The 112,744-nt window shown below is 37.4% G+C and overlaps 7 protein-coding genes and 2 pseudogenes across 8 annotated transcripts; 5 read left to right on the forward strand and 4 right to left on the reverse strand.

Annotated features, from left to right (window-relative positions):
- Nucleotides 1-166: 166 nt before the first annotated feature.
- On the forward strand, nt 167-4,566 carry LOC121962275 (very long-chain specific acyl-CoA dehydrogenase, mitochondrial-like). The gene is made up of 5 exons (XM_042512508.1): nt 167-265; nt 773-845; nt 1,101-1,173; nt 1,347-1,422; nt 2,381-4,566. Exons 3-5 carry the CDS (start codon nt 1,154-1,156, stop codon nt 2,516-2,518), a joined length of 234 nt encoding a protein of 77 aa, XP_042368442.1. The 5' UTR covers nt 167-265; nt 773-845; nt 1,101-1,153; the 3' UTR covers nt 2,519-4,566.
- A 2,807-nt stretch (nt 4,567-7,373) lies between these two features.
- Nucleotides 7,374-10,902, reverse strand: LOC121962246 (olfactory receptor 1B1-like). Its single transcript, XM_042512474.1, is given in 4 exon segments — nt 7,374-7,730; nt 9,745-9,989; nt 9,991-10,491; nt 10,493-10,902. Coding segments are annotated over 4 exon segments (1,089 nt in total). The 5' UTR covers nt 10,697-10,902; the 3' UTR covers nt 7,374-7,591.
- A 2,695-nt stretch (nt 10,903-13,597) lies between these two features.
- LOC121962227 lies at nt 13,598-20,847 on the forward strand (annotated as a pseudogene).
- Nucleotides 20,848-29,703: 8,856 nt separating this feature from the next.
- Nucleotides 29,704-43,688, forward strand: si:dkey-33c9.6 (active breakpoint cluster region-related protein). Of its 2 annotated transcripts, XM_042512416.1 has the most exons (22): nt 29,704-29,815; nt 30,022-30,134; nt 30,542-30,646; nt 33,120-33,353; nt 34,222-34,329; nt 34,413-34,461; nt 34,539-34,591; nt 35,288-35,425; nt 35,518-35,639; nt 35,733-35,889; nt 36,686-36,796; nt 36,897-36,972; nt 37,907-38,002; nt 38,219-38,293; nt 38,823-38,920; nt 39,237-39,338; nt 40,289-40,455; nt 40,682-40,821; nt 40,936-41,070; nt 42,154-42,259; nt 42,366-42,507; nt 43,475-43,688. In XM_042512416.1, exons 1-22 carry the CDS (start codon nt 29,764-29,766, stop codon nt 43,574-43,576), a joined length of 2,481 nt encoding a protein of 826 aa, XP_042368350.1. In that variant the 5' UTR covers nt 29,704-29,763; the 3' UTR covers nt 43,577-43,688. The 2 variants fall into 2 exon arrangements, with proteins under 2 accessions (XP_042368350.1, XP_042368351.1); XM_042512417.1 differs by lacking the exons at nt 29,704-29,815; nt 30,022-30,134; nt 30,542-30,646 and adding an exon at nt 32,530-32,861.
- Nucleotides 43,689-50,769: 7,081 nt separating this feature from the next.
- ntn5 (netrin 5) lies at nt 50,770-73,160 on the reverse strand. The gene is given in 9 exon segments (XM_042512456.1): nt 50,770-51,804; nt 52,657-52,737; nt 53,999-54,049; nt 56,866-57,015; nt 60,589-60,777; nt 60,999-61,902; nt 61,905-62,424; nt 71,302-71,447; nt 73,098-73,160. Coding segments are annotated over 7 exon segments (2,421 nt in total). The 5' UTR covers nt 62,415-62,424; nt 71,302-71,447; nt 73,098-73,160; the 3' UTR covers nt 50,770-51,268.
- LOC121962467 lies at nt 67,913-82,352 on the reverse strand (annotated as a pseudogene).
- Nucleotides 82,353-83,170: 818 nt separating this feature from the next.
- cnpy4 (canopy FGF signaling regulator 4) lies at nt 83,171-85,839 on the reverse strand. The gene is made up of 6 exons (XM_042512639.1): nt 85,679-85,839; nt 85,373-85,496; nt 84,764-84,863; nt 83,983-84,105; nt 83,729-83,846; nt 83,171-83,445 (listed from the first exon to the last, which is right to left on the reverse strand). Exons 1-6 carry the CDS (start codon nt 85,761-85,763, stop codon nt 83,339-83,341), a joined length of 657 nt encoding a protein of 218 aa, XP_042368573.1. The 5' UTR covers nt 85,764-85,839; the 3' UTR covers nt 83,171-83,338.
- Nucleotides 85,840-87,557: 1,718 nt separating this feature from the next.
- Nucleotides 87,558-100,600, forward strand: LOC121962324 (calpain-5-like). The gene is made up of 13 exons (XM_042512564.1): nt 87,558-87,647; nt 89,869-90,055; nt 93,434-93,565; nt 93,636-93,847; nt 94,777-94,969; nt 95,054-95,247; nt 95,968-96,045; nt 97,153-97,576; nt 97,650-97,772; nt 97,972-98,168; nt 98,931-99,049; nt 99,162-99,298; nt 100,409-100,600. The coding sequence occupies exons 1-13, from the start codon at nt 87,562-87,564 to the stop codon at nt 100,583-100,585; spliced, it is 2,259 nt and encodes a 752-aa protein (XP_042368498.1). The 5' UTR covers nt 87,558-87,561; the 3' UTR covers nt 100,586-100,600.
- A 1,451-nt stretch (nt 100,601-102,051) lies between these two features.
- On the forward strand, nt 102,052-107,900 carry LOC121962536 (transmembrane protein 272-like). The gene is made up of 5 exons (XM_042512799.1): nt 102,052-102,159; nt 105,065-105,150; nt 105,238-105,288; nt 105,430-105,636; nt 107,381-107,900. The coding sequence occupies exons 2-5, from the start codon at nt 105,087-105,089 to the stop codon at nt 107,587-107,589; spliced, it is 531 nt and encodes a 176-aa protein (XP_042368733.1). The 5' UTR covers nt 102,052-102,159; nt 105,065-105,086; the 3' UTR covers nt 107,590-107,900.
- Nucleotides 107,901-112,744: the final 4,844 nt, after the last annotated feature.

The following is a 112,744-nucleotide window of genomic DNA, read 5'->3' on the forward strand; positions in this document are numbered from 1 at the left end:
TTTTTTTGTTCATTTTTTTAATTTTTTTCCTATTTTTTCTTATTTTACTTTATTAAGGTTTAAAGCTTGAACATGTTCAAAAGTACACTGCACAGCACACTGACTGGCTAAAAAAACAAACCACATGTATCTTTGCTTCCTCCACCACAATTAATATCACAACAACAACTTTTTTTTCTGTCGTGTTTGCAGGAAGGCGGGTTTGAGCACTGGTCTTACTCTGCAGGGAAGTGTACATCCTGAGCTGGCACACAGCGGAGAACTGGTGCGTTCAACCGTTGTTGTGTTTGATGTGATGCGTTTTCTATTATTGGCATTTATTTAACCCTTTGTAACGTGAACAAATTGGCTTGAGTTCATTTGAAAACACGGAAAGCAGATAATAGGCAATTTAACAAGAAATGACCCCCAAAATTTGCAAGACATTAGCAAAAACGTACAAGAAAATTACCTGAAAAAAAGGAAAATAAATTTTAAAAAACAAGGAATTGAACTGAAAAAAAAACTCAAATTAAAAAGATATAAAGAATATAAATATAAAATTTTAATAATTACAGGTTTGTAAGGAAATTTTCAGGTTATTTTCTTGTGATCTTTTGCTAATTTCTTTCAGTTTGTGAGAAATTAAAGTTGCTCGTGCCTTTTTTTCATGTTTTTAAAGGAAATCACAAACGTCGAATTGAAATCAGGGATGACCTGATTAAAATCTGCTGGTTGAAAGTTAAAAATCACAACAAATCTAGTTTATTCCATGATTTTAAAAATTTTTTAGACCACTAAAGCCATCGAACAGTTCGGAGGTGTCATCGAGGAGCTGCTGATCAAACACGGCAAGAAGATCATTGGTGAGTCCGTGTGTGTGTGTGTGTGTGTGTGTGTGTGTGTGTGTGTGTGTGTGTGTGTGTGTGTGTGTGTGTGTGTGTGTGTGTGTGTGTGTGTGTGTGTGTGTGTGTGTGTGTGTGTGTGTGTGTGCGCACGCGTTTGTGTGAAGTAGAAATAAATTCCCCAGCTGGTCCAGGTTTGGTATTTTGACTGGTGGTACGCATCTCAGATTTTGAGATTGCTTTGAATAAAAATAATTTCAATTAAATTTGTTACAGATGAACAATTCGTCCTGAAGAGAGTCGCAGACGTTGCGATCGACCTCTTCGCCATGGTGGTGGTCCTGTCCAGGTACGCAAACATTCAGACGAGAGAGTAAACTTTGTCAGGATCTGTCTTTGTTTTTGATTTTTCTTTTTTTATCTTTTAATCCGATCTCTCTGTCCTCCCACTCACCTGCTCTCTGATTTACTTTTATTCCACAAACTCCGCAGCTTAAAGTTATTTTTGTTTTTTTTCTGCAGAGCCTCTCGCTCTCTGAGTCAGGGCAGCGCCTCGGCTCAGCATGAGAAGATGCTGTGTGAGACCTGGTGTGCGGAGGTAAGATCCAAGTCAAGACCAGAAACACCTTCAATCATGTCTCATGACGACACTCTTATCTTATTATTAAGATAACTTGAGTTTTGTATCGTAGATTTTAAACCAAAAAGTGAAAAGCTACAGAATCAGCTCTAGAAAAGTGTTGCTGCTGCTCAACATTATCATCAATGTTGTGTAATATAGTGTTAAAATTGATACCATTTTTAAGTAATATGATAGATAAATAACTTTCTAATGTATCGGGATGGATAAAGCTAAAAAAAAAAATCAGAAATTTTGGCTAAAAAGCTTTATTTATTTATAGCAATATAATGTAATAATGCTCTACAGCAGGGATACTCAACTTGCTTTGTGTGGGGGCCACTATTGGAAAATGACAGCGGGCCAGGGGCCAGTCGCAGCAGCTCCATACATGTTTCAAGGATTTTAGGACATTCCTAGGATTTTGGGACATTTTTTCAGATTTTTGGACGTTTCTCAGATTTAAGGATTTTCCCAAATTTTTTGCACATTTCAGGTTCTTCCTGGGATTTTAGGACATTTCTCTGATTTTAGGATATTCCATACATTTCTAGGATTTGAGGACATTTTTAGGATTTTAGGACATTTCTAGGATTTTAGGACATTTTTAGGATTTTAGGACATTTCTAGGATTTGAGGACATTGTGGGTCTAGCTAGGACCTCTGTCAGGGGGAGCAAGGGATCCTCCACTGGCACTTTTTTGATGAATGAGCTCTATTTAGGCACGTCTGTATACCAAAAGTACAAAAGCAATTCCCGGTGTGAATAGTTTTATTTGTAGAAAATGGTCGGGGGGCCACCCGGCACCCTGTTGGGGGCCAGATTTGGCCCAGGGGCTGTAAATTGAGTATCACTGATCTAGAGCTTCAATGCCCAATTTATCTGCTGGAAAAAGTTGTTGATCATCCCTGATATAAATCTCCCGTCACCCCTCAGGCCCACGAGAGGATCATGAGTGACATCAAGACTCTGCGCTCCAGCGAGTCCAGAAAACTCTTCAAGAACCTGCGAGCCATCTCCATGGCCGTGGTGGACAACGGAGGAGTGGTGGCTCCTCACCCTCTGGGTTTCTAACACACTCACATCCTCATATCTGTTTTTTTTTATTTTACTCTTCTGCATCTCTAACCGTGTTCAGGGTCACGTACGCCAAACACCATCAGACTCGACAGTTAGCGCCATAAGTGCTCCATCACACATCGGTATCTGCTTTTTGTAATTACGCTTTCGTGTAGTGCGGCTAAATGATTCATAGACTTTAATCTGAAATTACAATGCCAAACTCTACGTTCTGTCATACTTTGGTTTTTTTTGATTTTGGCGGCTTTGTGAGCCCGTTTTTATGTTATTTATTTAACTCTGACTCTAGAATTCGACCTGGAGTTTTAATTATGTAAAGTTCGAATAATTTATATTGGCCAGAAAAATCACTATTTCCACGAATCATTCAGCCCCACTACCTCCTGCATCTCAGGCTCTCTCCGCACAGATACAGATGGTTTTGCAAACAGATACTTTTCTCTGCGTTTTGGTCTCTTTTACATGCAAACCGAGTTTTAGGTCAGTAAAAGGCCTTCTGAGGTGCAGCCATTTCAAAACTCTGGTTACTGTTTAGCAGTGTGGAGGCGTGAAATAGAGCATTTGGGGAAACAATGACATCATCTCAATTTGCACGTGCCTGTTGTTGCTTTGTTTAATGAGCATCAAAATAGACAACGGGGGACTTCTGGTTTTGTTAGCGCTGCTTGATTCAATGATTCGTTTCCTCTTAAAGTTGCTGCACCACTTCACAGACAAACGGAGGCGTCTGCTGCTGCACTTTCTGGTCAGCGTCAGTGATTTCAAGCAACATTATGTAGTAATTTGGCTTTTTTAGCTTTCTGTGTTGTACAAAGATCATTTAAAAACATACATACAGATACGTAGGAGTGCTGAAAACACACAGTGCTGAAAGCAGGCGGCCGTGGCGCCGTGGAAGGGTTACAGACGCCCTTCTGAAAGCTGGTGTAGTAATAATAATAATATAAAAATGAAATTTATTTGTATACTTTCATACAAGAAATGCAGCCCAGTGTGCTTTTACAACAAGCTCATTTTTAGGTGAAAAAGCTGCATTGTGTTGCTTTAAAGTGTTGCTTTAAAGTTTTGCATCAGGCCAGGTCGAAGTCTGTTGTGGAAGAGAGGAAGGAAAACTTTCGCATGTCCGGAGCATCATTTGTGTCTTCATGTGAGCGTTTCCGTCCTGACGTTGAAGGGAATTCCATGTTGTGAGATCTGTAGTTGTCGTTTTGAAAAAGGTAACGTTAGTCTGAAAACTAAAGAGACTGGCAAAGACGGCGAACGCCAGCGGGTCGTTTTTGCGTTCTTGTATGGAGTTATTTTGTAAAACGAAGGTCGTGTGGACAGAATATGTTTTTAAACAGATGTTTTCAAAAATATCTGTATCGGTGTCGACGTAGCCTAAAAGAGCTGATGACTGCATGTCCCCAATGTGTGCGTGGAGCCTTAAAACGAGCGTTTACTTTGGATCTCAGCCTTCAGGACTGTAGCTGATTGAATGATCTCATTTAAAAGTTACTTTTGTTGGTGGAAAAATGAATGCATCTTTAGGATAAAGAGGCCAGTTAATAGAGGAAGCTGTAATCTGTTTTTAGTGATTCTGATTTATACACAAATGACAGTTTTTCCTCTTTGATTTATTATCTATATCGTGTTCAAATGTATATAATGGTGCAGAGTTTCTGTACAATACGAATGCCTTTCTGCATGTTCAGCTCACTCGGTGCTCATCACGGAAACATTAATGTCTGTTGCCTTAGAAACCGGTCCGCAGATGCTGTTAGAAGTTCCTGTTTTGACTCGAGTCAAACGCAGAGAGCTTTTTTTTTTTTTTAAAGAAAATGGTGCAAAAATACTCTATATACTAAATAATGGCCGTCATGTTAAATTCCAAAGTGTTTATTATCTCAGTTAAAGGTAGCAGGCGTCATTAACTGTAATTATAGATAATGAGACAGCATACCTGACGCTTTTAAGAAATAGTTTCTTGTACAATAAAAGCACTTGGTTGTGTTTAATCTGCCGTGTCAAAGCATTAAAGGTCCCACAGTGTAAAAAACAAATAGTAGTTAGTTAGTTTTTGTCTTGAGAATTTAAGCTCCAAAAATGATTTTATTAAATGTGATGTTCCCCAGGGGTCAGTTTTGGGTCCATTATTATTTTTATCTATCTTTTAGTTTTTATTTATATAAAACAGTCCCTGTTAGACTTAAATATTAAGTTCTCATCCTTTTTTTTAAATTCGTTAATTTTTTCTAAATAATATGCATTTAAAAAAGCGATTATATAGTCATGTAAAAGAACTGATTAGGATTCATTTGCGGTTGTTTTCTTTTGTTTCAAAATCATGGAAATTCATTTGAATGTGGTCTTTAAGCGGCCAAACGTCACGACGCTTTCCTGAATTCTTCCTCTACAAGTTTATGTAACTTAAAAAAATAAAAACAAATATTGAAGCTCAGCAAAAACTTAAAAAATCTCATCAAAGCATTTTTAGTCCCCTTCCCGCCAAACTGACTTCCTGTTTCGGCTGTATACATAAGAACCTGCAGTTTGGTTTTCACTTCTGCAGCTCAGGCTCTTCCAGAGTATCACAGGGATGCCAGTAAGTGCTCGCTGCCGAAACAGCCGCTGCAGTTTATGCACGCTTTGAAATAAAAACAGGAACCCCTTCTTACCCAAATAAGACTTAACAAGTGTTGCTGCTGAGGGTGCGAGATGTAGAGATGATGAGGGCTGTGCCAGCACTTCACGAACCCTGCGGTTAAAACGCTGTGAATTTCCCCGGCATGTGTTGCGCCTTCTGACTAAAAACGAACTCGGGCAACTGTGCAACGGGTCGACCAAACTGTCAGCCTGACTTTACCTGTAAACCCTCCTCACTCAATGTATCGTTCTCTTTCTGATGTGGTTAATATTTAGAGAAGCAGCATTCAGAGGAAAATTAAAACGAAAGTCGTGCTTTGTTGTGAGAAAAGATTTTTCAGGTCCATTCAAATTTAGGGGATTTTAAGCTCAAAAATGAGTAAAACTTAAGCTTAAAGTGCCATAAAAGGAAACATTTTTTTGGAGATAGCTAGATGTAAATAATAAGAAATAATTAATAAAATAATTTGCCCAAACATTAGTTTATTACTAAATCTTAAGTACGTTAAAATAAAAAATAAATTAAAACAAATAGTAATAACAAAATAAAATAAAAAATCTTGACTAATAAATGAGTTTGTAGCAAAAAATGAGATGGAAAAAATAGTTGGAAAAAAAGTGAGAACGTTGAAAAAATATAAGATGGTGAGAGAAAAAATGTAGATGCTAAAAAAAATGATGGAAAAAAATAGACGGTGACAATAATAACATAGTGGAGAAAAAGTTAGATGTTGGAAAAAAATATAATGATGAAAAAAAATTAGATGATAAGAAAAATAGTTTTGGGGAGAACATGAATGTGTCACGGGAGAATTTTTTTCCCACCATCGAAAAAAAGTAAAGAACCAGAAAGTTTTACCATATCTGTTGCAAATGAATTGCACAACTGTTACATACCTGTGGTTTGCAGAAATGTACAGTATCAACACTTATTCTGTTGAAATGACCGAATGTGATCTGACATGAGACTGATCAGCTGTATCGACCGTTTGATCGCTTATATTGATGCTCAAAATAGAACTGGGCGTCCATCCGTCCCCACAGACAGATATAAGACTGAGTCACGTCCCTTCTCCTAATTTCAAGATTGCTTGAATTAATCAAGTGGCCATTAAACTCACATTTTTTAATACTCATAATTATAAGAACATATAGACACAACATTCACCAGACAATATGTTTATAGTATATCCATCGGTCATTTTAAACCCAAATTTCAGGGCTGCTCGCAGCTTAGAGGTCCGAGAGGTTAACGTGTGACCTGAAGATTTGTGTCTTAGATCCCTGGACCAGCCAGGAAATTGTACAATAAGAGAACTACACACGTCTTGTGAAACCATACTGTCGTCCACTTTTGGCCAGTGAAGCCAAACAATGAAAAACAGGTCTGAACTTTCTCTGGTGAGGAAGAAAACGTTTTATGTCCAAGGCGATTCCTTTAGTTCAGTGATACTGAACTTAAGGCCAGCAACCCCCGACCATTTTCTAATTCACAATAAAAACAAAGTGATTCACACTGGTTCACAATGTTTTGTACATTTAGTATACATAAGGTGCCAGAGTGCATAAAACAGCATCAAAGTAGATCTTTTTTATCAAAAAAGTGCCAGTAGAGGATCCCCTGCCCCACCAACAGAGGTCCTAACTAAGCCCCTAATGTCCTAAAATACTAGAATTATTCAGCAATCATAAAAAATGTCATAAAATCCTAGAAATGTCCTGAACTCCTATTAAATCCTAAAATCAAAGAAACGTCCTAAAATCCTAGAAATGTCACAAGTCCTAGAAACATGCTAAAATTTTAGAAATGTCCTAAAATCTAAGGAACGTCCCAAAACCCCAGAAATGTTCTAAAATCCTAAAATCTAAGGAATGTCCTAAGGTCGTAGAAGTGTTTTGAAATCCTAGAAATGTCCTAATATCCTAGAAAAGTCCAAATAATCCGAGAAATGTCCCAAAAATTCTAGAAATGTCCTAAAATTCTAGAAAGTTCTAAAATCTGAGAAATGTCCCAAGATTGTACAAATGTCCTAAAATCTGAGGAATGTTCTAAGATTGTAGAAGCGTCTTGAAATCCTAGAAATGTCCTAAAATCCTAGAAATGTACAAATAATCCAAGAAATGTCCTAAAAATTTTAGAAATGTCCTAAACCCTAAAACATCCTGAAATCCAAATGTCCTAAAATCCTAGAAACTTGTATGGGGCTGCTGCGACTGGCCCCTGGCGTCCTGTCTTTTTGCAAAAATGGCCCCCAAAGCAAAGTAAGTTGAGTGTCTCTGACATTTTCCATTTTTGGACACTTCCAGTGTGAATCCACAGCCAGGTCTTAGCGTTCTCTGGTGAGGAAGAAACCTTTTTAATATCCATGACGGCTCCTTTCAGTCCTGAGCTGAGCCGCTCATCCAAATGTTCCTGTGGCGCCATTGACCTGGTTTTTCCCATCAGGCATTGTCCATATCGCGGGGACATGAGTCTGAGTCATGTGAGGAACTCCTGACTGGCATCGGCCTCGTTTCCTCGTCCTCTGGGACCTGCGGGGTCTGTAGGGAGATGATGGTCTGTGCCGTCAGCGTTCGCTCCCTGCAGGGAAAAAGAGTAAAAAGACCTTAAAATAACAGTTCAGTCAGCTGGTGTGCCCTTTTGTGTTTGCGCTCAAATTTCCAAAACTCTCAAGGGACGTATTTGACTTCAGTTTCATCCTCGAATCGTGTGACAAATGTCCATTATCATGAGTCACAGCGGTGCCAGGAGTCATAGTGATATCGAACCATTCAAATCGAGTTTCAGTTTTTTTCTAATCAGGTCCTCTCGCTGTGAATTACCCGTCTTCAAAGACTTTACCTTTTTTTGCTGTTGCATGCAGCACTTCTTTGCAATGTTTTACATAATGATGTTACATCTTTCAGGTTATCAAATGACAAAGACACTGAAGTTATGGGATAAAACCCCTAAGGGAGACCTACTGAACGGTCTGGACTAAAATTTCATCATGTTTTTGAGCATTGCAGTGTTGAAAAGTACAAAACAGGCTTCGTACCTTTATGAAAGCCCCGGAAAAGTCATAAAAAGTTTTCTAAAAAACTAAATATACCCTGAAAGGATTGGAAAAGTGTTTAAATTTTCTCTTACAAACCTGTATAAAAAACATCTGGCTGTGGTAGATGGTCTGATTTTTGGTGATTTTTAAAGAAAACATGCATGTTTTCTCTAAAAAATAGCAAAAAATTTCAAAGAAAAAAATAGCCCAATTTTTGGGAGGCTTGCCCTCCAAACCTGCAGGCCTGTGGTTTTGATAGAAAGTGACAACTGGTGACTCACCAGAAAGAACAATTTTTCACAGTAAAAGTTGCTCACAGAATAACTCATTACTTACAAGCAAGGGCGTAAGTTTTGTATCAGCATTCGAGGGGGACACGAGAAGAGCTGAAGTCAGAGGTGCTTTGCCAAAAATTATTATATATTATTACATCAAACATTTACGTTGTTGCATTCTGGTGAATTTTATGCACCAATTTGGAAATAAAGTGACACAAAACAACCAAAAAATACACAAACCTCCGTCAAGACATCAAAATAACTTCAAAAGACACAAAAACAACACAAAAAAAGCCATAAAACCACCAAAAAAACACCAGAGGACACCCGAGCAACTACAAAAAGTCACAAAACAACCTCTAGGAGACATAAATTAACCACAAAGAGACACAAAATGACCTTAAAATACCCAAAGGACAACAAAAACACAGGTCGCCCCAAAGTGACATGAAACTACTGAAAGGTGCAAGAATACCTGAGAGAGACAAAACTACCTCAGGGACCCAAACTTATCTCAGAGACACCCAAACAACACTCGAAAAGACACTAAACAAACACAAGAAGACACAAAGTGACCACAAAGAGACACAAAATTACCTAAAGACACCAAATGACAACAAAAACACAACAAAGAGTCACAAAATGATTACAATGGGACACAAATCATCCCGAAGACAAAAGATTACCTGGAAGAGATACAAAATTATCAAAGACCCCAAAATGACTACAAAAAGACCCAAAACAACCACAGAGAGACAAAAATAACAATGTGACAAAAAACAAACCAAAAAAGAGACAAATTACAAGCAAAGAGACACAAATGTCAACAAAAAGACACAAATACACAATTATCTCAATAAGACACAAAAGAAGACACAAAACAACTACAAGAAGAAACAGAATGACACAAATTGACCCCAAAAAAAGACACAATTAATTTAAAAAGACATGGAAACCTACAAAAAGACACAAAACAACCACAAAAGGAGACACAATATGACCTCAGAGACACAAAGCGACCAAAAAAGACAAAATTACTTTTGAGAGAGAGATACATAATTACCTAAGAATGACCCCAAAGTCTATAAAAAGATACAAAACCACCACAAAGTCTGTGTCTTGCCGGCAGGTGGTGGGGGCCCTTTGCATATTTGTGCCCATTGTCCCATTTTTCTCATAATCCGCCCCTGTTTATAACGGGAGCTTTGTGATAAAACGCGACCCTGGTTGATGATTTTAATTAAAACAAAAGCTAAAGCGTGTATTTATGGGGACGTACCGTGTAATTATGTGTTGGGTGTGTGTCCAGTTGTTGTGCACTGTCCAGCCGAGGACACTCTTCAAGTATCGGGAGCAGCAGGGGAACCTGTGACTCAACTGCTCCAGAAGTTCCTCTTTGCGCAAACCGTAAACAACCGGCGCAACGCACTGCGCCAGGCTGAAGAAAGCAAACACGACCACGGCTGACAGCTCCTTGATCTCGCGCGTGATGAGCCTCCGGTTCACGAGCACCGTTAGCACGAAAGTTCACAAAATTGGGGAGCAGGTAGACGGCCAGTTGGGTGCCGTGCAGCGCGATGGTCCTGCAGCCGGCTCGGTTGCGCCGATTGAGCACCCCTAACCGCCGCCCCTCCACCAAAATCCGCACGTAGCTGTACAGGATGAGCAGCGTGCACAAACCCAAAAACAGCACTTTGTGTAGCTGGCCTTTCATCAGCTGCTCCCGGTCACACACCCCGTTATAAGCGGCTCCAGCAGAGTCCGGCTGCAGCAGCAGGGTGATGGGTATCACCAAAGACACGATCCAAGTGAGCGCGCCCAGCAGCCAGGGCCAGCGCCCCGCCGTGCACGTGGAGCTGTAGCTCATCGGGTGGCACACGGCGCAGTACCGGTCCAGCGCCATCACCGTGAGCGTCAGCAGGATGTTGGACGCGCTGCTGATCAGCACCGTGATCATGGCGAGGCACGCGGAGCGGGCCGGCCGCGCGTCCAGGTGGATCTGGTAGTAGAAGACGCTGCTCATGCCCCAGGTACACCAGCGCGGACACCAGCAGGTGGAAGACCAGCACGAAGCGCGCGTGGCTCCGGAGACGCTCAACGCGCACTATAGTCCAATTGATGATGAGGTTGAAGAAGAGGAGCACCGAGAAGGACACGGTGGAGACGTAAAAGCGCACGCAGGTGTAGTCCCCCCACACCTGCGCGGACTCCGAGCTGTTGTTTACGGACATTATTCCTCAGCTGGGCTTAGATGATGAAGATGAAGATGATGGAGCTGCTGCGCGCCGCATGATCCTCTCTGCCTGCCGTCTGACTGAAGACTGACTCACATCCACCGCTCACAACTCTGTGTCTCTGTTACACACACACACACACACACACACACACACGAACACACCCACACACATCATAAAGTCCTAATCGAGTTTTTTTTATACCAGCCTTTTCGAGAATTTAACATTAATTTTGCTAAAAATAATTATTTTATTTTATTTTATTTTTATTTTTTATATATTATATTATATTATATTATATATATTATATTATTATATTATATATGACATTCAAACGACTTCAAAAGACCGAAACGACCACAAGGACACAAAAATGACTACAAAGTGAAACAAAATGACAAAAAAGATACAAAATTACTTCAGAGACCCCCCAAAAAAGAACAAAATCACTCAAAATTTTCTCAACCATACATAGAATTACATTAAAGACACCCAAACACTTATAAAAAGACACAAAACGTCCACAAAATAACCAGAAAAACACACAAAACTACCCAAAAAGATACACCAAAAACAGAAGCAATAAAAGCACAAAGAGGATATTAAATAAACAAAACGCAAATTAAAAAAGGTGAAATGAATAAATATAAATGAAAATAAACAAAAATTGCAGTAAATTAATGAATAAATAAAAACTTTGTTGGTCATGTGCTGCCACCTTCTGCTGAGAGCAGGAACAGCAGCTCTGTTTGGGTTTTTTTTAAATAATTCAGTAGAAATGATCGAGAATCAAGAGACTTTAAAGTTGGTTTAATTTCCTTGTTATTGATATTATTTGGCACTTTAACATGCTGCAACTTTGCACTTATTTTAGTCGCAGTGTTTTCTATCAACTAAGTTTCAAGTAATTGCACTTAATTTTTGCAAAATGTTTATTTTAATATTTTAGTTTAGTTTTTAGTTTTAAGCCCAATCGCAATTTACATTTTGTTAGATAAAATTAAATTTGTGGTAATTTATCTTTGGTTCTGGACCTCATGGCTGGACCATTTTGGAATCACTGATTTATTAGATTTTTTTTCCCCAAAAAAAGTTTTTTTGGTGATTTTTTATTTTTCTTTCTCCATTTTTTGCACCAATGATTTTTAACAACTTTTTGCGATTTTTTTCCTTCAACATATTTTGTTTTTTTTTCTCTAAAGATTTTTGGTGATTTAAAAAAAATCATGTCTTTAAAAATTTCTCTGGATTTTTTTTAACGTTCAGAAATTGTTTTCCTTTAAAAATGCTTTTCTTAACATCTTCTGGTGTTTTTCTCCTCTTTTTTGTTGCAGATTGTTTTTCCTTTTTGATCCCTCTGATGATTTTTGACAACTTTGGGTGTTTTTTTTTTTTTTTTTTTTTTTTCAAAAGTTTTGTTGTTCTTTTCTTACATGCTGTTCTTTGAAATTGATTTGCAATATTGCATTTTCACCTTATCTGTCTTTAATTTCTCTTTTTCTCCTCTCCACAAATACTTCTCTTGCAAATACTTAATTTTTCCCCAATCCTAATTCCACTTGCACTACAATTGTTTTGGATTGTAATCTATCTGTGTTGTCCATAAAGTTTTGAGGTAAAAAAAATAAACGTACTGCTACAATCAAACCAGGTAATTAAAATCACCTGTGCGGGTTTTGGGTTTGCAGGGAAGTTAACAGAAGTCAGGCACTGATGCAGGGACCTCTCCGTTTGGTATACCCATTTAATGGTCTAAACTGTATTTTTGTTCCATTTGAGCAACAGTAAGTCTCTTATTTTTGTCATCTGTCCAAAATCTATGTAATTATTAACGCAGCCTCACAGGGTCGCTGTAGTTTCAGGCCTGTTGCCTCTCCAGAGTCCACAGACCTGCAGGCGTTTTTATGCTGCTATCATGTTTGATACGTTCATCATTTTATTTTGAAAGGGTATGCAAAATGCCTGTTTGTGCAGGAACAAAAATGGTACATGCATGTTGCAGAATTAAATCTATATTCAGTATTTATTTCTGTAAAAAGGTATAATTCAACCAATCTGTCATACCACATCACCTGTAGTTTATATAATGATGATCTCATTTAGCCTCATTGCCTGAGTTGGATTATTTATGGCTGTTTGGTAAAAAAGTAAAAAAAACAGTGCACCAATAATGATTTTAGGCTTAAATTATATTCAGAAAATATTATTCACATCAGTGGTTCTGGACTGGTCCAGTCACAGGGTCCACATTCCTGCTTACTCATTATTATTTCAGTGTCCACACACTGTAAATGACCACAAATTCAATTTTATTTGATAAAATGTAAACAACACATTTACAACTCTGAACACAAAGAAATAAAACATATTGCAATAATTAAAAACAGGACAAAATAAAATGCACTTATATTTCTATATATTGCACTAAATGGGCTGATGTGTTATAGTGTGCCATTGTGTTGATTTCGCGTTAGCTCTTGTTCTTGTTAGTAATGAATAATATAAATATACAAAATAATAATAATAATAATTACGGTAATAAATACACAAACAACGTTTTGCAATTGTTTTTTTTTTTCAAAAATGTTTGCTGTTTTTGTCTTTTTTTTTGTCATTTCTTTTTTTTTAAATTGTGTATTGTGTATGATTGTAATTTAGGGGTGGAGTGGGGGCACTAGGGAAGCTTGACCTAAGTTGTTTGTTTTTTATTTTTCATGCAAATGAATAGTTTGCATCTTCATGCACGGTACAGCAGGCGTTAATTTGTCAGATGCAAACTTCTGCTTGCTCGTGCAAGAGTTTTTGATTATTTTTGTAAATCAATTGTCTGCAGACTGTGAGTGTTTTCAGGGAAGTCTGAGTGGGGGCAGGGTTTCCTGCAGCGGTGCAGCTCAGCCCTCAGACAGATAAATAGTGGTTTCCTTCATGCACTCACTTTGCAGCGTTGAGTGTTGGACGAACCAAACTTTCATTTGACCTTTTCACAGCTCGCAAAACAAGAGAAAGGTAAGAAAACGGTTTTACATTTGTCTAAAAACGATAGTAATGAGATTATAATAATGAAATATCATGTGACACTTTATTTCAGTAGAGACATTTATTTTATTTATTTTTTTGTAGCGGATTTATTTGAAAATTGTACTGATAAAAAAAGTTAGAACACCTGTTGATAGAAGCAGGACTTTTTAAAAATTTTAAAATTATAACTCCCACTAAAACCATCATTTTTCAGCTTGTATGACCACATTAACCATTAGTTTTCTCTAGAAAAAAAGGAGGGAAAAGAGTGACTTTACTGTTAATACAGTGAGATTATTATAATGATGGAAAATGTGCGATTTTAGCCTTTTATTCAAGAAAATGTGATTTTATTCGACTTCTACATCTTCATTTTACATTTTAATTTGATAAATTTTCCTTGTACATTTACAGTACAATTTCAATATAGCAAAGGCTACACTTGTTCACATATTCATTATTTATTATTATTCATAATCATACATTTATTAATGAGAGTTTTTCATCGTAAATTTGGATAAATCCCTCTGACTCAGGGCTTTAAGGAATACAATATTTAACGTGAATTTACTGAAGTTAGATGAAGTTAATGTGTCCCAAAAGGTTATGAAAATGTACAATAGCAGTATTTTTTTCAAATTTAGATTAAAAATTGATGATTGAGCGACGTTTTTTAGGGGAAAGTACTATATTAAAATGCATTAACGTGACTCAAACACGTTTAAAAATAAATTTTAAAAATAGATTTATAAAAAATAAAGTGTCAATCTTAAATTTCTTTAGCCAGCAGCTAAGGTTAGCTAACAGCGTCAGCTAGATTAGATATATATTCGGCGGCTAACTAGCTTTAAAGCTCGACGATTTTTTGATTTGCATGTAATGAAATAAAATTATTAGAAAATTACAGTATACAGTATTTTAAAAATGATACAGCTACTTAGTGAGCTAGCGAAAGATGACGGCTAGTTATCTAACGTTAGCTGGTTAGGTGATGATGGTTAGTTTGCTCTGGTTAGGGCCTGTTAGCTAACTTGCTAATTAGCCTAATGAGGTCAGTTAGCAAATTTTAGCTCAGTGATTTGATGATGATGGCTAGTTAGCTAACTAGGTAATTGGGGGATAATGGTTAGTTATCTAGTAGCTGGCTAATTATGTCAAAATTGGTAGTTATCGTTATATATTGCTAATTGTGTGATGATAGTTAGTTAGCCTTACTAGCCAATTAGTTCATAATGTTTAGCTCGCTAGCTAGCTCGCTAGCTAATTAGGGATGACACTTAATGAGCTGAAGTTAGCTAATTAGACAGCTAGTTAGCTAACTAACTAACTGGCTCATCAGGTTGTCATGTTATCTTGCTAGCTCATTGGGTGATGATAGTTAGTTAACCTATCTAGCTAATTAGGAGTTAATGGCTTGTAATCTAGCTATCTTGCTAATTAGGTGATTACAGTTAGTTAGCCTAAGTAGCTCATTAGGTTATAATGGTTAGTTATCTAGCTAGCTAGCTCGGCAGTTAATTAGATGGTAGTGAGCTAGCTCATAGCTAATTAGATGATGACTGCTAGTAAGCTAGCTAATTAGTTGATAATGGCTAGCTAGCTAGCTAGTTAGGTTATAGTGGTTAGTTATTTAGCTAGGTCTAGTTAGTTATCTAGGTGATGAAGGTTAGTGAGCCGAGTTTAGCTATTTAGATGGTGACAGCTAGTTAGCTAACTAGCTAATTATTGCTATTTAGCTTAACTAGCTATTTAGGTGATTACAGTTAGTGGGATGAGGTTAGATAATTTAATGATGCTAATTAGCAAGCTAGCTTACAAGGTGATGATAGCTAGTTAGCTAACTAAGTCTTTAAAATATGATGGCTAGTTAGCTAACTAGCTTGCTAATTAGGTGATGATTTGTTACTTGAGTAGTTGGCTAATGAGGTGATAAGTGTAATTTAGCTATGTGATTGTCTAATTAGGTGATGATAGTTAGTTATTTAGCTAGCTGGCTAAATAGATGATATTTTCAGGTAGCTATCCATTAATATCCATAATAAACATTTAATTTATCTGTGGAATAACTGACACCCTGATCGAGGTTTATGCACTTTCATATGAAGATATATCAGCAAGTATTGTGAAATAAATCAACTGAGAAATTGCTTATGGATTAGATAACTTCACTAAAAAACACACATTGCACAAGTTCCCCTTCTCATCATGAGGATGTCATGAACACACAGGTTTTTGCTGTATGTGTGTAAACAACACGCGCTCTTTATTTCGGCCAGAGAGCAGCCTGAGATACAAGTTAAAATAGCAAATAGTTTCTCAGTTTCTGTCCTGTATCCTCCAGACATGGCCGTCCAGGAGCAGCCGACCCAGATGGGGAGAGCGGTGATTTCCCAAGGCCCCGGGACATGGAGCACCGGCCTCTGCGACTGCTTCAGCGATATGGGCACCTGTAAGTTTACCCAACAGTCCCAAAATGCTGCTCACCAAGTTCAGGGTTCCCACAGTCACGAAAAACCTGGAAAAGTAATAGAATTTATAAATAACTATCTCCAGGACTGTAAAAGTTGTTGAAAACTAAATATATACCTGGAAAGTTTTGGAATATTCATTGAATTTTGTTTCACAGTTCTGTATAATATGACATAATATGCTCAAGGACTGTTGGAAATTTTAAAATCTGTTGATAATTTGTTTTCGTTTTTTTTTAAATTTTTTTTACAGTCTCTGGCTGATAAATGGTGCAATTTTTGTGATTTTTATTGGTTTGAAAAGTTTTTGAAAATTTTCTTTAGAAATCACCTCAAATTTAAAAGAAAAAGAAAGATTTCTTTCGCATCGTCACCCATTAATACATGCATTATTTCCAAAGTATTCTGTGCACTTAATGCCCCCTCTGTGGATAGAGAACATTAGCATGAGAAATGGAAGAAGAAATAACCCCAACATTTTTAATTAGTAAAAAAAAAAAAAAAAAAAAAAACACAATAAAATTACCTGAAAATTTGTTTAAAAAAATAAAGTAAATAAATAAGGATCTAATGATAATTAAAATATATTCTTCCTTTAGTTTTTTTTATGTTTTTCCCTAGACATTTTCCCTAGAATTGAGAAAAAAGAAAAAAAAATCTAAATGAAGTAATTATTTGCAATTTGTAGAACAAATTGTTGCTCACTGTCTTTTTCCCCTTGTTTTTGAAAGAAATTTCGCCAATATGTTCAGGGTTTAAAGATTTAAAAGGCGACTTAAAGCAAAAAAAAAGTCACGTAGCTCCAGGTTTAAAGGGTTAATAATGGTACCATACAAATACGATATTAAGACCACAGCCTGTCGTACTGAAAGCTCTTTCCCTCTGCTCTCCAGTCTGCTGTGGTTTTTGGTGCTTCCCCTGCATGCAGTGCCAGACCGCTTCTGACAACGGCTGGTGCTTCTGCATGCCGCTACTGGACGTCTGCTGCGTGGTGTCCTGCCTCCTCCGCGCCGACATCAGAGAGCGCCACGGCATCCCCGTAAGGCTGGCTTGGGGAGGGAGGGGGATGTTTATTTTTACAGTTTCTGGCAGTGATAAATGGTGTCATTTTTGGCGATTTTTAAGGAAAACATGCCTTTCCACAGGTTTGGAAAGCATGTTTTTTTTTTTTTTTTTAATCATCCAAAATTTTTAAAAGTATATTTATAAATAATTAGAATATATAAATATTTTATCTTTTAAAATCGCCAATTTTTTTTGAAAAAAAAATCAAGTTGTCAAAATGTTGTTTTTTTTTTAAATGGCAAAAACTTTTAGAGGAAAAAAAATTGCCAAAAATTTTTAAGAAAAAAAATATAAATATTTGCCAAAAAAATGTAAAACAAAATGCCCAGCATTTTTAAAGACAAAAGATATCACCATTTTTTTCCTTTATATGTCACTAAAACATTTTTAAAGGAAAAATATTCTTTTCTGTAAAGATCTTCAATGAAAAAAAAACAAAAACGATAATGAGTATCAATAGTCGTTTCAGTGCATGCATAGTCTTGTAAATTTGCCTTAAAATGGAAAAGTCATGAAAAATTAATCAATAAAAATGTGCATGAAATTACAGCAAGTAGGGCTAAAAAAAAATATTATGGGTCCTTGAAAAGTCTTGGAAAAGGGTTTTAAAAATGTATTCTTGAAAATGTGTGGGTAACTTATCTGAAGTGAGTTTGATTTTTAATTATCTTGTCTCGTTATGAAAGTACTTGTAGAGATTGAGGTACTTCGGTACATTTTGGTAGATTAATGTCTGTAATTGACTCCCAACTCAGTTTAAGTAACCTCAAGTGAAAATGTCCTGAAAAGGACGTCCGCGAACAAAAGCAGTAGCTGCGGTTCCCTTTCGGTCAGTTTGCGTAGAGTACAGTGAAGTGCAGCGGTGAGATAAAGTCCTTCCTCAATTTTCTGTTATGTTTATGTTACGAAATACAGCGACAGCTGGTTTCGTTCTGAGCAGGTCGTAGGATAGATCAGGGTAGAAGCAAACATAAGGACAAGAAAACAAACGTAGTAATACAAGATGTACAAGCTGAGATGTCTTTAAAGAAGTGATTATCTCATAGTGAGAGATAATCTGCTACAACATCATAACCAAACTTTTGGGACAAATTAAGACTCCTCCTTTTTTTTGTCCATTTTAAGCCGAGCTCTGGGAATAACTGTTTTAGTCACTTTATTGTCTCAGTATTTAAGAAAACACTCAGGGTGTAAAGGGTGAACGATAATAACTAATATGACACCTTCTCACATCTAAAGACAATATGAGTTTAGTCACACACGAAAAGATTTGGGAACTTGAACTATAGCAGATAAGGCAACTAATTTATTATTATTAATTTATTAATAATTTTTTCTTTTTTTTTATTTTAAAAAAATCTCTCAAATAAAAAGTATTAACGTGCCAAGAAATGGGAAGAAGGATTTTATTAATATTTTTCAATTACATTGTAAAAGCTCAAAATTATTGGTATTATTATGTTGTTGTTGTTTTATTTGGTTTTTTTTTATATTATAATTAAAGCCTATTAATTAATCCTTCTATAGAGGAACGATTTATCACATCCAATCAAATAAAAAAATTAGCAAGCTATTTAAAGGCAAACCAAATGAATACTTGTATGATAATAATAATAATAATAAATAGTAATGACATCAATACTTTTATGTTTTTCAGATTTTTTTTTTCAGCATTTGAAATGTGAATGTTTCTATCAACATTAAAACTGTCTTTAACAATAAGTAAATGATGCCAAAGCTGCATGTAAAATATCTGAAAAAAGTCTGAGGTCTAATTGTCTTTAAGCTGGAGTAAACCTGCAACCTGCTGCAAAAATATTACGCCAAAACTCCCTTCAAGAAATATAACATTTTAACAATTCCTGACCTGTCTGCAAAAACACAAAACTGTAGAAACAGCAAATAAAAGGCGTCATCGGTCGACAGTATTCCTGTCAGTTCAGCAACACTTTCATCGATAAAAATAAACTGTATTTGTGTACAAAGTTTGTACAAACTCGCCACCAGCTTCTGTTGGTCAGCTCTGTTGTTTTAACTGTTTAAAAACTAACGTAAGTACTGGTTGGTGGATCAGATACTCGTCGCCCTTCTTTTCCAGTCTCCTGCTTCTGTTTTTTGATTAAAATCTAATGAGATTATCAGAGATGCTTTACATAGACACACATCACAGACGCAGGGATGGTTTTATGAGGGCCGCTCCTTTGTTTTTGATGAGCGCTGTGTGTCACACGTAATGTGCAAAACGACGGGTGTGTTCAGGTTGTTTCGTTCGAGCATTCAAACTCTGGTTAGAGTTATGCAAACACGCTGTCGAGGCTTCATAAAAGCAAACAAATATCATTTTACCCAAAAGTTTATAGCAGGTGTCGTCCATAAGGCTTGTCTAAGGGTCAGTATTTTTCAAAGCAGACTTGTATAATATATATTTATTTTATATATAATTAAGAAAAGAAAGATTATTAATATATATCTGATTGGCCATTGTTAAACATTACCACTAATAATTGTTTTTGTGTAAAATAAAATATGTTTAAGAATGTTTTTAATTTTTTTGGAATAATTTATAATTATTATATTAATAATCGTTTGATAATATCATTAATAATAACAAAAATATGATAATAATAGTAATAATAAAATAAATAAATTGTTAAATAAGATAGTACATCAAATAAAATGTTTCAAAATATTTGCCTTTTTTAAACAATGTCATTAATAATTGTTTATCAGTAATAATAACAAATATTTAATATAATAATAATAATAATAATAGAAACAAAATAAATAGTTAAATAAGAGTTTGAAGGTATGACTCAAGCAGCATCACATTTATAAAAGACTGAACCTCTAAAAGAGTTTCATTCAGTCGCTGCTGTCTTTTGCTGCTGCAACAAGCAACAAAAAATTCCCTCACAGGATTAATAATCTATTCTATTCTATTCTATTCTTTAAATTGATTTTAGCTTATTTTTATGTTTCAAATTGTTCTTAGAGGGAATTATTTTACGGGACATTATGGTTTCAGTATGTTTGGATTCAGACAGTAAAAACTGTCAGTATGTCCTCTCTCACGCTCTCGTCTCTCGTCTTCCTCGTCTTCCTCGCGCAGGGCTCCTGCTGTGACGACTGCTGCAAGTTAATGTGGTGTTACCCGTGCGTGGTGCCAGATGAACCGCGAGCTGAAGATCCGGGGCGGCCGCTAACAGAGGACGCTTTGGACGTGAGCTGAAGGCATGTGGCGTGTTATTGATATATCTCTCGTTATTTTCCTTAATGTTGTGACGCCATAACTCCAAATATTTTTGCACAACAATATCAACTTTTAGCATGAAGCACTGAGCATCTTTACGTTATATAAAAGCGATGTGCCGTTTGTAATACCGAGCTTTAGCTGTTTGTGTTTTTAGGAATTGACGTTGCTGTTCAGAGCCTCAGCTTTACTCAGCTTTACTCAGTTTTACTCAGTTTTACTCAGTTTTACTCAATTTTAACGCCAGATGTTTAGAGTTAAATGTCGTAAACCCGTTGGTTGTTATAATAATGTGTTTGATTCATTCTGGCCAATAAAATATTTCGGTTAACGAGCTCCTCTCCCAATCTGAGTCTTCACGTGAAAATATTTATACACACACTTCTGTAAAGAAAATAAATCATATCATGAAATATTACCTTTTATAGACCAACAATCAACAATATGTGTTCAGATTTAAAGGTTTTTAACTCATTACGTCTTTTCCCAACAAAATCACACTGTAGATCACAAGCATGTCCGAAGAAAAAGATACTCATTGTTTTAATGTAGTGTTTTTGCATTAGGTTAAGGAAAAAAAAAGGTGGTGTCTATTATCAAAAATGAACGTGCAGCTCCTACCACGACACGTGCCAAAGAAATAAAACCCCAAAACATTTATTTAAATTTCGCTTTTGTGATCAAAATTTTAAGTTTTTCACAGCTTCATAACTCTGTCTGGGTGTCCTGAATCGGAAAAAATGGACACTTTCTGTCTTTCACTCTGGGATAATGATAAAAACACGGGAAGAGGGCAGTGAGCAAAAAATGGCTCAAAATTTAGCACGAAATTAGTAAAAAGCTGCAAAGAAAATTACCTGAAAATAAGCAAACAAAAAAAAGATGAAAAATAAAAATAAATAAAATAATAACCTCAAGAAAGTATTAAAAACAAAAACTTTTTTTTTCTTCTGTATCAGAATTAAAAAAAAAAAGTTGCTGGTTGCAAACTTGTCAAACATATTTGTGTATTTTTGAACACGTTTAATAAAACAGAACGTGCAGATCTCCTAACTTCAGCATTTGCAAAAACCTCTTTGTGATGATCAAGTGAAGTCAGACTAACTGCTTTACTGAAGTTACTAAAACTTAGAAAGATGATTTGATTAAATTTGACATTTTTAATTTGCAACAACTTCACAGACTTAAGTCAATATAACTATAATCCAAGTAAACTTAATACTTAGATATAAAGTAAAGAAATGAGGATTTTCTGTTATATTTACTGTCATTTTTCGGGGCGGTCAGTTTCCTCGATTATTTAACGTAACGTCAGCTTGTCAGATTTAAAATATATGAACGTTTATGGTGTTGAGGAGCTTCAGTGTTTATTCATTGGCTGCTTCTCTGCTGTAAAATTCACCAAAAAACAGAACCAGTGTGTGCAGTGTGTGTGCAGTGTGTGTGTGCAGTGTGTGTGTGTGTGTGTGTGTGTGCAGTGTATGTGTGTGTGCAGTGTGTGTGTGCAGTGTGTGTGTGCAGGGGTGTCAGTGGTGTTAGTGTTGCGTGAACGCTGCCGTGACTTTGCAGTCTAGACGTCAGGCTGTCCAACAGTTTAAAACTCGCCGGCTGAGTTCCTTTTTGTGGACTCTTGATCACAAACATTTTCCACTTCTCTCTTTTCTAATGACGTGAAATTTAGTAAAACATGTTTCGGATGGAAAGTGAAAGGTTTGATGGTTAATGTTCGGGGGTTGTGACACAAACATCTAATTTGAATTTACCCATTTTCTTTTTAAATGTATTTGTGTCAGAATAATTTAAGCTCTCCTGTATGAAAGTCCACATTTCTGATGTTCTGATGCCGGTTTTTTTTACTTACCTGCAGGCAAAATGTTCACTGACCAAACTCACACACTGAAAACATATTCCCACATGTAACTTTAATACTTATCTGTTATGCTTGAATCCGAAAATATGATCATTAAATAAAAAAAGTTAAAATGATCTTAAAAGGGTCTTAACCCTTTGAAAGCTGAGCAAACTGGCTTAATTTCTTTCAAAAACATGGAAAGCAAGCAAAGAGCAACCTAATAATAACCCAAAAATTAGCAAGAAATTAGTAAAAAAAAAAAAAAACAAAACAAAACACAAAAATGACTTGAAATTAGCCTTAAATAAATAAAAAGAGAATAAAAGAAAAGTAAAAGAACAAAAAAGGAAATTACCAGGAAAAAACTAATACATTTAAAGTAATTTCTGATAATTATGATAATTTTATATGCAGTTTTTTTCTTAGTTAATTAATTTTTTAGGTTTTAAAAACATGGACAGAAGGCAATGGGCAACGGAGCATGAAATTAGCTCCAAATTAGCAAGAAATCAGTAAAAAATTGTAAGAATATTGCAAAAAAAAACCTGTGACGGTTCTCTGATAGCTGATAAATTGCGAGATTATTGATGAATATCTAAAAATGGTGAATAATATTTTAGAGGGAAACAGTCTCTAAAATCATTATCACGTCAAACAAAAAGAGAATCGACAAAGAGGAACACGAGTTTAAACAATCAGACGGGGATGTTGTGGACGTACTGTGAAGTTTACACAAAAAGCTTGTGATAAAGTCACGACTGAGTCGTGAACCTGCTCATTTGTGCGTCATCAGCGAGACAAAAGATCAGAATCATTCAAGTGCCATAAAAATCTCTCCGCTGTCTTTATCTAAAAAATGATTAATCTGGAGGTGTGAGTCGTGCAGCCAAGGCCGAGCGAAACAGTCGCTCCCTCTGTGCTGTGCGCTCGGTCCAAAGTTCAGCTCATACGCCGTCTAATAACTTTCTAACCGTCTGTGTGCGCTCTGCAATCTTTTTATTGCTGTGGTCAGTGTTACAGGATGTCAGGAGGCGTCTGTGCAATTCGTTTTATTTAATGCCAGTAATGTGATTCTTGTACTTTTTCTTATTTTGTTTATTGGCTTTTAATTATTTTTTTTTTTTTTTTTAATTTCAACACATGGCTCAAAAAATAGGAAGAAATGAGAAAAAATATTACATGAATATAAGCTAAATAAAATTAAATACATTAAAAAAAAAGTTAAAAACACTAACATTTTTTATCGTATTTCTTTAACATAAATTTAAATAATTATGATAAATACATAGTTTTCTGAACATTTTTTTTAACAAGCATAATAATAATTATGTGGAAAATTAAGCACCAAAAAAAAAAAAAAAAAATGACCTGGAAAAAATTTAACTAATTTTAAGTCATAATATTAAATTAACAATTATGATAATTGTATATATATAGTTTTCTGGTCATTTTTTTAACATATTTTTTTAAATTGACTAATTTAATTTTTTTGGCAAGTTTCTTGAATCAGATTTCTTTCGGTTCTTTCAAAAATGACGTCAGATATTTTGAATAATAATCTGAGCCTGTCAAAAAACAAACAATGTTAGCGGACGTAAATTGATGCTGCATAATTGGTGACATTGCAGCCTTTTCACCGCCGACAGATGCTCCACTTTTATATGTTACCATGTTCATTAGTCACGAAAACGTGGGAAAACATCGTCCAGATTGACTGACTTTTATGTTTTAATATTCATCCCTGATTTAGTTTTAATGTTTGAACCGCAGAGGAGACTTCCAGCTGTAACTGAAGGGAGGAAATGAGGGGAAAGGGGAACATTTTTCTCTGACTGTTATTCCAAACAAAACCTCTGAGACTTGAGATTTTGGCTAAAAACTCACTTTCAGTCCAACGACCCTCCCAAGTCAAACAAAACAATTCACGCGGGGAGTCGAGCGTCGCGGGTAAACCACATGATGGAAAGGAGAAACACTCATGAAACATTTCCAGTTTTCTTGTTTCCCATTTATCAACGTCATTTGTTGTTTAGTTTCATAACCTTAAAAACAGAGTTCAAACGTTTAATCTTTATTTATTTAAATTCAAAGTGTGACTGCTCCTTGGTGTAATGAAAAATGTCCAAATTAAAGAAAAACTGATAGTATCTTGTAGTGTTTTCACAGCCCTTTTCATGCAGCTGCAGAGGAGCTCTAATCAGAGAGAAAAAAAACACAAAATGATCCGATATACAAAGATCCGCAGAGATCTGCAGAGAGCGACGCTTCCTCTGCAAACCGTAAAATAAAAAAAACTAATGTGGGTCAACTTTGGGTGCTGTGGGTGACGCTTTTTAAAATGCTTGTGTCTATAATGCATTATAACACATGAAAAGCATTTTATAATTAGGGCAAGTATTGGTCTGCAATTTCTCCAGAAAGGCAAATAGCAACTTTGTGATACATCTCTCAAAAAATAGCAAGAAATTTAGAAGATTTAGAACATTATTTTTTAAAAAACTTTTGAAAAATGTCTTGGTAAAAAAGAAATATAACTAGGGAAGAGAGGAATTTATAATGATTTAAATTACATATTTAAGATTATGTTACAAAATTGTTGTAATTTTTAAATAACTTTCTTGGGGTAATTTCCTTCTTTTTTTTTTATTTTATTTTATGTTTTGTTTTATTGTGTTGTTCTTCTTCTAAAGAAAAGCTATATTTATAATGATCAAAATTACATATTTAAAATTATTTTACAAAATGTTTGTAATTTTTAAGCCACTCTCCCTGGGTCATTTCCTCGTGTTTTATTATTTTTTTAAAATTATTTACATTATTTTTTTTTCAATTTATTTTGTTGTTCTTTTAGGGATAACTGTATAGTGATCAAACTGACATATTTAAAATTATGTTAAATTATTGTAATTTTATATCACTTACTCCAGGTTATTTCCTTTTTTTTATTTTTTTATTATTCTCTTTATTTTATTTTATTTTAATGTATTTTATTTTGGTTTTTGCAATTTTTTTGGTCATTTCTTATTTTGTTGTTTTTTTTTTTGCCTTTTTAACATATTTTTGGGAGAAAAAAATCAACACAATTTGCATAGGCCTCAAAGGGATAAACCCATATTGATTTTTTTTTAATAGGTCTCTAAAATATGTTGCTCTTCTGTGTCTGTTCTTCTGCCTGCTTCTCCAAACTGCAGATGTGAACCGCCATCTATTGAATATAATAATTAATAACTGTGGATAAATCCCTCATGTCTGACCCGAACTATCCCTTTAAGACCAGATTCTTCTTGAGTTTATACCCCAAAAATGCCTTGCCCTTTTCTTATCTGCAGAATTAAATTGCAAGTCTGGCAACAAATTCAAAACTTGTAACCAGAAATTAGGGCGTGATACTTTATTCTGACCTTTCGGTTCCTCAGTCTTTTATCATTCAACTGAGAAACATTTCCAACAGACTGTAACATCCTTTTTTTTTTTACTGAACAATGACTTCCATAAAGTCATTCAAATATTTACATCCTTCCTCGTGTCGGCTGCAGCTGGAGCTGAAACATCAGCTGCTCTTCATCAGTTCTTGAGTAATTTTTTTAGTTCTCCTTTTCCCGTCAGAGAAATAAGTTTCCATATTTCATCACATATTTGTTGGCACGCTGCCTCTGTTTTTATTCTCTCTATCTGTGCAGCTCTTGATGTTTTATTGACCGTCTTGTGTCACTGCTAATCCCACTTTATTGTTTTCCAGTTAGTCCCGGAGTTTCCGGTCAGCTCTTGTCATTTTGAAGAGGCGTTTATCGCTGACTCAGAGTGACACTGACAGTGAGGACGTGGCGGGGCAAAGTGGTGTGGAGCTCACAAAAACCCTTATTTGTCCTCCTCGTCCTCCTTCTTTAGTATCCAGTTAAGTTTCAGTTTCCTTTATCTGGAAAAGTGACCGTTAGAAGAGACAGACGGCAGAGGGAGGAGTGTAGGTGGTAGTAGTTAGTCACGAGTAATACAATTTTAAACAGATTCTCAATATGGATTTTTTATTTTATTTTTTTTTATTTTATTTTATTTTATTTTATTTTATTTTAGGATTAATCATATGTATGGGGCTTATTCCAGTGTTATTTTGTTGTTCTCTCTGTTATTATTATTTATGAAATTTTATTTTATTTTATTTTATTTTATTTTATTTTATTTTATTTTATTTTATTTCATGATTAATCATATGTATGGGGCTTATTTCAGAATTATTTTTTGTTGTGCTTGTTTTTGTTAGTTATAAAATTTTGAAACGATTCTTTGTGTTGATTAGATTTTTTTTGTGATATTTATTGTATTTTTTATGATTTATCATATGTCTGGGACTTATTCCAGTACTATTTTGTAGTGCTCTTTTGTGTTTTTATTTATTATACAATTTTTAAAGGATTCTTAATGTGGATTACATTTTTTTGAAAATTTTATTTATTTATTTAACTAACTTTACCAACTTTCAGCAACTAAATCCTCTTTTCCATAATTTAAATGTATTTCTATGTACATCCACCCTTAAATTACCTTTAGTTATGCTCTTTCTGTGATTATTTAATTAAACTTTATGTTATTTAACATTTGTAGTGTACATTTTCTGCTCTTACATTACTGTGATTGGGTTAGACTGGATTTGGAATCGTAGGTATATTATGGGTTGACAACTCTTTTAAAGAAATTACATTTCAGACTGTTTTTTTTAATTTATTTATTATTTTTTTTAAACTTACGCAGTGTCTTGTTTCAGTAAAGCCTTTTGGGGGAAAAGGCAGAGACATTTAATGTTGTTTTTGTTTTTGCTGCCCCCAAGTGGCCACAAAATTCCTCTTTGAAGGTCTAAAGCAGCGTCAATCATCCAAATGTAAAGTAGATGTTCGATCCACGTTCACAAATACAAACAAAGTCTTAAAATAAGGACAAAACTAAAAATGTATTCAAAGTTGCCAATGCTTTATGGTGCTTTTACACTGAAAATACATAAAAAAGTTAGTTTAACTCCAAAACTGATGGAGAAACACATACATGCATGCAGATTATTTAATGTTTCATCAAATATGTGAACAGATCTCAAATCTCAAATGTTTGAGATATATTGAAATAGATTATTCTCAGTGCAAAACCATCACATTATTTAATTTATTTAAGATTGCTTTTGTTGGTTTTTATCATTTGTTTTGTGTTCTTTTGTTTGATTGTTATTATTATTTTTATTATTATTTTTGTTTTCTTTTGTATTATGTGCTTATTTATTTATTTAGTCATTTATTTATATTTTTTTGTGATGTTTGCTTTTTTATTTATTTTTTCTTTGGTTTTGTGGGGTTTTTTTTGTATTTTTTGCTTTTTGAAACACTTGTTTGTAATTTTTTTTTCATCTGACATTTGCTTTTTATTTATTTAGAAATTCATTTATATATTTTATTCATATTTTTTGTTTGCTGGCATGTTTTATTCTGTTTGGTGTTGTTCATTTTTTAAGTTTGCGCTTATATATTTCCAAATATATATACTATAACTTTATACTATAACTATGAGAAAGATCTATGGTATATGAACACGAGAAATATTGCCCTGAGAAACAATGTGAGCACAAACTGTAGGTTTGTCTCAATGGCACCACAAAACCACAACTTGACATAGTTTTTTAAACGCCTCAACAGGAAATATCTTCGCACATCAGTGGTGTGATGGTGCTGCATTTGTCACATCAGTCCACTCTGTCAAAAATAATAAATAAATAAATGAAACCGCAAAGAGAAACAGTCAACTGTAACAACAGTTAACACCCAAACACATGAACTAAAGAAGCACAAATGAAGCTGTTTACACTTTTTATACACCAGAGGGCGTTGCAACACTATAAAAAAATATATTTAAAATGTTAATAAAATGTATTTCTCATAAGTAAACCATTCTGTTAAAATCATAAATGATCTAATTAAAAGTCACAACAGTCACAGGTTCAAGTAGTACTATTAATTAGATTTCCACAGTTTAATATTACACATTATGCTTTGATATGACTGATATTGGATTTTAATTTGAAGATTTAGCCACAATATAATCACAGTGATTTTGGACCTAAATTAGTTTTTGGTGCTAAATGTTAATTCTATCAGGTTAACAAAAAAAGAGCACAAAATAAGTTGTGTTGCTGTCTTTTATACACCAGAGGACGTTGTTGCACAATATAAAAGAGGCTCCCGGTGACATGAAATTTGTTTTGTGCAATTAAACTAATCTGTTTAAATCATGAATCATAGTTCTGAAATGATTTTGGGCCCTCTAGTAAAACTATTTTGATAGAGCTGGTAAATACTAACACTTACAGGTTCAGAAAGCACCACTGATTAGATTAACACAAGTTAATACTCCTTATATTTGCTTTTACTTTGAAAATTTAGCTACAATATAATTTAAATGATTTTAGGCGAAATGTTAACACAAACAGGTTCAGCAAGTATTATTATTACTATTATTATTATTATTGTTTTAATAGGTTAATGTTATATACTATGATTTAATACTACATATAGATGCTTTTAATTTGAAAATTTAGCTTTAACTTTGATACAATTTATGTTTTACCATTGTATAACCAGAAATATGTTGGTTTTTAATTTGAAAAGTTTGTACATTGTTTTGGATTTGTAAACTGATATTGGCTGTTAGTTTGAAAATTCTGCTATTTTGATACGATTTATATTTTATGTTTGTAAAACAAAAAATGTGTACATTCGTTAAACTTGTAAACTGATTTTGGCTCTTTATTTGGAAATAAGCTATAATTTTAATATATGTTTTACATTTGTATAAGCAGGAGTATATACATTTGTTAACTTGTAAACCAATATTGGCTTTTAATTTGAAAATTCAGGCATACTTTTGATATGACTTTACATTTGTTTTACATTTGTACAACTATATAAAGATGTATTTTTTAAAAAACTTTTATACAGTTTTTGGCTTTTAATTTAAAAATTGTGCTATAATTTTGATAAGCTTTCTGTTTTATATTTGTCAAACTACATGTATTTACATTTTTTAAACTTGTAAGTTAATATTATCCAGTAAAAACATCATCCTGAACTTAAAGTGGACTGTGTTTAAAATCAAAATGTTGTATAGTAAGTACTTTAAGTTGGAAAACACAATAAATAAGCAGTAGTAAAGCTCTGATAGTAAACACACCGCAGCCATTACCATGTTGTAATCGGCACATTTACAGGAAGTGAAGTGCAGTTGTGGGAATGCATTAATAAACGTCAGGTGCTCTCATTGGCTTTTTTAGCGGACAGACAGGAAGCTGCACTTTTTTCCCTTATTGTGCATCCTTAATAGAAAGAGGAAGTGTGTTTGTAGTCCGAGTGTGTTCACATGCAGAGTTCAGCCTGCACCGATGGACGTCTACCAGGAGGCTGTGCGTTATCTGGAGTCGCAGCATGTACCGGGTGAGTTTTGCTTTGTTATATAAAGTATAAGTTAACTTATGAAGCATTAGATGATGCTAAAAAACCTAAAAAAGTCAATGCATTTTTTTGAAAATGCACCATCAAAAATTGTGATGTTAGTTGTGAGTCTTTTTGTTAATTAAGAAATATATTTGATGTTTTTACATAGTTTTAAATGCTGCAGTGTGTGTGTGTTTGTGTGTTAGTGGTAGCTGTGGCGGAGGCTGACGTCCTGGAGGAGGATGTGTTTCAGGAGGAGACAGTGTCCTGTCTGCTGTCCCCTCTCCACCCTGAGACCTTCGACTTCCCTGACACCCCCGTGAGTTTGCATTTCTGTGAAATTCTCATTTCAAAATGTTTTTATTTTAATGAAACACTGTAAAATAGAGAGGCATCCTCGGGGTTTCAGTGGTGTGCAGACGACACGTTTGCACTCCACATTCAGTAAGTTTCAAAAGTTTGTAAAAGGTCTGAGCGAGCATTTATCTTTTTTATAGCTCTTAAACTATTTTGTAAGATCTGTGGATACTTGACATAACTGGGATATGTATTGCAGTTTACAACATTACAATATTTCAGGTGAGGCTCAAATTTATTTGTTTGTGGAATGAGGACTCTCAAAAGTAACTATAATTGCACTGTTTGCAGAGTCACGGACTGAATTAATTGTCGCCACGCTGATTTTGATACTGATTTTGGTGCACTTGTTAATAAATGTGATTTCAGACGTTATGCAGCCCGGAGGAAATGTTGGAGAGGAGGCTTGTGGTCCTGAAAGGCGTCCTGGAGAGTGAGGAGGTTTATCTCAGGGAGCTGGAGGCGCTGCTGATGGTAACATACACTCAGAAAAAATAGAAATCTCTTATTTTAGCATCCAAACTGATGTTATTCTCTGGGCTTTTCCATTTTGCAAAAAAGGGGAAAGACATTGTTGACATAATTATTATTACGGTTTAACTTCCTCTTCCCCTTTCTGCGGTCACCGCATAAAAATGTGAGGTGGTTTATTCATCACGTGGCCCAGTGATGGTCAACTTACGGCCCCTGATAGGGTGCAAGGTGGCCTCCCAGCCATTTTCTAATTCATCGTAAAATCTTAAAAGTACTAAAATTTGAGAAATGTCCTAAGATCCTAGAAATGTCCTAAAATGAAAGAAATGTCATAAAATCCCAAAAACTTACATAAATCTGGTAAATGTCCTTAGATCCTAGAAATGTCCTAAAATCTGAAAAATGTTAAAATTCCACAAACATCCTAAAATCCTATCAATGTATAAAAATCCTAGCATGTCCAAGAGTCCTAGAAAGGTCCTAAAATTTTAGAAATATCCTAAAATTCTTGAAAAAAAATCTGAAATCCTAGTAATGTCCTAAAATCCTTCAAACATCTTAAAATCTGAGAAATGTCCGAAATCCCTAGTAATGTCCTAAAGTCCTAAAATCTGAGAAATGTCTTAAAAGCCTAGAAATGTCCTAAAATCTCAAAAATGTCCTAAAATCCTAGAATTTTCCTTAGATCCTAGAGATGTCCTAAAATGAAACAAACGTCCTAAAATGAAAGAAACGTCCTTAGATCCTAGAAATGTCCTAAAATCAAAAAAATGTCATAAATCCCACAAACATCCTAAAATCCTATCAATGTCTTAAAATCCTAAAAATGGCCAAGAGTCCTAGAAAGGTCCTACAAGTTTAGAAACGCCTCAAAATCCAAGAAATGTTCTAAAATCCAAGAAATGTCCCTAAATCCTACAAAAATGCTAAAATCTTCTAAACGTGATGGGCCGCTGTCACTGGCCCCTGGCCTCCTGTCATTTTGCAAAAGTGGCCCCAAAGCAAAGCGATTTAAGCATCCCTGCTTGTCCCCTAAAGAAGAAATAGAAAGTGACCTTGTTTTGAGCCTGACTTGTTCTCCAAAAGTTTGTTTGTTTTTCGTGAGCGGCTTTAAATGAGCTCACGGAGGTCATTCCTCTGTTTTGAAGCCTGTTTGTTGACCGTATGTCCGAATGAGCAGCAGTCACGTGTGGTTGCCGTTGTGTCGTATAATGTGCAGAACTCACATCAAATTTCTTCATTTTCAACTTCCGTGTTAAACCACAAGTGGATTGTTCTGCATCAGAGACGAGGTTCCCCTTTTTTCTGCTTCAGAGATGGATACCACGCTCACACCAACAGTTAATGCGAAGCTTCAGCTAACGGCCAGTTTAGCAGAGACACTGTAGACAGACGGAGACAGCCCTGCTGGGTCTCAAAGACAACAGATTAAGTTCTGTCTCATATGTTTCATCAACAAACAAACCTAAATTTAAAAAACTAAATTTAACTAACTAAAATGTATTGTTTTATTGGATAAAATGTGCCTATTTTATTATTATTATCCAGCTATTTCTTGGATGGTACCAGCAACGTCATGGAGTCCCGGCTAGGTGGACATTTCTTGAATTTTTCAGCGTTTCCAGGATCTTTGGATGTTTCTAGGATTTTAGGACATAGGATTTTAGGACATAGGATTTTAGGACACTACCAGGATTTTAGGACATGTCTGGGATATAAGGACATTTCTAGGATTTAAAAACATTTCCAGGATTTTAGGACACTACCGGGATTTTAGGATGTTTTTAGGATTTAAGGATGTTTTTAGGATTTTAGGACATCTCCAGGACCTTAGGACACTTCATTAGGGGCTTAGTTCGGACCTCTGTTGGGGGTTGTGGGGGATCATCCGTTGGCACTATTTTTAACAAGCTCTGTTTCGTAGCTGTTTAGTTTACAGTTAGTGATAGCAGAAAATGCTGACATTTCTTTCATTAATTACAGTTGACGCCTGATAAGAGTGAAAATAGACTCAAAGCAGGAAGTGATAATGCAATAACGAGTGACTGGACGCTTTTTATGTCAATTCTTTCTTTCTTTTTTTCCGGCTATTAAAAGCAGCAGCAACCCCATGTTTCCATATTCTTACATTGACTCATTTAAGCCCAGAAAACAAACATGAGTTTGAGAAATGACTCATAAAGTTGGTGTTTTATCTTGTCTCTCAGCGGTGTGGGTATGTATATTTGTTTTCTGTAGTTCAGCAGTGGTTTGAGTGTGTGTGCCAAAGTTGCTGAAACGTATATGAGTGGTGCTTTGACGGGTGTGAACTGTGCTCTCAGTTCAGTTTGTTCACACATTCTTCCTTTTCTCACCACCGCTCACTTCTCTTTTTGTATTTTCTTTAAATTGTTCTGCACACAGACCTGATCCTCTCGCCTACATCAGTCAGCTTTTACAGCTCAATTTAATTAAAACTATTATTTTGTTGCAGCCCATGAAGGCTCTGCGGGCCTCAGCCGGGACCTCCCAGCCCGTTCTGTCCAGTCAGCAGGTCCAGACCGTTTTCTACCAGGTGCCTGAGCTCAGAGACCTGCACCAGAGCTTCTGCTCCGGCCTGAAGGCCCGGCTGAGCTCGCACTGCCAGCCTGAACCCGGAGCTGCTGACGACAAAAACATGAGCTGCACGGGCTTTGAGCTGATGGTGGGGGACCTGTTTCTAAAAATGGTAAGCTCTCTTGTATGTTCACTTTTTGGGGCCTGTTCACACAAACACAGTTTGAAACGTGTTGTTATAAAATACACACTTCTTTTGCAACAAACTGGATTTTCCAACACTTTGCTCTGGTGTTGATGCAACAAAAACAGCTCTAAATGTCCCAACATTTAATTCAAATTCCCAGTTTTGACACAACAACTATGATTAAAAAAATACCCACATCTATCACAACGAACATGGCTGTAAATGTCCCAAAGTTTAATTAAAAAATATCTGGTTTTGATGCAACAAACATGGTTGGTAATGTCCCAACATGGCATTAAAAAATACTAATTTCTGTTGCAAGAAACACGGCTGATGTGTACCAACATGTCTTTAGCGAACACCCGGTTTTGTCACAATAAAAGTGGCTGGAAATGTCTCATTAAACATGTTTTTGAAGTTTGAAATTTCACAATGTTTAATTAAAATATTCTCAGTTTTATGGCAACAAAAGTGGCTGAAAACATCCCAATTAATATTAATAAAATACCCTGATCTTTTGCAACAAAAACGCCTGGAAATGTCCCAATGTTCAGTTTAAAAAAAATCTGGTTTGGATGCAACAAACACGGCTAGAAATGTCCGTATATACACAGCTCCCGAAATCTCCCAGAGGCAGCATGCCCCACAATCCCCCTTGGGTTGGGCTGAGCCCCCATTGTTTACAATATCTGGCTACGCCCCTGAATAAAAAACTATTTTAGAGAATTCAAAAGCATGGTTGAATTTTGTGAGTCTATATGCAAGGGCAAAAAAACCCACATTCCTCAAATTCACCACTGGGGAGAGACGTAATTAAGTGCTTTTGTATTAATCTGTTATTCTGCGTTCGCAGGTGAACCACATTGGTCTGTACGGAGGTTTCATTGGAAACTATGAGGACGCTGTTGAAATAGTCCACAAGTGCACAAACTCGGACCCTCGCTTCCGGACTCTGGCCCAGGTACCACAAACTCTGCCCTACCAGAGAATCACCTTCTGAAACTGTCCAGAGTTACCCTCACCGGTCTCACTTTGTCTCTGCAGAGCATGATGTCTCATAACGGCTCGGACAAAACCAAGTACACATTTGAAGGTACAAACTCTGAATTTTTCTGTTTTTTAAATGACTAGTTGGCCGACAGCGTCTGATTTCCGTCTTTGTTTTTACAGCTCTACTGTACAAGCCTTTGGACAGAGTAACCAAGACCACACTAGTGCTGCGTGTAAGAAACTTCCACTCATATGCTCACATCAAAAACTGAATTTTCTAAATTCCTAAAAAGAGGAGCAGATGGGTAACATATTTTAGCTAAGGGGAATCACTCTTTGAAATTCCCTTTTGAATTAGAAAAAAATGAGATAAGTGGGACATTTGGCATCTCAAGCAGTATTACAACACATAATATGAGGATAAATTAAGCTGTACTAAAAAGTTAAAATACATAATGATACAACTTGGTATTTCCATGTGAGGTTTTGTCTACTATGACTCCTAGAAATTTAACAAAAGGACTTATATCTTTTTATTTTTGTTACAAAATATCATGGAATTTCATTTTTTTATTGTGTTGAGTTTGTTCATACCAAACCATTTGAAACCATTGTGAAACTTAACATTAGCAAATAGAAAAGGCAGTAAATCTTTGCAGACCCGAGGTAGGTCATTTATGTAAATAGTAAACAAAAGAGGACCAAGGATGGAGCCCTGAGGTACTCCACAAAGTAGATAAGCTCCATCCGAATCAAACCGAATAAATTAATAGAGACATACTGTTCTCTGTCCTTTAAGTAATCAAGCAGCTATTCTAAAGCAACATCATGAAAGCCATATTTTTGTAATTTTGCAAAAAGGATGCTGTGATCAAATGCCTTTGACAAATCTAAAACTACGCCTCAACAACCTGTCGGTGATTTTTTAGGACCTCCTAAAGACGACGCCAGTGGAACATGGAGACTACACATCCTTACAGGAAGCTCTGAGATTGTCCCGCAGCTTCCTGTCTGGTGTCAACGAGAGTTCACAGTGCAAACGAGAGGTCACGCTCAGTCACGGCATGGTGAGGCTGCACGAAATCTGGCCAAATGTGCACCTACTTGCTGACACCTGCACTCGTGACAACATCAGAATATGTTTGTGTGTTGACTCTAGAGGCGTCAGCTGATGCGTGACGGATTTGTGGTGGATGCGAGCGAGGGGGAACGCAACCTGCGTCACCTCTTCCTTTACACCGACCTCTTGCTGTGCACCAGATTCAAACATGCAAACAGAGGGTAAGTGCAGCCAGAGAGAGATGGGGCTTGTGGGATATGTGGTCTACATTTTAAGAGACCAGCATTTTAAAAACTCTGAATGTATTGTTCCAGGAAGCCAGACCAGTACAGATTCTGCTGGTATCTTCCTCTTGCTGGCCTCAAGCTTCGCTGGGTTGCAGATCAGGAACGTTCGCCAGACGCACACCTTCGCTTACACACCATAAGAACCAAGATGTACCTCCTCCGACAACAACTACGGCAACACGCAGTATGTTTGTGTAAAAGCACATTTCGGCCAGTTTGATGGAGAAAAGGATCTTTAAGCTACTGGTGCTCAACTTATGGCCAGCCAGCCAAATCTGGGCCAAATTCACAATAAACACAAAGTGATTAACACTGGGATTTTTAGTACACAAAAGGTGCCAGAGTGCATAAAAACAGCATCAAAATAGAGCTTGTTTACAAAAAAGTACCAGAGGAGGATCCCCCGCAACCCTGACAGAGGTCCGAGCTAAGCCCTTAACTAACTAAAATCTTAGATATATATGGGGCCACCCCTGACTTCCTGTCATTTTGCAAAAGTGGCCCCTAAACAAAGCAAGTTGAGCATCCCTGCTTCAAGACATTATAATGAAAAACTTGGAATAATGACTATATATATCTCAAATAATGACAAACTCACAAAATGCTGACTCATCTCAAAACAATGACTAGCTGCCACGCCACACTGCACGCACGACAGCTACCTGGCTGAACTGCTGCGGCTACCATGCACGCCGCTGCATCATCAGCATAACATGTAAATATTTCACAATAAAAGCCTTTTGTTAACAGCTGAAGGGATTCTGTTGACAGACTCATTGTTGGAGGAAAAAACAATACAAAGTTATTTGTGAATATGTCAGTCAATGCTTTTAGAAAAATATCTTTGTCACACTAAGTCTTTTTTTAAAATTTCTCATTATAATGACTTAAAGGATTTTTCTTTTTTCATTAAAGTGACTGAAATTGGCTTCGTTTGTTTGTGAGTCATAGAGTAAAATATAAAATGTGTTTTTGTAAAGAAAGGGTTTTGGGGTTTGGCAGCTCGGAGCAGGAAACTGGAGCAACTGGAGCTGATGCTGCTCACACACTCGCCAGTTTACACACTGGAGCTGCACAGCCCCAGCGACAAGGTACACACACGAATACACACTTCGTCATACTGTCAGTAAAGTTGCATTTTTTATAATTAAAAAAAAAAAATTAAAAACAACCTGCTTTGTCTCCCTGTAGAGTCACACTCTCGTCTTCTCGTCCTTGTATGAACTTGAAGAATGGAGAGAAGCCGTTCACAAACTCACCACAGACAGTAAGTTTACCGTTTTTAGCTAATCTGCAGGCCACTTATATCAATACAAAATGTAAATGAATTGCCTGATTATGGTGGAAATATCTGCTCTTCTCTTTTTGAATAATTCCTACAAACAGATGGATTTCAGTCAAGCGAAGCAGCATATGTAGAGATGTCATCATCATGCTGTTTTTTTGAGAGGTAGAAAGTGACAGTGTGTGTTGGCAGGACGGAAGTGTGACAACAGTGTGCAAACTTGAAATGTTGTTGAAATGACCCAAACACTTTCCTCTAAGGTCACATGCAGCATTTCAGTGTGCAGAGTCGCTCTTTACTTCACTAACTAAAGGGAAACATTTGATTTGGTCAATTTTCTTAAGAAGTAGATGTTTTTATAAAATAATAAAAAGGCAACAAATGAAAGAACTAAAGAAAACACTGAAATAAATAAAACATAAAGAATGGAATAAATGAAAATAAAGAATGAAAAATGAAATGAATAAATAATAGTTAAATTAAAATAACAAATGAAATAAAATAATAATATAAAATAATAAATAAATAATATAAAATAAAGAATAAAATAAATAAAAATGAAATGAAAAATAAATAAAAATAAAAAAGAATGAAAAATAAAAAGAATGAAATAAATGGAAATAAGGAATGAAAAATAAAAATAAATAAAGTGAAAAATTATAAATTAAAAATAAAACATACAGTAAACAAATAAAAACAACTTTTAAAAAAATAAATGAGAGAAAAAATTAATCAAGTAAATAAATGAAACCTAAAGTTAAACATATAAACAAAGAACCAAATGAATAATAAAAAAGAATTGGATTAATTAATAAAACACCAAAAGACTAAAATGAAGCACCACATAAAACTTAAGGTTTATAAAGTGGATCTGTGAGCTGATTGGTTGCCTTTCTTTGCTGTGTGTCGTTGTCAGACATAGAAACGGTCCCTCCAGACCTGCTCACCCTCACCAGTGCGTGCGTGAAACTGAGAATGACCCAGCAGCCACCACTGCACAGCACAAACGCCGGTACAACCACCGTCTCTCTGCCGACCTCTGTCCTCCTTCCCTCGCCGCAGAATCACATCCTGTATCTGAAATGAGATACTCTGTGGGCTTTTGATCTTTTAATACTGGCTTTAAACCTTTTCAGCACTTCTTTTATGTCTCGTTCAGCTTTACGTTTGTTCAGGACGGTTAAATCCAGAGAGCTTCTGGATATTTATGTCTTTTGTCTCTCACCAGTTGAGGACGAGGCGTGTCTGTGTGGGACTCTGAGTGTGGCCGTCCACTCTGCCTGCGGCCTGCAGCAGCCAGCCTGTATGTTAAAAATGTGATTTTTCTTTTTTAAATTCCTCCAACAAAAGTGTTTAAACCTTCAAACCTGGAGGTAATTAGTTTCTTTTGAAGCCACTTTTTTTTTAACGCGAGTGAAAAATGTCCCAAAACTTTATTCAGGATTACTATAGTTTTAAAGATTATTTTACAGAATTATTATTTTTAATCCTTTGAAGCCTGAGCAAATTAGTAAAAAAAAAAAAAAAGAAAAGAAATTTACCTGAAAATGGCTTAAAATTTAAATTCTGTAAAATAATTTTAAATATGCAATTATCTGGTTATTTATTGTGATTTAATTTTCTAGCCTTTTTTTTAAATTTAGTTTTTGCAAATTTGGGGGTACGTCTTCTTAACTTGCTCACTATTTTCTTCCTATGTTTTATAAAATAAATCAAGCTAGATTGCTTAGGTTTTCAATTAAACAAAATCACAGATAAAAATAGTGAAAAATGCTGGTGAGCATGTCGTCTCATTAACTCGAGGTTGCTGAGATTTTGGTTCCCTCTTCCAGACGTGTATGTGTGTGTGGAGGTGGATGGTTACGAGTTTTACGATAAACAAGCCCAGACGCACTCATCAGTCTGCAGCCTCAACCCACACTGGGACCAGGTTAGAATAAAGTTCTTTTTTTTTTTTATTTTAAAATATAGAATAAAAAAAAAACTGATGTGAAAGGCAGATGATCTGTCCGGGGTGGTATATGACTTCTTCATGTCTAGACAGCATCCGACATGATGTCAGGCTTTAAAAGTCGGCACTGCGGCCAGAAAACTTTAAACATGATCAGCGGCAGTAAAATCTACACTAAATCCAACTGGTAGCCGAGATCAAAAGGCTTAAAATAAGACACGAATGCTCCTGTTTAAGCTTTCGGATGCTGCTGTCGCTGTCAGGGTTTAACACCGCGTTGTTTCTGTGGAAACAGGAGCTGTCGTTCCAGGTGGACGGAGCGCAGGAGCTGAGGGTGCTCTGTGTGAGTCAGTCTGACAGACAGGATCAGACTGTCCTCGGAAAAGCTGCTGTGAAGGTATGAAGACGAACTGAGCTTTAAAAAGTTGTGCTTTAACCTTTTAACAGTCGCATTAAAACATGCCTTTGCAAAAAAGGAATACAGCATTATAGACTGTAAAATATGTTAACAAAATGCATCAGTTAATAAGGAAATAAAACATTTTTCCCAGTATCATGCATTGTAAAAAGTGCAAAAGTCAAAATAATATAATAGAAATCTGAAAATAAAAGTGACTTCATTTAATAAACATATAGAAATAAATAAACAAAAATTAAAAGATACAAATAAAAATGAATCTTAGACTAAAGGATGAATTTGTTAGATTTTGGTGGTCAAAGGTCAAGGTCCCTGTGATCCCATCTGTCTTGTGAAAACAATATCCCAAGCACACCTTGAGAATTCTTTTTTGTAATTTCACACAAACGTTCAAGTGAACTCAAGGATGAGCTGATTAGATTTTGATGGTCAAAGGTCAAGGTCAGTGAACTTGCATCCTTTAATTCTCATGAATATGATGTCTCAAGGATGCTTTGAGGGATTTTCTTTTCACATTTGGCAAAACGTCCACTTGGATTCAAGGATAAACAAATTAGAGTTTAGTGGTCATAATTTAAAGGTCAAGGTCACTGTGAACTTTCATTTAATTTTTGTGAAGACGATATCTCGACCACCTTTAGGGGCTTTTTTTTCAAATTTGTCATGGTGACCTTTTAGAACATGTTTTGGACCATAACTCAAAAATTCATATATTTTCAAATTTCACACAAGTGATTAATAGGATAAAATGATAAAGTGCTGACACCTTATATTCAAAAGGTCAATGGTCAACTTTACTTTGAAATAATATATATATATATATATATATTACTCGTCAGGGGAGACATTTGGTCAGATACTAATCTTGAAACTGTGCTCATTGTTCACAGTCAAAATGAGTCTGTTTTATTATATTTTATTTTTGTCAGTTGGAGTCTAAAACCCTGAGTAAACGTTGGAGGAGACAAACTCTGCAGCTCGGCCAGGTGGAGGTGACTCTCTCCGTGAAGTTCTGTCCCCACCCGCTCGAACCGCCGAGCTCTACGGCTCAACAGCAGCTGCCTGTCTTCTGTGTCCCCATTCAAACCGTGGCTCAGTAAGTCCACTCAGTGCTTGAAACTGAAAGCTGCACTTAAATCTGCAGTTTTATTTCCCTTGTGTGCCGTTTTTCTTCAGCTGGTTTTAAGAAGTGAGGCGGTTTGTTGTGTGGGAGAGTCGGTTTACGAGAAGCAGAAGCGCGGCAATAATCTGAAATGAAACAAACTCATCGTATCAAACTTCTGAGATGTTTTTGATGATTTATCCTTTGAATCCCCCGTCAGGCGGGAGGGCGTGCTCGTCCCTCATGTGGTGCGCTGCTGCGTGGAAGAGTTGGAGAGGAGAGGCATGGACGAGGTCGGCATCTACAGGGTTTCAGGAACCACCAGTGACATCAGCGCGCTTAAGACTGCGTTCAACAGCAGTAAGAAAGCAGAAATACATAAAGGCAAAAAATAAAATCTTTAGAGAAGGAAGTGCACACAGAAGAAGATACAGTAATATTTATAGCAGTCGTCATGTGTCTGCCTCTGCTCAGATCTGCGCGAAGCCGTAACCAGGCTGAGGAACGCTGAAGTCAACGCCGTCTCCGGGGTCCTCAAACTTTACTTCAGAGAGCTGCCGGAGCCCCTCATACCCACTGAGCTGTTTCAGAGTCTGGCCCGGATCCTGGGTGAGACAATCACATGTCCTTCGCTTTACCAAGAGCCTTTACACACACTCAACTTATGACCTGCAGGCCAAATCCAGGCGCCCGATAGAAATCTGAAAGGGCTGAAATCCTTGAAAAGTCCAGAATTAGTGAAAAGCGCTGAAATCTGAGAATCATGCTAAAATCCTAGAAAGTAGAAACTCTAGGCCAGTGATACACAATTAACGGCCTATAGGCCAAAGCTGGCTCCTGATAGAAATCTCAGAAACGTCCCAAAATTCAAGAAACATGCTGAAATACAAGAAATGTGCTGAAATACGAGAAAAGTGTTTAAATACGAGAAAAGTGCTGAAATACGAGAAATGTGCTGAAAAACGAGAAACGAGCTGAAATCCAAGAATCGTGCTAGAATACAAGAAAAGTGCTAAAATCCTAGAAACCTCCTAAAATCCCAGAAACTAGAAACTTTACGCCAGTGATACACAATATACAACCCACAGGCCAAATCTGGCTCCCGATAGAAATCTGAGAAACGTCCTAAAATACGAGAAATATTCTGAAATACATGAAATGTGCTGAAAAACGAGAAAAGTACTGAAATACGAGAAACGTGCTGAAATCCCAGAAACGAGAAACTGCAGGCCAGTGATACACAAAATACAACCTACAGGCCAAATCTGGCTCCCGATAGAAATTTGAGAAATATGCTTAAGTCCGAGAAATGTCCTAAAATTCGAGAATCATGCTGAAATATGAGAAAAGTTCTGAAATACAAGAAATGTGTTGAAATACAAGAAAAGTGCTGAAATCTGAGAAATGTCCTAAAATCCTAGAGACGTGCTAAAATCCTGGGAACATGTATGGCCTCCTGTCTTTTTGCAAGTGTCCCCCAAACTAAACCGGGCTGCGTATCCCTGGTGAGAAATTACTTAATTTCCAGATTTTCTGACCTAAAATGTGCAGTATAAATTGAGCTACTGCAGCTCTAAATGACTCTTTTGTGGTAGAAGCTCACTCTAACTCTAAATCGAGCCTCCCGGGTTTTAAAATATCCTCTCATCCGAATGCTCTGAACTTCACGAGTGTGTTTTCTGTCCCATGAAGACATCCAGGACATGAACTCTCGGATTGTCTCCATGATGTCCCTGCTGCACTCCTGTCCTGACCCCAACCGCCACACCTTCCTGTATCTCCTGCACCACCTGCAGCGGTCTGAAAACACTCAGAAAACACACAACAGAAAAACTCACGAGTTTATTATCTCATAGATAATAGACATTTGCTCTAATCAGCTTTTTATTATTTTTTTTCTCCAGAGTCTCTGAGAAGCAAGACGTCAACAAGATGTCTCTGCTGAACCTGGCTACAGTGTTCGGTCCGAGCCTCTTACGACCTCCTGTGGTTGGACTGGGACACGACGGCCCCACGGTGGATATTTCGCAGGAGGTGGTGGTGCAGGTGGGAATGAAGCAGCAGCACAGAAAATCACTGTTATTTAGTTGTGCAACTTTTTAAATAGCCATATTTTGAATTTTATTTATTTTATTTATTTGAGTAAAGATTTTGAAAAAAAAAACACATAAACAGTCTCAGTTTTGAAATTAGTTTTCAGTTGTTTTATATTATTTATTCAAAAAGTGTTGTTTATTATGCAACATAACAATTTTAAAGTCCCTTTTTAAAAGCCTTGTCCACTCTGGCAGGAATAAAGTGATTATGAGTAAATACAGAATCTGTTTTTGTTGACAAAAAAGTAAAAATTAAATGTATGACATTGACTTTTTTGTTGACAAAATGGTGAAATTAAATATATATAATTTACTTTTTAATTGATCAAAAGTAGCTTAAATTAAATACTGAAAAATTACTTTTTTGTTTACCAAAATAGAAAATATCAAATGTGTAAAATACCAAATAAAAATACTGAACTAGTTATAAGATTTGTTTTTATACGTAAAATCCTTTTGGTTGCTAAAATCCAGAAATATTCTGTTAAAAAATATATATCACAGTTGTAACTACAACCCCAAACATTTATAAATCAACAAATAATTACCTTTTTTGAAATGAAAACCTAAAGATAGTTAATTTATTTTAAAGCAGAAGCTTGCTTTAAAAGAATAAATCTATAAATGTTCAAATAATTAAAATAAGATAACAAACGCTAATATTAAATGTCTTCATATGATATTGAGGCTTGTGTGTAGAAAACTTGGTTTCTGCTGTGTAATTGCAGTATTATGGGAAAACTCGTATAATATAATGAAATGTAGAAAATAATCCACTTTGGTGTATAATAAGTTTTTACTTTTGAGTGGTTTTTTTTAGGCAAAGAGGGGGGTGTCACAGTGATTAACTTCCCTGAGAAACTGAGCCGCAGCGAACAGGTCAAATGACACTTTACAAACTTCTCTGTGTGTTTCAGGTCCAAGTGGTTTTCTGCTACCTGCAGTGCAACAACCTCCCCGAAGCCCGGACCTCGCTGCCACATGACGCGGACGCCGAGGATGAGACCACCCACATGTGAGACCACCATCAGTGTCACAGCGGCCAGGAGGGAACTGTAGTGTTCGGAAATGTATATCTGTGTTAAAACTGTGAGACAAGAAAAGTATTTATTCATAAAAAAATTGACTTTTTTGTCACTTTTTTGTGCCATTTTTTTTTGTTACAAATTATTATTCTGCGCAGTCTCTCTGTGTCCACCATTATCAGATTATGAAAAATAATTCACAATATTTTTGGACCTAACATATTAAAATAACATAGCATAAAGCATAAACATTTTTTAAAATTTTTTTTTATTAAACTAAAAAAATAGTAAAAAAAAGTAATTTTGCCTCACTTTGGGCAGCACTGATTATATAGGAAACACTAAAATATCAGCAATTTTACTGCATTAGTGTACTTTATTTAAAAAGTGTTTACACACAAAAAACCCACCAAAACAACCACAACAACAAATAAATAACGGTCAACACACAGACTTCAATAACCAACTTAACCTGGATCGACATCAGTTTTCTAGCAGATTGGTTTGATTTATTTTGAAAATGGGGAAAAAATACAATGAGCAACAATTGCCATAAATTAGTAAAAAGTGACAAGAAAATTGACCAGAAAAACTGTATTTATAATTATATATTTAAATTTATGTTATAGACAAAAAAAAACAAAACTCTTTTTCAGCGCTTCTTTTCAGGTAATTTCTGGTTTGTTTTTGGCTTTTATTTTCTGTTTTTTTTTTAATTTTTCGGTAATTTTCTTGTAATTTAAACTAATTTCTGGCCATTATTTTGTATAATTTCTTGCTTACTCCTATATTTTTGAAATAAATCAGGCCAATTTTCTCAGGTTTTAAAGGGTTGAATTAACATTTCGTGTCAGTAGAATAGATGAAAGAAATGCACTTTTGGTTGTTCTCCACGGTTGATTATTACATTTTCTCAAGAAAACCAAAATAACTAACTCATGATCTCAAACGGCATAAAAAGAAAAATTTCAAGCGTGTCCGTTTTCAGCTTCTCTTCACGATGGACACTGAATACATTATTTACAATAAAATTTAAGATAAAGGGAATAAAAATCTGAAATCTGGACACCAACATACTTTCTTAACAGACTGTTTTGACCAGTATATATTTAGGACTTTAAAGGAAACAATTTTATATAGTGAGCTGATTATGGAAAAATGAAGTAATTTTCCTCACCTTTACGTCTTTGTTCCCAAAAGCAAATGTTCAGAAAACATATAAAAAATTTCAGTGACAACGCGGTTGCGTTCTCTGTATTTGCACGTTGACTGGGTGGTAATGGCCGTAATGTGAAGTTAAAATGTGGTCGAGGAAAAATCAGGGGTGCAGATGTTGTAAAAAGGTCGGGGGTCACCTCCCCGAGCCTGAAAACCAATCGGTTACGGTTCAAATCCAACTAGACAGAGTTCACCACGAAGTGTACGCCCCATAAAAGTCATTCACACACACATGCGGCCCATGTTCGACCCATCCACACCACAGATGGGGAGTCTCTTTTCAACCGCGCCACCTGGGCGAGCCGAGCTAGTGTTACCCCCCCAACCTTTCGCCCCCCGCACTCTTTTGATCGCTAATCCCGGACCCCGACTCCAGCGTCCCAGCACTAATAGACTCTGCGTGGACGCCATAACAACATCCAGAAACAAACTGAAAGAAAATGGTGGCTCACCCCGCTGCCCTCGGCGCCATAAATCACCTGTCCCCTCTAACACGGTGGCTGCCAAAATAAAGTTCCGCTTGGCGACTACAAAGACAAAATGAGGTTCAGGCTACAGACTACAAAGCCGAGGATTGGCCTGAGACGTCCCAGACGCTGGTGACCAAAGACAGGACCAGACGAGTGGTCGACACCTGGGGCTGGTGGGAACATTTTTACAGGAGAAGTCAGTTTCTGGACATGTGACAGCACTTGTTCCACACTGAGTTCTTCCCAAATGTTTCCTCTACAAAAAGATTATACAGTCATGGTATTTATGTGGAAATTCTTTTCTACATACGGTGATCGACTCATTCGTATGAACCTTTTTTTGAAAAGAAATGGCAGACTACCATGCAACTCTGAATTCTCAAGGTCAAGCTCAGGTAAACTAGAAATCCAGGTTGTTTTCGGCTTACTATGTTCATTTTTGAGTCTCCAACATTTTTAAATAAATAAAAAAATTGAAATATTTGGGATAAAATGTTGGGATAGAATGTTTTTGTGTCTAAGAGTCTCATGGGAACAATAGTTTTTAAAATCTATCCAGTATTGAGCAAGAGAGCTGCAACTGGCAGCGAAAAAACAGGCTTCAGTGGATACAATCGTCCACTAAAACTGCTGTTTTTGCCACTGGCGGGCTCAGATTGCCTGATAACATTGTGGAAACGATCCCTACAGACATAAACATTTTAGTTTCAGAAGAAGATCCTTTTTGTTTAGCCAGAAACAACCCCGTATGGTCAATTTATGTCCATCCAAAGTCCTTGTCTTTGCCACTGACAGGCTCAGATTGTCATTATAAGGGCCTGATATTGTGGAAAGGATCCCTACAAAGATAGACATTTTTCCAAAAAAGTAAGATCTTTTTTGCTTAAGCAAACAGCCTTGCAAGTTCACATAGTCAATTTATGTCCACTGAAACTGCTTGTTTTTATCTCTGATAGGCTCAGATTGTTTGTATAAATGTATGGCAGCATTGTGGAAAGGATCCCTACAGCGATAGACCTAACTGTTAAAAAGTAATATCCTTTTTGTTTAACCAGAAACAGTCCTGCATGTTTGCACCGTAATTTCTGTGAACTAAAAGTGCTTGTTTTTGCCACTGACAGACTCAGATTATTCTAAGTTTTGGACAACATTGTGAAAAGGATCCCTACAGAGATAAATGTTATTGTACAAGAGTAAGATCCTTTTTGTTTCACGAGAAACAGCCCCTCATGTTCACCCTTGAAAGGATCCCTGCAGAGATAGACCTTTTTGTTAAAGATTAAGATCCCTTTTAATTAACGACAAACATATTTGCACTGTACTTACGTCCAGAAATGTGTTTATATTTGTCACTGACAGGCTCAGATTGTTGACCACATTTTTGAAGGGATTGCTACAGAGATAGACCTTTTTGATAAACATTAAGATCCTTAATGTTAAACCAGAAACAACCCCTCATGTTTGTGCAATCTAAAATAAGTTTTAAGTTTTGCCACTGATAGGCTCGGATTTTTATCTTACGTGTTTAACAACATTATGGAAAAGCATGCATGCATTTAGTCCTGGACACGTTTCTTTTTTTCGCACTGGTTTTCCATTTCTCAAACAAAGAGACAGGAAACATGAGTGTTTGTTTTGCACTTCAAAACCTTAAATTTCACTCCTTCACTCTCACTCCTCGCCTATGTTTTCTACGAAATGTAAAACGGCTTACGCTGCTGGTGTGCACATGTTTGTGGCGCAGTATGTACATGTGTGTGTCATGGTGTTGCTGCCCGGAGCTGCGCCATGCTTGATTAGTCCTAATCTGGCTGGGAGTCAGGTTGCTGTGTCGGCGGCGTGTCTGTATGGAAGGCATGCAGGCTGCGGATCACAGGGATTGACCCTCTGCCTCTCAGGTTAACAGAAGCCCTGTGTGTGTGTGTGTGTGTGTGTGTGTGTGTGTGTGTGTGTGTGTGTGTGTGTGTGTGTGTGTGTGTGTGTGTATGTGTGTGTCCTGAAAAACAGTGTGCTGAACTTGGACTTGAGCTCTTCGGTGAGAGAGTGTATGAGGAAGAGATGCACATCAGCACAGTGAAATGAGAAGTGTGTGTCTGAGAAAAAGGAAATGAGAGGATAAAAATAAGCGTGTGTGTGTGTGTGTTTGCAAGAGGTCTCGTTGAACTTTGGCTCCGGCTGCAGCGCGGGACGAGTCACCTCTCGTAAAACGTACCCTCAGCAGGTTGTAAACATAATACCACGCACTCACAAACACACACTGGCTGCAGAGAAGAAGAAGAAAGTGGTCTCTGCTTTCTTAAACAGTGGGCCTCAGAAAAGTGTGTGTTGTCGGTTTAAACGTGTCGTGCTCCCCCTGCAGCAGAACGAGCGGCGGGCTTAAGTTGTCTGTTAGTGTCTGTGTAAGTGTGTGTGTTTGGGGAGTTTCAGGATCAAACCCTCATGTCGACAGAGGCTGCACCGCGGAGACGACTGCTGACAGGTGCTTCCTGCAGCCACGCAGCAGGTGCTTCAAGTTTGCGCACACACACACACACACACACACACACACACACGGGCCTCCAAGACATGATTTTGCATGTCCTGACACACATTTTGTCCGTCCCTCCCCCCTCTCATTCCCCGACAAACACACACACAAGTTTGTAACCCTGTACTTTACTGTGCTAACAGTTAGCCTGTCGCTGCTGTTGTTGTGTGCACACTTATAAATAAAGGTGCTAACGAGAACCATGTAGGGTTCTGAGGCTTGTTCCTGTAGAAGAACCATTTTCGGTTGCTCGTAGAACCTTTTACTAAGGTTTCACCCTTTCAGAGTTATCTACCTTGAACATAAAGGGTAATACGTAGAACCATATGTGGTACATGTACATGGTTCTGTGTAGAGCCTTAGCCCTTCAGAATTAACCCTTTTGGAACCGTTATTATTTCTTCGTCTCAGCACCATAAAAACGAATCATTTTGAGTCTCGATTGGTTGGTCCCTTTGCCGGTTTTCGTCACTGACTTTTCAGGTTTCCTAAAATTACTGTTCTGTGAATGAGATCTTTTATTTTTTCCTTTTTGTCTTGAATCAGCAGTGATGAGCGATGAGAGTGAACCAAAACAATGAACTAAAACGCACTAAAAGACTAAATTAAGCAGGAGAACTGCAGGTCATACTAGTGTAAAACTAGCATCTAAGCACTGACAGGAAAAATGTCTTTATTTTAGAGGATTGCAACACGGTTTAAATCCCAAATCATTACATTTTGCCACTTTGCAGGGGAGTCTCATGTCTACATATAATGCTAAAGGATCCTTCTGAGTCTGCTGTTTACGTTCTGAGATGCCGCTACCATGATGTCATGATTACGCCGCATGTGGTTATGTTTAGACAACAAAAGTACGTGGCAACCAGTGTTGGTACGTCAACAAATGCACATGACGCTTTCGATAAGGATTGGGCAAAAGAGGCGCGTGCCTGCTGCCCTATAGTGCCTTTGCATGACTAATATTATGTCGTTAAGGGCAGCATTTCAACCTGACACCATCCTGCCACTCATCATGCAGACGCGGCAGATGCTACCGTATAATAACATCGTGAACGGTTCTGTCTGTCCACGTTCTCCACTGATGCCATTCAGCAGCATATCACTTCGACAAGAAAGGTGGCTTTTGGGGATCTTACGCCAAAAAGCATCGCAAGAAATTGTTCTATTTGACAATTTTGTGATGAGAACGGGTTGATTTCCCCGGTGATTTAGCCATTGCATTTAAAGCAGTTTTGGGTCAGTATTTTATCAGTTTTTCAAGGGGCCGCTGTGGATTTTTTGAGCCCCAAGAAGCTGCTGATGAAGCCAGTTAAGACATTTTGACCTCACGAGTATAAAAAACCCACAGACACTCCCTGTGTGTGCCGTATGAGCAGTCCCACTGAGCGTTCATCAGTCAGCGGGTCTATTTTTCTCTCTTTATTTTCAATCACACGGTGGCACGGCCAATCACCGACACAGCCGCTACCAAAACAACATGGCTGCTCAACAAATAGGAGCGCGTCCATCTGTCTTTATTTACCCTCCACCACCGCGTCCCCTGGGATATGACGCCATATCTCCCAAATGAGGTCATGACGACAGGTCCAACGGATGCTTTTTAGATCCATATCTGGGCTCCTAATGATCTATCTGAGGATTCCTACGTGGTTAGAAAATGAGGCTGAGGTTAGTTTGGTCTCCGCGTCAGCTGTCCAATGAAGGAGCAGATTGTAGATAGTTTCAATTTCCCCAAATAATGTGCACGATGAACACAAGGTGTGTGTGTGTGTGTGTGTGTTTGAGTGAGCTTGTATAACTTTTATCCCAACTTTTGAACACGTGAAAGAGGGCAAAAGCAGAAAAAGACAAAAATATATTACAAAAATTGAGTTGTAGACATAATATAGATGCATAATTTCCTTAAAAATGTTTTTTTTCAACTGAGTTTTACTCACATAAGTCCATAAATCAGCAGCATCAAATTTTTTTTTAACAAATGGGCCTAAAATGTGAGCCAAAACCTCAAAAGTTGTTGCTTACTCCAGTTCTGTACATCTGTTGCCAGTTTAAATATCTTAATTTAATAACTTTTATATGGAATAATTTATGTTGTATGAGGCACATTCACTGAGACAAATTATAAAAACAATATCATCGCCACTCTCTTTATTTTCTTTTATTTAAAAAAGGAAACATCACATTTCTGAATAATTACTGATGCACATTCTTTATCTCATGTTATTTATTTGTTTATTCAGTTTCTCATTGTTTGTATTTGTGCTGCATAATGTTATCCAAGAATAAATATGATTCAAACAATCGTTTAAAAAAAAATACTGCATGGCATTTCAAAGTGTAGTCAGACTTGAATTTTCAAATTTTTTTTTGCAGAAATTTCTCATAGCACTAATTTTGTTGGTGGATTTTTTTTTCTTTAATATATTTTTTTTATGGTAAGTTTTGCCTCAAAATGTTGAGCTTGACCTTTAAAAAAAACCCAAAACATTTCAACAGCATGATTAAATTTGTGTTTCTTCACATTTTGAGAAAAGCATTTGTACATCACTTAACCGATGTGTATGTATGGAAACCCATTTTTACCAGTGGGATGGAAAAACTTTCTCCAAATAATGATAAAGTTTCTCCAAATAATGAGAAACTCCTAATGTAAGAAGTCAGTATGTCAAAATAATGACTTAGTATGACAAACTTTCTAAAAATAATGACTCTGTATCTGAAAATAATAAGAAACTTTCTCAAATACTGAGAAATTTTCTTAAAAAAGAGAAACTTCTCAAAATCATGACAAAATTATCTCGAAATAAGGAGACTCTTAAAATAATAAGTATGTATCTAAAAAAATGTGATAACTTCTCAAAACATTGAGGAACTTCCTCAAATAATACAAATTTTTTCTAAATGGGTTAACCAGAAACTGTCTTAAAATAACATGTTTTTAAAATAATGATTTCTTATGAGAAACTTTCTCAAAATAATGAGAAGTTTTCTCACAACAAGAAAGTTTCTCCAAATACTTGCTTGGTGTCTTCAAATTATGAACAACTTTTTTGCTATTTTTGCAAAATAATGAGAAACCTTTTCCAAATTATAACCTAGCATCTCAAAAAAATTCCCAGTATTATGAGTTATTTTCTGAAAACAGTGAAAAACTTTCTCAAAATAATGACTTAGTATCGGTTCTCATTTAGCTCATTTTGAAATACGAAGTCATTATGTTGACTTACAGGATCTTTTTTTATTTCGTAACACTGGTGAACATGGGCTTCCATATATTTTTGTTTGTGTGTTGTGCAGTTTCTCCGCGCTGAGGAAGCAAAGTCGCGTCTGTTTCTCCTGAAACGTTCAGAAAAATCAGTTTTACAAAGTCTGAGATAAAGAGTTTTTGCCTTTTCTTGTAGCTCTGAGGTGTGGATGATAAAAAGAAAAAAAATCCTTATTTTTGTGTCTCCGTGTGGTTTCTGTTTGTTATCCAGGACCTGGACTCGAGCACACCAGAGCCGGCGTCGTCGGCGAGGTGCTCGCCTCTGTGGGCGTAACCTCGGTGTGTGTGTGCGGCACCGTGGAGGTTTGTGTGTCCTCGCTGTGTGTCTCAGTCAGCAGGTGAGGGGGGATGTACCCGGACTGTGTTTGCTCCCTGTGACGGTGGTGTCCATTGGGGGACTTTTTTGGGCAGCGGCCCCTCTTGTCCTGCCCCCGGAAGCCCCTCAGTTTGGGGCTCCAGTGTTCCCGCCACTGGAGGGCCAGAGTGGAGCGGTCCGCCACCAGCCGACTCTCCTCAGGGCCCCAGCCCCGCTCCCCCTCCTCCGCGCCGATCAGGAGGTAGGTCCGGCCCACGTGGAGGGCGGGGCAGCCGCAGCTGAGGTCGCGGTCCGGGACCCAGAGCGACTGCGGGCCCCTGCGGACGCGGGAGGTGGACCCCGTGCGGAAGACGGTTTGGACTGAGATGGAGAACTGCCACCAGGGACCTGAACGCTCCATCCCTCTCACCTGCACCTTCAGCACTGAGGAAGACAGAAAAATAAAATTAATTATTAATTATTTTCTTTAATGATTGTAACTTTTTAAGATTTTATTATTTTGATTGTTTCCATTTTCTATGTTGGTTAGATTCATTTAAATTTTATTTCAGAGGAAAAAAGATGAAAAATCTTTTTTTTCACTATGGTTTCTGATTTTTTTTTTTTTATCACATCTGTATCTTAAGCACTGACTGAGACAAATAAATAAATAAATAAATTCATTTCTGAAATTAGATTTGTGCATGACTATAACTTTTTAAGAGTCTATTATTTTGATTGTTTTAATGTTTTAAGTAGGTTTGATTTTATTTTTTAAAAAGATTTCAGGGGAAAAAATAAGAAAAAAGAGGAGACGTTGATAATTTAAAAATCTACTTAATATTTATTTTTCTATATGGTTTCTGTTTTTTATCGCACCTGTTACCCTCAGGTGCAAAAGACAAAAAAGTAAAGAAATAGTTTTCTGAAATTATATTTGTGTATAACTATAATATCTTTAAGAATTTATTATTTTGATTGTTTTATTTTTTAAGTAGTTTAAAAATGATTTCAATTTAATTTCAGAAGAGAAAAGAAAAATGTGAGAAGGGGTCGATTAAAAAAAAGTCCTTATTTTCATGTCTCCTTTTGGTTTCTGTTTTTCATCACACCTGCAACCTTCAACACTGAGAAAGACAGAAATTAAATAAATACATTTCTGAGACTATAAGAAGAAATTATTAGAATATTTTATTTCAATTCTTTTAATTTTTAAAGTCGATTTTAGTATGAAGTAAAAACAATTTCAAGACATTTTGTTTCACAAAGTAATAAATAAAAAAACATTACACCAACCGAAGTCCTTGAGACAATACGTCTCCAAGTTCATCCTGACTTTAACCTGAGAGGGCTGGCAGTACGAAACACACTCCTCCGCTACAACGGAGAGAGACAGCGAGAGAGGGGGGGGGGGGAATGCATCAAATGAGAGGGTATCATTTCATAGCAAGCATATCAGCACATGTCTTTTGCCCTAATTACAATATGGCTGCTTGTATTTGTCATCACAGTATCCTGTGACTAACAGATGACCTCGCTGCAGCAGGCGGGACATTCCTGCAGCCGCCGCTAGGAGGAAGCGGTTAGCTGCTGCACGAGGAGTTAGAGATTCATGTTTTTTATTTATAATATATGTGTACATTATACATGCAGAGACATCATCCGTGTTAAAAAAGATAGTTTAGAGAGTGACTTTTTCTGTTATTATGGAAAATGCATTAGTATCACGTATCTTACTCGATTTTGTGAATTTTATTGTAGCACTTTTTACACTCGTAGATAAATGGTTATTTTTTTAAAAAGACAAAAATACATAAAGAGGTATTAAAAAAGAGCAAAGTAGAAAAAAGCTGGACCAAGACAAAACAAAACAAAATGACAAAACAAAAAAACAAAACCGCACCCCCCCACAAAAAACCCCAAAACAAAACAGAAAACAAAACAAAAACAAACAAACAAACAAAAAACAACAAAAAAACACAAACTGAGAATAATAAGTACTATCATGTATAAATACTAACATTAGGGGTGGGCGATAAATTCTTTGTCAATGTTACATGAGATTGTGATTTCTGGATTTTCTTGAAATGTGATTGAGAAACTGTTCTGTTTACTCCTGTACCCTTATTAATATTTTTAAAAAATGGGTAAATGAAAGAGTTCGTTAACCACACAGAGGCACAACTTAACCAGAAAGAGACACCAAATAACTACAAATAAGGGACAAAATTACCACAAAGAAATACAAAACAACCACAGGGAGACAAAATGGCCAAAAACGACACAAATTACCTCAAAGACACACAAAACAGCCACAAAGAAGCATAAAACTATGACAAAGAGACAACATTGATTGGCTGAGCACACAGGTGAAGCGAAATGAAACTAAATCAGTGCAGACTGGTCAGCATCGATAAACAATCATTTGATCCCCATTTAAACAATTCACCTGTAGCAAGGACTTCAAAAGTGTTTAGTGATGCAAAATAATGGAATTATAAACATGTTATTTCAAAAAACTGATTAATCTTGATTAACTATTAGATTTCTGCAATTAATCGCGACTTTAAAAAATTAATCGTTAGTTAAAATATGTAAATCTGTATTTTATGTCACGTTTGCCTGCAGATCCACTCACCGATGCTGTACTGAGGCTGGTACACCGGGGTCGGAGCGACCTCTTGAATTCCTGCAAACATAAACACACTTTCAGACAGAGGAGCCTCGGCGTGCCCGCATGAGCTGTCAGGTCGTTGCAGACAGTGTGTGTGTGTGTGTGTGTGTGTGTGTGTGTGTGTGTGTGTGTGTGTGTGTGTGTGTGTGTGTGTGTGTGTGTGTGTTCTGCTTGGATGCCTCTCGGTGCGTGGGGCATGTCTGCACAGAAAGATAAGCAAGTGTCAAAAATGTGTGTGTGGTCCTTTTACGGGCCAGAAAACACTGACGCTCACTTGAACACAGACTTTATTTTTCAATAATCCGTCACTTCTTGCACAGTTTTGTCTCAAACATTAAACAGAGTGTAATACCGTCGACTTTGTGTGTGTATGTGTGTGTGTGTGTGTGTGAACTGGCCCGTATATACATTATCCAGGACTCTTGTTAAAGTATGTGTGTGACAGTGCTGCCATATTTTACCGAGTTCACACTCTGTCCCCGCATCCATGCCGTGTCCTCTCCGAGATAACTGGGCCAGTGACACCCTACACCCCGTCTTTTAAATGACAGGAAGGTGATGTGTGTTTGTGTGTATGTGTAGGCCTTCATATGCGAGAGGTCAAAATGAGGTAAATGCACCCATGTAACATTTTTAGATACCATACGATGCTTAAGTTTCGTAACTGGTACTAAGATAATAAGTTTATCGAAATCTGGCGGGAAGGATTATAGCATTTTTTTTCATTTAATAATAGAAGCCAGACTTTTCAAATATCAAGCGAAACAAAAGCAGTCATAGACAAACTTTGTCTTAAAACTAGAATTGCTGTTTCTATGCCTCTGCACACAGTCAGGCATCCATGTCTTCAAAAACATGGTGAAGGTGATCTTTGACCTTTTGGATGTAAAATTTCAACACCGCATTGTTATATCCTTTTAGCCATTTGGGTGCAATTGTATCATGATTAGTGCATAAAAACATATTTCTCTAGTCACATTGATCTTGACCTTTGACCTTTGAGTACCAAATTTTAATTAGCTCATCACTGGGTTCAAGTAAACATTTGTGCCAAATTTGACAAAATTCCCTTGAGGTGTTCTTGAGATATCATGTTGACAAAATAAGACAGATGAGGTCATAATGACCTTGACCTTTGACATATGATCACCAAAAGGGAATCATTTCATGGTTGAGACCAAGTGGATGTTTGACGAAATTCTCCCTTCGCCTTCTTGAGATATTGCATTCTCAAGAATGAAACGCATGCAAGGTCACAGTAACCTTGACCTTTGACCTATGACCACCAAATTTTAATCACTTCATCCATGAGTCTAAGTGAACATTTGTACTAAATTTAAATATTTTCCCTCAAGGGGTTCTTGAGATATTGTGTAATGTGTAAATATAATGCCTTCGGTCTCTGTTATCGCCAGCAGGGAGGCATAAAAACAGTATAATCTACAGTTTAAAAACTAGGGCTAAGCAAAATATAAGGCTATTATATTATCATATTATATTTATATTCTGAAATAAGACTAGACATGATCTTAGATTTTGGATATAGGTGATTGATTTGAGCATTTTGAGCACTGAACATGACTTGGAACGTAAAATGCTTCGAAAGGTCTCCCTTATGTGTCATACTAGGAGGATATAGAGCTGAAGTACATAGATATGCTCCAAGGAAACTCAATTCTTTGAACTTCCTGTGCTGTTCAAAGCATGGATGAAGAGGTTCGGTTAACTTTAAGTTTAGCTGGCTGCTGCTGCGAGCCTTTTGGTCTGTCTGATAAGACGAGAGGCGTTGGAGGTGTTGGTAGGGGGTAAGAGATGCTATACATAGCCCGAGATGGTCTGGCAGTAAAAACAAACAAGGTTTTCTTTCACTCGCTCCTTTCACTGGGAGAGTTATGAGTCTGGGCCCTGTGACGGGGGGCCGTTTTGAGCTGCACAACAGGTGTGAAGCTCGCCGCCGCTGGCTCCCGATGTCACCTGATTGGGGCTTACCCAGCGTCAGTGCCTGTGTGGTTGTCGGCACTCGCGCGACGAGCCGGGGAAGCGCGTGGATTAGCGCTCGTGGCTGCGGTTCGGTGCTGGCCGTGCGCGCAGATACGAGTAGCAACAATCCAACTTGATCTGACGCTGATCCCACATCAGCTGGAGATGAGGTTTCCCTGTGGCGGTCAGCTCATGTTAACGCTGCTATGGAAACCGTCTCTAGGGATGATGAAAAGGGGACACGCTGGGTGATCGGGCCAAATTAGTCTGGACGGCAGCGGCCCCTTTTATACTGAGCTACTACTTGATAAAGGCTTAGAGAGCTTGATGGGAGGTTTAATCCATTTAGGCCACGAGCAAATGAGGTTGAAGGAGAAATTAAAGAGGTCACTTTGTTATGATTGACCACAAACTATTAAAAGTCTGATTCATTTAAGCAGGGTGGCATGTGTTGCATGCAGAGAGGAGTTAAGACTCATGATCCTTATTAAAACAAGTCCTTGGGTATGTGATCTGAGATTCATATGATGATCTGTTTTCTGATCGGCCCCCCTTCAAGGTTTTGTTCTGGTTAACAAATTTGTTTGATTTCTTTCGAAAACATGAGAGAAGGCAATGAGCAACTTCACAAGACATGGCCCAAAAATTTGCAAAAAAAGGTGAAAAAAATATACAAGAAAACTACCTGGAATAAGCAGAAAAAAATAAAATAAAATAAAATAAAATAAAATAAAATAAAATAAAATAAAATAAAATAAAATAATTTATAAATAACTTATAAAAATAAATTAATTAATAAAAATAAATATAAATAAAAGAATACTGGGCTGTAATATGGGTAATTGACTTACGTATGCAGGGCCTCAGAGGGGACTTGCCCTGTTTGTATCCCGGGGCACAGCGGTTGCACCTGAGGCCGGTCACCCCTTCTCGACACAGACACTGACCCGATGTCTGGTTACACCAGCGACCCACTGCCCCCAAAGGATGACACTGACATGCTGAAAAAGACAAAGAATACCAAAGAAGTGATGTTATGATGTTGTACTTTTTTGTAGTTTATCAGCAAAAACTGATGTGTTGTTTGTTTTTTTGGCCTTCCAGAGGCAGGAGAACAAGTGGAAAAATGTAGTCGCTGTAGTGATGTGTTAAAAAATGATAGCATTTATTTGACGTTGCATCTTTCTCCATCTAGGATATGATGTTGAGGAATAGACAAAAGTGTTTTTGCTGGACATTATGATGTCCTTTGACCTTTTGGGTACAAAATGTCATAATTTTGTCCAATTAGACATTTGTTTGAAATTTTGTCATAATTAGTGTATGAAGTTATGGCCAAAAACATTCATCAGCAAATTCTAATCAGTTCATTGTTCAGTTCAGCCAAATCTGAAAAACTCGTTCAAGGCCTAATGAGATATTGTGTTGTTGAGAATGAGATGGATTCAAGGTCAAGGTGACCTTGACCTTTTACCCCACCAAATTTTAAACAGTTGCTTGTTCAGCCTAAGAGAGCAATTGTATCAAATCTGAAAATAATCCCAAGGTTTTCTTGAGATATTAAGTTCAAAATAATGAAAAAAAAATGTGAGTTCACAGTGACCTTGACCTTTGACCACTTAATTTTAATTCATTCATCTTTGAGTCCACTGAAACATTTATGCCAAATTTGGAGAAATTCCCTCAAGGTGTTCTTCAGATAAAGTGCTAACAAGATTGAGAGAGACGAGAACACAGTGACCTCGAGGTTTGACCAACAAAATCTGATCATTTCATCCTTTAGTCCAACGTGTTGTTTGTGCCAAATTTTAACCAAAAAAAAAAATTTTTTTTAATCCTTTTAAGCCATTCAGGAATGAAAGCGATGCAAGGTCACATTGACCTTTGACCACCAAAATCGATGCATTCATTCATGAGTCAAACTGAACGTTTGTGCCAAAATTGAGAACAATCTTCTCAAAGCATTCTGGAGAAATTGGGTCTCAAGAATTAAATAGATGCAATTTCACAGATATTTGACCTATGACCTACAAAATCAGATCAGTTTATCCTCGAGTCCAAGTGAACATTTGTGCTAAATTCGAAGACATTTCCTCACAGAGTTCTTTAGATATCATGTCCACAAGAATGGGACGTTTCTGCTCGTAGAAGACTGTAGTTATACTGGGAATCTTTCACGTGCCGATGATTTATCGGTATGAATATAAAACTGGACACAAGTCGTATTTTCTTGTCCTCTCGGGCTTTGTGGAGAAGAGTTGAGTTGTGCAACAGGATGAAGATATGCGAAACAAAACCTTGTCTTAAACTGTGACTGCTGCACAAAGGACAGTAAACAGGATTAAGAAGACCATCCATCAGTGACGGCACCCAGGTTTAATCCTGTTTGACAGCATCCGTCCTGAGGGAATGTCCTTGAGCAAAGACACCGTAAAAGCTATTTTCTAGCAGCTTTGTTGGGTAAACAAAGACAAATCCCTCTCAACCGAATCTCAAAAATTCATTATTCTCGTTCATTATTCCCCTATTGTTGCCTGTTGCGATGCAATATAACGATTACCGCCTGGATTTGCTTCGGTTTACGCTGCAAAGCTTTTTATTTACACGGTTATCACAGCGTAAGACCCGATGAGAGAAGACAGATAGCGAGAGGAAGCCACACTTCAGCAGCTCTGCTCACACTCCTAAAATATTTACACGAATCCTTACAGTGAGTCCAAACAACCCGCCTGGAGAAAATGAGTAATTGGGCTCTGAAGGGCTAACTCTGTGAAATAAAGCATCGGTAAATTAAAGTGGGGACGTGAGACGGTGCGGCGGAGGATATGAATTTGCGGTTTGCTTTTTGTTCCACGCTTAAAAAGTGATAAAATATAAAGAAGTTTTATCATAGCTGATATTTTTCAACCCTGCACGCGTGTCAAGCTCAAAGAGAGCCCATTAACTTTGGATATATTAGGCCCGTGGTCAAGCTTCCACATGCCAGAGTGTCACAGTCACTTAGGACATGTGACCAGTCAAAGGTCAGGGGTCGCGGCACATGCCAGCTGGCGGTAACGACGGGGATACAGGTGGCAGCTCAGCGGGGTTTGTGTGTGTTTTTTGTGCACTAACAGGAATAGCTGCCCGCTCTCACAATGTAACCACCCCATAAACACTTATGTACGCAGACAGAGCGAGCGCGTAAACACACACACAGACAGTCGGACATAAACGCCGTCTCTCAAACTGTGATTCGCTTTTTCATCCTCCAGGAATGCACGGTTAGTTATTTAAAATATTCAGCCACAAATACACAAACGAGAATACACGTCCTTCTTATTAAAGGAATACTCTCCCCCCTCAAATAATAATTTGATAAAATGATTCAATTTTTGAGGTAAAATTTGTTTATCTTGCACGCATCCATGGAGGGCGAAGAATTCAAAAACAGAGACAACGTTTTTTTGTGTGTGTTTTATGATTTCAAGCGTACAGCACTTTGTAACGTTAGTTTTGTTAATGCTATATGGATAAACATTATTATAATTATTATATTAATATCAGGTGTCCTGCTTTTAACGTTCCATTCTCTGATTTTGTTGCCTAACCCTGACCGTCATGTCGATGGCGTTAAAACATAAGGACTCTGCAGCGTCATCCCACCGTGTGCATTTGTTGACATCACGTAAACAGCTGACGCATAAGAACACGTAAAATGTAATAAGTAGACCCAAAGGTCACTGACAGAGCGGCAACACGTGACGAATTGGGACGAGAACGTGTTGTGATACGCCGCTGAGCAGCGCTGAGAACACGGCCTGACCGAACTGTTCGCAGTGTTATGATATGTCGGCATCAGGTTGAAACGCTGCTGTTAACAACAAAATACAAGAAGATTAAAGGTCCCTATAGGCAGGAGGGGCGGCGGATGTTTCACGGAAGTTTGCTTCCTGCATGAATGCAAGGTTGTTTTCTAAATCTTAACATGTGCCTTTTTCGCCTAAACTTAACCGTCTGTGCTCTTGTTGCCTGACACTGAGCATGTGCTTTAGTTGAGTCCCAGTGTTGGTTGCCATGTGCTTATGTTGCCTAAACATAAGCACATGCAGCGTGATCCCACCACGTGCTTTTGTTGACATCACGGTGTTGGTAGCGGCTTTTTGGTTCTAAAAACGTTCTAAGAATAATACAATGCAACCAAAAAGGGTTTTCCTTGAAGAACTAGCAGTGTAAACCCTATATGGCTCTAGTTATCGCCTTTATTTCTAAGAGTGCAGCAGTAAGTACTGATAAGTTTCACTTTCTGTTCAGTTTCCCGTCAGAAAATACTTAGCATTTAACCAGATTAATGAGACATTTTACGGCACAAATTGTGCGAAAGTTTGCATTCAGACGCTTTGATATTTGTTGGTCACCTACAACTTCACTTCATAAAGAATTTTTTAGACTTCTTGTTCATTGTGGAGGCAAAAGAGAAAAAAAACAACCTTTTCTTATAAATTCAACGAAACACGTGGTGAATATCTGACATAGAAATGGTAATTTTGGGGGTGACGTGTTAACCCTTAAAACACACATATGTAGTGACTGACGTTGGCAGGCCTTGCGGTGGTTTATGGGCTTGCTGTGGTTGCGTGTGTATCCGTTCTGGCAGTACTGGCAGTGGCGTCCGGCCGTGTGGTGGCGACACTTCTGACACACGCCGCCGCTGCGCCGGCCCGACTGCTGAAACACCTCCATGCTGAAACGACACTTGTTTGAGTGGCCGTTACACTCACAGGCTGGACAAGGGAGAGAAATGATAAACGCAAGTGAGGAAAATGCTCATCACAAAATGTCACATCTAATGTTTGGGATCTGGCTTGATATCTTTCAAAAAGGCAAATTAAAAAAAAAAGGCTTAAAAATTATGATAATTCTTAAAAAAAAAAAAGAAAAAAAAAAAGGGCAGTGTTAACCCAACACAATTGTTTTTATTTTTTTTAATTTAATTTGAACTCACCAACGCAGGGGTTCGGGTGCGTGGGTGTAGCTCGATGCCACGGCCTGTCGCAGTAGAAATCCTCGCACACGTCACAGTCCGGCCCCGCCGTGTGATGCTCACACACGCACACTGCCTGGCCTGAGTCGTCACGGCGACACTTGGAAGCGTGTCCATTACATTTACACCTGCCGCCAACTTGCAGGTCGGAGAGCGCCAGAGGAGCTCGGATAGCGGAGGGCGGGGCCGCCTGCAGATTCCTGAAGCTCTGTTTCGTGTTCAGATAATTGTTCCTCCTCTTCCTCAGCTCCCGCCCCTTGTTGTTCCTGCTCCGCCCCTCAACCGTCCAATTACAACCCCCATTCGGGCAAGGCAGCCAATTACTGTTTTCCTTTTTGCGGCCACGCCCTCTGGCTTTCCCGCCTTTCCTCGAGGAAGCGAGCATGCTAAAAGTGTCCCCGCCTTCCTTGCTGGTCACATTGTGTCCATCTTCGTTTTGACCTTTATAGTGGCCCTTCCTTCCGTGTTTGTTCCTCCCTCTTATCTCCGAATTTTTTACCTCCCTCTCAAAAAATGCCAGCGTGTTATCTGCGTTTAGCTTTTCGACCTGACCGCCAGAGCGCCCCTTGGAGCCCGATCTCCACCTCAGAAGCCCTCTGTCGTCTTCTGCAGCATCACGCCATCGCACTTCCTCTTTTTTATCCACCTTGGCATCTTTGGACACCTGGTGGAAGACAACACGGATGTCCGTGGCGGTTACCCAGTCCTGGAGGGTGTGGCTGTAGTCGAAATCGGGCGAGGATGGCCGCCCGTCCAGGGTGGAGAACGCCAACACCATGCCGCCCCTCTGCTTCTGCAGGGGGCGAGGGTCTGAGCAGAGCGGCTCCGTCTCTTGTGTCGTGTCTGAGCGACCGTTTGGGAAGGAAGCCCAAAATTCCCCAAGCAGTCGCTGGAGTAGTGCTGCATCGGCCTCCAGGTGCGCCCAAAGTCCATCGACTTTAAGATGGAGATCGAAATCGGGTCCGACGGCTCCCCTTGTTGGCAAAACTGCAAACTTATGTACGTGATCTCAAAGCGGCGGCCCAGAGGTAGCGTTATGACCCATTCTCCGGCGTCAGAGCCTCCGGGAGCCGTCCAGCAGGTGAGGTTGTGCGGGTTGTGGAGGTCCGTCAGGGTGGTGATGTTGCTGTCATGATCGGAGCTTTGAAGCGAGTGGCTCGCATTCGCCGGCACGCCATAGGCGGCGTTGATGAACTCCGAGAGGCAGTGGCGGGGGCGTCCGTCTAGGTGGTAGCAGGGGTCGTGAGGCGAAGTCCAGCTCAGCGGGGTGTGGGAGAGGGAGGAGGAGACGGGGGAAGGAGGAAGGAAAAGGAGGAGGAGGAGGAAAACAGGGAAGAGAGAGGTGGAAGGGGGAGGGGAGAAGGGCAGGGACATCATGTCATCGAGCCTGCGGAAGAAAAATAACACTTTTAGGAGAATTTTAGGAAAACTATGTTTTTTTTGTTTTGGGTTTTTTTTTTTGTTTTGTTTTTTTTTTTTTATTCTATTTGTTTGTCTGCCTGGCTACCGTCTTGTCACGTTATGTCTTCTTGTTGATCACTTGTAATTCACCATAAAAAAAAAAAAAAATAATGATAAAAAAAATTAAAAATAAAAATTTTCTAAGAAATTTCCACACTAAAACAATAAAAAGATTTTTTTAAAAGAAAAAAAATTGAAAGAAAGTGAAAGAGAGGGATATCATAATATCAATATATATATATATATATATATATATATATATATATATTAAAAAATTCAAATCAAAGTTTTATTTAAAAATTTTTCAAATGGTTTTTTTATTTAAAAAATTAAAAAAAAAAACAAAACCTAATAAAAATACCATGCCAAAACTATAAAGACAATTAAAAAAAAATAAAAAATAAAAAAGGAAAAAAATGTGAGAGTGAGGTTACCTTAAGTTCATAATAATAATAATTGTTAAAAAAAATCATTAAAAAAAATTGATCATATATTTATATACAAAAAAGGGCTGCATGATAAGCAAAAAATGTATTATTTTGACATATATTGTGATATGAGTCCCAGTTTTAGTAAGAACTTTTTTGTATTTAATTTCACTTTTGACCAAATGCAAATGTTATCTTCTCCCTTTCAGTCACGCTTGAGAAAATCAGCTCCTCATGTGGTAACCCCGACGTATCTGCGGTGTAGAAACTGTTTATCTTCTCTTAATAAAAGTAGAATTCAGACCTTAAAAAAAGATCTTTAGAAGAAAAGCCATGGGAGCTAGATCATAAAACAAAAAGAAAAACACAAACTGATTGATTTATATGACTTGCATTCGACGCCAAAGCAGGAAATCTAAGATAGACCACCTGTGCCTTTATTGAAAACACACCGTACCAATTCGCTTCCACTGCACCTTATTGGCTCGCAGCCGATGCCAGTAAAGATCTCATCCCGTAAAAATGTAATCCCCAATCTTCACAGTAGTGTCCGCCACCAGTTTGAACCCGTGACCTTGACAGCCTTTAAGAACATATTTGTCTTAAAACTCCCCTCGACCCGAGAAGAGTGGATGAAGAAGGGTGCGCACCCAGCGGGTCTGTCTGAAATGACAAAAAACATGCCCGACAGCTGGGGCTAAACCCCGAGCTGGACCACATCCATCACGTTTATGGCTCCCCTTTTCAAATCACTTTACTGTCGGCACTAGTGGAAGAAGTATTCAAATTCTTTACTGTGGTAAAAGTACTAATACCACCCTGTGAAAATACTCTGTTACAAGTAAAAGTCCTACATTGAAAATGGTATCTCAGTAAGAGAATATAATCAGGAAACTGTGCATGAAGTATGGAAAGTAAAAGTACCCAATGCAGAAAAATCTAAAAAAAAAAAAAAAAAAAAACATTTACATAATTCAAAATTATGAAAAAAAACCAAAATTATTTAAAAAATAGAAAAAAACTCCCCAAAACATGCAAAAAACTAAATTATAAAATACATTTTAAAATAAGCCCCAAGAAATTCAAAACTACAAAACTAAATGATTTAAAAAAAAACACCCAAGTCCAAAATCAGTTTAAAAAAATAGAAAAAAAACCCCCAAACCTACAAATTGAGAAAAAGCACCATCAAAATTCAAAATTATTATTAAAACCAAGCTAAACCTAAAAATAAAAATAAAAACACCCCAAAACTTCAAAATATTTTTTAAAACATAGAGAAAACACCCCTAAACTCAAAATTACTAAAAGAAGAAAAATCAAAAGTATAATTAATTAATTAATTAATTATAAACTATAATCGATTCTGTGAATCGATTTGTTGCTGCTGTATTCTTGGTCAGTGATTAAATTGATAACAAGCATTTTTATAAACTCTTGTGTTTTTTATGTGAAAATCTAAATTTGCAAAGTAACTAAAGCTGTCAGATTCAATTCATACTTGAGTACAGTACTTGAGTAAATGTACTCAAGACGCTGTAGGCGAGTTTGGGGCCTGAGCTTTGAGAAGCGTTATCGAGCAGCATGAGGAAAAACAAGGAAGGAGATGATTTGGAGATTAGTCTTGGGGATGATTTATTGATCGAAATGTGTGTTTGTCTTGAGCCCCTACATGGAAACTTCCGTGGTAAAGACAAACACGGACTTGTATACGAACAAATCCCTTCCCGTCTCCTACAACTGGTGATGAGCATAATTTATTCCTCTTGTCAAGATTTGATACCCGAGAGCGTTAATTTTGGCATGCGGACAAAACGAACAATGCAGTCGCTTTCTCTGCGAGATTTATTGTTTTCAGCGCCCGAGGCACATTCCCAACAAGCGCTTCTTTTTTTTTTATTTGTTTCGAAACACCTGCCACTTTTTCTTGTTTCTTTCCTTCTCATCAATAAGTCCTTCCACTTTTTCAAACGACTTTCCCTCTGCCCCGCCGCCCATCTATCACCTGCGCCCTTCATTCTGTTCTGGGAATATTCTTAACTGCTGCGAGATTGATGATGTCCTAACAAGCGTTTGACACTGACAGCAAAGTCAGCAGGGCTGCATAAACCAAACCCGTAGGAGAGGACGGGGCTGAGAGCCTCTCCGGCCTCGTCATCCCGCTCAATTAGCCAACAACCGAAATATGAGGCTCCCCTCGGGGACCACACAGCTCCGAGGGGCCTGCGAGGAGGTCGTGGCACTCCAACGAACAAGACGACACTCCCGTGCATCGGCCAAACCCGAGCAGCAGAAAAGTCGAGATCAGGCTGTTTTATGGTGCGAGAAATGAGCAGAGAGTGCGGTGATGAGCGACTTTGACCCTTGTGACACTCGACCACATTCCTGACGCGTCCAGACATGCCCCGTGGGAACCTGAACGCACTGATAAAAAGCAGGACTTAAAAGTTGATCAGATGAGTAATTACGTCTCTGGTTTCATTCAAAGGGATTAGGACAGTGATACTCAACTTTCAGGTTAGGGTTAGTGCCAAATCTGGCCCCCGATAGGGTGCTGGGTGGCCCCCCAACCAATTTCTCATTCACAATGAAAATAAAGTGATCTACACAGGGAATGTTTTTCTACTTTTAGTACTCATATGGTGCCGGAGTGCATACAAATACATCAAATAGAGATTGTTAATTTAAAAAAGTCCCAGTGGAGGATCCACTGCAACTTGGCAGAGGTCTTAGCTAAGCCCCTAATGTACAAAAATCCAAGAAATGTCCTAAAATACTCAAAACTTCCTAAAATACCCAAATTATCCATAAATTGTAGACATGTCCTAAAACCCCTAAAATGTCCTACAAGCAACATCCTAAAATCATCCTTAAAATCCTAAAATCCTGGAAATGTCCTAAAATATGAGAAATGTCCTTAAATCCTGGAAATATCCTAAAATATGAAAATGTCCTTAAATCCTGGAAATGTCCCAAACTGCGAGAATTGTCCTAAAATCCAAGAAACATCCTAAAGTCCTCAAAATTTTCAAAAATACTAGGCATGTCCTAAAATCCCAGAAACCCGTCCCCCTGTCATTTTGCACGTGGCTCCTAAGCAAAGCGTATTGCGTGTCCCTGGATCAGGGACGGGGTAACGGGCAGTGGTGGTGAAAGAATGGGCTGTGGACGGGGACAGAGCGCGGTGGACTGGGCGTTCAGGTTCAGGAGGACGGCGGCTGGTGTTTAACATTCCCCTGACGTGCACTTGCTCTTGTCTTTGTCACATTACATGACTAATTAAACATCGGCCCATTACAGCCGCTTTGATAAATGGATGCTCATCGGAGCGAGGCCACTGAGGTTTTTTAATGCGCCCCTCCAGGGCCAAATCCAGACTCTTCCGAAACCAGATCATCTGTCTGGCAGCGCCACCTCAAACCCACCGGATACGGTTTCAACGGTTTTTCTCTGCTGCTTTCCATAAATTCACACAGAGAGAAACATGTTGAAGACCAGCCGCATTCTTCATATAAACAGACGTTTGACGAGAATAACATTAATATTTCGCACCGATTCTTTTCTTTTAACCTCAAATTGAGGTGACGGAAGACAAATATGCTCCCATTCTGAAAAGTTTTGAACTTGGCAGCGATCTGCGTGCGTTCAAAAAGCTTATACAGCCAAATAGTGGTAAGATGAGATCAACATCTCCGGCGGGTGATCTTTAGAAGCAGCTATGCTTGGCTGGCAAGGGGCTGGAAAAATACTTGCTGACAACCTGGGGGCATGTTTACAGCACAGAGGAACAGAGGAGAGCGAGCAGCGAGCAGCGAGGAGCGAGGAGCGCCACGCTCGTGTTCCTGCTCCACACTCCCTGTAATGCTATTCTACTGAGCTCAAGTGTGTATCACACACACGTCACCGAGAGAAACAAATGCATTACTTTATGGTTACGTGCAGGCTGAGGTAACTGTGCATATTGTTTATATTACTTAGAAACACCTCTGTTGGAAATGTGCATGTTTAATTGTCTTACGACATTAAATCAAAGTTAAATTAAAAATAAATACTTGGAAAAAAAACACCCAAGAAATTCAAAACTACAAAACTCAATGATTGAAAAAAAGCCAAAAAATATTTTTGAAAATAAGAAAACCACCGAGAAATTAGTATTTATTTTTAAAAAAAAAAAAAAACATTTTTAAAAAAAAGTTCAAAATTTAACAATAATTAAAATTTTAAAAAGTAGATTTAATGGGGACTTTTTGACACTGATAAACTTTTCAGCCCCTTTACATATATTATTGACAGATTTTGATCAAATAAAGACCTCACATTGGACAATATTACATACGTACTACTCAACAATCATTATTGCATGTCTATATTTGACAAGAATACCAAAGAAAACAAGAATCCTATAAATATTTTTGATAGTTTATGCAGAAAAAGCATATAATTTTGTTATCGATAGCTACAAACTATTTTACAAACTCAAATATTGTAATTTCTTGCAATTGGTGGGACATTTCTTGAGAGAATTCAAATGAATTTGCTCAGCATATGATGCTTGTGAAAGGTGTGTGAATGAAGCACAAGGCAATGAGAAACTTCACCAAAAAATGACACAGAATTTAGTAAAAAAAAAAAAAAAAAAAAGAGGGGGGAAATTACATGAAAATCTGAAAAAACAATCAAACAAAAAAAACCTAAACAAAAAAATTGGAAAATAAAATACAAAAAAAAATAAAATATAGTCATGATATATAGGGGGAAATCTGAATCAAGCATCCCCTTTCCAGTCAACTCATTGTCGGGCCCCCCGACCTCATGGGCCCCTGTGAAACTGCACAGCCTGCACTGTCTATATATCCGCCAATATATATGTCAATTTCAGCAAATATGACACAAAGTTTTTTTCATAAAAGTTAAAACTGCAGCTTTAAGTTGTGTAAACGCAGCGTGTGAGCCTCTGGTGTGTGTGGTTTTCTCTCCTGCTACCTGTTAACTCTCCTCGGCCTGTTCACACTTTGGAGCTGGGGGCCTGTCCGGGTTTATCGGAGCTGCTCTGGTGAGCAGATGAGCTGGATTTGGCGTGGTCTCACACGTTTTAACATTCCTCGTCATGGGCGAGCAGCGCCGGCCAGCAACGCGGAGGCAGATATGTTCAAAATTTAAATTGTTTTTAAAAGACTAAACAAAGATTGTGAAAATAAACAGTTTTATGTGAGGTTGATAGTCGCTGGGATGATTTTTCAGAGTTGTGCAGCTTTGCATGGAGCCTTTAAATAAACTGATCAATCACATAAGCTCTCTGAGTGTGTGTTTGAAGCTGCACCAAAGCACCTGTTGGCGCATGTTACCACACTGACACCTTTGTTAATTTGCAATTGTCCTCAGCCGGTTTAGAAATACAACACTGGGCTTGCATTCCTGCCTGCACAGTCCAAGCCCATCTGTGTGTTATTCCACACGGAGCAGATTCCACGAGTTCTGTTTTAGGTGTAATAATCTAATTTTAGTGGCGTGGGGCAGCCCGCAAGGCGAAGGCAACAGACAGCACAAAATGGATTATCACTGCTTGTATCTTTAGCTAAAGGCCTCTGTCCTTCACGTTTGCACCTCCGACAAAACGCCCAATCCGGTGCATGTGCAAGGAGGCCCCCGGGGGCCAACACACACACACACACACACACACAGAGGGTGTCTCTGCCTTTGCATTGACCCGTACTCCCTGCTTACTTCATTTTTGAACAAAAAAACACATGTTACCCACTTGATATTTAAAAGTTTCCTGTCAATCCCCCCCAGCGGCACCCCTTCACAGCCTCATACAAGTTGGCAAGCTGCTCTCCGGCAGCTCACATGTTGATATTGAAAAACAGATGGAAATGAAATCATTGTGATTTCATGTTGCAGTCACGCCAAGGACAACCTCGGGCACGGTGGAAATGAAAGTAAGGCCAGTGTAGGCTGTAATTGCGTGTCAATTAAATGCAGAAAAATGTCATCATAAAGAGGAAAACAAAGCACAGGATCACTCCAGGGCTGCAGCCTTTATATGAGCACAAAAACAAATAAAATGCACGATTTTTTTCTCCCTGGCTAATTTATCTTTAAATCATTAAATATATAAATAAATAAATCAGGTTTTAGTAATTTCTGCAAAACACACCAAAGGCCAAATGCATGACTAAGAAATTTGCGCCCCTTTATAATAAAAATAACTAAAATTGACATTGTTTGTTTATAAACCCTTTGAAACCTGCAAATTTTCTTAATTTCTTTCAAAAATATGGGAAGATGGCAAAAAGTACAAGAAAATTACCTAAAAATTAGCACCAAATAAAAAACACAACAAAATGAAAAAACAAACAAAAATAGAATAATTATATAAAAATAATTTTAAATATTGAACCATGCCAATAACAGATACAGTTTAAGGGACATTTATCTCTAGCTTATTTAAAAAAAAAAAACCTACATCTCCTAAATTTTTGCAATTTTTGGGGGGACGTTTTTTTGAATGAAATCAAACCAATTTACCCAGCGCTCAGTTTTTTTTAAAGGTGTGTGAATGACACACAAGGCAATGAGAAACTTCACAAAAAATAATGCAGACATTGGAAAAAAAATAGGAAAAATAACAAAATAAATACACAAGAAAAATACCTTAAAAATTTGCTGAACAAAAGGAAAGTAAATAGAGAAAAACAAAAAACAAGCAACAAAAAATAAAAAAACAGCAACATGAAAGTAACCAGACAAAAAAAAAACAGCTTAAAAATGTAAACTAAAATATAATATTTCTCTAAAATAATTTTAATTATGACATATAGTTCCCTGAATTTTTTTCCCTTTAGCTTTTTATTTTTTTTTAAAATAATGGTTTTCTAAATCTACTAATTTCCTAACATCTGCAGGGCACTTTTTCTGCCAAGTTGTTCATTGTATTTTCCCACGTTTTGCAAAGAAATTAAACCAATTTGCTGGAGGTTCAAAGGTCTAAATAATTGTGAAAGGCGCGTAAATGCTGCACAAGAAAAGTGATGTAGATCCAGATTTCAAAGGGTTAAAGTAAACACGGTATATTTTCTCTCTCAGGGTGCTGCGGAGGGATCTTTAGACAAACTTAATCAACTACAGACCTTTAAAATGAAAACAGCCCGCAGTCACACGCGCTCACTCCGCGCGCGATGCCTTTACCGGAGCCGTAATGACCCACTCACCGCGCGGTTCATTAAACATAAATGTTTATCATATTTACAGTGATTACTTTGGCGGGAGCTGACAGCGGAGCCCGGAGCTTAATTGCCTCCATTCTGCGGATTTAATTGCACTTGTTAGACAGAAATTGGCTTCAGTCAATTAGCTTTATCTCACAGGAGAGGAACAATAATATTTACAGTGTTGGGTTATCATGCTTTGATCCAATAACTTGATTCAGATGTTTAAAAAAATCTTGATAATAACTCATATGTTTGGATTTAATTTTGAAAATACGCCAGAAAAATACAGTAATGCACCCTGAAGTGAGAAATGAGTAAATAATAATATTAATAATAAACATTTCTTAATTTTGTTCTTGATTTTTTTGTTATGGGTATAACGGTATGTTTTATAACAACAAAACAATTACAAACTGGCATCATAATAAGTACCATAAAAGGTTAAAAACAGCAGTTAATGTTCATTTTTTACGTTTCCAAGTTTTAATTTGAATTAAATCCGCAACAAAATTACAAAAGAATCTCACATAAAAGTTTAAAATTGCTTTCAATTATATCTTACTATGGGATTGTTGTAACGGCAACATACATTTACTATTAGATTTGTTTTTTTTAGTTCTTAAATTTCAGGGGTTGAATTTGAGTCCTAATTTTTAACGTAAAAAGGTCAACTGTGTATTTCTGTTAACATGTTGGGAAAACAAATAATAACTCAGAAATAAAAGCAAACATATCCATTTGGTGTGAACACATGTGTGCACCACAGTTACTTAAATCAATTAGAACAAATGTTAATTACACAATACATGATTTAAAATATATATTATGGTAAATAATTACAATGATAAAATGTCTGAATTGGCTGAATTTTTTGTTTAATTTGTGCAACAATGTGAAGGAAAATATCAATTTGGTGCGTCTGATAAATTACCAGACACCAACACACTATAATTATGAATGTAAAAATCATTTAAAGCACATTTTTGCAAATAAATGTCTTTGAATTTTCTCTGCCCTCAATAACAGAAAAGACAAGCTCGCGCTTGTCGTTCATTTCTTGTCTTTACGCGCGACTTGAACGTCAGATAAAAACCTCCCAAACACCTCAGAGAGTCCACGCAGAGCCAATAAACTTCAGAAAGAGGAAGAAATAAATCAGCTCACCATGTGCCTCCCAGTGATTCTCCTTCTCCTCACGTCTCCTGCTCCTCCGGATCATTAAGAGAAGCGCAGCAGCAGCAAGTGTCCGCACATCCAGCTCCGTCTGCTGCAGAGGAGCAGAGCCGAGAGAGGGCAACACACACCGGGCACTGCAGGAGGAGGAGGAGGAGGAGGAAGATAAATTAACGGGATCAGCTGGGAGGTGCGTCTCTCCATATAGTAACTGGAGTGAGCCAAAAGCTCCCACCTCCAGGGGAGTCACATCCTGCCTGACGCGCAGCCAGCTCACATGGCAAAATGTATCACACAAGCGCATTATTTTCTAATAAACGGAGTCTCACAGGTGTAGATTTCGGGGGGGGACGCAGGGGACACGTCCCCCCTCAATATTTACAACATTTGTCCCCCTCATTAACACATAGAAGTAGCAGAAGACTTTGTTTTTTAGTTTCTTAAAGACATTTACATCATAAATTAATGCAGAAAATGTCAAATTTGTGCTCAAAAAGTTCCCAGAATGCAGGAAATTTAGTGTTTTTGCTCAATCAAACTCAAACTTTTGTGATTTTAAAATGAACTCATACGTCCCTGTTGAGTCTATTAGGCTGTTAAACTTTTATGTTTCAGCTTTTATGTTGATTTAAGGTTTTAGATAATGTTTTATTTGGATCCTCAAATGCTGATAACACTAGTCCAGTGATGCTCAACTTAAGGGCCAGGGGCCAAATTTGGTTCCCAACAGGGTGCCAGGTGGTCCCCCAACTATTTTCTAATTCACAATAAAAATACACCTATTCAAACTTTTAGTGCTTTTATGTGTCAGAGAGCATAACAGCGTCAAAACAGAGTGCCAGTGGAGGATCTCCTGCACCCTCGACAGAGGTCCTAGCTAAGCCCTTAATGTCCTAAAATCCGAGAAATGTCCTAAAATCCGAGAAATGTCCTAAAATCTGAGAAATGTCCACATGGCCGAGAAACATCCTAAAATCGTATAAAAAAAGTTATTGAGACCTGAGCAAATGAACTTGATATCTTTCAAAAATGTAGGTAAAAGGCAATGAGTAATTTAAGGAGAAATGACCTAAAAATTTCCAAAAAGTCCAAGAAAATTAGTTGAAAATTGAAAAAAAAAAAAAAAACATGGAAAGATAATTTTGGAAAATATGTTTAAATAGTCTATATAATAATAATAATAATAATAACAATAATAATAATAATTATAATAATAATAATAATGCTACATTTTTTCTAATATTTTCCAAAATCAACTAATTTCTTACAATTTGCAGAACCGTTCTTCCCAAGTTGTTTATTGCCTTTTTTTTCTCATGTTTTCAAAAGAAATCAAAGGTTTAAATGTAAAAGGCATCTGAAAGCAGCACAAAAGTGATGTTACTCCGAGTTTCAAAGGGTTAAAATAAGAAACACTTTGAACTTTGGCAGAAGATCTTGTGTGCTTGTAGGATCCTGTTGCAAAAGATAAGCTGCTAATTGAAGTAACACAGAAAGTTTTCAGGCCCTTAAAGTATGAATGAAAACTTCTCCCACCAACGACAACACATTAAAGTCACTTGCTGGCGCACTGAGGGTCATAATTTATCTGAAAATAAACAGTTTCACTGTATTTGTGGTTACAAGCTCTGGAGAAAAATCAGACAAACCAACACTCTTGAAGGGAAATAGTTCCTGAAACAGGTTGATCTGCTTTAAAGCAACTTTCATGGCAAATTTTCCCTCTTTAAAATAAAACTGGAACTCAGTTCAGCATTTCACAGCTTGTTAAAGACACTTTTTTTTACCTCGTGGAGATCCTCCACCTTTAGGTTTATTTCCACTGGAGGCAAATGCAGCACAAAGAAGAAAGTTGTAATAGTCTTTATCTCGTATCGTCCAGGCAAAGATCTCACTCCCCAGTTTGCTCCAATTATCCCTCAGCGGAATAAGAAAAATGGTGGAAGTTAATTGGCTGGAGTGGATCGTTCTCAGATGTGAAGCAAAACTGATACAGATGGAAATATAAGAAAGAGAATCGAGGAGGGTGGAGGCAGGGAAGACGCTTGATTGGAGAGGAGGAAACTTTCCCAGAGAAAGCCATAAAACTGATTGATGACTTCCCCCGAGGAATGTTTCCCCAGGTGTGCTGTTGTGTGTGTGTTGTGTGTGTGTGTGTGTGTGTGTAGTAGTTACAGTGCAGTTAAGAAATGCTATCCTTGGACGCAGGACAAGTGCAATAAAGTAAATTGAGCTGTGAAATGGCACGTTTATGCGTCAATATTGCACTTTGGCAGCATAAACACAAGAGATTTCAGAAGGCCGAGGTGGAGGTGGACTGAAATTGGTACCATTTAAGGAATGATTTAAATTGATAACAGAAAATCATCGCTTAAAAACAATATTAGAAAAAAATGTTTAGCTGCTTAATAAAACACATAGGTGGTCCCTGACAGGTGCTGTACGTGCCAACGTTTGCACCCTGCAGCTAAGAGTGTGCTGAGAGACTCAAATCATAATAAACAAAATACCTTAGAGGTATAATTATAAGAGTCAACATTGAGCCACCATGACAGAATAAAAGCAGATTTCACAATATGTGGGCGTTGTTTAGTTGATGGATTAGTTTTGCTTAAATTTTTAAAGTGCAACAATATGGCATTATTCTGTCTTAATGATAAATGTGAATGTTAAGATGCAATTTAAAGAAAATGTGTTTATTTGCATCCTGACTCTGCATTTGTTTCTCAATTGCTGAAGCAAAAATACACCATGAATACTCTAAAAAAAAAAAAAAAAACCTAACTTCATTGCATGTTTGGGTACCACAAATGAGATAATGTGCTGTCCTCTGATTATCTAAAATACAGCTTTGGCACATTTACAAGTAGAGTTAACTATGTAAGGCGGTTATACACAGCTCACCGCAGGATAAATTTGGCTCTTGATCGGGTGCCAGGCAGCCCTCCAACAATTTTCTAATTCACAGTAAAATGAATTGATTCACATTGAGATTTTTTCGTACTTTTAGAATATATAAGGCACCACAGTGTTTATCAAAAAGGTGCCAGTGGTGGAGCTACTAATGCTACTAATGTCCTGAAATCCTGGAAATGTCTTAAAATCCTTGAAAAATCCCAAAATCCTAGAAATGTTCAAAAATCCCGAAAATTTCCTAAAATCTGAGAAATGTCCTTATATCCGAGAAATATCTTAAAATCCGAGAAATGTCCCTTAAAACCTAGAAACGTCCAAAATCCTGGAAATGTCCTCAAGTCCTAGAAACATCCGCAAATTCTAGAAACATCCTGAAATCTACGAAATGTCCTTACATCCTAGAAACATGTATGGAGCTGCTGCAACTGGCCCCTGCCCTCCTGTCATTTTGCAAAAGTGGCCCCCAAGCAAAGCAAGCTGAGTATCCCTGCTGTAAGGGAAAGATTTATTATGCAGGTAGTACAGAAAGTAGGTAATTGTAAAAATCATCCACCCTGGTCTAACATATCTCTTGAGTGCAGACACAAATATTAAAGCTTGAAAAACAAAATTATTCAACAACTGAGATTAGCTAAATGTGATTTTTATCTTAATATGATGTATGAGGCAATAAGTAACAGTAATGTGGAAGAATGTTAACAATCCGCTAAGGAGGGCCCCAAATTTTCAACTCAGACCAAAGAAAATATTAATTAAAGACAATGAGTGCTCCCCAAGGGTTAGTGTTGGGCCCCCTATCATTCAGTCCTTATATGCTGATGTTCTTCTATGCAAGGTTATTAAAGTTAAACTAAACGAAACACACAAAAAAGTTAGATGTGAAATTTAAAAACAACATTTTAGTCAGCTTGAAATGGAAACTAGATCTTAGAAAATACTGGAATGATATTGCGTACTTACAACACTAACTAAAATCTAAATATTCAAGAAATGTCTTCAGTTCGAGTTCGAGTAAATTTGGCCAAACATGTTAACGTAACATGTATGAGGAGGCATTGGTGCACATGTTTTGTGAGACTGAGATGTCTACATGACTGTGTAGTGTAAAAGTGTTTGTATTGTGCTCTCACAGAAACCCCTATATTATAATAATAATAAAAAATAACTAAAGCTAATAATGAAAATAATAAAAACTAAAGTATAAAAAAGAAAACAAAACTAAACTGAAATGAGCAAACCCATTCTGGAAAACTACTGAAACTAACCTAGAAAAATAAAATAAACCAAAATATAAACACAAAACTAATAAAAACTACAAAACCATATAAAAGCTCTGCTCCCACAAAAGTGCTGATGTATGCCGATGACACTGTTGTGTACATGTGTTGTACAAACAAACCCATAGTCGGGGTAAAAGGGCAATACAATATCATCGTTGCTGAATACTGGAGAAAAATAATCTTCAGAGCTTTCAGAATTATATATTCAAATTTCACTTATATGTTAATGAAAAAATTGAGATAAAGGAATAACTGTGTCACAATAGTTAAAACCACATTGTGTTGAAGTCTTCGAGATTATTTTTTCTGTTTGAGCTTTTAGCACAGCACATCCTCTGAAAGATTTAATAATTTGAATAAGTAAATTAGCACAATTCACTGTGTGACTTCAGGATATCGAGGTTCAGAGGCTGTAAGAGGATCCTTTATTAACATCGAGATGTATCTCACATGTCTCGTCCATTTCAGGGGTCGCCCCCCGTCATCTAAGTACATCTTCAAGGAGATCATGTTCCCTCCCCTCTGACCTTCTCCAGCGTATCCAGCAGCAGCGTAGAGAGGAAGGAAATGACGGGCAGACTTTTGACGTGTCTTCAAAAGACTTCTCACCTCTGGACACTAAAATTTAGCCATAAAAATACCCAAAATTGCACTGTAACTCCTCAAAAGGATTCCCTTACTGGTAACTATGATGATTTTGTTTAATGCAACGATGAGACAGACGTCTGTAAAACAAACCGTGACTGAAGGCTTTGGCTCTATAAAGTGGCTGGCAAAAAGTGAAGAGTGGAAAATTATCCCGGTTGCCATGAATCCAGATGCAATGTTTTTGTTTTTCTAATCCGCACTTTGACGTGTTGACAGGTGCTGGATAGAGCGAACCGTTGTTGTGCAATGGAGGCAAACTCACCAATAAAGTGCAAGAAATTCAGGTATTCCAAATGACATTTAACAGGTCAAGCACCTTTACCCAATCGCAACAATAAATGTTGGCATTGTATTTTTACGCAAACAATGTACGCCTTAAATTTGCAGGTTAATATGTAGCTGGCATGTTTAAATTTTCAGTTTTATTTTGTGGCAAAGCTGGAGTTAATGTGTGATTAGGTTTGGACACAAAAATCATGTGGTTAGGATCGGACAAATGTTTTGATTTAATTAAAATACCCTGTTAGGCATAAACACGGCTGGAAATGTCCCAGTGTGTCGTTAAAAAATACCTGGTTTTGTCAAAACACGTGTGAAAAATGACCCAACGTCTCAGTTTTGTTAACGCAGTCACAGATGGAAATGTCTTTTTCTGTCACTAAAAAAACCTGGTTTTGTCGTCACAATCACAGCTGCGAATGTTCCAGCGTTCAATGGAAAATACACAATCTGGTTGTTTGTTGATCTCAAACAGCGGCCTGCCGCTGGCTGCTGCTTTGATGCCATCGCTTTGTGTGTCCCCTTAGAAATGTAAATATGAAATATGAATATTCAGAGAGTAACAACGCCAACATTTTATTCTGGTGACCCACGCTGCAGTTTTATCATAGAGAGGCGTCCTGATGGCCTATAAAGTCCTGGGATGCAGACGAGGGACATTTGTTAGCCAAAAGTTTCCTGTTTTTAACCCACGTAAGATTTCTGACCGTTATCCGCCTTTACAAATCACATAATAACACACGAATCAAAGCAGCTGTTACTTTTCATTCATGTCGAGGTTTCTGATTACTAAAACGTTACCAGATTCCTTTTTTTTTTGTTGTTTTACAGTTGAATGAAGAACAAATTGGAGGGAACGCAGCACCAATAAAAGATCAAAAATAAAAAGCTTCCACAAAATCACGACCGACGTCAACACATAATAGGATCAAAATATTATGTATGGTCTTGTAGTGGGAACTTTATCATCAGATGAAATCAAGCATGTAACACAGATGTGTTGACAGATGTTGATATTTAAAGTTTGGTCATGCTAGGTTGTAAAGGAAACCACTAATGGATAAAATAAGAAATGAATTAGTGGTTACACACGTCAAGCTTTTTTTTGACTGATCTCAGCAGCCAGATCGGGACTTCTACAAGAAGATTAGGGTTACGATAAATTTACAAACATAAACACTAAAATAATGAAAGCAATCAAACGGCAGATTGACCACTGAGATTTGTTTTATCAGCCAACATGTGTGTCCCTGCAGCGGCACGATAAACAGGCAGTAAAGCTGAGTGGCTGTAATGTCACATTATTGTAAATAAAAACTTCAGACAGAAGCTCAACAAAACACAATAACCAACACCTGAAAAAGGGGTCAAGTCCCCCGAAAAGCATTGAACTTCTTAAAATATATTTGAAAAAAGGGGATGAGAAAATTACCCAAAAATTAGTTTAAAAGAAAAATAGGAAGATCATTAGAAAATTATCCAAAAATTGGGAAAAATGTCCAGAAAACTATTTTTTATGATAATTTGATATTTAAAATTGTTACAGGTAGAAAAAAAACAATAAAATAGATAAAATATATACGTAAAAAACAACACTTTCTTAGGTTGTTTTCTTGTTTGTTTTCCAAAGGGTTAATGAAAATGTTGACTGATATTTCACATGTTTAGTTTGCAAATACAGAACAATTTGTTGCATTAAGAACACTTTTACTGTCTGCTTTACTAAATTATTTATTTATTGTTCTGTTCTGGGCGTTTTATTCAACTTCTTCTTTGAATCATATTTAATTGTTTGAAATGTTTTAATCCTGGTTAAACTGCAAGATTTAATTTTTATTATTTAAATTTATTATTATTATCAGCTCTGCAGGGACAGAACATCTGAGTTAACTGAATCAGTTGCTCAGTGTTCAGTATCAGATACAGCATGAGCAGTGCAGCAGCATCGGTCTGTGTTTTGCTCGTCAGCGCCCTCTTTTGGTTGGACTTGGCTCTGCAGCTGCAGCTCTCATGGTCGTCTCCATCCACTGACCTCCACCTGACGGAGGACACTGTGTCTGTGATTATGTCTTTAAAATGTTTCTGAGAATAAGTTCACAGACAGTTTGTAATGAGACTGGTGATCCAGGCTCTTTTCACCGGCTGCTTGTTTGAAATGGGCTCTGCTTCCAGATAACATGTTATATACATCTGCAGGAGACAATACGGCACATGCTGAGGCATTTTTCAGCTATATAAAACACAAAAAACTCATAATAGTTAGCCTGCTGCATTCAAGGATCAACAGTCAAGAGAAAACAGTGTAAAGCACAGTGTAAAAATCACTGCTAGAAATGTCCCAACGTCTTGTTAAAACATACCCGTTGTTCTTAGCCCTAATCACAGCTTGACATTTCCCAACATCTCATTAAATAATATCCGATTTTGTTGCCAAAAACATGGCTAGAAATGTCCCACCATCTTGCTAAAAAATGCCTGGTTTTGTTGCAACAATTACAGCTAGAAATGCCCCGACAAATTGTTAAAAAATACACTGTTTTATCGTAACACACAAGCGAAAATGTCTTGTTAAAAGATACCCAGTTTTGTTGACAAAAACATGTCCCGAAATGTCCCGTCTTGTTAAAAAATACCCGGTTTCGTCACAACAATCATGGCTAGACATCTCATTAAAAAACACCATGTTTGTTATCAGGTCTAAACATCTACAGGAGACAGTACAACACGTTTTGAGGCATTTTTCTGCAGAAATATAAATGTAAAAACACGTGAAAGCCGTGCTGACGGTGTGTCTGTGGTCCTGGTGGAAGAGGAAAGTCTGGAGTTGAATCTGGAGGAGTTCGTCCTGGACTCTGTGCAGGAAACAGGATCTGGAGCCGTCCAGCTGTGAGTCTGTAAAACATGTGCAAAGAGCAGACAAATCCTTATCAGATTTAACCGGTAATTTGGGTGCATTTTATGAGAACGGGATACAGATTTATGCCGACCACCGACATTCAAAAGGAAGTCATTTTCATTTGGAAAATTAATTGCAGGAACCAGCGTAGACGTTACAGACGCAGTGACTCACCCCCGGTGGTCTATGAAGGGGTATTTGGGGTCCGCAAACAGAAGAAGAGGAAGGTGATGATGATGAACAGACGCCTCGATGTTCATCACGTCACCCAGAAAGTAAACTGACGACTGTCTCTCACTGCTCCAGGCATCTGAGGAATAATAAGAGACACAATTTACTTTAGTTTAGTTGTTGTGCAAATAAACTATAAAAAGCATAAAATCCAGATTGAATAAATTAAATTAAAATAAAATAAAATAAAATAAAATAAAATAAAAAATAAAATAAAATTAAATTAAATTAAATTAAATTAAATAATTGTCAGAAGAGATCAAAAAGCCAAACAGATAAAACACCATAAAATCAAGTTTAAGAAGCTAGAGGCGTATATAAACATTTTACCAAAAAATACAACAAAAAATAAATGACAATAAAGAGCAGAAAAAGTAACCAGTCTGTAAATATTAGTATAATAAAAAACAAGAAATATATAGACCACAATACAACATTATGAATTAAATGTAATGATAATTTCCTTTTAACACACACAAATGCATAAATGTAATGCTTCATTTAGAAAAATCTAACTTAAGCACTTAAAAAATGTGATTAAATAATAGGGAATTATGGGGAAGAATCTTTTTGTATAGAAAATCGTACAATAAAAGATGTTAACACACGTGGCCAAAAATCATGTTTTATGAGGTCACCATGACCTTGGCCCTTAGACCACCAGATTCTAATCAGTTCATTTTTGAGTGGACGTTTGTGCCAAATTTAAGGAAACTCCCCTCAGGACCATCTTCATATATTGTGTTCACAACAATGAGACGGATGCAAGGTTACAGTCACCTTGACCTTTGACCACCAAAATGTAATCAGTAGCATCCTTAAGTCTATTCGATCGTTTGTGCCAAATTTGAAAAAAAATCCCTTTAAGTGTTCTTGAGTTGTCGCGTTGAGACAGACGAGGTCACAATGACCTTGAACTTTGACCTATGATTACGAAAATTGAATTAGTTCATCCTTGAGTCCAAGTGAATGCGTTCAATGCGTTCTTGAGATATTGTGGTGACGAGAACAGGCGGACAACCCAAAAACAGAAAAAATGTGAAGATGTGAGGTGGTGCTGTGTTGTTGTTTTGCTCGAAGTCTCAGAGAAGTCAAATCAGTGTCTACTATGTTTCTTTTTTCTTGATTTTTAAACTTTTACAGGAACAGCTGCTCCCTCTGCTCGAAGCAAATCTCCAGGTGATGGAGGAGGAGGCGTCTACAGCAGGAAGTTGTTGTTCAGCACTGCATTCTGGGTGAGCTACACAAAACACACAAAGCACTATCAAAATAAAAGCACTAGATGGCGGCAGTAAGCAGCTATGGTCCTGCTGGGTTTGTAGCATGGGGAGGATTCATGATAATAAAGTTTGTATCAGTGATACTCAACTTTGACCCACAGGCCAAATCTGGCCCCTGATGGGGTGCCAGCTGGGGCCCAAAGAGTTTTCTTATTCACAGTTAAAATGAAGTGATTCAAACTGGGACGTTTTCTTGTACTTTTAATATTTCCAGTGGTGCCAGAGTGCATGAAAAAGAAAAAGGGTAAAGACCTAAAATCCAATAAAAGTCCTAAAATACTAGAAATATCCCCAAATCCAGGAGGTGTCCTAAAACTGTGGAGACATCCCAAAATCCTAAAAATGTCCTAGTGATGAGAAATGTCTTAAAATTGTTAAACGTCCTAAAGTTCCAGGATGATTTAAAATTCCAAGAAATGTTCAAAAATATGAGAAACATCTAAAAATGTCCCAAAATCCTAGAAATGTCCTAAAATCAAAGAAACTTCAGAAAATCCAAGGAATGTCTAAAAATCCCCAAAGTGCCCAAAAATCTTAGAAATGTCCTAGAAAATCGGAGAATCATCCTAAAATCTGAGAAACGTCCCAAAATCCTGGAAATGTCCTACAATCCGAGAAATGTCCGAAAATTTGAGAAGTGTCTAAAAATCCCCAGTGTCCAAAAACTCTGAGAAATATCCTAAAATCCTACAAACGTCCAGAATTCCTAGAAATGTCCTGAAATGTACTCAAATCCTAGAACTGTCCTTAAATCGGAGAACCGCCTTAAAATCTAAGAAATTACACAAAATCTGAGAAATGTCCCAAAATCCTAGAAATGTCCTTAAATGATGACATGATGATGAAATGTCCAAAACTCCAAGAACTGAGAAATATCCTAAAATCCTACAAATGTCCAAAATTTGTAGAAATATCCTGAATTCTAAGAAATGTGCTAAAATCCAAGATTTGTCCTTAAAATCTGAGAAACGTCCAGAAATCCTGGACAGATGTGTGTATGGGTCTGCTGCAGTTGGCCCCTGGCCTCCTGTCATTTTGCAAAAGTGGCCCCAAAGTTCCCAGAGTTTTCCTGGTGTCCTCCCTGGCGTCGCTCTGCTCCCGGCCTCGCTCAGAGCCGCTCTGATGCGGATCTCTGCGCTTGCAGACTCTCTTTTCTGAGCATTGAGCTGCACCGTCGGCCCCGAGCCCGCAGCGCGTGAGCTCCGCGGGGTCAAACAGATAAGCTTTCATCACAACCTCGACGCTGTCCTCGTGACATTTCACCGCAAAGGTCTCGAGCCTGCGACCTCGAAGTGAGTTTGTCTGACGCAGAGTTTGACTGGTCCAGTTCAGAGACAGACAGAGAGACAGGTTTGGTTTGATAAGTGCAGCAGAGAGCTGACGCTATAGCAGACAGAAAAGAGAAAGAAAACAGCGAAAAGAGGCTTTGTGGTGTTTTATTTTAGACTTTCTTTCTTCAGTTTTTTATAATGAGGCTGTCAGCGAGCAGAGAGGGACACACCTGAGACCCATCATCCGAAAATTAGCAGCATCACTGACTAAAAAATGTGCTTTCATGTTATTTTAGGCCATTTTTTCTGCAGTAAAATGCAAAAATCACCCATAAATATCCAAAAATGTTGTAAAAAAGCATTTTATTCACAATGAAAAACTGTACATATTGCATTTTAAGGCCTTAATTTGGGTAAAAACACTGATATGTACCATAAAATGCTGGCATAAGGATAAATGTAACAGCGTGTGCATATAATATAACACTGAAAAGGTCTCAGAGATTAATGGTAAACATGTTTCGACTTCAGTTGAGTGTTTAAAAAGGTGCAACAGTTTCCAATCATGTAAAAAATAACAGAAGAAATGTAGTGTTTAACCCTTTGAAACATGAGCACATTGAATTCTTTCAAAAACATGGGAAGAAGGCAACGAGCTACAAAGGAAGAAATGACCCCAAAGTGAGCAAGAAATTATTAATAATTTTTTTAAAAAAATGTACAAAAAATGAAATAAACTGAAAATCTGTAAAAGGAAAAAATCAAAACAGAAATAAATTATAATAATTCTGTAATAATTTTATGTATTAATGCTATGAGCAACAAAGGAAGAAATGACCCAAAAGTTCGGAAGAAATCGGCAAAAAGTACAATTACCTGAAAATTAGTTTTAAAAAAAATGTGGAAAAATACCTGGAAAAAGTGTCAAAATTCTGTAACATAATTTTAAAAATGTAATATTGATAATATATATTAAAAATATTTTCCCCCAGGCATTTACCCTTGCTCTTTTAAATTAAATTAAATTTCTAAATCTACTAATTTCTTACAATTTGTGGCACCTCTTTTACCAAGTTGCTTATTTTTTCCATGTTTTTATAAAGAAATCGTTTTAATTTGCTCGGGGTTAAAGTGTCTAAACACGCATTATTTTGCAGTTTGCAGCCCAAAGCTAAAATTGAGGTTATTTTGTTGTCGTCTGCATTCGTCATCTTGATGATTGTTTCCTCACAGCTCTGCGGCGTCGTGTGTTTTTCCCTCCTCGTCTGCGCTCGCCGCCTCTTTGGCTCCTCCTTTCACTCCCACGTCTCCTTTCCACGTCTCCTTTATACATTCTGAGGGAGGGCGAGAAAAACACAACAGCCATTTCAGCTGCAGACTTTATTTTGAAATGAGTCTCACAGACAGTGACTTAAAGGAGCAGTTTGTAAGATTTAAAGCTTTCAGCCCGTGTGGGATCGTTTTATTGTACTTTAAATATACAAAAGGTGCCAGAGTGCAAAAAAATGCATCAAAATAGAGATTGTTTATCAAAAAAAGTGCCAATGGAGGATCCTCCGCAACCCCGACAAAGGTCCTAACTTAATCTAAAATCCTAAAAATGTCTTTACGTCCTACCTTGTTCTGACGTCTTGAGGACGTGCGTCTCACAGAGGAAGGTCTCCAGCCTCTGGTCCTGATGGTGGAAGTACCAGTCCTCCACGACCTCCTCGTACTGCTCGAGCATCGTCTCACACTGCACACACACACACACACACACACACACACACACACACCGTAACATATAAAACACCTCTAAAAATTAAAATACTGAAAAGTTGGACTGAGTTTTAATGTTTACAGCAGGCAGACAAACACACGCGTCCTCCTACCTGTTTTTTCATGTCGGACACCTCCACCGAGGGCTCGTCCCACAGCTCGTACGGCAGACCCAAATCCACTTTGACTCCTTTGTGGACCAGGTTCTTCAGAGTGGTCATGGTCTGACTGGCGCCCTGCAAAAAAAAAAAAACCACAAACCAGCCGGCTGTCAGTTCAAAGTGACAGTGTGCCTTTGCTTTTTTCTCTTTAAAACTTTAATTATTTTTTTTAAATTTAGTATTGCATTTGCTTTAATTATTTTTATATTTATTTATTTTATTACTATCATTATTTTTATTTTTATTATTATAATTAAATCTTCTATAAATAAGTCTTTTGAAGTTAATTTTTAAAATTATTTTTAAATTTATTTATTATTATGATTATTTTTATTTTTTATTATGATTTATTATTATTATTATTATTATTATTATTATTAAATCTTCTATAAATAAGTCTTGGAGTTTTTATTATCACTAACACCATCTTTATTTCATTTAATCTTTTTTATTATTTATATTTAAATAAATTATTATGGTTTGTGTCCATTTATTTTTACTATATTATTATTACATTTTCTATCAATGTTTTTGTTAAATTTATTATTACTATTATTATTATTATTATTATTATCATCTCTAACTCTCCATGTTGGGGATTGAAGCTTGAAACTGAACTACTAATTCACGTAATTGAGAATTTCAGTAAACAAAACTGCGGGGCAAAATGGCAAAGCCACAAAATAAGTTATGTTTTGAGGTAGATTTATCTGCTTAAAAACATGAACTTCACCTTCGCATATCGGAGGCTGCCGGGCCTCTCTGCATGAACGTTATACTGCAGGATGCGTTCACAGATGTCGTCCAGCGCCTCCGTCAGCCGAGTTTTCCCTGTAAACAAAACACAAGTTTAAATTCGAGACACAAGTTTTAATACGATGCACATATCTTTTCTTTCTTTTATTTAAAAAAAAAAATGTTCATTTTTGCCAAAAAACAACATTCAGTGACACAGTTCCTCCTAATAAAAACATAAACAAAAGGAAAAACAAACAAACAAAAATGAAAACGACATTCTTCAGTGTGCAATTAAATAAGTCAAATCAAATAAATGCAAACGTCAGCTTTACAAAGAGGGAAAGTATTTCCAGCAGCGCAGGATCAGTTTTTTAATTATCACAATTATATATATTTAAAATTGTTTTAAAAAAGAAAATGAGCTGAAAAGGGTTTAAAAATGTGTAAAAAATTTGGGTGTTTGTTTGGGTTGGTTGTTTTTTGTTGGTGTTTTTCTCATTTTTAGGTAATTTTGGGGCCATTTCCAAGTTGTTTAAGGAAATCGAGCCAGGTTTCAAAGGGTTAATGTAATGAATGAAGCTAATGCTATAACTGAACTTACGATGTGTTATATTTGATCTTTCTCCTGCGTTTGCCTGAATCCAGCACCTCTCCCACCTCCAGCACTTCTTTGGAGCGACCAGTTTTCTCTAAAGCCTCCTGCAGCTCCACTGTCAAAAACTTACACACTGAAAACACAAGAAACACACCAATTTAACCCTTTAAACATCCTGTTTTATATTTATGCACATTTTACACAGTTCACACAGACACTGGAGGACAGAGAAGTGCGTAAACGCATGCTATAACGCTGTAATAAAGTCACAGAAATGACATTTTTTACACAAATAAATGTCTTTTTTCGTCCCACCTTCGCATTTATTCGGCAGTCTCTCTTCTTCTGCTGCTGCGACCAAACAGCAGAAACTCAGCAAAGCCAGTAAAAAGAGTTTCATTGTAAACGTTTAAAGTTTAAAGTGAGTTAAAGTTTATAAACTCAGTAAAAGTTTAATAACTCTGCAGCCACATCGGCACACACACAACTGCGCATGCGTACTGTACTGCACCAGACATGACTAGTAGATGCAGAGTGGTTTGATTTCAGGGAGGACTGTCGATCACCGAGACTCAATACTTAAAAATAAAGTTTTTGTGCTTTTAGTATACATGAGGTGCCAGAGTGCATAAAACAGCATCAAAATAGAGCTTGATTATAAAAAAATTTAAAAATGCCAGTGGAGCATCCCCTGCACCCACCCACCGGAGGTCCTGAGCAGCTGTCCTAAAATCCTAGAAATGTCCTAAATTCCCAGAGACATCATCTTTAAATCCTGGAAACTTCCCAAAGTCCTTTGAATGTCCTAAAAATCCAAGTAATGTTCTAATATCCTAGAAATGTTCTAAAATCCGGCAAAAGTTTTATATTTTTAGAAATGTCCTAAAATCTGAGAAACGTCCTAAAATCCTAAAATCCTAAAATGTCCTAAAATCCACAAAACATCCTAAATTCCAAGAAACACCCTGAAATCTGAAATGTCCTAAAATCTGAAGATGTCCTAAAAAGTCCTAGAAACATCTTGAAATCCTTTTGTTGTTGTTGTTGTTGTTGTTGTTGTTGTTGTTGTTGTTGTTGTTGTTTTTTCATCGTTTCCATCATATACCACTCGAGTACCTGCAGTAGTATGCAGTACATGTAGTAGAAACACACACAGTATAAACACTCAGAGGCAGTAGCACCTGGTCGACATTTATCAGGAAATGTTTTGAAATATTCTCACTTTTTACTGAGAATACAGTAAAAGCGGCCTAAATGGACAAAAAAAGCTGTATTTTGAGGTTCATTTAAGGTTTTTCCTTTTATTTATGTCTAAAACTTTGGTCTTTTTGTCCCTCAGAAAGACATAAGTTGTCTCTATCAGCCCTGCGTTGCAGCCTCGTGTTGATCAAACAGAAAATAAGGGAATAATTAGCTCGATATTTGGCAGTGAGGAGGTTAAAATAGACGCGGTTTCTCAGGTGTCAGGGGGAAACACACTCGACAGCAACAGATACTCCAGGAGTCTGAGCAGGAGAAGATATGAGGGAAGAGGAGAAGAGACCAAAAAGATAAGGCAGAAAAGGAGGACAGAAGGGGGGACATAGGTCAATATGAGGACGGAAAGACAAGAGGGAGACAGGAGAGAGAAATGTGAGTGACACACACACAAAAATACACACACTTGTTTGTGTCCTGCAGAGCAGTTTTGCACACAGTGTCTATTTTAGAAACTCTGCAGCGTTTTCCTGCTGTGTTATGTCACACAGAGACTGTCTGTCTTTTGTCTGTGCAAAGACAGGTAGAGTTACAGCCGTGTGTCATCGTGCACCGTGTGTGTCACGGCTGTTTGCACATGGACACACACGCATCTGCAGGCTGTTACATACACACACTCATAAGAGATGGTGTCAGGGAGCGTGCAGAGCTCACAGCAAGCTGAGCGCTCACCCTGCAGCATCACTCACGCTGCAGTTTCACATTTATTCACTTTTTTTTTCTGATTTTTATTTTTTTTAATTCAGGCCCTGTGACACAAATCTCCAAGTGAAGTGTGTGTCTGTGGTGGAGATGAGTCACACACTCCTGGCAGATTCAGAGGACAGACGAAGACAGCTTTTAACAGCTGACTCTGGACAAAAGAGAGGAGGAAAGAGACGACAAATGCTGGATATTTGTCACCACAGAGCACATATGATCGTCTCTGGAGGATTTCCTAAATGACCAAAGGATGTTCAGATCTGCAGCCTGAGCTCCAGAGACAGTTTCAGAAAACAAGCGGAAAAACTTCCAGTCTGACTTCAAGGTAAAAGAATTTACCTGCAGTTTATATACAGTAATATCTAATGCATGTTAATAAAGCCTGATATATATATATATATATATATATATATAAATATGAGGTTTTTAATGATTTAAATATAAACTCAAGGGCAATACTGAATATTGCTGAAACTGGTGACAGCCTTTATAGATAAGTAATGTGGAGTGAAATTTGTATTATAAAGCTCATATTTTTGTGTATTTAATTTATTTATCCATTTAAAAATTCCACTACGAAAAAAAAACAATGGAATTTTTATTTTATTTTTTATTGATTTATTTTTGCATTTTTTTATAGTAGCATAGTGTTATTTCCACATAGTTATTTGAGATATTTATTTATTTTTTATAACTTCTAAAAAATATAGTTTATTTCACCAAATGTATAATGGAATAATATTTATTTCATAAAAAATGCAATTGATTATCTTAGCATGACTACCTTTACTATAAAAAAAAAAACTTAAACTGTTTGGTGAAGCATGGCTTTAGACAGTAAAATGATAAAAAAAAAAAAAAAATTCACGGTGTATATATAATGGATTAAATTAAATGGTGAAAAGGCTGAACAAATAAAATTTAAATAAACAAAAAAAACACGATAAATTTTTCAACAATAAAAATAATAAAGAGTACAACAATTAAGCACTAAAATAATTTTTAAAAATCCACAAATGAAAGTCAACAGAATAAACACCGGATAACAAATACACAAAATACTAAAAAAAAAAAAAAACTTTAAAATTGTACTAACTGACTGCGTTCACCAGTGATGAGTCTATTTTAAGTTGAGCCATCAAACAATAATAAAAATATTGAGCCGCAGGAATTCATGATGTATTTGGTTGCTGCAATCAGTAAAACATGATAAGGCATGAATTTATCATACGTTCTTAAATTATGGATCATATGTTTTTCGGGTGCTTATGTCTCTCTGCACGAATCTGATACAAGAAAAAGAAAACCTCGCTGATAATTAATGACGCTGACCCGAGCGGTATCTGCAAACCCTGCAAGGTTTCATCTCTGCTTTTCCTCTCCGCACAGCAAGACCCTGAGCTGACCCCGACGTCAGCACACACACACACACCTGGCATACTCACGCTGACACCGGGCACACTGCTTCACACACACACACACACACACACACACCAGTTGATGGGTCACCAGTCACACTGCTGACCCCAGCAGGTCATATCACCCATGACTAAAACGGTACCATTACCTTACTGCTGTCCTCACATTATCCCTCCAAACACACACACACACACACACACACACACACACACACACACACACACACACACACACACTGACCAGCTAACTCTGCCTGAAGCTGTTTAAACCCTTTAAACGTCCAAAGACGTTCATATTTTCAATGGTGTCTACCAAATATAGGCTAATTTAATGTAAAATGTCCCAAACTTGTTAAAAAAGTTGCATGTTCTGATGCTACAAACACAGCTCGAGATGTCCAGAATTCATGTTCAAAATGTGTGTTTTGTAGCTACAAACACAGCTAGAAATGTCCCAAACTTGCATGAAAAATTGCGTGTTTTGTTGCAATATACAACAGCTGGAAATGCTGCAAACCCTCAATAAAAATAGTTGCTTCAAGCAGAGCTAGACATGTCCCAAACTCACTTTAAAAATGCATGTTTGTTGCAAGAGACACGGCTGGAAAAGTCCTAAACTTTCATGAAAAATTGCGTGTTTTGTTACTATACATGGCTGGAAATGCTGCAAACTTTCAATCAAAACTGTTTGTTTTGTCGCTTCAAACAGAGCTGGACATGTCCTAAACTCGTGTTAAACATGTGTGTTTCGTCTCTACAAACAGCTGGGAATGTCCACAAGTTTGTGAAAAATTGCATTTTTTGTTGCTACAAATATGGCTCGAAATGTCCCAAACTCTGGTTAAACACTGTGTTTTGTTATGACAAACACAGCTGCAAATGTCCCAGACTCACCATAAAAACTGTTTTTTGTCACTACGAAATGGAAATGTCTAGAAGTCACGCTAAAAATACATTTCAGGAACAATTACATGTTTTGTCGCTACAAACGTAGCTAGAAATGTCCCAAACTCTCGTTAAAAATTGCATGTTTTGTAGCTAGAAACACAGCTGGAAATGTCAAGAACTCGTTTTGAAAACTGCACGTTAAATATGCTCTCAGTGAAACTCTTCTTTCTATCTTTCCAGAAGCTTCTCCTCTTCAGCCACTATGCCCGAACGAGTTCACAGTTTCCAGGGTCAAAGCTTTCACAAGCTGAGGCGGGCCTGTCTGCGTCGAGGCGCGCTCTTCAAGGATCCCCTGTTCCCCGCCAACGCTCAGTCCCTCTTCTACAAGAGGGAGCCTCCGCCGGGGCTGACGTGGAAGAGGCCGAGGGTGAGTGTGACTGAGCGAGAAGCCGAAAAGTATATCCAGAGTTTGTTGTGGTCATAAAAAGTCTAGAAAAGGCATGGAATTTGTAAATGGTAGTTTCCAGACCTGGAAAAGTTTTGGAAAAGTCATGGAATTTTGTCTAACAAACCTGTTTAATAATACATGATGTGTTCAAGGTTTGAAAGACATGTTTTCTTAAAAAAAGAAAAGAAATTAAAGAAAAAAAAATCCTTAAAAATGGCCAAATTGCCAAAGTCTTTTAGATTATCACAATTTTTTTCTTTTAAAATCACCCAAAAAATTTTTTTTTATAAAGTCAAAATGTTGTTATTAAAAATAAACTAAACATTTTCAAAGATAAAACAAAAATAGCCTTTTTTAAAAAAAAAAAAAAAAAAGAAAAAAAAGAAATCACGGTCATGTTTTAATAAAAAAATGGCTGTGAAAAAAATTAAAAATACAACCATTTAAATAAATTAAGCCCCTTCCCTAAAGCCAAAATAATCCTCAGTGCTCAGAATTGTTTTTGACATGCACCCTGCTTTTTGCACCCTCTCCTCTCTCATAAATAAACATTATATTTCAATATTTGGTCCTACTCTTGTTCTGAATTCATTATGCTTTAAATTCTCAAAGTCATTGAAAAGTCATGTTAATTATTATTATTTATTACAAACTCTTTATATCTCACAGGTTGTTTTTTACACAGCTTCATTTCCACAATTACCCACTTCAAACCAGTTCAAACCAGTTCAACAGCGACAAAGAGTTATTTTACAAATATATCTCCTCTCCTCACACATCTAAATAAAGTGACCGCAGCTCGTTATATTTCCGTCAGATTCGGGATAATTAAAGCACTTTCTATTATAGGAGACGCTTCAGGCAGTGAAACCTTATCCCTCAGAGAGCGAGCCGCTCGCAACGCTGGTGGACTGCTCTATTAGTGTGTGTGTGTGTGTGTGTGTGTGTGTGTGTGTGTGTGTGTTTACAGTTAAGAAAGAGCAGCAGTTAATTTAAAAAAGCGCAGTGTTGAGATGGGTGTAGACGTGTATAAGTTTATGGTGGCTACAGTTAGCCTTTAATGGTGCCAGTGTAATATGAGGTTAAAGTCAAGGTTAAATTATTTATTGCCCAGTTGTCAGTAGCCAAAAAATATAGATTTAAATGTGCAAGGACTTGTTAGGAGATGGATTATGCATGTATGAACAAAAAACAAGACTTTTAAAGACCTTTTAAAAGCTGTGTAAAATTAAATTTAATGCTTTTTACATAATTCTACTGGGCAACAAATGACAGCAAACCAATAAGGACAACAAGGCCGATAATAATCAATTAAAGTACATTATTTACAAAACTGTTAATCACATTGTTTCAGTAATCCCCAGCTGTTTATAACAACAATTCCTTGTAAAATAATCAATTAACGTGGCCTAAACCAAGATAAGTGAAAGAAGATGGTCAAACTGATTAACCAAAAGAGTAATCTTTTTTTTTTAAATAATTTAAATGAAAAATATATATAACTGATTATAATGTCTATGCAGGAGAAAATGTGCAAAAATAGTCAAGACCTTTTGAAAAAAATGTTTTTAAATACATTTAAAGGTCTTTTTAAGGAATATGATGCTTTTTAAGACTTTTCAAGACTGCAGATGACCTGAGGTCACCCATTAACCCTTTAATACATGGACAAATTTGTTTAATTTATTTCCAAATCATGATAAGAAGGCAATAAGTAACTTGAAAAGAAATAACTCAAAAATTAGTCAGAAATTATTAAAAAGAACAAGAAAATTACCCGAAAGTTTGCACAAAAAAAGAGAGACTTGAAATAGTGCTTTAAAAAGCTAATAATTTTGTAACAGAATTTTTAATATAAAGTTATGATAATTATGAATATAGTATATTTGGGTTTTTTTCTTTTTCCTACATTTTTGAAACAAATAAAGACATTTGCTCAGGGCTCAAAGATTGTAATACTTTAGAGCGGCACAAGAAAAGTAATGGCAGGTTTTAAAGGGTTAATTGCACTGATCTTAATAAATAATCATGTTTATTTTAGCTCCAAATTCAGGATCGACTGTGATCAGTAGAGTTCATGTAGTTCATTCAGTCTGTGGACCAAACCTTGTTGATGCGAAACCCTGCTGGAGACTAATTTGTTGACTCAGAGCAGGAGATAAAGGGTTAATGGTATTGTGTTCCTAATGCTCCGCTCAGGTATTTTAAGCGTTTATCAACGGGGAGTCGGATGTTAGTTTGACATCGAGTCACTCTGCAACTTCCCCCTCGACTGTCACAATCCAGGTGGCCTCCTACTTGTTGTGAAGTTGATATCATCACAAGGAAGGTACATATCTCGTCTGGGGTTACATCCGAGGAGGTTATGACCACCCAGTGTGTGTGTGTGTGTGTGTGTGTGTGTGTGTGTTTTCCTGCCTCAGTGTGTGTGCGTGTGTCCAGCAGCACCTCTACTGTTACCTGACCCTGTCCAAACGGAGATCAACAGATCCACACAGACAGGATCTGTCTCCTCAGCAGTGCTCCGACACTCGCAGGCCTCATAAAACACTGACGCTACGAACTGCTGCTGCGCTCATTCATCAGAGTTTATTTAAAGATTTGCTAATATGCTCATTTTCAGGTTCGTATTTGTATCTTGGCTTTCTCTGAACGCTGAGCAAAACATGCGAAAATGGAAATGACCAGCTTGGTGAGAAATATTACACAAATTGCAGGAAATTAGTAGATTTAAAAAAAAAAAAAAGGCTACAAAAAATATCAAGGGATAAACTATATTAATGAATATTGTTATAAACCTATTTAAAATTATGTTACAGAGTTATTATATTTATTATATCACACTTTTTTCAGGTAATTTTCTTCTTTGTTTGGGTTTTTATTTTTAAAATAATTTTTATTTATTTACCTTTACCTAAAATAAATAGGTAAAGGTAAATAAATAAATAAAATTCTCATTTGTCATGTTTTTGAAAGAAATCAAGCCACTTTTTTAAGGTTTCAAAGGGTTAATGGTCAAAAAACTGTCGTCTTTACCCTTCATAATGTCTGTGCTGCAACACTTGAATTCACAATCTGTTTAAGACGCTCTGTTTTAGCACCTGTCTCTTTAAGGCCCCCTTCCCCCCAAAAACGGCCCAGTCTGCTCTGATTGGTCAACATTTCGGGGTCTTCTGCGTGTCATTTCAGCCAGGGGAATGACCGCAACCAAAAATAACAAGAAAGTTAACAACATCAGCTCCATATTTCCCAGATGTTACCAAATACGCACGTTTTGTTGCTCCAAGGTGGCCAAAAAAAAGAAAAAAAAAACAAGTTTAATGTGTTTTTTATGAAACGTCTTTCTTCTGCCTCCAGGAGATATGTAAGGACCCCCGACTGTTTGTCGATGGCATCAGCACTCGTGACCTACACCAAGGCAGTCTGGGTAACTGCTGGATGGTGGCTGCCATTTCCTGCTTAGCATCCGAGCCCTTCCTGTGGAAGAAGGTTGTGTATTTCTTTATTGCTTCCTTCTTTCCCTCCATTTTTCCTTCGACTTACTCCTACGTCCCCACAGGTGATCCCCGACCACGTGGACCAGGAGTGGAATCCAAAGCACCCCGACCTGTACGCAGGAATCTTCCATTTCCGGTTCTGGAGACTCGGCCGTTGGATGGACGTCGTTGTGGACGACCGTCTGCCGGTCAGCAGAGATGGAGTCCTGCTCTTCTGCCGCTCGGCAACGCCACGAGAGTTTTGGAGCGCACTGCTGGAAAAGGCCTACGCCAAGTAAGTGATTCACCCGGCTTGATTATGTTCGAGGACTGACAAAACACCCATTCTTCCTTCAACAATGGCATAGGAGCTATCAAGACCCCCGAAACCTTGATTGCCTGATTGATTAGGATTCATAGACAATGGATCAAAGGACGGCCATCTGAATTATCTGTAGGTTCATGGGTTTTGCCAATCCTGGTCTCTTTATTTAAACTAGAAGAGCCAGGGAACAGGGTCTGAAGCAGACCTTTCTAATGAACAGTGGGACCAAATTCTTGAGCTGGTCCATTCCTCCTTCATATGTGCCCATCAGAGGCTAATTCAATGCAAAGTCTTACAGGGATGCTTAATTTATAGCAGCTGGCCAAATCTGGCCCTAGTAGTGTGCCAGGTGATCCCAGATATGTCCAAAAATCCCAGACACATGGCCCCCTGGTCATTTTGCAAAAGTGGCCCCCAAGCAAAGCAAGTTAAGCATCACTGCACCATGCTAGACTGGCCAAATATAGTGTCCTAAAATCCAAAAAAGGTCCAAAACTCTAAGAAATGTCTAAAAGTTTGAGAGACATCCTAAAATACAAATAACGTGCTTAAATCCTTGAAACGTCCCTAAAAGCTTAGAAATATCCCAAAGTCCCAGAAATGTCCAAAACTTCCAGAAATGTGCATGAGGCTGCTGTGACTCTGGCCCCCATGCAAGCAAAGTAAGATGAGTCCCTGCACTATACTAACGCCATCCTGGCCAAAATACATCCTAATATACCCCCTAGTATCTGATAAAAAATCATAATATGTAAACCTAATAGATGCACACTTATGGGACAAGAACCAGTTTCATTTTCAAATGTCCTACTACAAACAAACACCTGTTGAATAAGAAAATGGAGAAGAGGGGCTCAGCCATTAATCATTCATTCAATCTATATCTGGTTACTCTGTAGGCTAAACGGCTGCTACGAGGCGCTGGAAGGTGGAAACACCACAGAGGCTCTGATCGACTTCACCGGCGGGGTTTCGGAGCCCCTCAGCCTGGATCGTGAGGCCCTCAGCCAGCACAGCGACCAAAGAAGGGCGCTCTTCCAGACCTTAGCCAAGGCTCACGAACGCAAAGCCCTCATCACCTGCTCCATTCGAGTGAGCATCTCTGAATATCATCGGACAAAATAGCTGCAAAAAGTGTTTGAAATGTGGCGACTAACATAAATTAACATGTCTCAGCCAGCAGAGGGGGAGACGGTGGAGTCGGTTTTGGACTGCGGTCTGGTGCGAGGGCACGCCTACGGGATCACAGCGGTGAGGAAGGTGAGGCTGGGGGAGAAGCTGCAGAAGACGGGCTGGATGTCCCGACTCTTCATGGTGCGCATGAGGAATCCATGGGGCACCACGGACTGGACGGGAGCCTGGAGTCAGGGGTGAGGGCATATATCCAAGTAGACGTTCGTGCCAAATTTGAGGAAAGTCCCTCAAGGCATTCTTGAGGTATCATGTTCACAAAAAGGAAACACAAGAGGTCATAGTGACCTTGACCTTTAACCACCAAAATCTAATCAGTTCATCCTTTAGTCCAAGTGAATGTTTTCGCCGAATTTGAGGAAATTCTCTCAAGACCTTATTGCAATCTTGTGCTCACAGTAATGACATGGAAGTAAGGCCACATGATCTTCACCTTTGACCACCAAAATATAATCACGTCATTGTTGAATCCAAGTGGATGATTGTCCCAAATTTGAGGAAATTCCCTCAAAGGTTCTTGAGATAAATGTTCAGGAGAATGAGACTCTGAACTCTGTACTGGCTTAATCTGCCACATGTCTGACTGCTGAGTACATCACACATTTTGCTGGAGCTTTGGGAAATAAGCCTCTGCAGACGTTTCGCACCGTCAGTCTGTTTTACAACATTTCATAATTACAATTTCCGACATTTTACAATTGTGTCAGAGTTGTTTTACAAGGAGACATCTGTCGTATGCATTATGGAAGCCTGAGAAACTCGAAAAAAATGGCCAAAATGGACCTATAAAGGTTTCCAGAAGTTGAAACGCTACTTTTCACATGTCATTTCCAGTGTGTTGGACCTTGCAGCTCTGCATTTTTGCCTTTGACATTGTTGTGTGTGGACGCCCCCTGCAGGTCGCAGCAGTGGCAGCAGATGAGTCGAGCAGAGAGGGAGAAGATGGGGCTCATTGTTCGAGATGTCGGGGAGTTCTGGTATATTTCCATCATTAATTATTTGTTGGGATCATATTGTACTCCTGCCCACACAAGTAAAGTTGCAGTTACAGTTTACATCAATGTCTGTCCAGACTTTACACTTACAGTGATCAAAGGTGGACGTTCCTAAAAAGAAGTTACATATTCAAAATTCACAGTTTCCAGGTAAAAACCCCAAAATAGTGTCACTAATTCAATATCTGAGCAAATGTTCCTTTTTGTTACTGAGATATTTTATTAAATAATGGCAGAACACAATGGTGTCATTGTAAAGTTCACTGTTTTTACTTTTTAGATGTAAAATGTCATCATTTTATCCTCTTCTTCTTGAGTTATGCCAAAAAACTTGTTTTGTGAGGTCACCTTGACCTTTGACCACGAAGGCCTTCTTGAGATATAATTTTGACGAGAATGAGATGGACGCAAGGCCATAATGACCTTGACCTTTGACTTGTTGCCACCAAGATTAAATCAATTAATTGTTATGTCCTAGTAGACGGTTGTGCTAAATTTGCTGAAATTCCCTCAAGAAACTCTTGAGATATTGTGTTCATGAGAATTAGACTGACGCAAGGTGACATTGACCTTGTCCTTTGACCTATGACCACCAAGATCGAATCAGTCAATTGTTATGTCCATGTGTGCCTTTGGGCCAAATTTGAGGTAATTCCCTCAAAGCCTTATTGAGATCTTATGTTCAAAAGAATGACACAAATGCAAGGTCACAGTGACCTTGACCTTTGAACACGTTTGTGCCTAATTTTGTGCCAGAAATTCTCTCAAGGCATTCTTGACATATAGCAGTTGTGAGAATGAGATAAACAAACAACAATAAACTTTTGACTTTTGACCACCAAAATCAAATCTGTTCATTGTTGAGTGCAAGAAGATGTTTGTGCCAAATTTGAGGAAATGTCCCTGAATGAGACAAACGAATCGACAACCCAAAAACACTGAAATTGTCTCTGACCAAAGGTGTTAAAAAGTCTGTAAAATACATGTTTAAAAGTGGGCATTTAGCATGATTTCTATCCGTTTATTTTGCTGATTGTTGTCATAAATGTCACGTGATTGACACACTACATTTCCTCTCCTGCTCCTCAGGATGGACTTTGAGGATTTCTGTCACTACTTCACAGACGTGGTGCTGTGCCGGCTGGTGGAGAGACCTCTGCTGTGGCCGAGCTCTCACTGGAGGGAGGTGCGGCACTATGGGGAGTGGACTCCAGCTCCCACTTCCCCGGGAACACCTCCATCCACCGACCTCCACCAAAGCAACCACGCGCTGAGTTCAGGGAAGAACAACGACACCAGACATGGAGGGACCAAGCAGCAGGGTAACCGGAAGGAGGCGAGACTCGGGGAGAGTCAGCAGAAGGAAGAGAGGTGTGAGCGAGATAATAGCGTGAAAAAAGAGACAAAGGAGGACGATAGTGGAGAGGTGGGAGGATGGGAGGCACAGATGGACAAGAGGAGTCGATGTGGAGGATGCATCAACCACAGAGACACTTTCCTGCACAACCCGCAGGTAATGAAAGAAATGAAAATAACAAAATGTAATCGTCACAATACTCTAACGTTTTACTTTTCTGACTCTCTAGTTCATGTTTGAGGTGAGAGACAAAGAGGAGGAGGTGCTGATCTGTCTGCAGCAGGAGGACAGGAGGATACGGAGGAAAGATGGAGGAGGAGACAACCTGCCGATCGGCTTTGAGGTGCTGAAGGTGAGCAGGCCTAACAATGTGACACCTTTTCAATTCCTGCAATAAAAAATAAATAAATAAATAAAAAAATAAAAAAAATAAAATTAAAAATAAAATTAAATTAAATTAAATTAAATTAAATTAAATTAAATTAAATTAAATTAAATTAAATTAAAAATAAATAAATAAATAAAATCCCTGCTACGCTGTTGTGGCACAGGTGGAGGTGAACCGCAGCAGCCGGGTGCAGTGTGTCGGTGAGCAGGTGGCCAGCTCCGTCTACATGGACTCCCGCAGTGTGACGCTGAGATGGACTCTGGCTCCGGGTCGCTACGTCGTGCTGCCAACCACCTTCCTCCCAGGCGCCACCGGACGCTTCCTCCTACGTCTCTTCTCCCATTCCCAAGTCCAACTCAGGTGTGTCAGGAATTTTTGTTTGCATGTTTGATAAGGGGTAAAAAAAACATCGAAAGAGTAATTTCACTTGCTCAGAAAGTTAGTAAAAATGCACAGTAAACATACTTTGTATTTAATTATTTATGTATTGTTAGGAACCAGCTCGTGATGGGAGAAGGCAAGGAATGTAAAGCCACGTTTTTGGTGAATTAAATGTATTTATTAATAAGAAAATTAGGATTATCATGACAACAACAAAATGTGAGGCAAAACTACCAGAATCTAAAAAATAAATATAGTAAAAAGAGAGCTCTTTAAAACAAGAGATGTGAGAATCCTCTAATGAAATCAAAATAAAAACATTATTGTCATTTTTATTTTTCAATTATTTTATTTATTCCAAACACAACTGCTTTTCTCCTCTGAGAAACAGAAACACCTAAATATTTTTTAAAAAAGCTTCCTAAATTAAAAAATAAAAAGGAAAAATTTAAAAAACAAACAAAATTTTTTTTAAAGTGGTTACAAATACACAAGACAAGAAAATTAAAAAAAGAGCCCACACATGTAGAAACTAAAAAAAAAATGTTAATATTCTAAATATTGTGGATCATCCCTTTCGCTTCTACAATAACACAATTTAATTTAATTTAATTTAATTTAATTTAACTTAATTTAATTTAATTTAATTTAATTTAATTTAATTTAATTTAATTTAACTTAATTTAATTTAATTTAATTTAATTTAATTTAATTTAATTTAATTTAATTTTGTGTGTGTAGGGAACTGAGGGAGGATTTGCCGTCTCCCTCTATCTTCCAGTGTTTTCTACCTCAACCCACTGTGGTGACCACAGTCTACCTCCGCAGGGCGTCCGGACTCAGCCCTCCCAAACAGACAGGTGGCTCCGCACATCACATCTCCTCCAGTTTTTTTTTGTGATTTGTGATTGCAGACCTTTTGTTCTCTTGTCTAATCTTTACACCTTGTTTTTTCTGTGATATGATCCACAGCTTCAGATGTTTACGCCATAGTGCGGTGTGAGAACGACACTATAAGGACGCGGGTTTTCAAGGCAGAAGAAAACCCTGAATTTAACCTCAGAACCATCTTCTACAGGAGATACCCCGACACTCACATCTCTATTGAGGTTTGACACAGTAATATTCCCCCTCTCTCACACCAACACAATCACCAAATAAAAAAACACCATCAGTTAAAAAATAACCAGTTTTTGCGTCACTATCGCCATTTAAAATGCTGCAATGTTTTGCTAAAAAACACCCGTTTTTGGTGGCACACCAGCGACAGGAAATGCAGTGACGGCTCACTAAATACACCCAGCTTCGGTGGCACACTCGCTGCTGAAATGTCTCTTTGTAAACTAATCAGTTTTCAGGGTCACAATCACCGCTGGAAATACTGTGATGTCTCACTAAAAACAGTCTGTTTTGGTGGCACACTTGTTGGAAATACAGTGATTTCTCACTAACAAAAGGTTTTGGTGTCACATTTTCCACTTAAAATGCAGCTAGGTTTTGCTAAAATCACCAGTTTTGTGGTACAACTGCTGCTGGAAATGCTGCCAATACATACCTTAAAAAACAGCCATCTTTGGTGCCAAAATAATTGCTGGAAATGTCCCTGATGTGTCCTTTAATCACAGTTTTGATGATATAACTGCCTTTGGAAATGCCTCTAATGTCTCGCTCGCTTTGGTGGTTAATTGTTGCACAATTGCTGCTGGAAATGTCTTCAGTCCATCCAATGTCTTGCTAAGAAACACTGTTTTGGTGGCACAAACACTGCGAGAAATGCAATGATTTCTCACTAAAAATGACCAGTTTTGCTGGTGAAATTGCTGCTGGAAACACAGAAATGTTTTGTCAGTAAACAACCAGTCTGGATGCAATTTTTGCCTTTTAAAATGCTGCGATATCTGGCGTAAAAAACGCCCAATTCCGGTGACACTAAGACAGCTAGAAATGCCGCATAATCCGATGTCTCTTTAAAATTATTGGTGGCATAATCTCTGGAAATACTGCAAGTGTCACATTACAAAACAACCAGTTGTGTGGCAAACAGGAAGTGCCACAGATGTATTTCACAACAATGCTGGAAATGCTGCTAATTTCTCGCCAGAAAGCACCCAGTTATTTGTTTTTTGGTCTTGAAAAGAGGTCTGCAGAAATGTACAATAACAACATTTTCTTCGGGCTGCTCACACACACTCAGTCAGTCCTGTCGGGTTTTTTTGCAGCTGTGGAGCAGAGGTCGGCTGTGGGACTCGGTGCTCGGTGGCGCTCGACTCCAGACTGCGGAATCAGAGAGGAGTCGGAGCCATGTGATCGATCTGCGAAGCGGCCAATCCGGTTCAGGATGCCGAGGGTGCGTCTACGTCGAGACGTCTTCCAGCGTCTGTCTCACAGACTTGTGACAGCATCACTTTATTTCCCCGCGCAAACCGTCTCAGCGTCCGGCCTCTCAGGTGGAAGTTAACGGACAAAGAAAAGTTTTGATGAACTAATAAAAAACCAAAACTTCAAAGATAAAGACTGTTAAACAACAAAGGTGCTGTAGTGTACTGACGCATTTTGCATTTGTGTTTCACTGTTAACTGTTCTATGATCTGCTGGTCAGGTCATCAAAACTCAACTGCAAATGCTGCCAAAATGTTTTATGTTTTATGTGTTATTACATCTAATTTATTATTATACTGTTTTGTCATTTTTTTGCTGTTTCTGTCATGATTTTTACATTAATTTATGTTGTAATTATGCTTAAATTTAAAAATAAAATCACATTTGTTTAGAAATGATTTTCTTATGAATAAACAATTAACACTGACTGAGTGTTTTCGCAATTAATTTCATTATTTGGAGGGTTTAAATGATTGAAATCTTTATATTTTAGATTGGACTTCACATTTTAAAGGAACACTTTCACTTTAGCGTTCAGCTGAGAGAGATTCATTGCAACACAACAGGTTTGCATTCCTGCACATATCTCACGTCTCATATCTTTACGTGATTAGATGAGACTAAAATCTGAAATCAGAAAACATGCACTATTGACGTGCATACTTATGACAGTGAATGTTTGAGCAAGATGGCAATAAAAACAAAAATGAGTAATTTTATTATGTCTAACCTTAAAAACTCCAGATATACTCTCTTTTACAATTCTTTTTTATATTTGGTAACTTTTTCATTATTGAATTACACTGCAGCATTTTCTGCAGCTGTTAGCACGCAGGAAAATGATATCTTTTTACCTGATTAGCTGCGACTGTGACCTCAGCAGCAGCTTATCAGTGACCACACCTCTGTTCAAACTCAGAGAAAAGACTCTTTCAGCCTTTATCTGGTCTCATTTGACAATATTTGTTTATCCTGAGTCCGTCATATTTGCAAAGACTGATCCTTAAAATTCAAAATACCAGCATTTAATGTTGAGTTTACTTTCAAGTTCTGAATTGCAGCACTGTATATGTTTTCTTATTTCAGCACACTTAAGCAACTCATTCTACTTAATCTGAATGTCACAGCACTTAAATAATTTTTTTTCAGATTTTTCTTTCAGGCACTACTTTAATATATATAAGATATACTTTAATATCCTCAGAACCCAAAATCCACAAGAAACATCTTAAAATCTTAGAAATGTCCTAAAATCAGAGAAAAGTCTAAAATCTTAGAAATGTCCTAAAATATTTTTTTAAAAATGTGTTAAAATCTTAAAAAAAATAAAAAACATCCTAAAATCCCAGAAATGTCCTAAAAGTCTGGAAACATGCACAGGGGCTGCTGCACCTGGCCCCTGGCCCCTGGCCCCGGCCTATGACATCACAGGCTGCAGTTACTTCAGTTACCCGCACAAGATGACCTCGTGAACGCCGCTCTGGGCGTGCGCGCTCCCGAGAGGCGGAGGTTTGGCATCTCACGCGCGCAGCAGCAGCAGCTGTGAGCGTCAGACAGCAGCAGACAGCGGGAAGGTAAACTCTGACTGCAGGTGAGTTTGGGACAATTACACATCAAACTGCGGCTCTTAAAGCGTTAAAGTAGCACTTTCGCGACTTTTGTGCGGTCGTGTTTGTAGTTTCCAGCCGTTGTGGGTCAGCAGAAGTTGGCGTTGTGTCGGTGTGTTACCGGGGCGTGGCGGAAAGCGTTTGGCTTATAAAATTAAAAGCGAGGCCGCAGTTTAACGTTTGACAACGTTTGTTTAATAGTTTGGCCAAAGTTTCACACATGTGAAGCTTTAAAACTGCAAGAGCTCCGAGTGTGTTTTTATTTACTTGTTCATCACAAACAAAACACACAATTTAGTTTATCACTAATAACACAAAAACAATCAACAGCATGTTTCAGCCTCAGTTTTTCTCTAAATATTCTCCTAAATGCGCCTGTTTTCTGCTGTGTGTTTTAATGTGACGTTAATTAACGCGCAGGTTGTATCTTGTCGCTGCTGTTTTTATACTGGTTAAACTGGCTTTGGTGGGAATGCAGTCAGACCTCTCTGCTGTACTATTTTTCCTCATAAAAGCACTGCAGATGTGTAAACAAACCGTCATGCCAAAATATCCTGTGCGAACATTTTATTGTTTTACAGGCTGTACTGGACACTGATAACAAGGAACTGCATGAAACTTAAATTTAATTTAGGGCTGGGAGAAGATGCAATAATGAACAGCCACATGCACATGATCAAACTGACTTTATTTCTCTCAAAAACACGGATAGAAGACAAAGAGCCACAAAAGAGGAAATGACTCCAAAATTAGCAAGAAATTACAAAACAAAGTTTAAGAAAATTACCTGGAAATTAGTCTTTTTAAAAGTGAAAAAAAAATAAAAATATTAAAAAAATGTTTTCAAAAAACACGGAAATGACCTGGAAAATGTGCTTAAAGTTATAGTAATTTGGTAAGATAATTTAAAATCTGTAATTACGATAATTATAAATATAATTTTTCCTTAGCTTTTTATTTTCCTAGACATTTTTTTAGGTGTTGAGTACTTACAGGTCTGGTTTAGTTTATTTGTTATTAGGAGTATGTGACTCTTCTCGTGAAAACAGCCGTAAAGTGTCTTACGTGACTCTAATGGGAACTGTAAAAAAAAAACAAAAAAAAAACATGATGACTGGATTTCTCACAAAAACATGGAATAAGGAAATGAGCAATGAAAGAGGAAATGACTCAAAAATTTGCAATAAATTGGTAGAAAGTACGAGGAAGTTGAAAAAAAACAGAAATGATTTGGAAAACATACTATAAAGTTTAGCTTAGTTTTTCACTGGCTGTAACTGTAAAAAAACAATTGGTTTGATTTCTTTCAAAAACATGGGAAGAAGGTATTGAGCAACAAAATAGGAAATGAACCCAAAAATAGCAAGAAATTAGTAAAAAGTACAAGAAAATTGCCTGAAAAAATTATTGTAAAAAACAACAAAAAACAAAGAAGAGAGCTTTAAAAAAAATCCCAAAAGGTGTTTAAAATTCTAGCTTTTTAAAAATCCCTTTTTCTTTTTTTCAGACGTTTTTTCATAGCTTTTTAAAAAAATCATTAGATACGCATCAATAGGAGATCGCAGAATTCAGGTGAAGACTAATCATATTTTTAGTCTCATTTTGATGCAAAAATTTGTTAATTAGCTGGAATGCAAGGTAGATTTATTTGTCAGTTTTTATGTAATTTAAATTGTGATCTTAGTAGTGATAAAAATGATTGTGATGATTATTTTGGTCATAATGTGCAGCCCTGCCTGTGTAACACCAGGCCACAAGAGTCAAACACTGAAGCACCTACTCTGTGTGTGTAACAACTGTCCTTATGTCCGTCTGAGCACCTGTGGGCGTCTTTTTAAAAACCGGTGTCGTCAGGTGCATTGTTGTTGTATTGCTCTTTTGAGGCAACAGAAAGAGATTGCGCCATTGAAAAACAAAAATGTTGACTTAAGCACAGCTAAACTGTCAGTGCTAGCTTTAGACGGACATAGTTGTCATTTTTACAGCCAGCGCCCACTTTGTTAAGTAGCACTTGTCGTCAGGTGCATTGTTGTTGTGTTGCAGCAGAGAGAAATTAAGCCATTGACCAACAAAAACATCGTCTTTAAGTCAATAGTGGAGTGTTTTCCTGCTATTCAAAGGGAGCTTTTTTCACATAGTAAGAATCATCCAGAAAGACTGGTTCACAACACGCCCTCATTCTGCAGGTAGGTTAAATAATTTTGGGTTCCTCCTGAGAGTTTGAGATTCGTATCATCAGTCGGAGACCGCTCAGTCGACTGAGATTCCTTTAAGTCGAGCAGATGTTTTTTGGCAAGTCAGTGTGGTGTGTAATGTGCTTCTGGGGACGTTTTGGTCCCCAGATTTTGCTGCAGAGTGAGCGCTCTTGACGGTCAGGCTACTCTTTGGTAGATGCTGCAGCGGACACGATGCAGCGGCACAGAAGAGGAGAAAGTCTGCGCTGTAAGGCTCTGAGATAACATGGTCTTCTCTCCTCTGCTCAGGAGCGGTGACTTTACAGCCCCTCGGCAACTTAATACAACACGGTCTCTGGCTTTTGTTTGATATCTAATACGCTCCAGAGCCCTGAAAATGCTACTCGGGACAGCCCTAATATTCATATTTAATTGGCAAATCTGATCGACTGACATAACTCTGAGTCGGGCACAGCCCTACAAATAAAACATTGTTATCTGAGAAATTGTTATTACATTCTCTGAAATGTGAACATAGCAGAGAGCAGAGCAGAGCTGCTGTCTGACTCCCTGTTAAAAGTCCAGAGTGAAGGATTAATGGGGCTAATGTTGGTAGAAATGGTATCTAATCTATCCATCTATGTCTCCGGTCAACACTTTTACTTTTGGACAATGTAATAACACTTCTGACTCTGTTCTTAATCCTCTTTTGTAGTTTAGAGTCTCCACTACTGAAAATGTCAAACACTGGTCTCATTCGACGCATCCGCAACCATCCTCAGCCCCCGACACCGGCACTAGGTGAGATCATCATCGTCATAGATTTTTTTACAGAAAAAAAGCTGTGTGTGTCTTTGCTTTATCTAAATATATCCCTTTTTCTTGCAGCATGCTCAAAGTTGGTTTTCTGTGTCATGCCGATTGCTCAGATTTCAATTGGTGAGTGAGCGATTCACATTACAGACATTTTATTTGTTGTTTGTTTCGTTAAAATGCTCTTTTTTTACAAGTGCGAAAATGACAATTTCTCAGATAAATTAAATCCAACTTATCTGCTGTCGTCAACTCTGTGTCCAACAGGTGCGGTATATCTGAATGACTGTCCGCGGCAGCACTACATCCCCATCTACTTGATAGTGGCGGGAGTCTTCGGCCTGGTGTTGGCGGTGCTCTCCTGCCTGCCCTGCGCCCGGGAGGCCAAAGACGGCACCTCCAACCCGCTCACCGCAGTCTGCGCCACCTGGAACTCGTTGATGGGTTTCTTCCTCTGCTGCTGGTTTATTGCTGGTGAGTTTAAACAGCAGAGGAGAGACGAATCACATCATAGAGGGATGGGGATGGCACACCAAGATAAAGTGGTCCACAATGGGAACTTTTTTTGTACTTTTAGTATATATAAGGTGCCAGAGTGCATAAAACAGCTTCAGAATAGAGCTTGTTTATCAAAAAAGTGCCAGTGGACAGTGGCCCAATCCAAAGAGGTCCTACCTAAATCTCTAATGTCCTAAAATCCTAGAAATGTCCCAAAATTCCAGCGATGCGTGCTACAATCCTAGAAACATCCTTAAGTTCTAGAAATGTCCTAAAATCCGAGAAATGTGCTAAATTTCTAGAAACATACTAAAATCCAAGAAATGTCCTCAAATCCTAGATACATGCTAAAATCCTAGAAATGTCCCAAGATTCTAGGAATGTCCCAAAATCCTAAAAATGTCCTAAATTCAGAGAAACATTCTCAAATCCTAGATACGTACTAAAATCCTTGAAACAATCTCAAGTTCTAGAAATGTCCTAAAATCCAAAATACGTCCTCAAATCCTAGATACATGCTAAATTCCTAGAAATGTCCTAAATTGATGTGACCTGCACAGTTGGCACTAGTCGGCCTTTGTCTTTATTTTTCGGATAACTGCTCGTATGGAGAGTTATTTCCTCTCACGCAGGCGCAGAATGTGTTAGTTGGCCGTTGCTGTGCGTGGTCAGGGGCAGCTTTTTGGCTGAGACACAGGTGACATGAGGTGATGCAACAGTCGGCCGTCATCGCCTCGAGTTGTTTGACGTGTGTTTGATGTGTCTGGGCCTGACGTGTGATTGCACCACAGGTCATCACAGGGTGAGACTCAATTTTGTCCATATTTTGTTTGAGCAGGCATCATCTCTTACATAACCCGCCAAATAGCTCTCCAGGCAAGACAGTTCATTTCTCTCCAGAGCAGTTTATTTCAGCTGCATTCAGACTCCTTTTACTGGCATTTTAACCTCTGAAGCCTGAGAAAATTGGTTTGATTTCTTTCAAAAATACAGGAAAAATTGAGCAACATTGCAAAAAATAAAATTAAATAAAATTAAAAAAAACAAATAACTAAATTTAAAAAAATAAAATGAATAAATAAAGTAAGAAAGAAATTATCTGAAAGTTAGCTGGGGGTGTGGGTTTTTAGATAGGAGGAAAAAAATGAAAAATGCATTTATATTTCTTTTATTTACATATTTAAAATTATGGTCCAAAAACTACTTGCTAATTTTGTTTTGGGGGCCATTTCTTGTTAAGTTGCTTGTTGCACTCTTCACAAAAATATCAAGGCAATTTGCTCAGGTTTTAAAGGGTTAAAAGTGCAAAATTCAATGCAAGTGTTACAAGAGACGTACAGTCTTAGTTTAGGTTTGCTGTTTAAATGAAATCAAACATAAAAGAGCACAAATACAAATACTCACAAATATTAGCTGCATGCTGCAACTTGCCTCATTATGGTGCACCAGTTGGAGCCACACTGTAGTGACATGTGGGGGCCACTAGATGTCCCTCTGTATTTGCTAGGAACCTCCTTCCTTTCTCTGAATTGTCAATGCTGCACACAAACGCCCTCAGTAGTAAAATTAGAAACCCCAAACTCTGGCAAAACTCTCATGATTTTATGTATCTAATTATTTTAAAGTAATATCAGACAGTCAGACAGCAGCTCTGCTCTGCTCTCTGCTATGTTCATTCTATGAATTGGATTACATAATTCACTTGTTTTTTTTTGTCCAGGTAATGTGTGGATATACTCTATTTACGAGCCCAACTACAACAAGAACACAACCAGCGTGGATCCGTACTGCGACAGGACGCTTTACCTGTTTGCCTTCTGGACCACCACCTTAATCTACATCCTCCTGGGTCTGTTTCTGGTAGGCGGCTGCTGCACCTTATTCTGCTTCTTCCTGTGCGGCCGAGCCGACGCCGACGACAATATCTAGAGACAAACAATGACGAGACGGGATACACACAGTTTGTTTGCTGCTGAGGCTGTTAATGTTGATGACTAATACGCCTTAAAATGTGTCTCTTGGTGGCACTTCTAGTTGCACAACCTTCATTTTGACAGCCCCAGCTAGAAACATTTAACTTCAACATGCTGTAGATTTTAACACTGATCAGAAAGGAAAACTGGTATTTTTCATTCTGGACCCTGTTTTTTCATGTTTTTGTGTTGAAGTGACTAAAAAAAAAACCAACTATTTCTTATTTTGGTCCAGTATTGAGCAACAACACTGCAGTCAACATCTGCAAAATGCTTGTTTCTGCCACTGACAGGCTCAGATTACAATAAGTGTCTGAAGGCATCCCTGCAGAGATAGTCTTTAACAAACAATCTAAGATCACCTAAATAGGCTATTACGCCCTGTCAGCTTACATCCGCCTATAGACTCTGATTGTTATAATTGTCTGACAAAATTATGAAAAGGATCCCTACAGAGATAGAGTTTCTCCTTCAAATGTTCCAACAATCAACTGCATTTTTTAATTTACCAAATGGGTGAACATGTTGGCTCTGTACACGCTTAAATTACTTTTTATTTGAACAGGGTCTGGTGGGTTTGGCAATATTTTGCTACTGACAGGCAATGCGCAGCGTCAATTTAGATCAACCTAAAGTGCTGGTTTCGTCACTGACAGGCTCCAGTTGTTATTGTTTGGAAAGGATCCCCACAGAGATAGACCATTTTTTTTATACAGAGAAAGATCCTTTCTATTAAACCAGAAATAGCCCCGCTATCACTCTTTAACAAGAAAGGTCTAGCTCTGTAGAGATCTCTTTAAAAAAAGCTTGTTAGTGGCAAAAACAAAATTTTTAGAGGATGCACATTGACGGTGCGTGATTGCCGCGAGCGGTTACACTGCAGCCGGTTTTGCCACTGCCAGCTGTAGCCCTCTTGCTCAATACTGGACCACTTTATAACAAAAAAAGGTCTATCTCTATAGGGATCCTTTCCATAATGTAGTTGACACTTAGAATAATATTATGAGCCCGTTAGTGGCAAAAGCAAGCTTTGGCAATAGCAATTTTGGGGCTGTATCGGGTTGAGAATCTTTCTCTTTAAGAAAAAGGTCTATCTTTGTCTGAATAATGTAAAATATTAATAATCTGAGCCTGTCAGTGACAAAAAAAATGCATTTTTTAATGGACTTTTTAAAATTATGGTGCATAGTTGCATCTGAACCCAGCTGCAGCTCCTGCTCACTTTTGGACCCTTTTTTTTGTTGTTGTTTTTTTTTTTTTTAAATGTTCCCTTTAGTCACTTGGACTCAAAAATGTGAGAAAATAGGTCTGAGTTGAAAAACACTGAAGTTACCCTTTGAATAATGTCTGTTTTCTCAGTGCTGAACCTTTTCTACCTCTTGCAGAAGTTGCATTACATTCTGTTTGTTTAAATCTTGTCTCACTTACTGTCCCAAAGATATATGAGGTATATTGTTTACATATCCAGGAACCAGGAATCGGGCTAAAACTTGATACAGAGTACAGGATGATATGTCTGTTCTTTGTGAATTCATTTTGCCTTTTTATTTACTGTAATGCTAATGTTATCGATAATATATGATCATTTGTGTCAGGAGAGCACTCCGTAAAACATGTTCAAGTTAGTACAATCATACTGCAAATAATCTCTATCAAGCACTTTACTAGACAATGATTTCTGATACATTGTAAGCCAATACAAAATATGTTATAGACCAACATATTTTATCATTCCATGCTTTTTATGGTTCACTTTTTGGTCTCTACTTTGTAACATTTAATCACAACACTAAACCGATCAGCTGAATTTCACTGCTGTAACTTTTTACATTGCACACAGTGTATTAGCCACAATATAACCAATGATATGTTGTATTTTGTCATCTGAAAAATGAAAGAGAAAGAACCGTGGAAATCGTCATGTGAAAAACAGGAACCATCCAGACACAGACAGCTCTAAAACAGCAGCCATCAGTGTAAGAAGACGCAATAAACGACTAAATTACAGTGCACAAGTTGTTTCTTATATAATCACTGTTGAAACACTGTCTGAACCTGTCAGTGGCAAAATATCGCCATTACCAAACTCAACCAACAGTTAAATAAACCGTAATTTTAGCGTGTGCAGAGCCAGCGAGTTTCACATCTATCTGTTTAGTTTTGACATATGTTCTATTATTTATTTATTTATTTATTTATTTTATTTATATTTTTATTTCCCTATTGTTTCATTTATCCCTGTATTTATTTATACATACATTCATATATCCCACATTCAATCATTTATTTATTTTTGCATTTATCTATTTATTTTCATATTCATTTCAAGATTTAGTTAGTCATTTATTTCTTTTATTATTTTTTGTTATTTAGATATTTAAACTTTGTTTTAAAAAAGTTTAAAAAATGAAATCGCACTGGTCCTTGGTCCTGCTACATCTTTGGAGTTGAAGGTTGAGTTGATTAAAATCAGCAGCTGCTATGAAGACTCCATCCGGCTGCCTGGAGATGTTGCTGCTGACGGCATCATTCAAATCCTGCAGTGCATTTTTTGAAATTGCTTCAGTCTTGTGTCCTTATGGCTGCCAGGAAGGTCTGCCCATCCAGAGCAGCAGCTTGATTTGTTGAGATTCCTCACCCAAAAACATTTAAGGATTGGTAAGTAAAACATAATTTAGAGTCTATGAGAACTGAATCACTCAGTACACACTCTAACTCACAGAAAGGTATCTGATTAGGTTATGATTTTTGACATGAGCATTGACTTTTGATTTATTTAACTTAAATAATATTAGTGCATTTGTGTCATTTGTGTATTTTCAGCTGAGAAAACAGGTGTAAATCACCCTCTCTCTGTTTCTTTCTTCTAAAGCTTTTTCAGTCATTTTAGATTTATGGTCAATACTTTTACTAATACTTTTTCTGCTGCTAAAATAAGTAAAACAACATGTTTATATCCATTTCAGGCAACTAGGCTGCTGTAAGTGCGTTGTTTCGGTAGCTATGTCTGCAGCACCGCCTTGTCATACCATACACACAGTGACAATCACAAGTCAACACCACCAGAGCTCTACGCAACCTGCAGAAATGTTATGTAAGTTATAGTGATGTGGAAAAGTCATGCACACTTGTGTTCATGTTATATTAACCTCACTACATTTATTAAATAGTCTGTCTGTCTTCCCTCAGTGCCTGCAAAGTTGAATGTAGAGTTCACCTTGCATATCGTGCCTCTTATTCAGCTAGTCATAGGTGAGTGAATCACTTTTAAAATGATTTTTTCAGTGGATTATAATTTCTGCCAATAATATGGAGGACCAAAAAAAGGCCTAAATATCAATATTTAAGTAAATTAGAATGTAACAAATAAACAGGAATTAATTTTAAAAAAAAAAGAAAAATTTGGAAAATGGAAAATATGAAATGTATACATGAATAAATAATGAATAAATGCTGAAATAAATACATAAATGTATACATGAATACAGAGATAAGTGAAAAAATAAAAATGGATAAATAAAGGAATAAATAAATACATAAATAAATAATAGGACATATATCTAAACACATTTGTATGAAAATATGGGCATCAATAGATACATGCAAAAATGAATAAACAATTCAATATAGAATAAATAAATAAATGCAGGAGTGAATAAATAAATGTAAAAATAAAAAACTTTACCAAATCAACACTAAAACAAATACTGAAATAAATAAATACATAAGTATGTAAAAGATTAATGTTGTAAATAAATGTTGAAATAATTAGGGAAATAGAGAAATGCAGTTGTATGTGTTAGTTTTTTAAAAAGAACACAATACATTTATATATAAAATGTATTTCTACATTTTCCTACAACTAAATGTATTTATTTATGTAACCCTGTGCCTGTATGTTCATTAGGCAGAAAGCCATGATGTCAGAATTTTGTTTTTATTTGTACATTTCTTTTTAAGGCGAAACGATGCACCTTGTGTTTTTCAGGAGCAATATATCAATATGACTGCCCGAGGCAGCCCAACATCCCCATTTACATGTTGGTGATGGGTGGCGTCTGCCTGGTGCTGGACGTGCTCTACGTCACGCCCTGCGGCTACCTCATGAAACACACCAAGTTCTGGAAATACTGTGTTAATATCTTCTTCTTCTGCTGGTTCATTGCTGGTGAGCTGAAATACTGGTAGTCTAACAATCATTGCACTTGTAACAAGCACAGGACTTTGACCCAGGAGACCAGTGTTTGTGTCCCATGTGAAACTAACATCTGGATCTGTGTCAGTTTTCTCATGCTGTTTTCAGAGACCTTTAACAAGCATGTAAAGCTTTGAAACCTGAGAGGAATGATTTGATTTCTTTCCATGGAAAACATGGAGAAAAATGGCGATAAACCACGAAACAAGAAATGCAGGGCTAATTGCAATAGGTGACAAGAAACTGACTCTTGAAACTATCTTTAAAAAGGGGGGATTACTAGAAATTATCAAATAAAAACAGAAAAATTACCATAGTAGATCATGATTCTAAGTATATTATTAAAGAAAATTACTTATTTTTTAAAAAATTTTGTTCAGGTCTTTTTCTTTTCTTTTTTTGTTGCTTTTTTGGGTAATATTTCTAATTTGGGTATTTCTTTATTTTTTTTTAAGAAATCACGGCAGTTTGGTCAGATGTTAAAGGGTTAAAAGAGGTCACTGATCCTGGCAGCCTTTTAAGTGTAGTTCAGGTAAATTTGGTCAGGCAATGAAAAAGACAACCAAAACTGGAGCCCTTCTGGGGTCCTCAGGGTGTGCTCTGTTATTTCATACCTGGCTGTTGATGGAGCAGCAGGTGAGTACACGAGCTCCTGTAAGTTGCCTAACATTTGTATTTTGTTGATTTATAACTGCTGTTGAAGCGGCGTGTACCCTGTTTGAATGTTCTTTAGTCCGGTTTCAGCTGTGTTGGATTATTTGGCCGCATAACCGAACTAACGATGCTGAAGTGTCCAAGCTAATGCTAATAATGCTAATGCTAAAGCTAACAATGCTAATGCTAGCACTATGATGCCCATATTACCAATGCTAGTGCTAACGCTAGCGCTACGGTGCTAACGCTAACTGATTGATGC

Source organism: Plectropomus leopardus, chromosome 23 (genome assembly GCF_008729295.1).
Source record: "Plectropomus leopardus isolate mb chromosome 23, YSFRI_Pleo_2.0, whole genome shotgun sequence".
Lineage (NCBI taxonomy): Eukaryota > Metazoa > Chordata > Actinopteri > Perciformes > Serranidae > Plectropomus > Plectropomus leopardus.

What these genes read in the sequence shown, in the direction of transcription:
- LOC121962324 (XM_042512564.1), top strand. Translation starts at nt 87,562, where the DNA reads ATGACCAAAGGATGTTCAGATCTGCAGCCTGAGCTCCAGAGACAGTTT. An exon ending in ACTTCCAGTCTGACTTCAAG is followed by an intron (nt 87,648 to 89,868) that starts GTAAAAGAATTT and finishes CTATCTTTCCAG; the next exon opens with AAGCTTCTCCTCTTCAGCCA. An exon ending in TCGGCTTTGAGGTGCTGAAG is followed by an intron (nt 97,773 to 97,971) that starts GTGAGCAGGCCT and finishes GTTGTGGCACAG; the next exon opens with GTGGAGGTGAACCGCAGCAG.
- LOC121962536 (XM_042512799.1), top strand. Translation starts at nt 105,087, where the DNA reads ATGTCAAACACTGGTCTCATTCGACGCATCCGCAACCATCCTCAGCCC. An exon ending in GCCCCCGACACCGGCACTAG is followed by an intron (nt 105,151 to 105,237) that starts GTGAGATCATCA and finishes TTTTTCTTGCAG; the next exon opens with CATGCTCAAAGTTGGTTTTC. An exon ending in CTGCTGCTGGTTTATTGCTG is followed by an intron (nt 105,637 to 107,380) that starts GTGAGTTTAAAC and finishes TTTTTTGTCCAG; the next exon opens with GTAATGTGTGGATATACTCT.
- cnpy4 (XM_042512639.1), bottom strand. Translation starts at nt 85,763, where the DNA reads ATGAAACTCTTTTTACTGGCTTTGCTGAGTTTCTGCTGTTTGGTCGCA. An exon ending in GCAGCCTCCGATATGCGAAG is followed by an intron (nt 84,106 to 84,763) that starts GTGAAGTTCATG and finishes TTTTTTTTGCAG; the next exon opens with GGCGCCAGTCAGACCATGAC. An exon ending in CCTCAAGACGTCAGAACAAG is followed by an intron (nt 83,446 to 83,728) that starts GTAGGACGTAAA and finishes GCCCTCCCTCAG; the next exon opens with AATGTATAAAGGAGACGTGG.
- LOC121962275 (XM_042512508.1), top strand. Translation starts at nt 1,154, where the DNA reads ATGGTGGTGGTCCTGTCCAG. An exon ending in ATGGTGGTGGTCCTGTCCAG is followed by an intron (nt 1,174 to 1,346) that starts GTACGCAAACAT and finishes TTTTTTCTGCAG; the next exon opens with AGCCTCTCGCTCTCTGAGTC. An exon ending in GTGAGACCTGGTGTGCGGAG is followed by an intron (nt 1,423 to 2,380) that starts GTAAGATCCAAG and finishes GTCACCCCTCAG; the next exon opens with GCCCACGAGAGGATCATGAG.
- si:dkey-33c9.6 (XM_042512416.1), top strand. Translation starts at nt 29,764, where the DNA reads ATGGACGTCTACCAGGAGGCTGTGCGTTATCTGGAGTCGCAGCATGTA. An exon ending in GCTTCCGGACTCTGGCCCAG is followed by an intron (nt 34,330 to 34,412) that starts GTACCACAAACT and finishes TTGTCTCTGCAG; the next exon opens with AGCATGATGTCTCATAACGG. An exon ending in TCACAAACTCACCACAGACA is followed by an intron (nt 36,973 to 37,906) that starts GTAAGTTTACCG and finishes TGTCGTTGTCAG; the next exon opens with ACATAGAAACGGTCCCTCCA.